Here is a 111,339-nt window from a genome sequence, read left to right on the forward strand (position 1 = left end):
GAAAGAAGGAAAACTGAAGATTACTTAAGGAAATTATGGGACATCATCAAAGGGACCAATATATGCATGATTGGTATTCCAGAAGGAGAAGAGAAAGACACAGAAAGCTTATTCAAATAAATAATGGCTGAAAACTTTGCAAAAGTTGGGAAAGAAAAATACATTCAGAGTCAGGAAGACTACCAATTTAGATGATTCAAAAAGACTCACATTGAGATATATTACAGTTAAATTGTTAAAAGTCAAAGACTGAGAATTTTAAAAGCAGTAATAGAAAGTATTAGTTCTTTCAACAGAAACCTTATAACCCAGAAAAGAATGGGATGATATATTCAAAGTGCTGAAGGAAAAGAAACTTCTAACCAAGAATCCTCCACTCAGCAAATTCTGAAGGCAGAATTCAAGGAAACAAAAAAAATTTCCCCCAGGTAAACAAAAATTGAAAGCATCAACCAACACTAAACAGGCCTTATAAAGAATGTTAAAAGGATTTCTTCAAGTTGAAATAAAATTATACTAATTAGTAATATGGAAACCTAAAACTATGAAACTCACAGGTAAAAGTAAATATAGAGTTAAACTCAGAATTTTTCTTTTAATTAATTTGTTTGTTTGTTTATACATGCACTGGGTAGTCAGAAGCGCGGGAGGGTGAGAGAATTCACCAGAGCCAGAGTGGGGAGCAGAACAGGCAGAAGGACCGAAGTACACTGCTGAGGGGAGCAGCGGGCGCCATGTGGGACCCTCCTCCGGTGGGCGGGGAGTAGCCGGGGATCGAACCGGCACCACAGAGGCCGCAGGGAGCTTCGCAACCCAGCGCTCAACTGCTGCGCCACCGGGGAGGCCCTAAACTCAGAATTTTAATATTGAACTAGAGAGTGTAAATCACTTCTTACTCTAGTATAAAAGTTAAAAGTATCAAAATTAATCACAGTTATAATAATTTGTTAAAAGATATACAATATGAAAAGATATAAATCAAAACATAAAATGGGGTAAGGAAAAAAATGTAGGATTTTTGAATGCATTTGAAATTCAATTATCAATTTAAAGTAGAGTTATATATGTAAGCTGTTTTATGTAAGCCTCATGGTAATAACAAATCAAAAACCTATATAGATAGGTAAAAGATACAGAGAAGGAGTAAAAGTATAACACTACATAAAATCATCAAATCACAATGGAGTAGCACAAGAGATGGAGAAAGAAGCTACAAAATAGCCAGAAGACAATTAACAATATGGCAACAGTATGTCCATCTCAATAAATAATTACCCACAGAAGTCTACCAATCCCTAGTGAAAGCAATAGATTCCAATGGCACTTTCCCCAGAAAATGTGACAATCCAAATTTTAAAAATTCTAATATTTGTGTAAAACCACAAAATATCCCAAATAGCTAAAGCAATTTTGAAAAAGAAGAGGAAAGCAGGATGCATCTGACTTCCTGATTTTGAACTATCAATGTATTACAACACAATAGTAATTTTTTTATAATAAATTTTATTTTTAAATTCCCCATACAATTGCAACCCCCCCATTCTGACCCCAATCCCTCCCCTCCCGCCCCCCACCCCCCTACAACACAATAGTAATTAAAATAATATGGCATTCACATAAAAACAGGCATATAGATCAATGGAACAGAATAGAAAGCCCAAAAATAATCCCACACATGTTGTGGTGAATTTGACACATGTTAGAAATACACACAAGGAAGGATAGCCTCTTTAATAAATAGTGTTGGGTAAACTGGTTACTCACATGCAACAACCCAAATACTCAAAAATAGATGACTGGATCAAGAAGATGTGGTACATATACACCATGTAATATTACTCAGAATTCAAAAAAGATAAACACATGCAATTTGCAGCAACATGAATGGAGCTGGAAGGGATCAGCGAAATAAGCCAGAAAGAAAAAGAAAAATACCGGATGGTCTCACTCATAGCAGGAATCTAGAAAACTTAAATAAGGGACCAGGAAAAAGAATAACTATAAGAAAGAAAATATCAAAATCAACAAACAACTATGAACCAGAGACACTCTATGGGGGGGTGGGAAAAGGAGGGATTGGGGTCAAAATAAGGAGGTTGTAATTGCATGGGGAATATAAAAATAAAATTTAAATTAAAAAATTGAATCATTAAAAAAAAAAGAATGAAATTCGACCCCATCTCACACCACACACAAAACCAGCTCAGAATTCTTTAAAGACTTGAACATAAGACCTGAGACCTCTCATGATAGATGATAAGTGCTTGAAATTGACCTCACGTGAGTGTATTTGACACTAAATTAAAAGAAAACAAATGCAAAATTAAACAAGTGAGACTACATCAAACTGAAAAGCTTCTGTATAGCAAAGAATATAATAAGTCAAATGTAAAGATAACATACCAAATGGGAGAAAATATTTGTAAGTCAAATATCCAATAAGGGATTAGTATCCAAAGTATGGATATTACACACAACTCAATAGTAAAAACAATAATAATGATCCAGTTAAAAATTGGGCAAAAGGCCTGAAGAGACACATTCCCAAAAAAATACAAATGGCCAATAGATACACAAAAAAGTATTTGGTATTATTTTTTTTAAGATTTATTTATTTATGCATATAAGAACTGGGGTGTAGCCAGAGGTGCGGGGGGGGGGGGGGTGAGAGGATTCACCAGAGAGAGTGGGGAGCAGAACAGGCAGATCTACTGAAATACACTGCTGAAGGGAAGCAGCGAGAGAGGCAGGAGAGGTCTGCTGTGCCATATGGGTTTCTCCTTGGCAGGCTGGGGATCAAACTTGTCCTGCAGTGGCTGGTGATAGCTTAACAGTGCTGTCTTTAACTCCTGTGCCACCAGGGGTTAAATTGTGGTTTTGATTTGCATTTCCCTGATGATTAGTATGCAAATAAAAAACACAATGAGATATCACTTCACAACTGTTTGGACATATATTGTCAAAAGACAATCACTAACAAAAATCTGTGAGGAGGTGGATAGAAGATGACAAAAATCTAGTGAGGAGGTGGATAGAAGAGGACCAATGCTCACTGTTGGAGGTAATAGTGTAATCAGATATAAACTGCTACAATCACTGTGAAAAACAGTTCCTCAGAATAATACCATATTTTCTAGCCATCCCACTTTGGGGTATATATCCAAAGGAAACAAAATCACTACCTTGAGAGATGTTCATTGTAGCATTATTGATGATGGTCAAGAAATGGAAACAATATGGTGGATGAAAGAATAAAGACATTGTGGTTTACAGATACCATAATGGAATATTATTCAGCTTTATAAAATAAAGAAATTCTGCCATTTGTGATAACATGAATGACCCTGTACATGGATGAACTTGGGGGCATTGTGCAACACAAAATAGGCCAGCTAGAGAAAGACAAATATTGCATGGTATGAAAACTGACATCAATGGAGCCATATTGAAATAGGGCTGGAGACAGTCACCACAGAAAAAGTTACTTTGTTGTCCTCTTTTATTTTTTTATAAATTTATTTATTTATTTATTTATTTTTTATAGAGGCATGCTTTATTTATTTGTTTGCTGGTTTGTTTGTTTGTTTTGTTTATACATGCACTGGGTACAGTCAGAAGCGCGGGAGGGTGAGAGAATTCACCAGAGTCAGAGCAGGGAGCAGAACAGGCAGAAGGACCGAAGTACACTGCTGAGGGGAGCAGCGGGCGGCAGGAGAGGTCTGCACGCCATGTGGGACCCTCCTCTGGTGGCCGGGGAGCAGCCGGGGATCGAACCGGCGCCGCAGAGGCTGCGCACAGTTTCGCAACCCAGCGCTCAACCGCTGCGCCACCGGGGAGGCCCTGTTGTCCTCTTTTAAACTGGATATGATCCTTGAACTGGGCCAAACTGACAACGTTCTAAGAAGCCAACAAAAAAAAGAATATCCTTTAAGTTATAAGGAACAAAAGTTCTGAGGATCTAATATATAGCAGGGTATCTACAACTGGAATTTGCTGGGAGAGTAGATCTAAAGCATTTGCACCCCTCCCCCAAATAGATAACTGTTTGAGGTAATGAATGTGCTTGTGGGAATCCTTTTGCAATGCACATGTGTATTAACTCATCATGCGTACGCTTTAAATATATTATAATTTGATTTGTCAATTTACATCAATAAAACTGGAGGGAGTTTTAAATAAAGTCAACAAAAACAGAAAATTATTTAGTACTCATAGAACTTGGATAATGCTATCTCCCTTTCAATTGTTCGTTAGGTTTTTTTTTTTTAAAGATTTATATATTTATACATACAAGCACTGGGGTGCAGGCCAGAGGTGTGGGGGGTTGAAAGGATTCACCAGAGTGGGGAGCAGAACAGGCAGATGTACTGAAATACACTGCTGAGGGGAGCAGCAGGCGAGTCAGGAGAGGTCTGCTGCACCAGGTGGGTAGCTCGCTGGCCAGCCAGGGATCTGTTCTTAAGCCCTTGCACCACCAGGGAGGCCCTGTTCTCTAGGTTTTGTTTGTTTTTTTTTCCTAAAGATTTACTTCTTCATGCATACAAGAACTGGGGTACAGGCTCCCCCCCAGAGGTGTGTGTGGGGGGGCATGAGAGGATTCACCAGAGACAGAGTGGGGAACAGAACAGGCAGATTGAAATACACTGCTGAGGGGAGGAGTGGGTGAACCAGGAGAGGTCTACCACGCCATGTGGGCAGCTCGCAGGCGGGGGATCGAACCCCCGCCTGCGAGCTTCATAGGTTGCATCTTAACCCCTTGCGCCACCAGGTAGACCCTTTTCTCTAGGTTTTGATTCAATATTTTCTTTAGAAAACTGAGGGCCAAGGATTTCCTGGTGGTTCTGCTTGAAAGGAGTCTAATGTCATCTTTTAAGATTTTCTAGAAAGAGGTAAAACAGAAATGCTCACTCTTTTTTAAAAAACATTTTCTTTATTTAGTATTAGTAAGTTAATTGAAGGGTAAATCCAATTCTCAAATCTATGATAATGCTAACCTTCCCACTGAATTTTGCTGATTTCTTTGTGCTTCAGATTGAAATTTAACAATCTTAGTGAAAATATAGCATCATTTTTCTTTTACTATCCTAAAAAGAAGGCTTTTTTTTTTTTTAGTGAAATACCTGGTGTGGTAATAAGACTGCTTTATATTATTTTTCACTTTGATTTCATTGAGTTATTTGTGGGTTAATCTTTTGGCTCTTACACAGAACTACTTTGAGTTCTGTGGGTGTTATGTGCCTGGAAGAACTTGAGAATCCAGTCATTGGTTTATTTCTCACTCACTCACTTGAAATGCCATTGCTTAGTTTCCAAAAGGTAGTTTCCCAGACTTCTATTCATTTGTATTCTCACCCTCTCTTTCTCTTTATGAATTTGGACATTCAGGACCCACCCCCTCTTTGGTTTCCAGAAGTTCTGGTCCTGGAAGCTTTGTAACTTAGCAACAGGAGTACCAGCTCTTCCTTCCAGGGCCATGCTGAACATTTGATCAAAACCACCACATTGATTCATCAAGTGACCATAGTTACAGTTTCCTGTGCTGGTTTACTGTATAATTTTGTCTGTTTTTAGACTGCAACAAGATAAAAAAAAAAGTCTGTTTTAAAATCAAACTTTTCTTATTAAAATTTATATTCCTGTTTGATTTGACTTTGAAACATCCCTTTTGCTTTAAAATAAGTATATCTTATTTAAATTGAAATAAGCTAAATTTAAAACAGAGAAAACAGATATGATTTGAAGCCTGATTATAAAAACGCCTCTAAAATGCCTTTTCTTACCAAAGCTTGCTTTATATAGATAACATTTGGTAAAAAAAGAATGTAGTAACAAAATAATCTTCATATCTTATTTCAAATTTAAATAGACAGCAGAAGCCAATTTATGCCTCAAAAAATGCGCCACTATGATATTTAGAGAAATCAGAAATTTTCAAAAACATCTGTAAGATATTCTGAAAGTTAGTTCTATTGAACCTGGGGACAAGTTAAGCAAAGATAATGTTTGATAGTTTATTGTTTAGTAATAAAAGACAGTGCAGATTCTTTACCTGCCAAACAATTTATCCTAAAACTCTCCAGTGCTAGGGAAAGAGATAAAAATGAATGTTGAAGCCAGTTGGGAAACAAAAAAAAAAACCCTGTTGATTATTTTAAAACTATAAAAAAAACCTCAAGCTTAAATTTTATCAGATTTTAAGAGTCTTGGGACTTCCCATGCTACCCAGGGTAGACTAGGCACATAATAGCCTATATTTTCCACTAACTATAACTAAAACTTCAGGGCAAAATTATATATCAACTCCCCTGAAACTCGGAAAAGTAAATGATGGCAAGCAAATTGATAAAGCCAAATCTGGAAGAAGCAACCTGTCCAGGAGAGAGTCTCCTAAGCTTTTGTTGTCTTAACTTTTCCAACTTTCAAAACCACCTTTTGAAACTCAGAAATGGCAATTCAAGTGAGTACTGAGAAGTACACGAATTACCTGATTCTCATTTTCTTCCATGCATATAATGCCACATAACCAAAAGTAGTTTTGGAAGTTTAAGAGTCAAAAGATTAACCCCCATGTATTTCTTCCTGCATTGACAGGAAATCAGCTCCATCACAAAATTCCCGAGTTGGGATCTGCAGTCAAAATCCATAGCACTGTCTTTATGGTTAAGAGACCAGGAAAAGGGATTTCTGTGAGCCAGAGAGATTGTCACTCTCTTTCTTCATAGAGCTGAAAGATATCAATGATGAAAAAGATATAGAAATAGATTATTTAAATAGGTAGAGATGACACTGATATAGATAGATATGGGTTATTTGGACGTAGATGATAGATATAGACAAATTATATAGAGATAGAGATAAAGGCAAATATAGATAATAGACATAGATAAGTGATATGGATATTGACTAGATAGATATAGATACAAATGCTAGAGAGAGACTGGATATGGAGCTAGCTAGCTAAATATGATATAGAAGCTAAAAAACAATAAATAAAATAAATAGATGCTAGAGGTGCCTCCCTGGTGGCGCAAGAGGTTAAGACGCAACTTATGAAGTTGTCCACAGCCACTGCAGCACAAGTTCAATCCCTAGCCAAGGAGCAGCCCACATGATTCAGTAGACCTCTCCTGACTCGCCCGCTGTTCCCCTCAGCAGTGTATTTCAGTACATCTGTCTGTTCACTCCCCGCTCTGTCTCTCGTGAATCCTCTCACCCCCTACATCTCTGGCCTGTACCCCAGTTCTTGTATGCATAAATAAATAAATCTTTCAAAAAAAAAAATAAAGTACTAACAGAAGGAACCATCAACCCAGAATTCTATATGCAAGGAAAAATACTCTTTAGAAAGTCAGTCAACAAATTCTCTGACAGTCCTTTGTTCAAAAATTAGAGCAGATCTTTTCTGCTCATCAGTGAGCCAGAATAAGCCACTCATTTCTAAAGACTATAGAATATGGCAGAAGTAACATTTCATCCTCTGAACTGTCAGGGACAGCAGTATGCTGACTGGGAGTCACTGCATAAAGTACAAACCTCCCCAAAACTGTGCTGCTAGCCCTCAGCCCACCAGCCAGTCACCTGGGATGACAAAAGGGACCGTGCTTGTTGGCAGCGATATCACTCTTGCGGTTGGCTGTGACTAATCCAACTAGTACTCTTCTAAGTTTATACTCAAAAGGCAAAACTTGTGGCTGTGTTGCCTCTTTGTCTCCAGTGAGAAACCCACATGAGAGTGTACAAAAATAGAAACAGCGGGAACTGGAAGCACTAGTCAAGACTCTTGATATGATTTTTACCAAAACTAAACACACTTTAATTCTCAGGGTCACCCATGTTTTCAATGACAGTATACAAAATAAACATGAATTTTATTATTTGCTTATTTCCTTACACATTTATAACTGACAGTATGGATTTTTATGTTTTGATGAAATTTTCTGAAAATCATCCTTTTTCCAATGACTAAGATGGCAGAGAACAGTTTCAGCATGAATAACCAATTTGATGGGTCTGTGTGTGCAAAGCAAGACTCTGTTTTATGTTAAGAGACTGTATGCTAAAATTCTAAAGAATTCCCTGGAGGCTGTCTATTTCCTGTTTAGCAGGCAATCAGCCCAGCTAGCCCCAGGCCACAAGTCCTGCTGGCTTGCTGTGGGTGATGGCTCCTGGTCTCCTCATTCCAAGATGCTGCTGGGTGGCCTTAGCCTAGACAGGGGTAAGGAGAGACAAATATAAATATAAATGATATAGCTATAGATGACAGATACAGAAGTAGGGTTAGTTGATGATATAGCTATAAATGGTTATATAGAGAAATATAGATGACATAGTCACAGATGCTATAGATAGTTAAAGAGATGATATAGATACAGATGATAGACACAGCTAGATTAATAGATGTAATGGGCTAGATATAGATTAGACAGGTATAGCTGTAGGCTGAGTGTAAGTATGCATCTGCTCTCACACAGAACTGGGGCACTCCTCCAAAACTTTAAAGACTGTCCATGCTGTTCACTGTTAGAACAACCTAATATCTTCCATGATCAGCCTGCAACAGTTCTGAGTCATTGACAAGTATGGAAAAATCCTTGCAATTCTTTACTTGTGTAATACAGATGTGATAAAATCAGACCAGATGCTTGAAAGGTTTGGTTAAGAATATTTCCCAGAGCACAGAGATACTGAGGAAAGTGATGACAACAAATGAGATTCAGAATAACATTTACACATGATTCCAAAGATTGTTTTGTAAAGTATAAAACCCATCCATTCCTTTACGGGAAGCCATGTGTACTATTTCATAGTTACTTTTTTTCAAGGGTCATATCTTGAGGTTATTAAAAACAGAATAAACTTATCTTAAATTCTTTGTAAAGAAAAGACTTTAAGTATGTCCTCTCTTTGCCTTCTGGCCTCCATGGTTTCTGGAGAGAAATTAACTGCTATTCTTATTGAGAATCCCTTGTACCTGCAGGGTATTTGTTCCTGATGTCTTATTTTAGTACTGACTCTGGTTTTTTAATCATGGTAATACTGGGTCATAAAATTAATTGAGAAGTGTTCTCTGCTCTAGAAAAGATTGTGTAAAATTGGTGTTAATTGTTTTTTAAATGTTTGGTAGACTTCTCAGGTTAAACATCCAGGTCTGAAGATCTCATGTTTCAAGACTTTTTCTTCTTTTATTAAATGCTTAGCCTAGAGATTATAATACATCTACCTAACTTTTAGTGACTACTTTAACAGTTTACAATTTGAATGTTTTTGGTAAGTCTTTCTTATTCAAGACTTTATTTCATTTCATTCATACCAAGAATGTAGTAAAAGTGTAACAGGGTGGTCCCCAGGAAAGGGGGGCTGCCCCTCTCCCTGTCCTATAACAAAAGGAGTCAGTTAAAATATTATCATCAGATTGCTGGAATGTGGAAGATTTTTTTTTAAAGATTTATTTATTTATTTATTTATTTATTTATTTATTTATTTATACAAGAACCGGAGTTCAGGCCAGATGCGTGGAAGGGTGAGAGAATTCACCAGAGCCAGAGCGGGGAACAGATCAGGCAGAGTGATGAAATACACTGCTGAAGGGAGCAGCGGGAGACTGGAGAGGTCTGCGCACCCTGTGGGACCCTAGACGGCGGCTGGGGATGGAAAGGGCGCTGCAGAGGCTGCCGGCATCTTCTCAGCCCAGCGCTCAACCACTGCGCCCCCGGGGAGGCCCGGAATGTGGAAGTTTTTAATGACAGAAGATGAAAATCTTTTTATCTGTCCAGAGTCCCAAAAGTGACTCCTTACAGCACCCAACACTTAATGGAGAAAATAACCATTGCCCATTCCTTTTTATTTTTAATTTCTTCAGAAAAGTGATGTCTGCAGGTACTGTAAAAAAGCAATGTTGTGAAAGATTTTAAGGGAAAATCTGAAAACAAACAAAAAACAAGGGTTCCTTGTCCCCACCACGGTCTCTTATCTCTTAGTCCCTTTCTACTGCCTCTTAACCTAAGAGCCCTCACTGTTTAATTAATATTCCATACCTTTTTATAAGTATTTTATGTTGTCCAGTAAGCTATTATGTAAGTGTCCAGGATTTGTTTTTATCTTGCTGACTTGCTTTACTACACACAATTGTCTCAAACTCCAATGAATGGCTCTACTTCATCTTTCCTTATGGCTGCATAGTATTCCAGAGTGTGACTATCCCACATCTTCTTGATCCAATCATATGAGCATGTAGGTATTGTGAAGAATGCTGATATGAATATGAATATACAGATGTCCCTTCAAGGCCCGACTTTCAATTATTTTGGGTGTATACCTAAGACCCAGGATTGGTGGTTTCTAACAATTATATTTTTAATTATTTTAGAAACTTCCAAACTACTTTACACAGCAGTTGCACCATTTTACATTTCTACTAGCAATGTACAAGGGTTCTAATGTCTCAACATCTACACTATCACTTCTTGTTTTCTGATTTTTTTTTTAATAGTAGCCAACCTATTGGGTGTCAGATGGTGTCTCATTATAGTAAGTTTTGAAATCAGGAAGTGAGTGTCTTCTAGTTTTGTTCTTTCATAAGATTGCCTTGGCCATTTGGGTATCTTGAGATGTCTTAATGAATTTTTCATAAGATGGGTTTTTCTATTGCTGCAAAAATTGCTGTTAGGGTTTTGATAGGGATTGCATTGTTCTATAGATGACTCTGGGTAATATAGACATTTTAGCAATATTAAGACTTCCAATCCACAAACACAGGATGTAATTCCTTTTATGTCTTCTTTAATTTGTTGTTTTCATTATATGTCTTTCACCTATTTGGTTGTATTATTAATTCCTGAGTATTTTTTTCTTTTTTACTGCTATTCTAAATGTGATTGGTTTTGCAATTTCCTTTTCAAATTGCTCATTATGTGTAAAAATGCAACTGTGTTGACTTAGTATTAGCTACTCCATTACGTTGATTTATTAGATCTATCAGATTTTTTGTGTTTTTTTTTTCAGTTGTAGGGTTTTCTACATATAAGATCAGCATATGGATAGTTTTAATTTTTACTTCCAATTTGGAAATCCTTTATATATTTTTCTTCTCTTTCTTTTCCTTTCTTTTTCCTATTGCTCTGACTAGAGCTTCCAGTTTTATGTTGAATACAAGTGGAAAGAAAGTGCATCCTAATCTTAGAGAAAATGCTTTCACTCTCACCATTAAGTAATTATGTTTGCTGTAAATTTTTCATATATGTCTTCTTATGTGGATATAGTCTCCTTTTCCTGTTTTGTTCAGTGTTTTTATCATGAAATGGTGTTAAATTTTGTCAGATGCTTTTTTTGAATCAACTGAGATAATCATGTGGTATTTCCCACATTTTGTTAAAGTGACAATATATTGATATATTTTTGTATGATGGACTATCCTTGTATTCCAAGAATAAATTCTGGCGCAGACCTCTCCTGTCTCACCTGCTGCTCCCCTCAGCAGTGTATTTCAGTCAGTCTGCCTGTTCTGTTTCCCACTCTGTCTCTGGTGAATCCTCTCACCCTCCCGCACATCTCGCCTATACCCCAGTTCTTGTATAAATAAATAAATCCTAAAAAAATAATTCCACCTGTTCATCATGTGTGATCTAATATGCTGTTGAATTCTGTTTGCTACTATTTTGTTGAGGATTTTATATCAATACTCATAAGGGCTACTGGTCAGTAGTTTTCTTGGAGTGTCTTTGGTACCAAGGTTATGCTGGCCTTTTTTTTTTTTTTTTAATAGAGGCATGTTTTATTTATTAATTTATTTGTTTGTTTGTTTTTGTTTATACATGCACTGGGTACAGTCAGAAGCGCGGGAGGGTGAGAGAATTCACCAGAGCCAGAGCAGGCAGCAGAGCAGGCAGAAGGACTGAAGTACACTGCTGAGGGGAGCAGCGGGCGGCAGGAGAGGGCTGCGCGCCATGTGGGACCCTCCTCTGGCGGCCGGGGAGCAGTCGGGGATCGAACCGGCGCCGCAGAGGCCGCGGGCAGCTTCGCAACCCAGCGCTCAACCACTGTGCCACCGGGGAGGCCCTATGCTGGCCTTTTTGATTGAATTGGGAAGTGTTCCCTCTCCTTCAACTTTCTTGAAAAGTTTCAGGAAGATCGATATTGAGATTTCCTGGTTTTTATAATGTCAGCATATATATAGCTATAAATTTCTTCCTTAACACTGCATCACATTAGTTTTGGTATATCTGTTTTTGTTTTCACTCAACTCTAAATATTTTCTAATTTCCTTTGTGATTTTTTCTTTGATCCACTGGGTGTTTAAGAGTATGTTGTTTAACTTCCATAATTTGTAAATTTTCTAGTTTTCCATATACTATTGATTTCTAATTTCATCCATTTGTGATCTGAGAAGACACTTTATATGATATCTTTTAAAATGTAATGAGACTTGTGGCCAAACTTATGGTCTATCCTGGAAAAATGTTCCATTTGCATTTGATAAAAAAAAAATGTGTACATTGTGTTGGGTGGAGTGTTCTGTATAGATATCTGTTAGATTTGTGTTTTTGTGTTGTGTAAGTCCTCTATTTCTTTCCTTTTCTGCCTGGTTGAAATTTTCAACTCTGTTTCCCTCATCAATTCTGTAAGTTTTGTTTCATATATTCTGATAGTCCACTAGGTGTTCAATCGCTTATAATTGTTACAGCTTCTTACTGTGGTAAACGTATATTAATATATAATGTTGTGTCTTGTCTTTTCTAAGTTTTTTAGGCTTTTGTCTGATGTTAATATAGCCATTCTTCTCCTTTGGTTACCATTCCACTGGAATATGTTTTCCATCCTTTCATTGTTTGCGGCTCTGGATCTCAAGTGAGTCTTTTGTGCACAGTATGTAACTGGATCATGTCCTTTTGTCCATTTTGCCAATTTCTATATCTTGGTTGGAGAGGTTAATCTCTTTAAAGTAATTACTGATAAAATGGGACTTCTGTAATTGTGGTATTTCTTTTCTATATGCCCTTTTTTTTTTAAAGATTTATTTTTTATTTTTATACAAGAGCTGGGGTACAGGCCAGACACGTGGGAGGGTGAGAGGATTCACCGGAGACAGAGTAGGGAACAGAACAGGCAGAGCTACTGAAATACACTGCTGAGGGGAGCAGTGGGCGAGACAGTAGAGGTCTGCTGCACTATGTGGGTATCTCCCTGGCCAGTTGGGAATCAAACCGGCACTGCAGAGGCTGCGGACAGCTTCACAGTGCTGCGCTCAACCTGCTGCGCCACCGGGGAGGCCCTCTCTCTTTTTTTTTAAAGATTTATTTATGCATACAAGATCGGGGGCACAGACCAGAGGTGCAGGGGGTGAGAGGATTCACCAGAGACAGAGTGAGGAATAGAACAGGCAGATTGACTGAAATACACGGCTAAGGGGAGCAGCAGGCGAGTCAGGAGAGGTCTGCTGCCCCATGTGGGTAGCTCTCTGGCCGGGGTTTGAACTCGTGCTGCAGTGGCTGCATATAGCTTCATAGGTTGCGTCTTAACCCCTTGCGCCACCAGGGAGGCCCTGTATACCATTTCTATATCTTTTTTGTCTCTCATTTTAAACATGTTGTCTTCTTTTGTGCTTGGTTGCTTTTTTGCGGTGACATGCTTAAATTTCTTCTTTGTTTCCTTTTGTGTATATTCTATATCTGTTTTCTTTGTGGTTGCCATGGGGGTTACAGTTAATACCCAGAAGTCATAACACTAATTTGCATGATAGCATCTTAATTTCAAAAACATACAAAACTCTCTTCCTTTATAGCTCCATCCCACTCCTTATAGTTGTTGATGTCACAATATTATATCTTTATACATTGTGTTCCCCAAAACATTAACAGGTTTTTTTTTAATGCATTATTTAGAAAATAAGCTGTGGCATTACAAACTAAGATTACAGTAATACTAGCTTTTACATTAATATTTGTTTTTTCTTTAACAATATTAAATTCTTAGATGACATAAAAAATAAAAAGGACAATTACAAATCATTATTACAATTATACTGGGCTTTTGAATTGCCCATGTATTTACCTTGACTGAAATCTCAATTTTCCATATGGCTTCAAGGTACTGACAAGTTTCCTTTCATGTCACCTGGTAGGACTCCCTGAAACATGTCTTGCAGAGCAGGTCACAAATTCTCTCAGGTTTTATTCATCTGGAACTGTCTTGATTTCTCCTTCACTTTTGAAGGACAATTTTGCCAGATATAGGATTTTTATTTCACAATTGTTTTAGCATTTTTAATGTATTGGCCCATTGTCTTCTTGTCTAAAAAATTTCTGATGAGAAATATTCATATGATTTTATTGAAGGTCCTTTGCATGTGATGACATTTCTTTCTTGCTGCTTTTAAGAGTCTCTCTTTGTCTTTGACTTTAAAAAGTTAGACTATATTGTGTCTCAATTGGGGCCTCTGAATTTATCTTAGTTGGAGTTTATTATACTTCGTGCTTTATTTTTTCAAATATCCTCCTTGTCTACCCCTTCCTGAACACCTTTGGGACTCCCACAATGGTATGTTGGTAAATTTTATGGAATTTCATAAAGTAAGTTCTGCTCACTTTTCTTCAATCTCTTTTCTTAGGTTCCTCAGCCTGGATAATTTCCATGATCCCATCTTCACATTTACTAATTCTTTCTTCCTCTTGCTCAAATCTGCCTTTGAATCCTCTAGTCAAGTTTCATTGCAGTTATTATACTTTTCAGTTCCTGAATTTCTTTTTGGTTTATTTTAGGTTTTACATCATTTTCTTGACTTTCTCTGCATCTTCTCTTAGTTCTTTGAGCACCTTAAGACAGTTGTTTTAAAGTCTTTGTCTGATATTTCTTCATTAAATCTGTTTCAGTGAGAGTCTAATGAATTCTATTTTTTCTTTTGAATGGGCCATGCTTTTCTATTTCTTTGTATGCCTTGCAATTTTTGTTGACTATGATAATGTGACAATTCTGGAAATCAGTCCCCCTCCCCCCCCGCCCCCCGCATGCTCTCCAAGGGTTTTTTTTTTTTTCTAATAGTTTTTGTTTATTATTTTTATTTAATAAATTATTGTAGACTTCCCCTGTACTAAGGATCAGTCTGTGGTATAAACTTAAGGTCTTCGCAGGTCTTTTCTGAAGTTTTTCTGGCCATTCATGGTCATTTCCTAATTTTCACCACATATACACAGTTGTTCTTGAATTCCCTAGTCTTAATGTCTGGCTCCCAAAAGGGGGAAAGAGGAATGATGTGGGTGGAGGAGAGCACTGGTCCTTAAAGTCCTCTGGAAGTCACTTCAGTAGTGGGGGGAGATGCAACAATGATAATGGCTGCCTCTCTTTCTGTACCTGTGTGAAGAGAAGCAGCAATTGGAGTACAGATCTCCAATATTTGGAGGGTTGTTTTTACTCACTCTGGCTCCCACAATCTGTGTGCAAGCTGCTCCAGGAATCTGTGCACAGCTGCCTGCCTGGGTGTGGGTGTCTGGAGGGCTGGGGGAGGGGTAGTTGCTGTTAAGCTAAGAGCTGAATTTCACTAAAATTTACTGTCCAAGTCTTCTTTTGGAAATTGTAGGCCTTCAACAAATTCCAGAATCACAAAATCAGAAAAAAAAAATTTTCCATATCAGACATGCTGCCATTCCAATTATTGTTCAGTAGGAGACATTCCAGTTGCTTTCTGTTCTGCAATCTCCCCAGAATCTTTAAGTGGAGTGAATTTTATCTCACTACTGAGGAAAGACCTTATATTCTAGGGAAGATTTTTGAATGATGTGATTTCCCATCTGTTGGGAACAGACATGACTTCTGGCCTTGTGTGAGCTTCATACACTATATCCAGTGGTTTTCCTCTGCCTTGGGTTGAATGCTCATTTACAAGCACTAATCATTACTGGACTGAAGATGGGGGGGAGGGACCTCTGAAGATCTCTGGAACCTGTCTCTTCAGTACTCTTCTCTGGGATTTCTAGTCCTTTGCCCCACCCAAATTCCCACCTCCTCAACTTGAGGGAATGCCAGGTTCTGTGTGTTTCCTTCTTCATATGACCTAAAAATTCCCCAGCAGGACTGCTCAAAGTAGGGCTTTCCCCTGTTTTCTAGTCCTTAAGGACCTCTGTCCTTTACTGAGTGATGTTCAATGTCTTATGAATCATTGTTTCATGTATTTTGCCTATTGTTATTTGAGGTAGGAGGATAATCAATACCCATTACCACATCTTGACTGAAATTGAAAGACTAATGCTCCAATTTAAAATTAATTTCTTCCTTATCCTGTCTTTTTGGATATATTCTTTGATCTCCCTATTGGAACTAATCAATATTTTTTTGGTAATATAAGCTATATATGCATATATTTTATCTTTTCTTACTAGGCAGGGAGCTTTTGAGAGTAAGATATAAATCTGAGCCATAGCATGCACTTCATAAATATGAGAAATACAAATGCATATTAAGCACCTACTTAATGAATTAAACTATTAACAATTAATCTTATTTGGCTTATAGGATTTCTAGACTTGCAGGTCATGGAAATGACATAGGATATGTTCATAGCTATAAGAAGTTCCATGGTGTTTCCTATGGGAGCCTTTGTGATAAAATGTAGACACTAGTTTTAGTATAGTTCAATGAATTGTGGTGAGTTAAATAAATGCAAAAAAAAAAGAAAAGACAACTGACCAAATTAAAACAGGACAGATCTTTAGACACATGGCTTAGCAGCAATTCAGTATATGAACAGTACATAAAGCTTCAGAAGGTGTAACTATACCTTTTAAGAACAGGGTTTAGGAAGGTTCTTATCACACATGTCATGAACATATATCTAAACTTTTCCCTTCCTAAAGGTATCAAGACATCTTTCTTAGAAATTGTGTTTGGTGAGGTGGTTAATCCAGGTACTTGCTTCCCATATTAAAACCAAAGGAGCCATGTCCTATTCACTGTCAAATTGGAAACATTTAAGTAAGTTTGGTTCATTCTATTTTTTTGTGTGTGTGTGGCTTTAAATCTTGAGCAAGTGACCCACAGGATAAGGAGTTCATTCATGCATCATCAGCACCCCAGTTGTGATTTTACATCCTGTACAGCCTGTCATTACTTGTGCCCAACCATTTCTAATTGTGGTTCCAACATCAAGATTGCCTGTACAGATATGGAGCCTGACATGGTCTTTCAGTTGACCTGGCTTTTTTGATTGACGACAAGTCTGAAAGCTGCTGATGAGGATGTTTGTTGTTGTGGTTAACACAGGCTTGGATTGACCACAGGCCCATGGGACCAGGAATTTGGTCTCAAAATGCACAGTGCTGCCCAGGCAGCACCTTATGATGTCTGGAGGAGCAAAGCACTCCTAATACAACTGACAGACTGGAGTGGCACCCAGAAGTGGGTATGCCAGGTGGTGAGAACTCTACAAACTAGAATAGAAATAACTTTGTCTGAAATTATGAAAATGTAGGCAAGTTATATTGCATAATTTATGAACAAAACTAAAAAATGTAGGAAAGTTGTATTATTTTATATTTTCTATGTTTCTACAAGTAGCTATCAGAGAGTGGAGAAATTTTTAAAGAAAATGCAATTTATAAACCACAAAGCACCACACAAATGTGATTAAATTGAGGTGTTACTAATTAATTCATTGAACTAATTACACTGCACAAAATCTAACATGGGGCTAGACTGATGCAATTGTTCAGTTATTGTTTAGGAATAAGATCTTTTGCTAGAGCAGCCACTAGCCACATGTGGCTATTTAAAATAATTAAAATTAAGTGAAATTAAACATTTAGTTCCTCAGTTGTACTAGTCACAAATCAAGTGCTTCGGGGCCACATGCAGCTCATGCTACCACAGGAGACATTTTCCTCATCATGGAAAATTCTACTGGACAATGCAATTCAACAGAAGTGAATGCTAGATGATTGAGTCTGTAATCTTTTCTTTTTTCAGTGACATGGACATTTTGATTTTTAAATATTATATATTGCTTCTTGGTTTAACAAAACTAGTGGTATCTCTTATAAGATGAATAGGAAATGTGCTGATATCCATACTCCTGATTGCACTGATTGCAAGCTCCCAGCTACAAGCCCTCCCAGGTCAGGGCCACCTGTGCCCAGCTGGGATCAGGGCAGGAGGAGAGGAGGCTGTGAGCTGGAGGAGGACTGTTGTGTAGCAAGCTCTTCCCAGGGCAAGGTTTCACAGCAGGCTGCTCCACCCTTCGGACATTTGCATTTAAGGGCTACTTATTTCCTTTCCCAGGAGGCAATGGCTCCTGTGGCTATACACACAACCCTAACTCTTCCTTCCACTGCAGAGTCTGTATGGGAAGCAGCAGACTTTTCCAGAGGGCTGTGAGCTCCCCACTCTCTGAAGTCCCAGGATCCCTTGCAGGAGTCTGATTCACATGTACCAAGCTGGTCACCCAGGTGCTTCTCATATTCTGGAGCAAAGAGAATTTTGGCTTCCAGGAACATTTTTGTGGTTTGCACAGATGTAACAGACCCTTTAATAATAACCTGTTTCTAAATGATTAAGTCTTAAAATGATTCTGTCCTTATGAAATGGAATTCCTGGTTTAAAATAATACATTTCTTGCTTGATTCATATCATATTTAAAGTAACATTTAGTTTACAAAAAAAAAAAAATTCTGAAGATTTCATCAAGCAATATTTAAGAGATGACTAAAAAGTTCTTCTATCCCAGTAAGAGAGAATATAGGTTCACCTGAATATAGTCTTCCAAAACACCTCCATGATGGTGTGTCTTTCCTCTGTAGCCCGACGTGGTAATGGTAGGAGTCCAGATAGTCTCTCTGGGTAGTAAGCCTGGATCTAGGAAGAGGTCTGGGATGCCAAGGAAGTGCTGGGAAGCCTTGCATGTCCATGTGGTGGAGAAGGATACTATCTCTGCAGACTTCTAAAAGAAGGGGCACCAAAGAGCCCCATCATTTGTAGACAGGGAGGCGAATTACAGGATCAAGGGCCAGTAATCAATAGATCATATAAAATGTCAGTCACACATTTGGGAATCCTTCAAGAATGCCAGAAAGAGGATTCATAAAAATTTGCTTATACTTTCCCACTGACTTACAATTTAAAGCTGTATGCCTATTTTAAAAATTATGACTGAAAGAGAAAATGAATTCATACCTGTAAAGAGAAGGGGACTTAATCTACATAGCTGCAGACAAATTCTAGAACAAAATGACAGTAAGATCCTCAGATGGCAGAGACAGGCATGAGCTCTTTTAGGGAATTTGCTGGGTAAATACCAGAGGTTTAAATCCCAAGCAGGATTAACTTGCTTTCTTTTAGGGTCAAGGCTTCCATGCTCACCCAGCCTGCTGGTCTTTGGACATGTGTAATGATCATGGGGCTTGAAGCTGGGTCTCTCTCACCTTACTTGAAACCCAAAAGACCTACATTTTATCCCTGTGGATGGAAACCCCATCTAAGTAGATTAATTAGAGCTTTTCTATTTTCATCTGCAAGGAATCATGTAAGATAGACAATATTTTCCTACTTTTGGCTGCAAATAAATTGATCAAAACTGGCTGAAATGTGAAAGAACTGAAAATAAGTTTTTCTGTCCTTGGTTTCCCACACTTTGGTAATTTTTGATCTCTGGTCTGGTACTCTATGTCTGTGAATCATTCCTTTTTCTCTGAGATTTTCTGGGTAATTTTTGTGAAGCATGAGGCCATGTCCTTTTTTTAGCAGTTTTGTTTATTTTTCCAATATTTTTCTTTCTCCTATGGCAATCTGTTAGTGAAATTAAAAAATTTCTTTTCTTTTCTTTTTTTTTAGATAATATTTTTTTAAAAGATTTATTTATTTATTTATACAAGCACTGGGTACAGTCAGAAGCGCAGGAGGGTGAGAGAATCCACCAGAGCCAGAGCAGAGAGCAGAGCAGTCAGACTGATGAAGCACACTGCTGAGGGGAGCAGCAGGCGGCAGGAGAGGTCTGTGCGCCATGTGGGATCCTCGCCTGGCAGCTGGGGATCAAACCCGCGCTGCAGAGGCTGCAGCAGCTTCGCAACCCAGTGCTCAACCACTGTCCCATCGGGGAGGCCCGAAATTAAAAAATTTCTTAAGCCTGAGTGAATTGTACAAGGACAAAGAAGTTGAAATGAAAGTCCACAACCATTTGTTATTCATAGATTGTCAAACCAACAAGATATTATGTTTTAATAAATTTTAAATACAGATGCTTACTTTTACCTCCCTCTATACTTGAAATTTGATTTCAACCAATCCCTGAATTTGAGCTGATGTGAATTATATTTATCAGACGTTAATAATGTTACTCAAAAAATAAATTAGGGACCTCCCTGATAGCGCAAGGGGTTAAGACGCAGTACTCTGAAGCTATCTGAAGCCTCTGCAGCCAGGGCAGCACCAGTTCAATCCCTGGCGTGGGAGCTGACCCACACAGTGCAGCAGACCTCTCCTGTCTCATTGGCTACTCCCCACAGCAGCGTATTTCAGTCAATCCACCTGTTCTGCTCCCCAGTCTGTCTCTGGTGAATCCTCTCACCCCCCCAGCACCTCTGGGTGTATACCCCAACTCCTGTATGCATAAATAAATGAATCTTTAAAAAAATAATTTTTAAAAAAAATAACAACCTGGGTCAAGTTTTAAAAGGTGAAGTAATACTCCCAGGGCACAGACTTAGGTGACGTTGGTGGTCTGCCTCTAGATTCTTAGTCTCCGCCTAATGTGAATGTAAATTTATTCCCATAACCCCAGATACAGGCACTAAAGCACTTAAAAAAACTAAAACCAAGTACATTGAAAAGAAATAAAAATAGGACACAGTGATGGCAAACATGCGGAAAGCAATGCTATACATTAAAATACAGTGAGTACTTGAAACTACCACTCTTAATCTTGTGAATTTCTAAATAACATGTAATCCTGGCCTCATCACTAACTTTTGTGCATGTAGATTTGTTTGCCACAGTCTATTTTTAGAAATTAAACATACTTATTTAAGATACCAAGAGCATTTTATATAGTTATCACACTGGCCTATATCTAAGATGAAGTTATAAGAAACTAAAAAGCTGAACTTTCCTTTTCAGGGAGAGTATGTGTATCCCCTCAACCCCACCCCTCCCTCTGGTCCTGCCCCCTCCACAGGCTTTTCCAGAAAGAGAGCACATGGAGGCTGGAGGTAAGTAAAACCACTTTTCAAGCTCTGAAGGGTTCTGAGTCTCTAAATGCTTCATTTTGCAAGATATTAATCTCTCTCTACAAAAAATTTTATTGCAGTACAATATACTTCCAGCATTAACCTAGTTTTAAAAGCAATTACCAGAGGTCCAGAACAGAAGGCATGACAGCTTCTTTGCTACCAGAGCAACAGGGATTAAAATTACTGTACTTGGGAGTGGCTGGTAGCAACTGGAAAGTAAGAGTTTAGGTCGGTGGTTTCATAGATAGAACCCAGGCGAAAGGAAGTCTTTCCCTGCTGTGAAGGACCTACCATTTTCCAGCTTCTTACACTGCCTATGTATTCTGCTGTGTTTGTGGTTGCAGTAATAGGCCACGGGCTCTGTCACCTGTCACCAGTGAAGCGCGGATAGAGGAAAGCCGCGGTCAGCAAGTCACTTGGAATGGGCTCCGAGGGTACTAAGGGGGCACCAGTGGGTGCAACATTCAGCGGCCCTCTTCTTCCCCGGGGAGTCTAGTGTCCACTGGACCCTTTGCCACCCTTTCAAACCTCGTCAGGCTTGAGCCCCTACTCGCTCGTGAACAACTCCAACCCGAGTCTGGGGGTTTATTTCGGAGAACCAGGAACACCATGATGATTAAGAGGGACCAGACAGTCACTTTCAAAACTCCGCACCCACCCATGGGGCGACGCGGTCACGACCGCCTACCAGCCTGCCTTTCCCGAGCCGGGGCTCCTGGGGTCCCCAGCGCCCCACCCCGGCCCTGGACGCGGCGGCCCTCGCGGGTCGGGGGTCCGGAGAGCCCGCGCGCTGCTCCCTCCCGGCCGGAAGCCGGGACCCCGAGGGGGAGCCGGGTCTCGGGGCCGGGTCCCGGCAGCTGGGCGCGCATCTCGGCATTTGGGTCCCGGTCTCAGGGTCCAGGTCTTGGGGTCTGGGTCTCGGAGTTCGGGGGTCTGGTGTCCCTCCGGGGCCTTGGGCCCGGGTCTGTGGTTGGAACGCTGAGGCTCCGGGCCGTGGGGCGGGGCTCTCGGGGTGCTCCCGGGCTCGTGTCTTCTCGGCTCGGACGGCCGCGTTCGGGCCTCCAGCCTCGGCGCCCGGCCCGCCCTCCCCGGCCTCCCCGGCTGCAGGGGCTCGAGGCGCGGGCCCGGGTCTCCGGGCCGCCCGCCGGCCGCGAGGCGCCGCCCCTTCCGCCGCGTGCGTCACCGCCCGGCCCCGCCGCCGCGCGGACGTCCCGCCATGGCCCGGGGAGGCGGCAGCACATGGCGGCCGCAGCGGCCGTGAGCGCGGCCCGGCCCGGCGCCCCCTGAGCCCGCGCCCCGGCCCGCGCCCGGCCCGCGCCCCCGGCCCGCCGCCATGGGCGTGCAGGGCTTCCAGGACTACATCGAGAAGCACTGCCCGAGCGCCGTGGTGCCGGTGGAGCTGCAGAAGCTGGCCCGGGGCAGCCTGGTGGGCGGCGGGCGGCAGCGGCCCCCGCACTCGCCGCTGCGCCTGCTGGTGGACGCGGACAACTGCCTGCACCGCCTCTATGGGGGCTTCTACACCGACTGGGTCAGCGGCGGCCAGTGGAACCACATGCTGGGCTACCTGGCGGCTCTGGCCAAGGCCTGCTTCGGCGGCAACATCGAGCTGTTCGTCTTCTTCAACGGCGCGCTGGAGAAGGCGCGGCTGCACGAGTGGGTCAAGCGCCAGGGCAATGAGCGCCAGACGGCTCAGCAGATCGTCAGCCACGTCCAGAACAAGGGCACGCCGCCGCCCAAGGTCTGGTTCCTGCCGCCAGTCTGCATGGCCCACTGCATCCGCCTGGCGCTCATCCGCTTCCACGTCAAGGTGCGGGGAGGGGGGCCGCGGGGAGGGGGCGGGGGGCGACCGCGGGACGGGGCGATGGGGGCCCCGGGCCGGCGAGGGTGGGCGGAGGCGTGGGGCGGGGGCGCGAGGAGGCGGGGTCGGGGGTCTGCCGGTCGGCGGGTGGGGAACGCGGTCTGCTGGGGCCGGGGTCGGTGTGGGCCGGGCCGGGTCGGGTCGGGCCGGGCCCGCATCAGCGCGGGCTGGGTTCTGGGACCCAGCGCGGTGGAGGGCCGGGGGTCGGGTTAGAGCCAGGGCGGGGCCTGGGGCCGGGTTCTGAGTGGGCCGGGGTCTGGAGCCAGAAGTTGAGGTTGGGTTGGGGGTCTGGGGAGCCAGATTCAGAGCAGGGATGGCCCGGGACCTGGATCCGGGGTCGCTGGAACTGGGGGTCCTGGGGACTAGGTTCAGAGTGGGCGTGGGCCGGGGTGGAGCTGGCTCGGGCCCTGGTCGCGAAGACTCCAGGTTTGGGCCCGGGGCCTCCACTCGCTCCTCTCCCAGTCGAGCCTAAGGTAGACGCACCTGGACTCCGGGGCAAGGGGCAGGCTCCCTCTGTTTGCAGGCCGGACACCCCTGGAAGGCCCAGGATGGCTGCAGACCAGGGCTTGGTGGGGGCTTGCAGAGGCCCCTCCCGGATATCCGGAGTACTTTCCCCACCTTTTGAGGCCAGCAGGTCACTAATCTGAACTTTTAGGAGATACTCTTTATGGAATTTTGTTCTTGAATAGCAACAGGTTTTTGTGTGGAGCAAGGGGCTGCATGGTGATGGGGGGGGGGTTCCCACCAGGGTGGGGGCTATGTCTCCCCATTCTCCCAGCTCTGGGCCCTGGCAGTGAACTGGTGGAGGCCTGAGGAATAGGCCTCCTGTGCAGTTCAGGGCTGGGTCCAGTTTCTTTATAGGAGAACAGTTTAGGGAAATTATCTGATTTTTGTGTGTGTGAGATTTCAGAGAATTGTAAAACTTGATGGAATGTTGTCAAGTTCTGTGGCTGAATCTGTGTGGAAGGCTTGGGTTTTGTGTCTGTAAGAGCAGAGTTGAGTCAAAGCCAGAGTGCAGCCTCCAGGGTCCCCTGGAGCAGGTGGGTTCTGGCCGCTCTGCCAGGCACCTGGGTAATCAAAGCCGCCCTTTCAGGTGCTCTGTTGTCCCTTTGGCACAGGGTTCCCTGAACCAGGGCCAAGGGAGCCTCAGGACCCAGCAGTGACACGAGAGAAGCATCCATGACCCCTGCCTTGAGTCTTGATTACTTCCTTTTCATCGTTTTTCTTTAAAGTCTTTGAGGGGTGGTGTGGTGTCCTGGCTTTGGCAGCTCTGCTTTCTAGCTTGTTTGTCATTTCTTTATTTATGCTTTAACTGTGCCTGAACTCAAAGTTTGTGAAACCCAAACTCCTGGTAGTGCGGCCTGCTGCCTTGCTGAGATGGTGGCTGCTCAGCCTAGAGTGCTGGCGGAAGTCCCACCCGCCCGCTGCCATTGGTGCGAGGGCTCCCTGTGCGGGGCGGCGCGGTGGGGCGGCCATTGGTCTGTGTACTTGGCACAGACAGGCGTCCCCCGAGAAGCTGGGGTGGCGCCAGGGTCTGCTGCTGGCATTTCTGCTCAGAGCCTGGCTCCCTGGGCTAAAAGGCAGAGCCTTTCCCAGGTGTGACTGTCTCCAGAAGATGCCATGAAGAGTTTAGGGGTGCATACACAGGGCGAGCTTTCTAGGCAAGACTTCCAAAGGAGCTCTCTAAATTCTCTCAATATTAAGGCTAGTGTCAGCGTGTACACAGTACTGTATCTTCAGTAAGAACTGCTGAATTCCTTTTTAGTTGTAAGGTTTATTTAAATTTTCCCCTCCCCCCACCCCCATGAATGTAATGTGTACCTACTACATGCTCAGAATTTTGACCTATGTGTGAATAGGATTAAAGTAGATTTAAGGTAATTTCTTCCATGAGATAATTTCTGGACATGAGATAATTTTGTCGGCACATACTTTGTTTTAGAGAAGTTAATTCCTGCTCAGTAACTACACAGATTAAGGTAGTGATGTGTCACTGACTTGGTGACCCCTTACTTTACTTGACTGTCATTCATCTTTTTAGAAAATGCCTAAGAAATTTAGCTATAGAAATTTATCATCCAAATGAGAGAGCAGGAGTTTTAAGTATAGTGACATCCTCCTCCCCTCAAAAAAAAAAGAAAGAAAAGCTTTCTCTTTCCTCATGGAAGAGGAACCATTACATTCTCTGCCTCATAGACTGCTCTCCTTTTTTTGATGTAATAATTCTCATAAACTTGCCTGTTTTTAAGCTCAGCTGGTGAATAGGGGCAGAGGAGCTTGGTCAGAGGAGACCAGTAATGGCAGAAGTGCCCTGGAATGGGGGAGACAACAAAAGTTAGAACCAACAGACAGAATTCTGGAGCTTTTAGGAAAAGGGAAACAGCTTTGTGGCTTCAGTATCCCTGAGGGGAGCACAGTGCATATTCTGCAGGGTGATTCTGAGTCAGAAAAAGTTCTCTTCACCATTCTCTGAGGGAGTGAAGCAGTGTGTACTCTTTTTAAAAGATGCCCATTAAAATGTTTAATTTACAACTATAATGACATATCACTGTATACCCGCTAGAATGGCTAAAATCAGCAATACTGACTGCAAGTGCTGGCAGTAACGTTGAGCAACTGGAATTGTCCACTGCTGATGGGCTCGTAGGAGGGCAGCCACCTGGAAATCAGCTCTTGGTTTCTTATAAATTGAACATACGTTTACTGTACAATCCAGCAATCCTTCTGCTGGGCATTTACCTAAGGAAGCTTGTTCCCAAGAACCCAACTTGACTGGTCACAGCAGTTTTATTCATAATAGCTATAAACTGGGAACGATCCACATATTCTCTAATAAGTGGGTAAACTGTGTTACCTCCACACCACACAGAACTTCTTAGCAGGAAGAGAGAAGGAACTGCTGATTATATGAAATCCTGGGTGAATCTTGAAGGATTTGTGTGAAAGAAGCCGATCTTGAACAGTATGATGCTGTTCATGTAACCACGGTGGGAAGGTAAAACTGCTGATGGGTGGTAGCCCCAGAGGAGGGGTAGGAGGCTAGCAGGAAGGGCCTCTGTGATTGGATGCTCTGTATCCTCATGGTGGTGGGATTTGTTTTAAAATCAGAACTGTGTCACAGGTGAATAAAAGTTAATTTGACAGTATAATTTGTATTTTTTAGAAGAGTAAATAAAAGAATTGGCATGAACATTTTTACTCTGTCCTGTCAGGTTTATGAGGTGTTTCTCTTATGAAAATTGACCATTTTATTGGCCTTTTTATGTTCTGTATCCTGACAGAAAGGCTTATTTCCTGTCATCCTTGTGCAGACAAGTCTTCTGACTCAGAAGAGTATGTCTTTGAGGCAAGGTAATTGGCAATTTTGTGCAGGAATACTTAAGTTTCTTGACCATTCGAGGTTGCCCCAGCATGGATAACCCGTGTTGGTCACTTTCCTGCTTCCACTGTGCTTGGATCCAGAGAGTTCAGGAATATTTCCTCTTGTGTGCCCTGAGTCATTGTAACCTTTGAAACTTCTCTGAGGGACTGGTGTTGATTTGAAAATGTTAGTGGCAGGAAAGCCTGAGTTCTCCTGAATGTTTCTGTGAGAGACCTGTGGTCTTTTGGTGTGCATCTTTTTGTCTTGCCTGAACCAGTGTCTGGTGGGTTGCATAGATCTCATAGAAGGCAGCACTCATGTTTTAAGTGAGTGGGAGAATATGTGATCCTTGTGTAACTTGGGATTTGGGCATGGTGATCTGTCTGTCTCCTTGTGTTCCTGGTAGGGTAGGGGTTGACTTAGAAGGTGCCAGGCTCTGGGCCACCCCGGTGGCGCAGCGGTTGAGTGCTGGGTTGCGAAGCTGCCCGCAGCTTTTGCAACGCTGGTTCGATCCCTGGCCACCGGGCGAGGGTCCCACAGGCGCGCAGACCTCTCCTGCTGCCCGCTGCTCCCCTCAGCAGTGTATTTCGTCAGTCTGCCTGTTCTGTTCCCCGCTCTGGCTCTGGTGAATCCTCTCACCCTCCCGTGCTTCTGACTGTACCCAGTGCTAGTATAAATAAAAAAATAAAAATTAAAAAAAAAAAAAAAGAAGGTGCCAGGCCCTGCTGGGTCTTGACACCCCATTCTGTGTGTGGAGGGAATGACCTGCTGAGTAAGTGACATCCGGGGACATGTAGCCAGTAACCTCTTCAGGAGGAAGTATCCTGCTAGCGTCAAAGTTCAGTTTCTTGTTGTGTAAGAACACTTGGGTGTGTGCCTACCTGCAGTTCACTCCCAGGTCAAATCTGATAGCAAAGCACCTCCACTATTTGTCCCAGTTAGCCTGTGGTAGTGAGGCTTCTGCATACAGTAAAAACTAGCAATGTATCATATTCTGAAAGACCTCAAAGTCACCAGGGAGTGACTGCTCTATTTTAGAACTAAAGCTGGTCATCCATTTAATATACTTATTTTAAAGTATTTATTTCCTTCTCTGTACTACCAGTTTTGTCATTTATTTTACCTGGCACAGTGCCCTCAAGTTTCATTCATGTGATATTGTGTCAGAATTCCATTCCTTTTTAAGGCTGAATAATATTCCATTGTGTGGATGGACCACATTTTGTTTACCCGTTCGTCTGCCTGGGTATACTTAGGTTATTTCTGCTCTTGGCTGTTGTGAATCATGAATCATGCTACTTTGGACATGGGTGTACCAAAACCTAATTTCAGTTCTTTTGGGTGTATAGCCAAGAGTGGAATTGCTGGATCTTTAGGTATCACCGTGCCATTTTCCACAGTGACTGCTTATATGCATTTTATATTATAAAAATGTTTTTTAATTTTTAACATTAACACAATCACACAATACAATATTCAGTAATTTGCATTTTATAAGTATGTAAATAATTTTCCTATGTCTGTACTTACAGTTCTGATTTTAATGCTTGCATAGTGTCACATAATTTATCCAACAACAACTCCTACAAAATAGTACCCACGAGGGCCTCCCTGGTGGCGCAGGCAGTTGAGCGCTGCACTGTGAAGCTGCCCGCAACCTCTGCAGCGCAGGTTTGATCCCGGCCAGCCGGTGAGAACCCCACATGGTATAGCAGACCTCTCCTGTCTCGCCGGCTGTTCCCCTCCGCAGTGTTTTTCATCAGTCTGCCTGTTCTGTTCCCTGCTCTGTCTCCAATGAATCCTCTCACCCTCCCCGCATCTAGCCTGTACCCCAGTTCTTGTATAAAAATAAATAAATCTTTAAAAAAAAAAAATAGTACACACGAACACATACTTGGTAGATCCAGTGTAGGGATGTTTTAAAAGCTATAGCGCCGATATTGTCAGACCTCCAGATTTTTGAGAAAGTCAGAAATTCAGATATTTTATTTGAAGTTACCCAGTTTAAAAAAATACTGTTTAAGCAAATAGACTCCAGGCTAACCTCACCTCTTGAGCCACACACTGATTGTGATTGCAACAACAGTCTTTGTCAACAATTATCATCCTTGTCCAAATCTTTGCCCTTTTTGCTTAAAGTTAGACATATCAGAGCCCATTCTTTTCTGTTCTCCTCCTTGAGCCTGTTACTTCATTCCTGGGGTCATTGAAATAGTACTTTCCGTAAATGCACCATTCTTGCCCTTCTCCCGTATGAACTCTTCCTTCTTAGACCCCAGTATTTCTTCTTTTGAGGTTAGTACCATCCACATTAAGTTTTCAACATCTGATGGTTTCAAGCACACATTTTGTCCTCAAAGACTTAAGCACCTGGTTTTCTGCACTTAGAGATGTTTCCTGCCACATCCCATTCAACACATATACGACAGTTCTCACCCTCCTTGTGGCCTCAGACCCCTTAATTCCAGCCAGGATGGGGTGTTTTCATGTTGACTGCTCTGGAGCTTGGGCCTGGTAATTGGTGAAAAAGGATGTCAGTTTAAGCCTCCAGCTGCACATCCCTCCCCAGCCTGCTGACCGACTCCTCTTTCTCTTTCACTTTCCTTTGCCTTCTTCTATCTTCTGCTGAACCTGCCAGCAATATGGACAAAATCCTCCTCCAAACTCCTTATTCAGATGCCCAGACCCTCCTGCAAGCTGAGCCTTCCAGCTGCCTCCACGTAGTGCGGTTCCCCTTTGGTTCTTTCCCGTACTCTCCACCAAGCTGTGGTGTCTCTCCAGATGTTTGCTCCCTGCTTTGTGGGTGTTGCTCCCTTGTCTGACTACCCACTTCTTGTCACTCATACTTCAGAGTTCTTGTCAAATGCAGGCTTCCTTGGATCTCCTCTGGTGTCCCCAGGAGGACTGGGCGTAGTGGCATCATCTGTGTCTCTGTACTTTCTTGCAGCTCCTTCCCCGAGCTGCCACTGTGCTCTGCCTAGCCAGACTGCTTGCTATGGAAGCCCAACGGCCAGGATTTACTTCCTGTCCTTTTTTTATGTTTAGGATCCGCACTCAGCTTTTTAATCAAGGTATTTGTTCTATTTATATAGCCTGATAAATTTAATCATTTTTTCAACATCTGGATCAGTGGCCATTATGTGAGCTTTTGTTGTTGTTGTTGTTTAGAGAAAGAAAAAGTTTTATTAAGGAGAAAGAGAAAGGAAATAAAGTGGGACTCCCAGGCCAGGGAGGAACAAGGAAGCCTATGTGAGCTTTTCCCCCTCACATTGAATGTCTTATATTCCCTTCCTGGCCAATTCTTCCTTTAGCAAATGTCTGTTTGAGTTACTGGCCAAGCCTGGAGGAGAGATTACAGGGAAGGATGGCCTTCACTAACTGACAGTTTGGGGGTCATTCTCCACTGTTAATGTTTGGAACTTGATTGGTGCTACATAACCATGTGTTTAGGTAGTAAAGATCATTGAATGTTTTTCAGTAGGGGTGGTTTGGGCCATGTCTAGAGACATTGTTGGTGGTCACAGCTAAGGGGCTGCTAACTGTGGGCAGCTGGTGGGCAGAGACTAGGGTGCTGGCCGGACGTTCTCTAATCATAGGATTGTCTCAGAGGTCAATAGTGCCCATGACAGGAAGTGTCTCTGTGAACAGTTCAAAAAAGTCTAAGCTTTGGGCCTTGGTAAAACCCTACAAATGTGGGAAATAGAGACTGCTGAGGACACCAAGAAGAGAAGTAATCAAAAATACAACTGCATTTTCTAGTGTAAAATACACTCATACACACTCTCTCTCAAGTGTTCTGGGCCCATATTGCTCTTCATTTTCTTTTATACAATGGAAATTTATAAAATGGTAAGAAACCAATGAATACATGTTACATGTTCCAGCCTTAATAAGCAACCAGCCATGGGAATAAATGTCAAATACCATGTAATATGAAGAGTAGATACTTATTAAAAACAATTTTATTCAGGTATCATTGACATATAAGGTTATATTTCAACATTAGGATTCAATATATGTATATCATGTGAAATGATCACCACAATAAGTCATACATATAGATACATATTTTTCTTGTAATGAGCACTTTTAAGATCTCTCTTAGCAACTTTCAAATACATGATACAGTAATGTTAACTAGAGCCACCATGGTGTACTTTACATCCCCGGCACTGACTGACTTTATAACTGGAGGTTTGTTCCTGGTGACAAACTTTCTTTTGTACACCTTTATCCTAGAACCTGAATAGGAGATGCTTTAGAACTTGAAAAATCAGACAATGAATTTGTAGGCAAAAAAAATTCAGAATAGAACAATTATACATAAATGAATCAGAGTTTAGGTAAAAACGTTTTAAAATCCTCCAAATGTCTCTAGATAACTGCATCATTTATTTTTATTTATGTTCATGTTTCCTCTGGAAAGTTGCCTGTGATGGCCTTGCCTTAAAGCTAGCTCTTATCAGCTGGCCTGTCATCAGTGTTCAGAACATATGTAGTAAGTGAACAGGTAAAATTAATACTCGTTAATTTCTTGGTCTGGTGTGCAGGGACATGGGAGGCAGAACTTTGCAGAAGTTTCAGTTTGTGTCCCCAGAGCTGACAGTCCCAAAACCCTGTTCTCCTACTACCCTTTGGCACGGAGGATTTAATCTGTGAAAGCCTCTTAAGTTTGGAGCTAGTTGAGGATATAAAAGTGTGACCACTTAGGGAAATTGGCTAGATTTAGCCATCTTTTCTCTGGTTATACCTGGTTCGGTCAGATATTGTTTCTGGGCATCTGAGGGCCATGGAGGGTTGAACTTGACACACTGCCTTATGTGGAAAGGAAAATGTGCAGTAGTTAGGAATAGTGACCTAGAAACATAACTTCTTTGTTTCCTAGACATTTGGCAATACTACTTGCCTCTGGAATAAATTAACTTCTGTGAAAAGTTTGAGCCTACCATGTTATTGGTGTTTATCATGCAGTGTAGGTGAATGTGCAGAGGAGTTGGCTTGTCGAGGTCTAAAGGATGTTGGATTTGCTAAAAGTGAGCAGAACTCGGGGGACTTCACTGGACTTTGGGGTGAGTACAGGCATCATGGTTCATCAGTCTCCTGTGCATCTGTGAGCCGAGAAATAAAGTTTGCAGGAGTCAACATCTTGAAATAAGTTGTATTAATCTTAGATTCTTCTTCCTAAATTCTGAAACCTAAATTTTTATTGTATTTTGGAATTAGATTTTTAGCATAAATGCTATTGCTGGGTCAGCTGAGTCATTAGGTTATAAATATAGTGGACTGAGTAAATATTGAGTACAGATAATGTCCTTTTTTTGTCATTAAGTTCATAAAGTTTACTTTGTATTTCTTTATGACATTTTCACTTACTTATCATTTTAGCAAAGGAAGAGAACAATTTTATCATCGATTAAATCTTGAACCATCCAGCCGTTGCTTCACAGATCATGCTAAAGAGATCACAAAGACAGAGAGAAACCTTACTCTCTGTAAGGTGGCAGATACCAGCCATTACATGTATGTAATTTTCATTATCCAGAGGGAAATGAAACTTTCATTTCTGACAAGTGGGAAGTTCCATCTTGGAGCCAAGTGCTCAGGTCCCTGGAGAACTGGGGAGGAGGGTGCTGCACCCTTCTTATATTACATTTTTTAAAAAGTGATAAACTATACATAACAAAAGTGTTACCATTTTAAGTGTACAGTTCAATGTTAGTAAATACATCCACATTGTTGTCTTGTCATCACCACCATTCATTTCTGGAACTCCTCATTTTACAAAATTAAAACTATGCCCCCAATATATAACCTTCTATTCTCTTTCTTCCTCCTCCTCCCGCCCTGGAGCCCACCGTTCTATTCTCAGTCTCTCTGAATCTGATGACTCTAGAATCCTCATAAGTGGAGTCATACGGTATTTGTCCTTTTGTGACTAGCGTGTTTTATTGAGCAAAATTCCTTCCTTCAAGGTTTATCCATGCTGTGACATGGTATCAGGGTTTCCTTCCTTTTCAAGGCTGAGTAATATTCCACGGTATGGATGGACCACATTTTATTTATCCATTCATTTGCTGATGGACATGGATTGTTTCCACCTTTTGGCTACTGTGAATAATGCTGTTAGGAGCATTGGTGTACAATTTCTGTCTGAGTTTGTGCTTTCAGTTCTTTTGGGTACATACCCAGGAGTGGAATAGCTGGATCATATAGTAATTTTATGTTTAATTGTTGGAGGAACCTCCATACTGTTTTCCATAGTGACTGCATCATTTTATATTCCCAGCAGCAGTGCACAAGGGTTCTTCTTCCCATCCTTGCAATGCTTGCTTATTTCTGTTTGTTTGTCTTGATAGTAAGCCATCTTAATTGGTGTGAAATAGTATCTCTTGTAATTTTGATTTACTTTCCCTAATGACGAGCGAAGTTGAGAATCTTTCATGTGCTGCTTCCTTATTTTAAAAGAAATTTTCCCTTGCTTTTAAGACCACTGCAATCATATCTTACAGAATTAACAGGAGATAAAAGATATGAAACTTCTTCAGATTTCCTGAAGGGAGAGGTTTCCTTTTAGGGATGTTGCTAATGTAGTCAGAACATTGAAATTGCCCTTATAAAGTAAACAACAACAATAAAAGTCTCTATCAATCTGGAGCTGGCGTCTATATTCACATTCTTCAGCTGAACTTAGCAGGAGTAAATGGCTTGAGTAAATTTTACTCACCTAATACCCAATGACTAGAATTCAGATGGGAAAGGTCAAAGCTTGTTTTTTGTTTTTAAACAAAAGAATTTAGGCCAACTTATATCCTCTTAAGTTGAGCTTGACTAAACATTTCTGAACTGATATAAAATTATTCTAAAGAAGTGCATATAGTACTTTTCCCTTAGTATCAGAAAAATCTATTTACGATACCCATAGTGTCTCAGGTTTTATATGAAAAGTTTGAAGAAGCAGGTCTTTTTACATGTAGGTCACTTTACAGTGAGGCATAGCTGCCATCTACCCAGCACTTATTCATGAGTGATTTTGAGCTGTTTACATGCATAACTCATTTTGTTCTCTTGCTGCCCCAGGTGGGGAGTCCCATTTCTGTAGATGAAAAAGTGGAAATACAGAGGGCGTTACAGTAGGCTATGGGATTTACGCTCCTGCTGCAGGGGCATGAACTCTAGCACATGGTGCTGTTTTACTGGAGAATGGGAATGAGTGACCAGAACACCTTTTAATTGGATTGCCCCATAGCTGCTTTTGTATCAGCAAGTAAATATGGGAATTTTTTAGTCATTATTCCATGTAAAAGTGGTGAGTTTTGATAAAACTGCCATTTCAATGATGAAACAAAACTATTGAGATAAAAAGATTTACCTAGGATTCTGTGAAAAATATATAGGAGCATAAAATTGCCCTCAGCCACAAGGGGTTAAGACGCAACCTATGAAGCTATCCACAGCCACTGCAGCATGAGTTTGATCCCTGGCCAGGGAGATACCCACATGGCGCAGCAGACCTCTCCTGACTCGCCCACTGCTCCCCTCAGCAGTGTATTTCAGTCAGTCTGCCTGTTCTGTTCCCCACTCTGTCTCTGGTGAATCCTCTCACCCACCCCACCCCCCATACCTCTGGCCTGTACCCCAGTTCTTGTATGCATACATAAATAACTCTTTAAAAAAAATTGCCCGCAGCAAAGTACAAAATACTGCATTGGGACTAAAAATGGGATATTTTGTCACTGTACTGACTGCATCTGCCACTTTCTTGGAGATGATGGGGAGGACAGTGAGTGGTTCTGAGGTTCCTGGACAGGTTGGCAATCTGGCAGCCTGTGGCAGGAGCCAGGGTGGGTGGTGATCTATGCTGTGCATGTAGGCTCTGAGGGTGGCAGCCTTGGAGCCGATCATTTTGATGTCGTGGAAGGTCAGCCACAGCAAGATCAGTGGAGGCCCAGCGCCTTTAAGGGGGTAGGTGGTCTCTGGGCAGTAGCTGGGGTTCCTGAATCAAGGCTACATGTAATTCCCAGTCATCTCTGTGGGTGGAAGCCATGTCCTCTCCTACCTACCACCTGTGGTAGTTCTTGGGGCTTAATATATTAATTCGCTTTATCCTCTTTCATACTCCACATTGAAATAATCTTTCCAAATGTTGTTTGTCTAAAATTAGAATTAAGAAGTAGACAGATTTCATTATGTTGTCCCCAATTTGAGCCCACAGCCAGGAGGCCAGGGAAGAGGAGAATCAGCACAGGTAAGCAGGCTGGTGACTTGAGAGAGCAGGTGTGAGAGGTGTTCAGACAGGAAATATAGGTCCCTCCTGCTAGGCCTTCACTACTGCTGATTAAATTTGTTTGTAACTAAACCATAGCCTCTTGAGTCCTATTTTGACACAACACAGGCCTTTTCCTGTTCCAGCTCTGCTGTGTCCAGCCTGTGCTCCAGACCCTCTGGCTACCAGTACCTTCAACTGTTTGACTTGGTTTGTTCATTCTGGGTTTATAGTTAACCCTGTCCCTTCCGCCAGTGGCCCGCCTGCTTCTCTCCATGGCCCGTCAGGGAGGTTGGTGTTTCCCATGTAATAGACTGCTCTTAGCCTGTTAGTACTTTGTTCACCCGATGAAGTGGTTGAAAGTCTTTCAAGCTGATTACAGACTAGTCTTTCTTTTTACAATAAACTTATTTTAGTATAATTTTAAATTTATAGAAAAGTTATAAAGACAGTACAGAGTTTGCGAGCATCCTTCACTCAGCTTCACTCAGGTAGCATCCTGCAGTAGCACAGGTGTTAGAGCTGAGAAGTCAGTAGAGGCAGCGTTGTTGATGCACCTGCTCTATGACATGAGGCTTGTGCCCTTTGCTGGTTTGTATCCTGATTTTTCTTTGGAAGCGATGATAGGTCCAGGTTTCATTCAGGATGGCAGAGGTTAAACTCCACCTGTTGGGGAGGGATTGTAATTACTGGCACTATCCCCTCTCCCCCCACCCCCCACCTCTTTTGCTTAAACCTAATCCTTTATTTATGTCAGTCTGTACTGGTGTAGTCATGTTGTACTTGGGTTATTGATTTATTGCACCAATTATTTGAGTTCTGGTCACTGGATGTCTTTCAGGTGGGCCCTGTCCCTATGACACCCTCTTTTGTTCCATGGGTACTTCCTCTCTGGCACTGTAGTATGTGCTCTGGGTTCATTGAACTAACTCCCCAGCCCAGCACCAGTCTCCTCTGAGGACCCTGGTCCCTTACAGTAGCTCGTAGCAGTTAGAGCCAGACCTGGGCCTAGGACTGTTGAGATGTATGTGAGTGCACTCCCGCAGGCTGTGTGTCTGTGATGGTCTGTCTTTGTCACCTGACACCCTGGGGCACCCCCTCTGTGCATGTCCTCCTTCCTCTGACATGTGAGATACCAGCCTTATATTGGCATAAGGCCCCTGTCACGGAGCCCCACCAGACATTTCCCAGGACTTCAGAGTCCTGGGCCTTCTGCCCTCAGCACTTGTAGCTCCAGCCAAACAGTTTCCTGCAGTTTTTTGTACAGCTCTCTCTTCATTGCTCATTTCACACATTTTATAACAGAGTTTGATGCATCTGTTAGGCCATACTCTGCTCTGTGCCCCAACATCATTTGTGCATTAAAACTCATTTCCTGGGATGTGTATGTTGGGCAGATGCATGGAGCCTTGTGTTTGCTTCTAGACCTTTGCTTGTAATGAGCTCATTCAAGGTTTCTCTGGTTTTCTCTTTTCCTAGTTGAGTGACCACTCCCTCTTTGCTGTTTGCTCGTTGGAAAGGAGTGTCCCTGTACCCTGGGGGTTTTGATGCCATGCAGCCCTCTTCAGATAAAGACATAATGGGTTTCAATGGCGGGGAAGAATACTAGATTCTGAGAAGTTGGAGGAAACATGAAGGTCGTTTGTTTTCCAGTCCTGGTTGGGCAGGCTGGGCCTGGGGCCATGCTGGTCCTGCAGTTTTAGGTTCTTTTCCCACGGTTGTGCTGGCACCTGAGATGGGTACAGAAGTCCCTACCTGGCACTAGACAGAAAGTCTGCTTGGGTGTGGTTCCTGTACTTTGTTTTTTAGGAGACTAATTCTAGCAGTCAACTGTTTGTTCCGTGTGTATGCGCTTTGGGAGAGCATTAGGTATTGTTAATCATTTGCAAATTAGCTTTGTAGTGAATTATTAATAGTTCATTCAAGCTGCTTTTTAATACCAATCTGTAGTCAGATGTTCTGAATGAACAAGGACTTGTGTTTGGGGCAGTAAAGGCAGTGACTCAGTCCACTCTGTCGCCAGGTGACCTGCTCTGTAAGAATCTACTGGATGGATTGCATCTTATTAATCTTTATAGACAGGTTAGGGAATCTTTGGGGACCCATGGTATGCGCCCCTCTCCGATGCTTTTTGTTCTTTCCTGCATACCAAGTGCCAGGCACCCAGTGAAACCTTGTTCCCTTAAAGGAGGGAGCTGTGTCCTGAGTGGGGTGGCATTGAGATGGCCATGGTGGGGGCTGCCAGCTTCCTATTACTTTTTTTTCTTTGAAAGATATACTTTTAAGCATGATTCTACCACCCTGACACAACTCTGTTGATTTGTGTTTTTTTTTCATAGATACAGGTCTACTTAGTTGTGTGTGTAGCGTATTGTATCTAAAATGTTTGGTTTGCTATTTTGTCACACGTTTCCCAAGTTTCCTGCAAAACGGTATAGTTGCTGAAATTTCTCCTCTCTTGGTGTTAACTTATTCCCCACAGAATCTGCCTGGCTCGTTTCATTCTGTCAACATCTATTATCAGGTGGGGTGTGGTGGCTTTCGGGCTGTTTCCTGGAATGGGGTTACCCAGTCAAAGGGCAGCACTTTTGTGGCCCTGGCAGTCGATTGCCTTCCCTTTTGCCAGCCAACAGCCTTCTTTGCATACTGGCCAGGTTAGACCTTCCCTACCACTGTCCTTTACCCAGCATGGGGTCAGACGTGGTGCTTCCCTGCCCATTATGTCTGCTCCTCCATCCCTCCTGCCTTCCTCCCACCTGACACTGCTCTCACCCTCCCAGGTGGTGGTCCCTTCTCTCGTCCCAGGTAGCAGGGTCATAAGCCAGGCTGGCGAGAGCACAAGGTTATCATGAGGTAGGCAGAGTAGGTTCTGAACTGCTCCTGCCCTTGGTTTCCTGGAAAATGGGTATGTAAACTCCCCCACAAAATATAAACACCAAGTCTTCAGTACTCAGCTCACACCTTTAGTCCCTCTCATCCCAACAGGATATGCCACTCAGGAGCTAGACACCTGCTGCTTTTTCTTGGCCTGGTGGAGGGGGAGTACTTGGTGGGTGTGGGACTCAGTCTCCCCTTCAGGCCTCTTGTAGACATATAGTCCAGCTGTTATAGACCCTGGGAACAGCCGGCCTCTGCTGATAAATCTGTAAAATAAAGTTCCATTTAATCATGATCGAGGTAGAGGACCCAGACTTCCAGGTTAGCTTTTCTAGAATGAGAAGGTGAAGCCTGCTAAATTTTATTACTTTTTAAAAACACAAACAAAAAATAATTTCCTACTTTAGTGACAGTACAGTGTTTTTTAGATTAGGGCTAAAACAGCATTCTCTGTTTTTTTTTTTTTTCTTATGAAGTAAAATAAAGTATGAAGAGACTGCAGGAAATTAATTTTCCTTTATGTCTGCATCTTTCAAAGGTTTACTTTGCTTCTGAGTGAGATTTTATTACACCTGACTTTTCAACAAAATTTGGCAACCACTTGTATGACTATTATGAAAGTCAGTGAGAAGTGAGAGTAACTTTACAGTGATGTCCAACAGGTGACCACTGGCATGTAATTAAATGTAATTTAACTTGGACAGTGTAGTTGTAGAGGTTTACATTTAAGGAGCACATAGTTTTCACCCTAAGGGGTCTTTGGAGAGTCAAATTTTCCACAGTTAACTGAATCACTTGAATTTATTTAAGATTCTATTCTGTGAAATACTTTGTCCATTATAGAAACAAGAAACCTGCCAGATTTTAGATGAATGGGTTTGGGAAACAGTGAAAGAGGATTTTATTGCTTTTGATTTTAGGAAAATGTTCAGTGCCTTTTGGTATGTTTTTAGGATTAGAAACTCTGGGGGCTTTCTGCTCCTGCTGGGCATGTCACTGACCCAAGGTAGATGGACGTGGCCTTGTATGAGGCAAGGCCAGCAGCAGCAAAGAGTTTTTGGTTTGTAGTTTTCATCTATAGAAAGGCAGCCAGTTTATACTAGTCTCACTGGTGGTCCTTACTGTGGAGCTGTGACTTCAGACCTGGTCCTTTGTACAAAGTAAGTATGACAGAGATGCTTGGTCAGTGTGGTCATCCTTATTTCGGTCCCTTGTACTGCATGCTGTAGTATGTGAAATACCTAGCAGATGGGTGATGAATAATACTTTTGTGTAAAAAACAAAATCCTTGTGATTATTTCATCTATTTGAGACTCACTTGATCTACTTTGAAGAAAGTGTTTTTGGTTTCACGAAGGTGGCTCTGTCTCCTTTATACTTCTTCATTTCCTCTTCTGTTTCTTTTTACCCCCCATCCTTTTTGAAATCTTTGAAATACCATCTCAGGGGGTTGCTGGCTTTGTGTGTTTTCCAGTATTGCAGTCTTTGAACTTGAGAAGTTGGAAATTAAAATGGGCTAAATGGGGTCATAAGTCATGTTCAGAGATGATTCCCCGCTGAAATTTCTTGTTGAGCACTGTACCACACACTTTATGATGACACACTGGGACATGGTAGGGAGGGACATTTTCCACATCTGGGATGTGCAGATTCTGCAGACTTAGCACATGCTGTGGCAGACAACTCTGATGAAGTGTGCTTCTCCCTTCGCAGGTCGCTCAGAGCATCGAGGACCATCATCAAGAAGTGATTGGTTTCTGCAGAGAAAATGGCTTCCACGGCTTGGTTGCATACGACTCTGACTACGCGCTGTGCAATATCCCCTACTACTTCAGTGCCCATGCCCTGAAACTGAGCCGCAATGGGAAGAGCCTAACCACCAGCCAGTATCTCATGCACGAGGTGGCCAAGCAGCTGGACCTGAACCCAAACCGCTTCCCCATCTTTGCTGCCCTGTTAGGTAGGTGGGGGTGTGCTGCTGCGTGTGGTGAAGAGTGCCAGACCCTGGGACATGCCGCACCTGGAACATAGTGACCTCTCACCATTTCAGTGCTGGAGTGTTCCTTAGTGCCTTCCTCACGGCTTATAGTTTTTAGTTTAGTGGTTGGAGTGCTGCTTTTAGTTTAGTGGTTGGAGTATTCATTTATGAATTCTGCCCAGGCTAAAAAACTAATTTTTTGAATGGACTCATTTAAACTTTGAAGAAAGTATCATTTAATAGTCATAAATGTTAACACAGTCTCACCATGAAAATTAGGTATTTAAATCTCGGGCATAAATTATGTTTACTAAAGGAGGAAACGTGCTGTGAAGAGAAAGCATACTACTTTAAACAATAGAAATAAAACCATCTTAACTTGTTTCCAACACCATTTTAAGTACATGTATGAATGTCTTACAAAATTCCCTTGACAGAATTCCTTACGATAAAATATCCAGAAAGGATGAAATCTTGTTTTACCTGAGGTTTAATTATTGATTTATTTCACTTAAAAATTAGTATCTAGTAGGTAATATATTCACCTGTACCATTTTTGACTGTGCTTCTAGTTACTTTTAGTTCTCTTTTCTTGTACTTGCAGTATGTATGTCTCAGCAACTTTAACATTCAGCTGTAATTCTCTGAGTTCATAAAAACTGTGTTCATAGAAGCAACATGTTCTGACAAGGCTTTTCTGTGATTAGTACCCATGATCTGAAGTGAGTGTAGGGGCTGACTGAGACTCTTTTGACACTTTGAGAAAGACTTGTGGCCTCCAGATAAAGTAGGATCTTACTATGTTTTCTCAATCTGTGTTCTTAGAGTTTAGCAGCCCAATCTGGTCATGTTTAAAGAGGAAGATTATGTTGTGGGTTATTTTTAGAAATTACTAATTATCAAAGTTTTAGAAATATTCCAAAAATGTTTTGTGAAATTAGAAATCAGATTGAGGGATCCACAGGTTTTCAGATTATTTGGTGATAGCATTTCAAATGGTATAATGACCAGTCAACATGTTACTGATTTTATAAATTGCCTTTATTTGGATTTAATATCCAATATGCATCTTTAACTTATTAGTTGTTTTCTGTCCATTTTCTTAGGAAACGCTTGTGACTTGGGATTTGGTGAATTGAAAATATTTTCTCAACGTACTTTCATATTTTCAAATAAATACGGAAGTGTAAAAGGATGTTTTCTCTGATGTTAGAAGTGACTATATGGAGGGACACACTATGAAAAGTCTCATTTTTACTTATATACTTGCTGGGCATATAATTGACTTTAAACTAATGTGAAAATCATATGCCTTTAGAATATGGACACCTTAGTTACCTGAGATGTGGATATTTGTTTATCTTATTTAAAAAGCACTGAGTATGTTTCTTTAGCTATAAGGCCACCTCATACTCACCTACCTAGATTATTTTGTGAAGTTTCAAAATACATGAAAAACAGCATTTTGAATAATTAGTAATTAATTGGAGGCTTGGAATTTCTTCAGAAAATTTAGGGGTGTTATAGGTAAACTCTTAATTGGGTGAGCATTTTAATTTAAATTTTGTGTACAAGTTTCCATGTTCTCAAGGGAGAAATTATTACTCGTTTCCTTTTTTAGCAGAAAATACAGTTATTTTGTTTTGGGAATGTTGGGTGGCATATTCATTAAGTATGTGGCTTGAATTTTAACACACTCTTAGTGATGTTGAAATTGGGTTTATAGTTACCCCTGAAAGGGACAGGTTTGTTAAGAGACACTTTCATAGTCACAGGCGGGCAGTCTTGGGAGGAGGAGCTGCCTCTGCTGCTTTGCAAAGGGAAAAGGTTGGTGAAAAGAAACACCTGCATAGTGAGAGGCGGGCAGGAGAGCTGTTGCCAAAAATCTCAGACTCTTGTTTCTTATCCCACAGTAAAGTTCTATGCATTCTATTAGCAGGGGAGAGGAATTACTGGAAGCCTGGATGTTAGGGCTCAACTATGTCTCCTGGACCTTGGTGGCTTCGTGTCTCTGTTTCCTGTGTTTGTGTGCTTAGAACAGAGCAACAGGTCCTTGAATAATGTCCTTTCATTATAACATGATGAGAAAAAAGCCGCCCTGGCCCATGTGGAATGATGTTATCTAGGACCTGGTTTTGTTCTGGGTCATTTTGTTTATAGTCAAGAACTTATGGACGGTGTTTTAAGTGAGGAATCAGTGTTGCTTATATCAATTATGAGGTAGCAGGATTGCAGGTGAGCTCATCTTATTTGCCCTAATTAATGAAGCGGCCACCTCATTGTGTAGGTGACTCAATCATAATGTAAAAATCACAGAATTACTTAAGAACATTGCTTTCAAATTTTACAGGGAGAAGTAAGATACCAAAGTCAGCATATCAGGTAGCTGAGTGCTGCAAGTGAAGAGTGTCCCTCAAGTGTCAGTTCTCACCCAAGTCTGGTTCTTTCTTATAGGCAACCTTGGTGATGGGTGCTGGGCTAAAGGCTCTCATTGCTATTGTTGTGCTTTCTCACATCTAGTTGTGGGCGTTGGTGGAAATCACAGGAGGGGTGTTGATTCCTGGCACGAGCAGCCATCTCTGTCACTTAACCTTACTTAAAGACAGTTTATACCTGCACAGATTCCAGCCTTGGCTGTGAACCAAATTCCCAGGACGCAGTGTGAACCACAGTTGTCTTGTGGACAATTGAAAACCTGAATCACTTGTATTTGGCATCCTGGCATTATCAGACTGATCTTATGCAAACTGGTGTTTATTTTAATAAATACAGCCTTGAGAAGTTTTATGCCGTTTGTTCTGTGTGAACATTTGTTGGCTCTGTACTGGAAATCTGTGTCAGACTTGGCAGCACCAAGAAGTTGCCTGTGTCCATTTATTTGCTTTAAGTTAAAAGATAGAGAACTGTTCTTAGTTTCTGCGTGGAAGTTTATGTGGTGTATGAATCGAAGTGGTCCTAGAAAAGTCACTGAAGAGTCTAAGATGAGTAGAGTCAGAATACAGACCATGGCCACAGTGTTAACTTTCTGTACCCACGAGGACCCTTGAGGACAACTCTCACCTCCTGTTTGTTTCCTAGGAAACCACATCCTGCCTGATGAAGACCTGGCCTCCTTCCACTGGAGTCTGCTTGGTCCAGAACATCCACTTGCCTCTCTGAAGGTACAGTTTCATTTAATTTCCAGCATTTGTAACCAACTATGGATTTTACCATTACTTGAATAATATATGTTTATTGTAGAAGGAAATTCCCAAGTTAGCAGTCTCATGCTCCCCCTAATTTCAGGGCCTGCACTGCCTTATAAGACACTCCACTGGATTATGGTACTCCCAACACCTGTATTTTAGGGAAATATATAAAAGCCTTTAGGATTTCCCTAGAGGAATTCTTCATGCCATTTACCTCGGTAGAAGGAAATCTGTAGCACAAGTTTTTAGATATTGATTTTCTTAGAAATATTAATTTTTTCAATGATCATATAGTTATCATTTTCTCAGATCAACATCTTAGAAGAGTTTGATGACGTTCATCATTTTCTAAAATTATAAAATAGTTTAAGACATTAATGCTCTTGAATGATAAAGACAAATTCATTAGAACAGTGGTTCTTTTGTACTGTTTCATAAACAGTAGATAAGTATTTATTTTCTTATCTTTCTTTTTCCTTCCTGTTTGTGAAAGTGCTGAACACTTAACTTTGATTTTCTAAAGGGGAAGGTTTACGATTTGATATGAGTATCCTAGTAACCAGTGGGTTGGAGTGAGCACTGCCCTTGTGAGCGGCTGCCTTCGGTTCCCTGCTCCATTTGCTGGCTCATTGACTCAGCAGTCTGCACTGTTAGGGTGACGGCACCGTGCCCCTTGTTAGTGGGGGCTGGGAAGTGGGTGGAGCTCTGGTCCTCACTGGCTAAGGGCCAACCCCCCTCAGACGGCCCTTAGGTGCAGTGGTGTCCTGAATCAGCTTTTGTCTGTAAAATTCTAGGTTTTGTCAAAACTACCCCCCTGCAAACAGTTGTAATTGTGGGTTGGTGTCAAATTGGAATTTTTATAGTACGACTTTCAGTGATCCTGAAAGTCCCCAGAGAATCCCTTCCTGCTTTTCTCACCTTGGTCCTGCTGTTTGGAATTGCTGTCTTTCCATCCATTCTTGATTTATCTGAACATTTTCCTTTTCATTCTAGCAGTTCTTAGCGTGGGGGTTTATGGCTTCTCCTCCTCTTGTTAGAAACTACTTGTTTGCTTTGCTTTTTGTCCCTGAAGGAGAAAAGCCTTCTGTTTGCTGTTGGCTACAGCTCTCTTGGCTTGAGCTTTCCTTCTTGCAGTGCTGTGCCCAGTAGTCTCCACTCCTGCAGCCTGCGCTATAGTATTGAGATGCAGGCTGAGGACAGGTGGTGGTCAGGTGGACTTCGCAGTGCTGTGCTCATCGGCTTATTGGCAGCATGTGTGGACACCCTGAGACAAGGTGAAGGCTGGGTTCTTAGGAAGCTTATGTAGTTTTAATAGCCGGGTGAGAGGCTCCCACATCTCCACTTCATGTTCACCACTGGGTTGAGCTGGCATGACTTCCTGGGTGTAATCAAGAACGATACTTGAAATTTACAAGCAGTGAAACACTAGAAATTGTAATAAGTGAGTGATTCTCTGGGCAGCTACCTTATTTTGTGCTTTTAGATGTGGAAGACATTTTTTGGTGGTTTTTTTTTGTTTTTGTTTTTGTTTTTGTTTTTGTTTTTTTTTTTGGTGGGACCCTCTCCGGCGACCTGGGAACGAACCGGCGCTGCAGAGCCTGAGGGCAGCCTCGCAGCCCAGCACTCAACCGCTGCGCCACCAGGGGAGGCCCTTGGTGTTATTTATTTATTTATTTATTTATTTATTTATTTATTTATTTATTTATACAAGAACCAAGATACAGGCCAGATGTGTGGGAGGGTGAGAGGATTCACCAGAGACAGAGCGGGAAGCAGAACAGGCAGACTGACGAAATACACTGCTGAGGGGAGCAGCAGGCGAGACAGGAGAGGTCCGCCCCGCCATGTGGGACCCTCGCCGGCTGGCTGGGATTGAACCGGTGCTGCAGAGGCTGCGAACAGCTTCATAGCACTGTGCTCAACCGCCTGCACTACCAGGGCATGCCCTGGTTTAGATATTTTTACTATGCAGTTGTTCTAACCCCCTGAATGCCTCACAAAATGATGAAATAATAAATAGATATCAGCCCTGAGATTCAGGACCACTTCTGACTAAATACATAGATACTGAGAATCATGTATAAGATGGCCATCGTGCTGGGTGAGGGTACCTTGCAGGGACCTTTAGGGACTTCATCCTGCTCCTGATTCATCACACCTCCCCTGGTCCCTCCTGATCCCTACATCTACTGGCTGGGTTCATGCATGGATGGTGTCTCCCATTTCTGGAGATGCTAGAGGCTCACAGCAGGGCACCCTGTCCTCCCTGGCATCCCTAGGGCCTTCCCATTCTGGCCCCTGGGAGGCTGCTGGCATAACCATTTAAGCAGGAAATAGCTTATTGGGGAAAATGATGCTGAAAGTGAAAGTCTCCCAGAAGAGGAAGAGGTGGTTATCATCAATTTCCATACAAACAGGATCTATTTATTATTTAATTATCCTGCTTGGAACAAAGAGGTTACACCATCTCTGGAGGCCAGCTCCAAATTTTTGTTTCCTTTCCTGCAAAGCAAGTAACTAACAATTACCCAGATTACTACGAAGTACCATAAGAAAGGCAGTTGATCATAGATATTTGCTTTTTAAATAAACAGAATTTACTTTATACCCTTGGACATAAAAAGTACATATGTTTCCAACTTTAATTTAGATAAGTTGCATTTTATTGACTTTTATAAGCTTCAAATGTTAAACTTTTAAGCTAAATTAAAAACAACTGCTCAAGGGCCTCCCCGGTGGCGCAGCGGTTGAGCGCTGGGTTGCGAAGCCTCTGCGGCCTCTGCGGCGCCGGTTCGATCCCCGGCTGCTCCCCAGCCACCGCAGGAGGGTCCCACATGGTGCGCAGACCTCTCCTGCCGCCCGCTGCTCCCCTCAGCAGTGTGTTTCGTCACTCTGCCTGTTCTGTTCCCAGCTCTGGCTCTGGTGAATTCTCTCACCCTCCCGCGCTTCTGACTGTACCCAGTGCATGTATAAACAAACAAACAAATAAATAAATAAATAAATTCATGCCTCTTTAAAAAAAAAAAAAAAAAAAAAACAACTGCTCAAAGGGAAAAAAGGGAGAAGAAATGGAACTTTTATTAAAATAGTTTGAGGCCTTTTCCTAAATAGTGAAGACTTCATTTATTTGATTTGAGTGTTTGGTTTTTACAAATAGATAGGGCAGATTGCTACAACTTTCCTGTGGGGTTTGTCATGGGGGGAGTGCCAGACACTGTTACAGAACATCTTTTGGGAGATTTAGGGACTAAGGTGATGGCTCGTTCTGTGAGTCTGCAGTCTTGGTGCACTTTTTCTCAGTTGAAATTTCTCAAACCTTCACATGCATGGTTTATGTCATGTACCTGTCATGTACATGTGTGTGTGATATGTATATTTATATTGTATAGCATGTACCTGTGTGCACATTTTAGAGTATTTAAGGTGGTTAGGAGTTTCAAGGATTTGTTTGCGCATTTAATGTTCTCTTCGTTCTCAGCCTTCTAGCCAGTAGGAATGCATGATTTTACTCAGACACACCACAACAAGGTTTCTAAAGAAAATATAAGTTAAATTTGTCAGGGATGCGGAAAGTATAACCAGCTGGATATTTATAAACACATCCATATCCAAATGCTCAGGATCTTGCCACTTAAGGAATTCTGTGCAATATGCTTTTGAAACTTGCACTGTGACTTGTTTTGTGTACAGCGAGGCCCTTCATCATGCCTGGTGGTGAGGAGTGGGCCAACGGGTTCTGGGGGACACCCAGGTTCTGCCCTAGGGCAGAGGGTGGATGTGGAGACTGGATTGGAAATGAAGGTGTGGGCAGTGGTGGATGTGAGGAAGGACTCAGGCCCCATGGCCTTAACCATCCACTCAGACGGTAAGGGACACTTTAGTTGTGGGATTTATCGGTGTTGTGGGTAGGGGATGGTGGCAGCTCATCCGCAGGGACGGTACGAACTCTCCTCACTGGGTTATGGGAATGCTTGCTGGTGTAGACCTCACACCACCTGCTCCCTGCTGTAAAATCACAGCACCTTGCAAGCGTGTGAGTGGTCCTGTACTGATCAGGTGGGGCTTGCCCTCATGAGTGCTAGTGAGCAGATGAAGGGAGAAGGATGCTTCCCCAGGACACAGGGGTGGCAGCAGACATGGGAACCCTGTGTTATAAAAAGGAAATTGAGTCTACTCTTATGCATCTGATAGTACCCTGAAAGTGTAAGTATATGTCTTTTCAGAGGTCATTTTTGTGCCATTTGCTTAGGTTGCTCCTCCCCTCCCTTCCCCTCCCCTTCCCCTCCCCTCCTCTTCCCTCCCCTCCCCTCCCTTCCCTCCCCTCCCCTCCCTTCCCTTCCCCTCCCTTCCCCTCCCCTCCCCTCCCCTCCTCTCCCCTCTCCTCTCCTCTCCTCTTTCTTTTTTTACCCCCTTTGGTCTCTTAAAACAGCAGTTTTATTATCTTTCAGTTCTAAGGTCACAAGTCCAAAATAGGTCTCTCTGAATGAACTAAAATCAAGGTGTGGACAGAGCCTCATTCTCCCTTGTGGAGGCCTCTTCCTCCATGGTCAAAGTCAGCACTGACCGAGAAGTCCACACCCCAATCACTGAAGGCTCTGCCCCTCTCCATGTCGAAGGAGCAATTTCTGCCCCTCAAAAGTCTAGGCTGTTAGGCTGGGCCTCAGGCAGCTGACAACCCTTTCTACCCTGCAGCGCCCAGTGGGCAGCCCTGGGGGCACAGAGCCCTGGGATATTTTTGCCCTCTTATCCCTATAACTAAATAGAACTAAAGATGTCTTTTCTTACCATCATTCAATTTTTTTTAATTGGTTGGGAACAAAGTACCTGATTCATCTGTTTCTAAGAACAAAGATGTGCTATAATTATAATTTATAACTGAAATCTTACTAAATGAAGATATCCTTTTCCATGTTTTTTAGTTTTCATGAAAAAGCTCAGCACAAACCTTTTTTTAAAAAAATAATGTTTACTTTCCCTGGTATCAGCTGTTCCATTATGATATACATTATTCCTGCCCTTTACTTGGTGTCTTTCCCTGAGCATGTTGGTTAGAGGCATCTCTTCCTCTTACTCAGTTGACCTTGGCCTTTCACTGCGCTGGGCCCTGGCAGGGTGGCCGCCTCCTGGCGGCACCTGATAGAAGGATGTGTGTGGGGCCCAGGCCTTCTCTCAGCTGTGCTTGCCATGGTGGGCGCAGGGCCTCCCTGTACTAACCACGAGTGGGTGCAGACCTCTCAAAAGTAGTGAAAGGCTGCCAGACGCTCTTTGGACTCCTTGAGGGAAACACTACTTGTATTTCTTCACCTGAAAGGGAGACCAGGGCCTCAGCACACAGCAGTGGGGCTTTGCTCTCCCAGCTGGGACGATTCTGCCCCAGAGCAGATTTCCCAGCGTTTCAGGCCATGATGGGAACTCACCTGCTGCTTCCTGTGCTTGTTTCTGCAGGTCCGCGCCCACCAGCTGGTCTTGCCTCCCTGCGATGTGGTGATCAAGGCCGTGGCTGACTATGTCCGCAACATTCAGGACACCTCTGACCTGGACGCCATTGCTAAAGATGTTTTCCAGCTTTCACAGGTGAAATGTGGCTGTGGGGCGGCCTCTGCACGGGGTGTGGATGGTGCCAGCATGACCAGGGGCCTCCAGTCTGGTTGGGAAAGTTGGCTCCTCTCCTAGCTGCTCCTGCCTTCCCTCTGGCCTGAATGCGGAGTTTTTAAGGTGGACTGATTGAGGCAAGGCCTCAACCCCTGCATTCCCAGTGTAGTGTGACAGGACTTTTAGAAGAGGCATCAGATTGTCGAGTGGGCCATGCATCTGGCTTTAGGTCCTTTCAGGAGATGGCAGGGATTTTCTTACTCCTTTTTTGGGTCAGGGTCGATAGAAGAGACTTTGTGTGGTCCCTGTGTATTCTCTGAGGAGTAAACTGCTGTCCACTTGCTGGATACAGAGAGCAAACCACTGCGGCCCAGCACAGTTTTGAAGCCTGCACCTTTAGACTCTGTTGCTCTGAGAGAATTGTTTGATTTGCTTTCTTCAATAATATGTTGATTTTCCTTGAAGATTTTAATGACATTCAAACTCTTATCTAGCTGCAAAGCTGCAGATCATTATATATATATATTGAATTTTAAGACTTTATTACTCCACACCACCGGTAGTATGCTAACTTACAAAGGTTTTCTTGTGTTGATTTCAGTCTAGAACAGATGACAAAGTGATTCGATTTAAGAGAGCGATCGGCTATTACTCAGCCTCTAGCAAGCCGATGGCGTTTCACCCACCTCCTTACTTAGGTAAGTGACAGGTCTCTGATTCTGTGTGTATCCAGGGACTGAATGTTCATTGGGTGCTCCTGTAGGTTTATTCTTTGAAATGGGATGTCTGTAGTTATGCAAGTAAGTGTTGCCGAGCTTCCTGAGATTCTCAGTAGGAATCCCTGAGTCTATCAAGGAGTAATAGAATACTTAGAGACTTAGGGTAGAGGGAAGCAGGGCTATGAAATCCTAAGGGATGGATACTCTTGCAGAAGCTCCCAGATGTGGAGGACCCTCTGTCTACAAATGCCTTAATAAATGGGGATTTGTGTATCCTCTCCTGTTGCTTTTTTAAACAGAAGACCAAATTAACGCAGATATTTGGAATTGGGAAATAAAAATTATTAGAAGCTGTTGACTTGAGCCTGCTTGATTTTCATGGGGCCATACCTATCCTCCTGAGTTGGATTTGCTTTCTTGGGGTTTTACAGAGTTGTAAACTGAAATCGTCCCTCCAGTTGTTTTTTTGTTTTTTGTTTTTAAGCTGTGTTACTTCATGTAATGAATGAAGCCTGTTCCCAAGATTGCAAAAGATCTGGCCTTTTTGTTGGTTCAGAAGATTAGTCCCTAAGTGGAATCATTTCCTCATACTGTCCTCAGATGGTAGCTAGGTGACAGCCTCAGTTGTGTGTTCAAGCCCAGCATTTCTGCTGCTGGTCATGACAGAGGTAGCAGAGGTGATGGACTTGGTGGGTGGGTGCGACAGGTGAGTGGCTGTTTTGACGGGCATGCTCAGAGATGGGGCATTTCCTCTGTGGGCCCAACTCCTTTGTGCTGGCATTGTCGCAGTGGCTCTGACAGACGCTCACGCTGCTACTGCTCATACTGTCCATTTTATTCCTATCTATCAGACGGGTTTAAAATGTCAGGTGACCCAGACACACCATCACACTTAACAAACTCCCTTGCCTACCCCTTCCAAACCCCCACCCCTATGACTGCTGCTCTCCAGGCCCTGCCTCTTGCTGGGATGTGCCTTGCTGCCCCTTCATGGGGCCTTTGCATTATCATGGGACTTGAAGCTTTCTCTTGATATCCTGTGCATGGGGTATTCCAGTTCCGAAAGCCAGGTATCTTGGTACCTCCTCTGAGGCTTTTCTGGACCAGCCAAACCCACTATTCAAGCTGTGGGGTAACTTGCTCCTTTCCTAATCAGCAGACACCTTTGAGGTCCTGTCACTGCATGTGGATTTGCTGTAGTATTTTTAAAGCTCTGCAGGATGGGTGCTTGCTTATCTGCTTAACCATCTCCTACTGTCATCATCTAGAATATATTCAATTTTCTTGCTGTTGGCGATAATCAATTTAAAAGTGTTTATTATCACCAGGTAATCAATATGATCTTGTACTATATAGTTCATTAAGTTTTTGACATTTTATGTACAGTCAATTTTATAGCTTTGCTTTACTAGATCCACATTTCCAAGGTTTTTACTTAAGTTTTTTTTTTTTTTAAAGTTGTGAAACTTAAAATGTAATCCAAACCTAAAGGACAGCATCATGCATAGCAGTGTACCCACTGAATGGGTTTCACAAATGACAGCTTTGCTTCACATCTTTCTCTTTTTAAAAGAAATAACATTATTAGACTTGTCTAACTCCTGTGGATCCTTTGAACAGGTATTTATATTTTCTCACCTCATACATGCAGAATAATAAGAACCTCATATATGATGTTCACTTCAATACTAAGATCATGTATGTTATTCTGTACTTGGTGCTTTTGAGCTATACCCAGATGGGGAAAAGGACAGTTTTCCTCTCCTGTCCTGGCCCATAAACTGGCAGACTTTAATCAGGTGTGCACAGAGGCCACACATAGAGTAATGGAGACTCTCTGCTGGTTATTCCGAGGAGTTTATATCATTTCTAGAAAGGAAGCAAGAAATTTCGGAAGGAAAGGTAGAACAAAGAATTTTGCGATTTAAAGAAAATGTAATTCTGTAGGGTTTATCCATGTATGCGTAGAAAGCAGACCACACAGGCCTAGTCTGTGGCGATAAGGTTGTAGGGCTAGCTTCCACCTCCCAGATCGCTACGGAGATTAATTTCCTGTTTTTAGAGCAGTAGTTATATGGGCAGAAAATAGTGTTCTTGGATTTTCTGGCTTTCTATTTCTGTCTTTAATTTTCTTTTAATTTCTTTGAATTCAGAGTATGAGGGCAGCCTGTCTTTAGTCCCTGTGGTCAGCATTCATAGCTTTCAGTCTGTACTTTTTACATTGAATTCACTGGTACTGGTATCCCTTCCCAGAGCCCTGCTGGGGTGGGTACCACCGAGAGCCATGGGGGTGCATGTGTCTGGGGCGTCCTTTTTACTCCCCAAATGAGCCATGGACTCTGTCTCTATCCCTGTGACCTTTCATTCACTTTTTAGTGAGTTTATTTTAGTTGATGTGGTATGATGTAGTTTAGGCTCACTGGGCTTTTAAAAGGTCATTTTTGTAAAAGTCTGAGAATTATCATTTAGGAAGAACTGAAAATACATCCTGCTTCATCTGCTGTCTGTTTTAAAGTTGGTAGACATACTGCTCAGGCTGGATCTCTGGGTGGCTTCTCCATGGTCAGTTCAGGGGGAGAAATGAGTGGTCAGTCTGTCAGAGACCTTGAAGGTGGTGGGCTTTCTTTTAGGATGGACATCTTTGCTATTTTTTAAAGATTTTTATTTATTTTTACGTAGAACTGGGGTGCAGGCCGAGGTGTGGGAGGTGAGAACATTCACCAGAGACAGAGTGGAGCACAGAACAGGCAGACTTACTGAAATACACTGCTGCTGCACCTCCCCCTGCAATGACCCTTAGGGCTAATGGTCCGGCACACTGCTGAGGGGAGCAGCGGGTGAGGCAGGAGAGGTCTGCTGTGCCCTGTGCATTAGCTCCCTCCCTGGGCACTGAACTCAGGCTGTGGAGGTGGGCTGTTGTGGTGATAGACTTAACTCCTAGGTCACCAGGGAGGCCTTTTGCTATTTCTAAAATCTGTGGCTGGACAAGCTATTTAATACCAGTGATTCAGACTCTGATTAAGTGAACCCAGGATTGAGTGGATTTGACCAAAATGTGTGATATACTCAGGCATCAAGTGAAGGGGAATGGTGCTGTACCTTTGTACCAGCATGTTCAGAGTTGGGACACATAAGTCAGTACTTATCTGCATAGGATTTTCCAAATGTCACTTTGTTTTGTCCAACGTCAAATCTTAGCAGTAGTGTGTGACTAGTAGGTGATTGTTTATTAGCTGGGGCCGAGGCCAGGCCAGGGCCAGGCTGGGGCTGACTGGTTCTCAGAAGAGCTTCTAAATCCACTTTATTTTAATGTGGAAGGGCTGTGCTCTCCATTTGGGACTGAAGTGATGGAGGAGAGGCTGAGTGGCATGTCTGGTCCCACGCAGCCAGCACAGCCCCTGGACTGCAGTGTGCTGCCTTCTCAGGTTTCCCAAAGAAGTCTTTTATATTAAAAAAAGTTTTAATTATGAGAATATTTTTCATATGGTTATTAAACACTATTCTCCTGCCTCTGTTTTGAGCCTGCGAACTTTTTAAACAAAAACTCAGCTCTTTGGGTGAGTGCCGTGAAAGGAAGAGTGAGGAGTTGGTGGTGTTTCTCCACTTTGTCCTGGTGCCACTTCTGAGGGAGGTCCTTGTCACCAGAAGTCAGACAATAGCCCTGCTTAGCTGCTCCAGGCTCTGAGAACAAGGACTGATTCACAAGAAGACATGCAGCACTCAGGCAGGCCCTGGCTGATGAGGCATTTTTGCAGCCTTCAGAGAAATGTAGACAAGTTAACTCATTTATTGGATCGAGTTCTGATAGAATAGTAACTAGCTTTGTGGATTCTCAGAGGTTTATTTGAGGTCAAGATTGCTGTATGATCTTAGAGAATATATTTCTTCCTTGGAAATCTTTGGTTTTAAGTAAGAATATAGCTTTCTTTGAATGGAAGTTTATGCTTTTCAGGAAGTTTGTGGATGTAATGCCAAATAGACTGCAACAAAATTGCTCATCTTCACTTGAAACTACTGCTGCATGAGCGGGGAAACCTGTCTCGACCTTGTGGACTTACCACCTGGTCAGGGATGTCTCCTGTGTGTGAGTGCACATGTGCTCGTGAGGTGGGTGCACATATCTCCCTGTGATTGCCTGTACATGTATGTATGTGTATACTGCTGGAAGTTTGTACACATGCCATCTGGCAGAGGGTGGAAGCTGACTCCGTCTGTGTTTGAGCCTGTATCAGACCTGAGCATTTCTGAACTTGACCACTTAGAGGCAGGGGCAGCAGTGGCATTGTGGCTGCTGAGTTCGAGATTCCTCGAAGGGCCAGGAGGAGGGGAGCAATGGCCAAGGACTGTGACCATCCAGCTCCACAGGACTGGATTCAACTTAGGGGCCCTGTTGTGAGGTGTCAAGAGAATTTTCTTTCAGAGATGAGAGGAAAGGTTTGCAGTGCTGTGTTTTTTATTTATTTTTAATTAAATGTGTTTCTTTTTGTTGTTGTGTCAATGCGAGAGAAACAGCGTTGGTGGGTGTGTGTTTCTCACTGGCGTGGCTCAGACTTACAGGTGGGGAACCTTCCTGTACAGGACATTGGCACCCAGGATTCCTGGTTGGTTTTGTTCTGCTTTTCAGAGAAGCCTAAGGAAGAGATCGTGTGACTGTGAGGGCTCCTGTGGGTCTGTTGTGTATTCTTGCACTGTGTACTCTGTGTCTCCCGAGATCTGCTGCAGCCACTCTGGGGTCTCGTGTGAGCCCCCTCCTCGTGGCCTGTCCTCATGATCCGACCCTGAGGACCTTCGGGCCTGATGGTTCAGTGAGTGAACAAGCTCTGAGGAGTCTCCTTGTTTTTATCACACTAATAGATAATAGGCGCTATTTTGAAGCATTTTTTACATCAGGCTCATACCCATCCTCTTCGCTGGGTGTCTGGGGCCTGCTCACCTGTTGGCTCTATGTGGCTGGCTGCGTAAAGCCCCGGCCTCTCAGGTCTATCTGGTGACCAAGCATCATGGTTGGAGTTTCCGGGGCCTACGACTGAGTTGACAGCTGCGTCAAATTAAAGGATGTGTTTGAGCTTTTCTCCTGTGACTTCATTCTCATTCGCTGTTCCCAGTTAGCATGAGGATGTGAAGTGCAAATCACACCATTTTTTATGTTTTAAGAGCCAGAGTCCAAATGACTCGTACTTAATGCATGTTAAAATGTATAAACTGATAATGGTTTACTTAACAAAAAACATGCAATAGTCTAGGCTGCACTGCCACACCTTACTTTCTATCTTCAGCAGCGTGCTAGGACCCGATTTGTCAAGCGTTTTAACTCCCATTGATTCAAAAATGGAAGGTGGGAGGTGTTTAGACCCTGTTTTCTTCTTTGGTCTGACAGTGTTACCACTGCAACCGAGTAGTCAGCACGCCTGTTAAGGTAAAGAGTGGAACAGTTTAGGCCTTTGAGGAAATTAATGAAAACAGTACAGAGAAGTTAGTCAAACTTTTTTTGAAAATGAGTATTGTAAGAAAGTATTTGAAAGAAAGTATTCTAGCCCCAGTATATAAAATAGACCATCAGAAAATTAGGTACTTTAATTCATCTGTTTACGTGTATTGTTAAGCAAGACTTCCTAAGGTTTTCTGAGATGTGGGACTAGCAGATGGCCCCAAGGAGGAATGAGGTATAAGACAGAGAGGTCAGAAACCCAGCTACCACCCTGTCCCACTAACACTTATTTTATTATTTTCTTTCCATGTTGGTGAAACAGCCAGACCAAATCCATTCGGAATGCCTGGGATAGTGCCACCATATGTCCCCCCTCAGATGCTCAACATTCCACAGACCTCTCTGCAAGCAAAACCCATGGTAAGACCTTGCTCCTTCCCAGAACAGTGGGGGCAGCTGGCTGGATGCCTGTGTTAACCTTTAACCTATGCTAAATAATCTAAACTCTTGAGTCGATAAGTAAAATGGCTGCCCATGGTTTTTGAAAGACAAGTGAGCTGGGTCCTATAGGCAGCATGTGCGTGCTCCTGACTGCTGCCCTCTGCCACAGGCCCCCCAGGTTCCTGGCCCAGGGGCTCCGGGTCAGGGTCCACTCCCGTACAACCTCACCGAGCCAGCTCTCACCTTGGAGACAAGTGGAAAGAATCAGACTGAGCAGAACAACTACAGCAACATTCCTCAGGAAGGAAAGCACACCCCGCTGTATGAACGGTCGTCCCCAATCAACCCTGCTCCCAGTGGCAGCCCCAACCACGTGGACTCGGCCTACTTTCCAGGCTCTTCCACTTCATCCTCTTCTGACAACGACGATGGCAGTGGAGCTGCAAAGTGAGTGTGTGGGTGGTGGCCGTGCTGGGCTTGTGTGGTCATTTCCCCAGGGAAGCTGCCTCTGGCTGGCCGCCTGTGGCTCTGAGCTCAAAGGTGTGTCTGCTGCAGGTAGGTGACAGTCACCTGTGCTGGGACCAGGGCTTCTTGAATGTGAGGGAGAGAAGAGGTAAAGACACTTCCTTCGGACTGCTTGGGTTGAACGTCTGCTTGCTACCAGCCCGTGGTCTTGGACTGCCCTGCGAGGCAGGAGTTTTGGGTATTTTTTTGACCTCTCAAAGTGGTGAGTATAGGTACTGGCTGTTGACTGTACCCCGGAAAGCATTTCAAGTTAGAGCCCTGGCTACTGGGTCGAGGAGAACTCTGAATTTTCTCTCCTACCACCTCAACAGCTTGAATCCTAACTCAGCTGCTCATAGGACTCTTGAAATAACACTGTTCACCCAACCAAAGCCCTAGGAAGCTTCCAGACCGGACCGGACTAGAACTCTCCTGTACAGGGATATTTCAGAATAAATGAAAACAATATAAATGTAGCCCTCCTCTCTCCTTAAATACCTTTTGTTTCTAAGAAACCTGATTTTAAAAAAAGGGAAGAGTTTGTGTTTGTATCTTCTCTTCCTTGGTTTGAATTTTGGTTCATGGGCACATGCCCAGAGGTCTGTCCACTGCAAATGCTGTGAGTTTTCTTCCAAATGTGGGCTAATGTCAGCAAGACTAGAGTATCTGTGTGATTCGGTTCATCTTATTAAAAATGTTCCTCCTGGACTGAAACATAGTAGAAGTAAGACATAAAGCCAGACAGTAGTCCCAGAATACTCGACAATAAGATATTGTGAGAGAGAGGCCGGGGTGGAGGTGAGGGAGGGAAGGAGACTATAGTCATGTAACTTATTATAGTACATTGCTAGGCTTTTCAGTTTAATATTAGTTATTGTTGCTAATCTCTTACCGTGCCTTATTTGTAATTAATTATCATAGGTATGTATGCATAGGAAAAAATATATGGGGTTTCTGACATCCACTGGGTGTCTTGAAATGTATCATGTGGCTTATTGGGTGCTGGTGGTGTGTGTGAAGCTAGGAGGAGGCTTGTTTAGGAGGCTTAGCCTCATCTTCCCTCAGTGGGGTTGCAGGAGTGTTTAGTTGCCCCCCATGAATTGGCAACTGTGTGTCAGGTATGAAGGGACCTGGGTGAGTGGGACCCCTTGAGAGTACATCTTGTATGTGTCACCTCTTCCATGCGGTTCTGGCTGTGTGACCGTATTGGAGCCCCCCGTGTTTCCCCCCACCTCTGGGCTCTGGCATCCCTTTGTACCCCACCTGGCCCGAGGAACCTGGAAGCTGCCATCTGCATGCAGGGACAATGGTGAAGGAGGCAGGATGTGTGCCCGGCTGGAATCCAGGTTCTGTGATGAGCTTTGTGCTTCAACTTGTCTTACATTCCCAGAATCTGCTCCCTTTTGTCAGAACAAGAAGAGGCAAGTATTAGAGCTGAGGGAGGAAGAGAAGAGAGTGGATGGACCCCATGTTTGGAGGATTTGGGTCAAGAATCAGCAGAACAGGGGCAGACCTGGTTCTGGGTGTCCTTTTGCTGTGAGGGGCTCTGTACCACGGGATGTGTGGGCACAGCAGGAGCCAGGAGTCTGTGATTGGATGAGTTTGCCTGGCCTGAGGCCACATGTGGACTGGAGAGTTGCTCTTTTATTTAAAATCTCTGTGGTTTGGACTTGCATTGGATTCCTGACTCTACCCTGTGCTCTGAGACCAGCTTTGAGGAACAGGAGTCATCCATTCATTCAGCTAGGCTATTCTTGAGCACTTATAATTCACCATTGAGTGTGTTGGTGGGCACATAGATGGCATGGGGTAGGGGGTCAGACTCTAAAGGAAACACCAGGCTGAAAAGGCCTGGGATCTCGAGGTCTGAGCTGAGACAGAATAGGGACAGCTGACTGTGCATGTGAAGAGGCCAGGCAGACTTATCACATGAGGTTGCGTTGCATTGCATTGTAAGGGGTCCCACTTACCCAGGTCCCTTCACCCAAGTTGCATTGCCCAGACTCAGGTCTGTTCTGAGTGCCCCGTGAAGCTTCCTGCATTTGCTCTCATCAGCCCTTGACTAGAGGAATCCCAGCATTGCTTGATCTTGGTGCTGCTTGCCCTGGGGAGAAGCAGGTATCTGGAGTCCAGATCTTTAGCCAGGGGAGGTTTTGGACAGTCCAACTTTGGGGCTTCTAGTCCTCATAGCTGACCATAGGAATGTGTGTAGTGCTGGACCCTAAGACATGAATACAAGTGGAGGAGCCTGCTGGGGCCCCTGGTTAGGTGTACCTTCCCCTCAGGCACACCTACAGTATTTGTGCACACTTGCTCTCCCTGTGGGCATGCCTGTACCTCTGGTGCTTCCCATGGCTCAGAGTAAGTGACATCAGAGTGGGAGAGTCCACTCAGAAAACCAGTGGCTTTTATTGCAAAGGGTGATGGCTGGTGGGTCATGTGGTCAATGTTAGAACAAGAGTTACCCTCCCCCACAGACAAAACTTCCCTCAAACTAAAACAGGTCAGAGTTTTAAATGGCAGAGAATCTAAAAACATGCAGCTCATAGAGTAGAGAGATGGTCCATAGACGTTAACCCTCACTAAACAAATCAAAGGAATGCAACTAAAGACACACCAAGGAATCTTTTTGTAATGTACAAAGTGGAGAAACGTTTGTTTTTAGAAGATGAAGTTCAGTGGGGGAGATAGACTGTGGGGCATGTGGATTTTGGCTCTTTAGGGTACCCTTGCAGGAGTTGTGTGCCTATGTGTGAGGTGAGGTGAGTGTGGATGCTGTTGACCCCGAGGGTGAGAGCCAAAGGGTATGCCCCAGATACCATCAGTGGGAGCCTGCCTTCCTGGGAACACATGGAGCACTGTGTCATCTATCTATCTAGATGCCTACAGATGACACACGGGTGACAGCAGATGGGCCAGGGCTCCAGGCTGATGAGCTGTGACCCCTTCCTTCTGTGTGCACATGTATATGTATCTGCATGAATGTACATGCTTATATGTGTAGGCGTGTTTATATGCATGTGCATAGGCAGCTGTTCTTGGCCACACACCTACACATACATGGTGTGTGACATGGGTGTCTGTATGCATGTATGTGTGCATGTGTCTAGATACGCATGTATATGCATGCAAATATTTGTGTGTATACATGCTAGGTAGGCCCTGCCCACCCCCACCTCCTTTTACCAGGCCTTTCAGCTGCCATAGCTGTAGAAGTTGTCCCCATGTTCCACTAACCCCACACTGCTGGAATGGAGTCCTGGGTGTCGCTCTCTTGAGGTTGACATACATCCCTGTCTTGGGCAGCAAGAACCCTGCAAACCCTGCAAAGAACCCTGTGAGCGCTTGTCTCCAGATTTGCTGTTGTGCTGTCCTTCATCTCCTCGAGGCTCCTCTCCTTCACTTCTGCTCTCACGGTGTCCTTCTGTCAGGGACAACCCCTGAACCTGGAACCCTGGCTGCTACTCGTCAGTCAGTAATATCCATGCCAGTTATTTCAAAGTAATATGAGAAAGAAATGTGCTGCTTTCTTGCTCAATAATGCTTTTTCTTTCCCTGTTCTTGGAACTTCATCAGCATAACTTGCTTTAGTCTTGGTTAAAATTTTAAAAATTGTCATTTTTCTTCTCTTCCTGGTCTTTGTCGCATCTGTATACTCCCTTTTTGGTTGAATTAAAAATTACAACGGAGGTATTATTGTCATAGGTTCATCACCCTTGAGAATATGAATTTAATCTGAGGTTGCTAATTTGAAATTTTAATTTTTTTTATATATTTTTTTCTAATTATCACTTCAGTGTAAAGTTACAGAATTCAAACATTAGAAAATACAAGACAGGAAATTTCCTGTGATACTCTCTCTAGAGATGCAACTATTTTCAAGAGACTGGTGAATATTTAAATGTCTGATTTTCTTCTGCATATACTAACATGGTCTTTAGAAGAATGGGATCTTACCTTAGGGGCAGCCTCTGCCTTTTTAAAGCATGTATTCTTGTTTGTGCCTGTTAATGTAGACATGTGAACTCTGACATTTGTCAAGGGATATTTGAAAGTCTTAGCAGGAGAGGAGACTTAAGAGTTCACCACTTTTGTGACTCATGGAGATTTGTCCATTTTTTCATACATTTGTATTTGACTTCAAGGTGTGGTGTCTGTTGAATAAGCTTTGTAGGCCCTGTGTGACTGTGGACAGAGCTGGCTCTGATAGATGGACCCAGAAGGGCGGCTACTCGCTGTCGGGTCTGAGGGGCTGCTGGCCAGTGCAAAGGCGGGTGCCTCTGGAGCCTGTGCTCATGGCCTGTTCTCTGTGGTCCTGGGTGCGGCTCCTCAGGCATCCCAGACCCAGTTCCTCCCTAGTGCGGAAGGGGTCCCTGAGTTGTTTGTGAATTAAATACCTGGTGGGTAACCACAAGAAATGATAGATGGCACTATTGTTTTAAAAATAACTATTGGTGCAATTAAAAAAAACACCCAGAACATTGATTTCTTTTTCAGTGTAAAACACCTACAGAATTTTTTTCCACACCCTCCCTCTGGAGTCCCCAAAAATGTGCTTCCAGTGCATATTCTTTTTTCCTTTAAGTAGTTTTGGTGTTTTTCTTCTGTTTTGAATCCTCTTGGGCTCTATTTCCACAGAAATGGTGTGGCTCAAGAGGAGACTGATGTTTCACCCACCCCAGTGCCTGTCCCACAACCTTCAGTATGGCCGGGGGCCTTCCTTCTGGAATGCTGGTCTGTTGTGCCAAATAGTTGCTTTATGTTGGGCTTTTTAGCAGAAGGTGGCATTTCTAAAACCTTCTCATAAACTGATTCTGAGTCACTTTCTTGAGTTGGCAAAATCAGCAGTCACCTGTGCCGGATGAGGTTCTGTGTGTCCTGCTAGTTCCAACCCACAGGAGTGTTTGTCCTTCTTGTCTGACCCACTGTGGTGTCAGGACAGCAGGCAGTCCTGTGAGCACGGGACAGACATGGAGCATGAGCTTGGCCACTGATGTGCAAGCCAGCATTCGGGAGCACACTCTCTCCGCTCCCTACTTCCTGTGGAGAGTGGACTGTGACGTTGACCTGATGGGGCACAAGGAGCCTGTACCAGCTGGGTGTGTGACTCCTGTAGTTGCAGACAGGGTGCTCTCCTCCTCACACTCCAGTCTGGCAGCATGGGGCCGAGGGTGGGTTGTTGCACAGGGAGCAGCATGGTTGGGGGCTCTTGTCCTTTGGCCCTGACTCAGGACCTGAGGTGAGAGGGAGACAGAAAGGAACAAGTAGGTGCACGTCTTTGACAGTCACAATCTGTGTCCGTGACCTCAATGCCAGAGACTGCTGCTAGGGATTCAATCTTGTTTTTTAAGTTTTATTAATTTATGCATGCAAGAACTGGGGTGTAGGCCAGAGGTGTGGGGGGGTGAGAGGATTCACCAGAGACAGAGTAGGGAACAGAACAGGCAGATCTACTGAAATCCGCTGCTGAGGGGAGCGGCGGGGGAGACAGGAGAGGTCTGCTCTCCATGTGGGTCACCTCCCTGGCTGGGGATCGAACTCGTGCTGCAGTGGCTGGCTTTAGCTTAATAGTGCTGAGTCTTTAACCCCTGCACCACCAGGGAGACCCTGGGGATTCAGTCTTTGGCTTTCCTTTCGTGTTTAGTTCTTCCTGTTGAGTTTCATTTGACTTTGCTTTTTCTTCCTGTTGACAAGCAAGTTGCCTTGAAGTTCACAGTGTCTTTTCTGCTCTGGGAAAGAGGGTTTTCTGCTCTGCTGTGGTAGATGGCCACATGGCATTTACTGTGATGAAATGGGTAGTGATGTGCTCTCTGTGTGACACTGGCATCCCTGACCTGCTGGCTAGAGAAAGCAGGAGAGTCCTGTGGCTACAGTATTCTGTCTTTGGGGTAAGGACCGGCAGTGCCCCAATCATGTGGTGTGCTCTGGCTATGCCACTATTCCTGGCGTGAGGCCAGGGCCTTTCTGGTGGTTGCCATCTGTGTCCCCAGCTGTATCTGTGAACCCCTTTGGGTTGGCTTTGTGTGGTGCTGTCCTGAATGTTAGATCTAGGTTTGAATCAGTGTTGTGAGGGGACCCTGCTCTGAGCCTGTGCCACCCACGGAGACTTTAGGGAGACGGCATACAGACCTCCTGCCTGGGCCACCTACTCCCTGTGGCCTGTGGTCTCTGCAGGCCTCCCAGTTCTTGGGAGGGAATCTGTGTCTGTGTGAGCTATCCTGGGTGGCTGAGTGTGAACAGTCGTGGAGACTGGAGCCTGATGGTAATTGAATGCTCTGAACTCTCTTGCCCATCTTCTCCAAGGCACGGTATTTGTCCCATTCAAATACTCCATGTTCTTGGTAGTTGTAATGGAGTTGTCCCATTGAAATTGTGTGGACTTTTTAATTTTAATTTTTATTTATTTTTTAAGATTTATTTTATTTATACAAGAACCGGGGTACAGGCCAGATGTGCAAGAGGGTGAGAGGATTCACCAGAGACAGAGTGGGGAACAGAACAGGCAGACAGACCAAAAACACTGCTGAGGGGAGCAGCAGGTGAGATGGAGAGGTCTGCTGTGCCATGTGGGTTACTCCGAGGTTGGTGGGGATCGAATCGGCACTGCAGAGGCTGCAGACAGCTTCACAGCTGTGCTTAACCACCTGTGCCACCAGGGAGGCCTCTGTGTGGACTTTTTTAAAAAGGAAATTGTCAAGGTACTTTTGGGCTGAATTTTAGATTTTATTAAAATGTCATATAAGCATCTAGATATATTTTATTTTTAGTTTGATAACCTATATAGAACAAAACCAAGATTCAGATTCCAGGTCTGTGTGGTCTTTGGAGGGACAGTCTTTCCCTTTATTAGCTAGGTGCAGGTTCCTATGCCGTCCTGTGTCACGGCTGTGGCAGGTGCATGTGGGGCTGTGCATTCAGCTTGTGTTCTGGGGAAGTCTCCACATCACAACAGGGCCTCAGTTGTGGTTATGTCACACAAAGATAAGTGGCTTTGTACCTCTTTGCCCACATATCCTTTAGACTGCAATTATGTGATGTGTTTGTTCAACATTTGAGTGTCCACTTGATGGTGGGGTAGCTGTGTCATGCTCTGTCTTCACAGGGTTGACAGTCGAGTGAGGAACTGGACAGTGATTACAGGTAGTGATGAGTCCAGTGCGTGCCTGCAGGAGACACAGTGGTGGGAGGAGTAGGCGTGGAGTCGGGGAAGGCTGCACAGAGGTGTCCAGTCAAGCGGGACCTGTGGGGTGGGGTATTGCATAAAACTTCTTGCACCATGGCTGGGGCAGTCCAGCAGAGGGCCAAGACTGTCATCCATATACTTGACCAAGAACTTGTGTCCATATTGTCTAGTGACTGCTTTAATTTTAGGGAGAAGAAGCCACACATTTTTTACAGTCAAGTGGAAAATGCGAGACTATTTCAAGAGGACACCTGGGGAAAGGCCCTCATCCCATAATTATTGGCAGGTGTGAGTTGGGACTGTGTGGGGACTGCTGCACTCCCCCCAGAAAGACTAAGGAGATAGAAAGTGCTGAGTGGGTGCAGAGTGTGCAGAGAGAGCACGAGCTGATGTTGAGCCAGAGCCTCTGCAACAGCCCCAAGCCTGATGCTCAGGGGCATAGGACAGCAAGATGAGCTTCTCATTAGGGGCCTTGTAGCCCTTCTCCACAGGGAGGGAGACTTGCTGTGTCCCAGCTGCAGAGATCCATGAAGCCCTTTGCTTGTAACTGGTGTAGTTTTTTTGTGGGTAGGTTATTCTCAGATGTTTCAAATTGTATGTGATGGATATTATATTGTTTCATAAAACTTTCAAGTCTCCATCTAATTTATTGTAAAATTTCACTGAGTAAATGTCCCTGGCCTTTTAGTGAGAAGCACGAGAGCAGTCCCCTCTGTACACGCCTGGTATCATGGCAGGGCTGGTGTGGCTCGGGTATTCACTTGGAACTTGTGTGATTAGCCATCTGCCTACTGCTTCCCTCTTTGACATGTCATGCCACAGCCGTCCAATGGCAGTGTGCTGGATTGTGTCCTGGTGGAACTCATTCACTGAGACTTGTCTGGAAGCTTCCCCAGCCTCCCACCTACTTTGCCATGTGGCACTTTCTCTGACTGGAAGCAGGGTGTATCTGCGTGCTCCCGCAACACTGCAGGTGCCTTCTCATCACTAGGGCTTGTAAGCATGGCACACTGCAGGCATGGACAGAGCAGTGGCTTCTCCAGTCTGTACAGAACCTGTCCGCGTGGGGCATCTCAGGTCTCACCCTGTGACTTTGTGGAGGCCTGGGACAGAGTGCTGAGATTGCTGTGTGGGACATGGTTCTCGATTTAAGATGGATGACTTGTCCTCTCTCCTCTGCTTTTTGCACTTTTGTTTCTGTGTTTTTGTGACAGAAGTAAAGTTGACAGAAAGAGAGGAGAGTCAGTGGGTCAATGAGAAAGGCAAGCCCAGAAGCTCCTCATAAGCACCCTGTGGCCAGCGCTGGTCTTGGCAGCTAGTTAGGATGCAGAGCCTGTGGGGGCGGTGGGGTGTGTGGAGGTGGATATGAACTGACAGCCATTCCCACAGCAGTACCTGTGACCCTTCTGAGGGGTCTGCCAGTTGGGGGTGGGCCATATGCTTTTCAAATGAGGCATTTTACAGTTTGCTGGGGAACCTCAGGAGACATCTTCTGTGCTATGGCCCATAATGTACAATGAACATGTGAAATGATCAGCCCTTCAGACCATTTTCACACATTCTGGTCTATGTTTTTCAGTTTATAAAAGATGCTAGTTCAGTTCACTAAATTGTTTTCCTAGGCTGCTGATGGGTCACAGCCTGTGGTTTTTAAAAATCCTGATGGAAATACCTCATTCTGGCTTGTGAGATGCTCAGTAATCTTCTCCAGCTTCTTTTCCCACCCTGTTTCTTTACCACTTTGCCAAATAAAACCGTTCCCCAGATAAGACATGTTAGCTCTCTGTTCTCTGAGCTCCCATTCACTCACCGCCCTGTGCCTGGAAGGCACATCCCACCGGCTTCTCCTGTGGGTCTTGTGGCATGAGTGGGCAGAACCACCTGTTTATTGTTAATTGGCCAGTCAAACCTCACATTCATTTATAAATTAAGTGAATATCTGATCCAGATGACTTTGAATCTACGATCTGATAATTGTCAATGAAATGTGATTTTTTGGTCTTGTTTCTCTAAGACAATGGAGAACTTCTTAAAGGCAGGGTTTCGTTTTTTTCCTCTGCCCTTGTGGCTGAGCCTGTTGTTGGTCTCTGAGCTGCTGGTGAGGCATAGGTTCGGTTCTGGATGTTTCTCCCTCAATGAGGGCGTAGCACCTCTGACCGAGTGGGGTGGGGAGTCTCTGGGGACATTGCTGGGGAGGTGAGCTCAGTTAAGCAGGGTGTGTCCTTGGTCCACAGGCTAAAGCATGGGGGGGGGGGTGTCGGCACTAATGGTCACGTTGTTCTTTTGTGTGCAGCCATATCAGTGGGAACAAAATTGGCTGGGAGAAGACGGGAAGCCACTCAGAGCCTCAAGCACGGGGAGACCCCGGAGACCAAACAAAGGTAGTTGGCTGCACTTTTCTTTCACACTGACTCTTAGCATGTGGCCTTAGGGCAGATTTGAAGTATAGTGTTGTTGTTTTTTCCTAATCTTTTTTTTTTTTTTAATATTTATTTATTTATACAAGCACTGGGGTACAGGCCAGAGGTGTGGGAGGGTGAGAGAATTCACCAGAGACAGAGAGGGGAGCAGAACAGGCAGAAGGACTGAAGTACACTGCTGAGGGGAGCTGTGGGCGGCAGGAGAGGTCTGCGCGCCATGTGGGAATCTCTCTGGCTGGCTGGGAATTGAACCTGCGCTGCAGAGGCTGCGGACAGCTTCACAGTGCTGCGCTCAACCCACTGCGCCACTGGGGAGGCCCTGAGATAAACAGTGTTGTTTTTCACAGCATGTTATTGAGAAATGCAGGTATTTGCAGGGGGAGAGGGAGGGGAGTTATAGACATTCATAGGAGTAAGAGGAGAGGGGAAGGGAATCACAGATATTTGCAGGGTAACTATTGGAGGCCCCTCCTTGGGTTGGTGCCTTCTCATCACTGCATCACCTGCTTGATACTAGATCTTTTCAGAGTCTTCCTCGTAGGGTTTTGTTGTGATAAATGAGAAGCATATCTTTAATATGAGCATTAAAGATGAAAATGATATCCAGGTCTCCTTTTTTTCTGTTTATGCCAATTGATAGTGATCTCTAGAAATACCCTTTGAACTTAAAAACCACATCATCCCTACATTTGATCCTCATGGTGAGCCACATCTGCCTGGAAGAGGACTTGTTCACACACAGGTTCAGCAGAATGCCTGAAATCCATCTAAAATGCTCGTATTGTCTCACTGTTGTGAGTATCCTGCGGCAGAAACACTTTGTGAGCTCCTATTGTTTATAAAGAACCTTCAAAGCATTTTCAGTTCTGTCTACATTTTGAGGAGCTGGAGAGCCTGGAAAAAGACTTTTGAATTATCCATGTTCTGCTTAAGACTAATTTTGGTGCTTTGTGTTTTAAGGATAAAATTAAGCACTTAATTACATACCATTATAGGCAATACATTTTGTTTCAAAACAGAAAAATGTATGTCTTCAGGGTGGCACAAAATCAAGCAATGAGCAATTATTTCCAACACTTATTCTGAGAAAGGAAAATAGCTATGTATTGTGCAAATAATAATTGCTCTTAGTAAACAATTCAGACTATACTAAAGTTTATAGAGCGAAGTCTTAGTGTCCCTTTTGCTCCCCTCCCCTCAGCCACAGCCTTGCACAACCTGTCACTAGGTGATTGTTTGGGATCCAAGCTTTTCTTTGCCTTCATACATCCCTAATTTGGCAGTTGGTTGCCACAGAACTGGTATTTTTTTACCTGATAATAGATTGTGTACATATTTCTATGTCAGTGTATGTAGATCTGACTCATCATTTTAAATGGGATTGGCTTGTTTTTGTCCCTTCAACTTTTGGTAAACAGTTCCCTGCATATAATTAATTTGGGACTTTATACTAGCCAAGGAGAATACTTGAGTTTTTTCACTGTTAACTATGGTGGTGAAGAGAGCACCTGAATTGGCCTGGACAAGAACCCCAATTCTGGAGTTTCTGGTCATATAACCATTGACAGACATTCCTATGAAGAGAATGATCTTAATTGGGGTCAGGCAGGGTTCCCAAGCAATGAAGAAAAATAGGAATTGACCACACAGGAGGCAGGTGGGACAGGGAAGGCTGCCTGGGGTCACAACCTCAGAAGCCACTTTCACCCCCCGGGGCCCTAGAAAAGGGTCCAGCAGAGAGAGGCTCCCACCCCTAGTGCAGACCCCTGCGGGCTCAGGGTCAGTACACCTGCTATTCCTGTGGCCAAGGGGTATCTACTTACTACTCACTCCTTTTATCCATGGAGGATTGGGGGAAATCTGTTATGCCTCTCATATCTCTAGGTGGGGTTGTGCCTCACTGGTGGACAGACCCACATGAGTCATGTAATGTGGCCTAACTGTTTCCCCCTCTCTTCTGTTGCTTCATAGGTGGAAGGTTCATCTTCTGCCTCTTCGGGCAGCCAGCTCGTGGAAGGGAAGGGGAGCCAGATTGGCACTGTGCAGCCAATTCCGTGCCTCTTGTCCATGCCCACCAGGAACCACATGGACATCACCACCCCACCCCTGCCCCCTGTGGCACCAGAGGTGCTGAGAGTAGCCGAGCACCGGCACAAGAAGGGGCTGATGTACCCCTACATCTTCCACGTACTGACCAAGGTATGCGGGTGGGTGTACATGGCGCTCACTCAGGTTGTCTGGTGCCTGATGGAAATGTTTTTTTCTCTCTTACAAACTGCTTGTAACCAAGTTCATTTTCCCCTTTCTAAACTTTAAGAAAAAATATGAAAATTTACGATTTTCAATTTACAATTGAAAAAGACCTTGTGAAAAGTCTTTTTCCCCTTCGATAGTATATTTCATTGAAACTTCTAATTAGCATCATATTATTTTCTGACTTGTCGTTTTATTCTCTTTATTTCTAATTTCAAGATTTTCTGCACCATGTTTGTGGCATAGTGTTAGGCTTAATTCCAGTATCTCACATAATACTGCATTTCTTTATTATTTGCCCTACAAATTCCCCCTTCTTGGTAGCTAATAGTGTATCATGTACTTCGACTTTTTCCTCTACCTCACCTAGTGCAATTTTTATATCATGTACAGCAAAAGGCTTACAGGATTTTGAAACGTGAATAGTCAAAAATGCAATTATGGTTTTGCACAGTGTCTTACTTTCACTGTGTAAGTGTCCTCCTAAGTGTATGCTTAGACATATAGCATGGCATTAATTGTTTTTGAATCTTGGTGTCTCAAATGGTGCTGTGTGTGTTTCTTTATGTTGGCATATATAATCGTAGGCCCACAGTTGAGTAAGTTACCTTGTGACCAGATTTCTTATGCAGAATTGGTTTGTTACTATCATGCGTTTTTAATATTTTTTCATCGATGTCTGTATCACCACAGATAATCAGACTTTTCTCTTTGTACTTCCTGCATCCATCTAAGGTTTGTAAAATGTAGTCAAATGCAAACATCTCTTCTGTCCCATCACTTCTGAGCTAGACTCAAGCTTAATTGACTAATGTGAACTGTACTTACTTTTATAAACTAAAGACACAAAGATGATTGATTGTTGCTACTTACTCAACTCCTTTAATATAATTTTAAAGTGTAATTACTTCCAAATTATGTGATATGGGCACGCATGTATAATATCACTTTTCATATTATGGTTTAAGGTAAACGTTTTATTTTTCAGGTTCAACATAAATTAGAAGGGTAAGTGAAAAGTTACAGTTGTGGAAAAAAGGATTTTGCTAAGTAAGGGACCACGGTTTTGGGAGGCGTGCACCCTTTCCCATCAGGTTGTTGGGGTGTCAGGCCCCTGGACCTCCCACTGAGTCAGCAAGTGTCCTGCACGCTTATTCTTTGGGTCTAAGGGGCAGTGGTCGGATGGGTCTGAGTGACGCAAACTGCCTATCTTCTTTTCCAGTTTCCCCGTCTTCAAGGGCAAATATTGACAAAATGACTGTGGTTGAGAAACATAAACTTGACTGTCATTTCATTTTCAAATGCACCTAAACTTCTCAATATGTTAGAAAAAAGTTAGGCTCTACGGCAATGTTCCCTGTGAGCTGATCACTCTGGTAGACTGACCCCCCTCAGTGAGGGCATGCCTCTTAGTGATGTGGAGAATTGTCTGAGCATTGTCAGATAAGAGAGCACATTCTCCAGAGTGTTGACCACATGTAGCTACTGAGTTGCGGGTACTGAGGAGATAGGAAGGGCCCAATTTAAATTAAATTTATGTGTATAAAACTGCAAATGCTATGAAATTATTTTTAAAAGTATATGTTAATACATTTAATAGACATTGAAGATCGTGAATAGATTTCTATGTTACAGATGTATTCTTTGCGAAGTAAATTTCCTTGCACGAGCTCTTGAGATATAATATGCCTTGGTATCTGGGACGGGAGCACAGGGTTTCTGTACATGGCCACAGCCTTCCCTGTCTCCTGGTGGTGTGGTCATGGCTGCACAGTGTGCGCAGAGCAGAGCCCTCCTCTGCCCAGAGTCACATCCTGACATTTGGGAGGCCCATTCATCATGACCTGCTCACTTGGTGGGGCCTAACTCAGGCCAAAAACATTAATACTTAGAGAGTTCTGTTGGGTAAGGGTTCTTCTGTAGAAGAGCTTGGTTAAGAAAACTTGACCATTTCATTTTCAGGATGCTCATTTCTTGGATTTCATGTAGGTCATTGAAAATGATGAAATTTGTTACATATGACCATCCTGACTCATAAATGAAAATTGCAAGTTCTCAGAGAATTTTCTGTTCTGTTTGTTGTCTCATGTTATCTGTCTAGATTGTTTCAAAGACTCTGGGATCATCTAAGTTGTTTTCTTTTGTTCTTGATTCCAGATTAAAGATAAAATACTATAGATTTTTGACTTTGAGCATATGTTTTGACTACAACCTGCTAAATGAACTCTCCCTAAACATCTCCGTGTAGGCAAGCTGTAAAGCAATTGATTTGGAATGGAATTGCAATGTCATTAACTGGAGATAATATAGTATATTTCTGTGAGTTTATTGTAAATTCAACATGAAAAATGTGCAATATTATTCTGCTTTCTTCCATGCAAAGGGTGAAATCAAAATTGCTGTTTCTATTGAAGATGAAGCCAGCAAAGACCTGCCTCCCGCCGCCCTGCTCTATAGGCCAGTTCGCCAGTATGTTTACGGAGTCCTGTTTAGCTTGGCAGAAAGCAGAAAGAAAACTGAGAGACTTGCTTTTAGAAAGAACAGACTTCCACCAGAATGTATGTACTGTAACATCCATTGTTTGTTTTCCTCAGTACCTCGTAACCTCTTGTGCATTTTCTAAAGCTTAGAAGATCATGACTGAGCTAGCCCTGAATGCTCCCCAGAAAAGAGGGACTTCCCAAGGGCTTAGAGGAAGGAGGAGAGGCCGCAGGCTTTTCCCTCAGTAACATTCCAGTAATGGTGTTATTGGTAAAATGACAAAACAGTAGGTTTTCACTTTAACTTGATGTTGGTGGGAATGGGCTTGATACCATCACCTGGCTGTGCCAGCACCTTTGCGTAGGGAACAGCACTAGCTGTATTGGTGCCCAGACGCAGTCCACGCCCCTGAAGTCCAGTGTTACTAAGGCGCCCCCTCCCCTAAAATCCCTGGCTGTCTTGGGGCATGTGGGACCTTCTCTTTCAGAAACTTCCAATTCATCTGCTCCAGGGAAAGGGGCAGTGGAAAGACCCAGAAGTGTTTGAATTGTTAGCAAAAGTCAAGGTCAAAGGCATTGTCCACCTTCCCTTGGGAAGACAGTGCCTTCTGTTCTAGGGAACAGAACATTGCTAATGCAGGGAATGTAAAGTTACTGTGTACTTAGTAGGCAATATGGAAACATTTCCCCAAATACATAGTCTAAGAAATGAAATCACCAACTCTGAAAGTTGTGGATTGCTGTCCCCTGCTGTGTGTGGTGGGGGTCAACACAGCTGGTGGGTGCTGAGCAGCACACAGCATGGGGGAGGGTCTTGTTGGAATACTAAGTAGAGAGAGCCTGGCAAATCTGAAAACAGTTCTGAGGCTTCCTGAGTTTTCTGTTTCTGATTACTAGTCAGAATTGTGATTCCATAGCCTTTAAAAAAGAACTGCTTCACCTCCATTGGAGACAGCAGCACTACCAGCATCTGTGTTGGAATGAGGTGCAGCCAGCTCCACAGGGCCCCCCTGCCTCTGTGGTCAGGCTGAAGACATCACTGTGGCCCGAGGGTGGCTAACAGACTCTTTCCAGAGAACAGCGCACTCCCGATGCACATATTCACTCTGTTCTCACGCTGTGTGACTCAGACAGGCAGGCTCTTTTTCACCTGACTCCAGCTGGCCCCTGTGACCCTGCAGCTATGACCCCCATCTCTTAGTTCTCCATAGCCCCTGACCAGCCCTAAGTGGCGGAGGGAGTCTGTTGTCCCCTTGGTGTCTCTGCTGCTTGGCACTCTGTGCTGTGGGTCCTGTCCACTTGCTCCTGCTGTGTGCTGAGCCCTAGCATCGTTCTAGCTTTCATGATGAAAGGTTGTTTACTTATGCATCCCAGAATCGTAGTTCTCTCTATGCAGCAAATTTCACAAGGGATTTCCAGTGAATAACTTTGGGCCTCCCTGCAGAGTTCATGGCCCCAAAGTGGGCAGCATGACCCTCAGTGTCTGCCCCTCCACCCCCCACCCCGCCACTCCCCAAGTGAAGGCATTTGGTGTCACAGACAAGCTGCTGGGTGCAAGAAAGTAGTGTGCTCTTTGGCCCTGCCGTGGGCCTGTGGTTTCACCCTGTTGTGGCTGCACAAGGCACGGCCATTCCCTCCTTTGTTATCTTGTCCCTGTGTGGTGCAGTGTCCTTTGTGCAGACAGGAGAGCAGCCCAAGCCAGAAGGGTGCTCAACTAGATGTGCCTGCCTCCTCTGAGCATGAGCCAGAGGGAGTGTGTTGTGGTGGGCCAGCACCCATGGAGGGTGGCAGAGGTGGGAGGGGTGAGGTGCCTGGAGCATGGGGAAGAGGTGGCGGGAAGAAAAGAGATGCGTGCTCTCCAGGATGACTTGGCTCCATGAGGCTTTGGTGGAGACACCTTGACTTTGGTTGTGGGGGGCACAGACATAGAAAGGGAAGGAGGAGTGTCCTTCAGAGGAAATTGATTGGCATCTTATTCTGTCCCGTCCCCCTATATCATCCCCCGCCTCCCCCCCCCCCCCCCCCCCGTCCTTCATGCTTCACCTTCCCTTTAAGGATGGAGACCGTGTGTGTGATTATCCTTACTTTGGCTGTGGAAATACATTGTGAGAGAGAGAGAGAGGGTGGATTTATCAGAGGACAAGGAAACCCAGCAGCGGTGTGGCCCTGAGTAGGACTAGAAGGGGTGGGAGGGAGGATTGTCCTCAGGGTACCTTTCTGGGTGAAGGCAAGGACTCGAGTGAGGAGACCCTGGGTTTGGAAAAGGAGCTTTGTACTTGAGGAAATGGGGGCCCTAGCGGAGCCCACAGGTGATGTTGGAGCAGAAACTTGCTCATTGCACTTTAACATTTAATGCTTCCTGAATGGGCAAGGACCCGTGTCTGTCACAACTGGTGTCCCTGTGTCTAGAGGGCAGCAAAAATGTGGGTAGTTGGTTGCGTTCTCAGCTTGTTGGGGTGGAGACCAGTGTCACGGTGACCGCTGAGGCTCCATGAGCAAGTCCCAGCCTCCCTGCTCACCTGTTTTATTATGAGGTTGGGTTTTGACTTTCCTGAAGACTGGGTGAGTGCTGCTTCTGTCCAGAAATAGGGCGTCGCAGGGACACATGGGTGAGCTGAGGCAGAGATGGAGCCATGAAGTGGAAAGGGGTGACACTGCCCAGACAAGGCTGGCTTAAGCCCCTGTATTTAAGTGTTTGGCTAGAGAAATGTACAGTATAGTGCTGTCACGAGTCAGGTTTACCTCTGAGCAGAAAGAGGTGTACGTTTGGGTCTTGCATGTAGAAGTCCAGTGACCTTAGCAAACTATGATTTCAGCCAGTGAGACTTTTGTAAGTGACTTTAAAATCCTGGCCTCATAAGGCTTTGTGGGAGTTGATAAAATGGATCATTTTGCATAAATAGTTGCACCTGTAAGGGAAAATGGACTGTAGAAAGGTTTCCATGTCGGTGACCTGCCGTGTGTTGTGACCGGAGCCTGCGTGCCAGCCACCGGCTCAGACCTGTCCTTGAGTATGAAATCAGTCCCTGCTGTGCCACTGCAAGCCTTTCCCACCAGTGCACACATCCTGCCACTCCCTCAGGATGTGTTCATGGGTGCCAGCTGACAATGCCACCAACTTGGTTTTGATGCCTGAAGTATCTCGTAGGTAACTGTTGTGCGGAGACACTGCAGCCTCTGACATCTGGAAGAGTCGGAAATGATGGCTTCTGGCCACACTGAGATGAGGTAGACTGGCTGGGGTCCAGGGGGAGTGTGGTTCCCAGGTGTTCTTGGTTGATACAGTGTGAGAGAGGCGCCTATTTCAGTCTCGTTAATGTTTGCTGTCCAAGGAACCGCTTGCCAGTCTGCGGTCACTTTAGACCACATGTAGTTGAAACAAATTCAGTGGCACTTTGCAGGGAAATTTGTAAACGCTGTGAAAGCATGAGGCCTGTCCGCTGGCATGGCCGTGTAGTCACCAAAGCCATCCTGTATCTGGGGTGAACCCTCCCATTCAGGAATGCAGGTGCAGCCCTTTCTGGATGTGAGGATTTTGATTGACACGGTTTCAGTATTGTGTGGACAGATGTGTGTTCTGGGTGTGGTCTCTGTCAATCATGTGAGTTTCCCAGGACGGTTTTGTTATATTCAAAGGACATATTCAAATCTAAAGATTATTCAAAATTATTTAACTCTCACTAGATTTAAGATATGAATTTGGAAATCTGTCTCTTAAGGCATATGATAATTATGTGCATAACATTGATAATTATTGTAGTGTCATAATTCATTATTAATTTTCATGACTTGCTCAACTTTTATTTTTTAAAGTGGTTGTATGGTTAAAATAGGATATCTATAATCAGATCCTTAAAAATCCTAGCCTTTGAAAGTCCTATTGAATTATCTGTTAGCAGTTTGATTTCTGTTCTCCTCTGTCTATTGCTGACCTGTAATTTTGCTTTTAAGGAGCTGTGGGAATTTTTGCTTATCATGTATTGTGTCTAAAGTCACTGTCATGACACTCTCATTCCATGAGTGGAACAAGCAGAAGAGAATGTTGACCTGGAACACACAGGCGCACAGATGTGCTAGATGAAACAGTGGCAGTTACTTTGGGAGAGGCAGACCTGGTAGTGGTCTGTGTCACTGCAGGGTACAGGCAGGGCCTGGGCTTATCCTGTGGAATCGGCAGCTGTCGAGACTCCTCAGGTGCACCTGCAGTGGGGTGACTATAGCCTCTGTTGCAATGAGGGGCAACCAGCCAGGCACTGGGTTCCCTCAGGTGCTCCAGGGTGTGAGCACAGTTCTGAAAAGATTGCAGGGTTACAAGTTACCTCATTTGTGATTGAAGATCCAGGAAGTAAAGCCCAGTTATTTGTACATTTAAAAATTGCCACTCTATGTAATAAAATAGCCTTCTGCTCTAGTACCCCAGAATTGAATGGACCAGAGAAGCAGGCTTATAAAAGGTAGATGGACATAAATTACAGATATATGAGACAGATTTATGGGAATAGGAACAAACTTATATACTTATATACTTTTTATTCATCAAGAAAAGCCAAAAGGAACATTGGACTTTTCTGATCCAATTTGATTTAGAAATTTTGTGTGTGCCAAATAATTGGAACTGCTGTTTAAACAAACTAGATTTGTTCATTATAGATTATACTGTAAAACAAGACTTCTAAATGGCCAATATAAGTGTGCTGTTTTAATATGTGTGAATATTGATTATGATAAACATTTCTTCCATGAATTTTTTGAAGCCTATTTATACATTAATCTGATTTCTTTATTCAATGAGGTTTCCAGGAGTAGTATCAGAAACTCCATTCCTCACAGACCTGTAAGCAGACAGCACAGAGGGCTCGCTCGGGTTGTTGTTTGTCATAGGCCCTTGAACTCCTGCGCTTCTGTTTACTAGGAATGACAAAATGGGGAAATGAGGACTAGGGATGACCTGTGGCTGTGAGCCTGGGGCACCATGTCCTGAGATTCTGTGGTCTACCCGCCTGTGTGTTTGTGGAAAGCAGGCCACCCCAGCCTCACAGAGATTTAAGAAGACAGTTCGCAGCCTTTTACCTTGAAGGTCATGGAGGGTTGCCGACGTGTCCACGTGAAGAAAGGAGAGCCAACTGGACTCTCCTGTTCTATCATGGGCAATCCCTGTATATCCAGGGGTTTTTGCAAAACCCTGCGCTCAGTGCTGCATTGGCATTTCCCTGTTAAAGGAAAGAACAGTGGTCATTGCATCCACTTTACTTTGTCCTGACACAAATGGTGGGGTTAATTTTGGCTTTATTTGTGTTTTTTTCCCTTCACCCCTAGGGAAGCTTAGCAAGTAAAACAATAGTATCCCAGTTATACCCATTTGCACTTACATAGGTGTAAACAGGCACACACAATACATGAGTGCATATGTGTGTGCCATATATGTGCACACATACCTGCATATGCACAAACCATACAAGCCACATGTGTGCTCACACATGTGTACACACATCAAATGCAGAAGATCTAAGGTCCATTGGCCACCACCTTGGAGGTCACTTGCCTATCTTCCTCAACTATGTCCCCTGCTGCCCTGCTCTCAGCAGCCTCTGCTAGTTGCTCACAGTGCCCAGGTCTGAGGTTAAGAACATGCTTCATCACATGGTTTGACAGGCAGCCGAGACCAGCAGAATTAGCATACAGAATCAATCATGTTTATTATTGCTGGTCTTGGATGAATCCCAAAGTCAGCCCTATAACAGATGTCCAAGATAACTGGTTTTCATGTTTAAATATGATACTATATGATTCTCATCTGATGGAAAATACTGGGTTTTCACTGACAGCTGAAGTATAAGTGTTTTGCCCCCCAATTGTATTTTGGGGAATAATCTAGAGAATGTACATTATAAATTTAGCCTTCAGTAACCTAGAACACTGAAGCCCTGGCGTTGTTTTGCCAGTGTAAAAATTTGTGAAGTGTAAGGTAAGGAAGATAATTGAATATTCAGTGTTTGTACGGTAGTCTACTTCTTGAAGTTGTGAGATTTCCTATTAGTAGGAAAGATGAGATATTTGTTGGCAATGACACAATTTGTTCATGGTAGCAGTTGGCCTGGCTGACCCCAGGTTCTCTTATGCTCCATTTAAAAAAGATAGCCTGGACACATTCTTTGAAGAGCTTCTGACCCAGGACTGGCTTTATATCCAGGGCTGCTAGTGTACTAAGCCCATCTCCTGCTCCATCCTGGGTAATCCCTGTATAACTAGGGGGTTTTGCAAAAATTAGAAAAGCCCAGATTATTTCTGCTAACTGGCTCCTTTGCATCTCTTGTTTCCTGTGAACTGAATCCTCAGAAGCAGCTGCAGCCAGAGAGAGGAGCGCCCATGACCGCCACCCCTCCTGGGTCACCAGCTTGCACTGCATAAGCTGTTGCTTGTCAGCCTGAAATGGGTTGTCCCTTAGAATTTGTTAAGTCATGAAATACTGATCTTTAATTAATTGATTTCCTGAACCTGTAAAGCATTAGTTTATCTCACAACTGGAGCCATGTTAGGGGTGTGGGTACCTGTTTTACCCTCAGCGCCATGATGCTAAATCAGTCCCCTTTCTGAGTGGTTGGTGCCAGGCCAGCTGTGTGAGATGCTGCCTGCCAGGCCTCAGCGCCTCAGGACCCTTGCTCTTACGCAAGTGTCTTGCCTACCTTGCCCCGGCTGGCCCTGGCTAGTACATAGTAGGTGCTCACTAAGTTTCTGTTAGTGGTAGCTAAAGCGTCCACAGCTATTACATTGTAATATCCACAAAGATCTCCAGCTGTTCAGTTGCTTCAAAACAGATGAACATATGTTAAAAATAAAGCAAGCCAGGAGCAACTTTGCTTCTGGAACAATGCCTCTGTGTTGCTGATATTTATTTCTTCTGATAAGACATGTATTTCCTAAACTAGATTTCAGCCATTCATGTCATGAATATTGCTGATAGGCAACAGAAGTACATAGAAGCTGTGCTTCCTTCATAGTTGCAGCCTCCCTTGTTCCTTCCTGTGGGCCTGGCCCCAGCCCCTGTAGCATTGGGGTGGTCCATTCTCCAGGATGCAGAGCTCTCAGGCATCAGGTGTGGCTGGGTCTCTGTAGGGTCTGAACACATGGCATCATTCCAGGTCTGTGCGGGCTACTAGTGCACATCACCATGCTGGGTCTTTCCAGTCCCAGGGGCCCTCAGCCTGATAGTGTGGGTGCTGTCCAGGGCAGCTTCAGAGAGTGAGTCCTCAATGGAACAGACACTGGGCAGGCTGCACTGACTACACCCTCTGGTGTAGGACCTTGCACACCGCGTGTACAGAGGTCTGAGCATTCTGAATTTGAGAACAGAAATCCTTCACCAAAAATGTATTTCCAGAATGGAAACAAAACATGATGAAATAAATGACTGCTAAAAACTATTACAGAGAGACAAGAACAGTACTGATGAAAGGAAAAGAAATAAATGAGAGATGAAGCAGAGTTAATGAGTGTAACTCCCAAGGAAATTAGAGGGAGATTCCTGACTCTTGAATCTGAGCTTCCTAAGAAGCAATAAACTCAAGCTCTGTGTGCTTACTTGTGCACAGGTCTGTGTGTGCCTGCATCTATGTACATGTGTACGTTGTGTGTACAGGTGTGTAGTGGTGCCTGCGGGAGTGATGTATTGTATGTGCATGTTTTCGTGTGTTTTGTATGTGTGTACAAACGTGGCTGCCCCTGTGTGCAGGTAGGTCGTACATCACATGTATGTTGTATTGTGCTCATGTCTGTGTGTGTATTTGTGCGCGCACATGTGCGCATTGGATGGCACCGGCATGCACATGAACGTTGCGTGGTGTACCTTGTATGATGTGTATGCACATGTGTGTGTTGTGTGTACATGTGTGTTGGGAAGAAAGCTAAGGAGACTAACTAGCCCAACAACCAGAGATAGAATCTAAATCTAGGGGCCTCCCCGGTGGCGCAGCGGTTGAGCGCTGGGTTGCGAAGCTGCCCGCGGCCTCTACTGCGCCGGTTCGATCCCCGGCTGCTCCCCGGCCACCGGAGGAGGATCCCACATGGTGCGCAGACCTCTCCTGCCACCCGCTGCTCCCCTCAGCAGTATACTTCAGTCCTTCTGCCTGCTCTGCTCCCCACTCTGGCTCTGGTGAATTCTCTCACCCTCCCGCGCTTCTGACTGTACCCAGTGCATGTATAAACAAAACAAACAAACAAATATAATAAATAAATAAATAAACATGCCTCTAAAAAAAAAAGTTATAAAAAAAAATAAATCTAATCAGTCCCTTTAAATAAATCTTTGTCATCAAAATGAAGATGTTACATAGAAAAAAATAGATTTATGCAGTTTTATCTCTTTGGGCATGAATATTAATTTTATGGAGTAATCTGATAGAAGTGTAGCACGCCAGCTAGTGACTTGTCTGGTGACCCCACTTCCTTGTCCTGGGGCTCACAGCTTGCCAGCTTCTGGGACTGTGGTGGGAGGTCAGAGGATGACCTGTGGGACGACGGGCTGGTAGGTTGGGCATGTGAGTGTGCCCTGAGCTTTGTATACTGGACCTCGCGAGAACAGGGCCTAGATTGTGAGTCCAAGGACAGGTTTGCTGGGTTTGTCTGGCACCGCTAAATACTGAAAATTATAAAGAAACATGTATTTAAGTATACATGTCTGCATTTTTACTAATGGACTTTAAGCACTTTAGTGTTTCAAAAACTATGGTATCTAAACGTAAATGAGAAGCCTTTTGACAAAAACAGCAAGGTTTTGTAAGAGACAGTTGGTCAGGTTCCCGAGGCTGGAACTTTTCCTGCTGCTGACAGACTGCCTAAGCAGCTTTCTTCATGACATCGAAGAGATGACTGGATTCTCGGCAGCTGGCCGGCAGTTACCTGCCTTGTGAGGGCTTGGTTCATCACCGTTTCTCAGCACCTTAGGACTCATCATGGGGAAAAGAGCAGGTGTTTCCTGTGATTAGGGATCACACTGGAATTATAGTGTGTGGCCTGCAGGGTCTTGTTAGCGGCTCCGGGCAGGGCCTTGCAGATTCCTGCCTTAATTCCGATGTCTATTGACCAAAGCAAGATGTTTGTGACTTCTGAAACGCACATCTGGGTTTCCCGCGGGTTCTTCACTCAGTGTGGATGAGAATTCCTCACTATGCAGAGTGCATAGCTTTCCATCTGTGCCCTCTCCTAGTGTTTTCCTAAATGTGTTGGAAATTTTTTGGGAAAATCTGTGTATGTGTGTTTGCAAGAATTAACTGACTTTAAAAGCAGTATAACAACTGAGGGTAAAGGTTGTTGCTTTGTATTTTATCAACATAAAGCTTCTTACCTTTTTTGAGGTGAAAAGGGGGAATTTATACTTTTGTCCTCAGTTTTGCTGAGTAAAATTACTGGAATTTGAAAGCACATAATATAGCTTCTGCTTCCCTTGTCTCTGGGTTGTTGGGGGTCTTACTGCTTGGTAGTTTTCTTGGTAATCTTAAAATAGAATTTAAATTGGTGAAAGTTGGAGGTCCACAGGTGAAGTGACTGCCAAATGCACATTTTTTTTCTTGAATCTAATTACAAGTGTTTCTACTATGTAGAAAAGAATTAGCTATTTAAATTGGATTTTTCATGATAATCACATACTTTTGTGAATTATACCGGTTATTGCTAAAATTATAATGGACTTAAAATATGAAGATAAAGTTTTATCTGACATCCTTGATTTATAGAAGCATTAGGTCCTTGAATAACGCCCTTCTACTCAGTTTTGTTTTGTTATAACATTGATGAGAAAAAACATTTGTTGTCCATGCTGAATGAAATGATGTTACTCTAGGACCTAGTATTGTTGTGTGTCATTTTGCTCAGTGTCCCAGTTTCCAGTAACCTCTTGGCAACTTTAAGTGAAAATTTACCATGTTAGTTACATGAGGAAATCAAGTCATGACTTGATTGAGAAGAAACTTACTGGTGGTCTAACTGAAATCTGAATGAGTCACCAAATTGCGTAGACAGTCAGACAGAACAAGAGGCCTCCATGCCGGTGGCTTGCTAGGAGAGAGGTGGCATCGTCAGACTATACTCACCAAGCAGTTTGTCTTGCTGGTCTGGAGTCCTGGGATGGGGATAACCCTCTCTCCTCTGATCTCCCTGCAGTTTCTCCAGTGATGATTAAAGAGTGGGCAGCTTACAAAGGGAAGTCTCCGCAGACCCCGGAGCTAGTAGAAGCACTTGCCTTCAGGGAGTGGACCTGCCCCAACCTGAAGAGGCTGTGGCTGGGGAAAGCGGTGGAGGACAAGAACCGCAGGATGCGGGCCTTCCTGGCCTGTATGCGCTCGGACACGCCAGCCATGCTCAACCCAGCCAGTGTTCCCACTCACCTCACCGTGCTGTGCTGCGTCCTGCGGTAGGTTCTCCCCAAACCTGACATTACATACACAAATGGAGGCTCTGAAAGTGCTGGATGGTCTTGAATCAATACTGTCTGTATGTGGTTGTCCCCCGTGGCTTCAATGACCTGTGGTCAAGTGCAGTCCCCAAATACTACAGACAGGATATTTTGAGAGAGAAAAAGACCACATTCACATAACTTTTAGTATAGTATGTTTTTATAATGGTTCTGTTTATTATTGGTTATTATTGTTAATCTTTTACTGTGTTTAATCTGGTCATTAAACCTTGTCATAGGTATGTGTGTCCAGGGAAAACGTCAGCTATAATGGGCTTGGTGCTATCTGTGGTTTCCCAGATATCCACTGAAGGTCTTGGAATGGAATGTATCCCTGCAGATGGGGCCTGGGAAGGTCCTGTGGTCTTTTAGAGAATAGGTGTATTTGGTGAACATGTATATTATATAAATATCTTAATGATTTTAAACGTAGTTCATCTTATAAAATGTGAAGATTTTAAAGGCTATCATGGGGTCATATTGTATACTGTTTGAAATTGTTCTCTGGGGAAAACATCTCTCTTCTTCCTTCCTCATTTATTTATTTGTACAGAGGCCATTGTGGGTTTGGGTTACTTGTTTTATTCTTAGGGCTGTAGTCCCATCGTTCCTTGCTTATTGGGTGGTTCACCTTGTCCCTACTTGGGCCTTGGGAGCTGGTCAGTGAGCCTGTGTCCTCTGCCCCCAGCATGTCTTTCTCCCTGACACAGGAGATGTTCAGGCTCCTCCTACTAATCCTCCTCACCGCCCCACTCTGATCATCAGGGATGGAAACCCAGGCCTCCCTAACTGGAGACACTGCTGGCCTTTTGAAGTGAACTTGGGTTGCGTACCTGAATATTCATTAGTTTTTTTAACCAGTTTCTAACTTAGAGGAAAGTGCAAATGCAATACAAATGACTTTTTGTTTAACCCAAATAATTTGACATGACTTTCTAACAAACCAAGGACACTTTTCCTTACATAATGACAATATGCCATCAAGATCGATGAATGTGGATACTTTGTTTTTAACTCCACAACTTTCACACACACCCCCTTTGCCTTCTCCAATGGAGGACATGTCCGCCCTGTTGTCTCTGTGGACACATCCAGGCCGCATGTCTCCACCCTGATCCCTTGGTTAAGTGACAGTAAGTTTGCTCTGTCCCTTTTGTAACCCAGTGTGCTTTGTGGGGAGGCACTGTGAGACTATGTAAGCACTTCATTCCTCCTCAGACCTTCAGTGTGTTCAGTGGACTTGTGGCTTATCCGCCACTTCCAGTGTCTAACTTGGTGCTACCCTTGTCTCTGGTTGTACTGGGGAACCAGTCTGACTGTTTCCTCACACTGGCACATCTGCACTTCTCCACATAGACATTCTTATCTCATGCTGGGCCCTGGTTCCTAGGTGAGGACAGTTTTGAGACATCAGCCTCTTCACAACAGCCTGACAGCTTCTGATTGAAGCAGTGCACCCACATACCTACACCCACCTTTTCTAGCTGTTGGGTAGGGGAGTGCAAGTGGAGGAACTCTGACCTTGACCCCGACAGTGCACTGGGGAACACTGCCCTGCACCCTCACCGGCTTTGTGCCCAGGCTGGCTGATCCTGTGGGCCCGACCACTCGCTGGGTCTCACCAGCCTGACAGAGGACAGGGAACAGAGCTTAAGTGGTGTGCTTATTTCCTGAAGTTCTTAAAGACTTTAAGGCCAGTAGTATATTCAGAAGCCTTTCCTAATTAATTCAGGTTGACTAACTAGAGCAAGTGTGCCAGTTTCTTGTCTTTATCTCACTGAGGATTAGCTAATTGGAAAATTGTAGGGCTTTGTTTTGATGGAAAAATTTCTTTTTATGGACCAGTTTTTGACCAACCATTTTTGACCAGATGGCATTTGTCTTCCCAGGTTTCAGAGTTGGTACTGGCCCATTGTTAGGAGGATCTTTGCTGTTGACTTTTTGTTGCTTGTTAAAAACATGCTTACTTTAGAACTGGAAAAGATTAGTGAGTGTACCTGGTAAAGTCAGTGCTGGGAGGACTCGGGTCAGGGCAAGCTTTCCCCATGCTCTTCTCCACGAATCATGATCCTCGGCAGTTGCAGTGCAGCCCTGGTTAACCACATGGAAGCAGTGACATCCTTGGTGGTGAGGATATTCCAGTGCTGGGTGGGGGCATGGGGCCAGGGAGCATCCTGTTAGGAAAGTCTTGCACAGTTTTAGGTCCTGAGAAGGGGGAACTTGTGGAGAGCGAGGAGCTGGGAATCTGAGGGATCACAGCTTTCAGTACAACCCAGATGGTTTGGGGCCAGGACACCAGCAACAGGTGGTCTGCTTTCACCGACAAAGGCACTTTTTACCTTTGGCCATGTGGACAAACAGGTGAAGGCATGTCATGGGAGTGGACCTCGAGTATGCAGAGGGCATGGAGGAGACTGTGTGGGACGAGCAAGAGATGGATGTGTGCCTGGGGGGTGGGGTGCGGAGGACTTGCTGAGGGTAAAGGCAGTTGGCAACGATGGGATTCTCTGGAGAAACCGCTGCCGTGGCACAGGAGAATATGTCACCTGTGCTGTGGTCAGGGGGAGGTACAGGGCGGAGATGAGTCCTAGGATGAGATGGGGAGACTCTGTGGAGGCAGGCCCTAGATTGGGAGGTGCTGATGGAGGCCAGGATGGGGGCAGGCTGTGATGGAGGCTGTAGATTGGAAGGTGTTCTCCCACAGAGCCCCTGACACCCTTAGAAGGGCTTAGGCATGGGAGGTTAAACTCTCCCCAAGTCTCTGTAGCCCACCAGCACCTCAGAGAGCATTTTTTGTATGCTACTTGATTTTGTAGAAAAGAAAACCACTATAAGAGGGTCTTGAGCATGTTGATGTGCAGGTGGGAACCTCACAGAGAGAAGTGATGGCATGGGTTGGCGCACCTACCTTTCCTCCACCTGTGACACTCGGGCGTGTCTTTCCTGCGGTGCTTTAGCTGTTATTTATATTCATGCAAAGCTGTGTATGTACTTCATCTGCATCCAGAAAGCGTCTGAGGATTGGCAGTGAGAAAGAGGTTAGTCAAGACTTGATGTAAATAGAAAGCCAGATGGAGGGGCTTATCGATACTCTAACCAAAAACACTGTTGTTGCAGTGGAACCAAGTTCTAAGAGTCTTTACTGCCAGAAGACTCAGAAAGATCTTGAGAAAAACAACTTGCCCCATGACAGTCTTTTTCTGGTTCATAATTTTTAAAGGAATATCTAGCCAGGGCCTGGTGGGGAAGCGGGGGAGGGTGTCAGTGTTTATGGGATTGCATGATGAAAGAGCTATGGGGATGGGAGTGATGAAACCGCCAACCTGAATGTGCTGTGTGTCCTGTGAACATGGTGCAAATGGTACATTTGTGCTACGTGTTTAACCACAATTTAAAAGGTAAGGAATAAGTAAAAGGAGCATATAACCAGGTACTTAGGGAAAGACCACTGCATATTGAGCATGGTCTTTTCCATAATTTTTTTCAGTCAAAAGTGGGGGGACCGTCTTTATATTTGTTGTTTCTTGCATCAAGCCCTGAGGAAAATTCAGTGAGACCATGTATTTAAGGTGCGGCACTGAAGCACTTACAAGGATGTAATTTTTGTCATCACAGATACTGACGGTTAAATGAAATAAACTCTTCAATATATTTCACCAAATCTAAATACCACATTTGAGATCTGTAATTGCATTTCCTTTGTGCCCCTGCGATATGGTTTAGCTCTGATATATCTGTAAGCTTTCTGCCTCCATCTCCCTGTCCCTGAAGTGGGACTTTGATTGTTCCTTGGTGATGAGGCCATGGCAGTCTCAGACCCAGGCCTGTCACCTTGTGAGTGCTTAGTGTTTTTATTGGGATTTTTATTAAAAATCTTCTCAATCAGCTGGATGGAACCTTCTCTGTTGTCCATCAGTTGTGTTGCAGTGATAACATTAATTGTTACAAAGTACACAGGGCACCCCACCAACTGGCCAGGTTCCAGACTTGGCTGACACATGGGTCTGGGACAGCTTTATGGCTGTACCACATGCTTTTGCCAGAGATGGCGTAGGATCTGCCATAAGTTATTTTTAGTAATTGGCTGGCAGCGAGATTAGGTCATCCTTCTAATCTGTTGAATACAGAGAACTGGGAGCTGCTGGGCCTGCACCAAGGCTTCTGAGGAAGTTCTCGGTGGGCCTTCCTTTGCTCTCACACCCAGACACCATTTGGGATTCCAATTTTATTTGGTGCCTGGAGGGTGTCACGGGGGATGTGCATATGGCAAATGAGGGAGGGTGAGGGGCATATGGAGAGTGGCTCTCAAATAGACTGGACAAGTGGAAGTTGAAGCTTTTAGAAATGGATGTCCCTGGTAAATCTGTGTGTCCTCAGGGATTGTGAGTTTTGTCTCTGGGGTCCCTTCTTGCTCTGTCCCTGGCATTTACCTGCCTTTCAGGTATACTTCCACTCTGGTGGGTCATACCAGGCTTGCTATCATCATGGGATGCATTTTCCTAGTTGGACCTAGAGTGGTGTCCAGTAATTTTGAATAAAATGGGTTAATCATATAAATTTGTGCTTATATGTCTTCAGGGTTTTTTTTTTTTTTTAAAGATTTATTTATACAAGAACTGGGGTACAGGCCAGAGGTGTGGGGGGGTGAGAAGATTCACCAGAGACAGAGTGGGGAACACAACAGGTGGATTGACTGAAATACATTGCTGAGAGGAGCAGTGGGTGAGTCAGGAGAGGTCTGCTGCGCTATGTGGGTATCTCCCTGGCTGGGGATCGAACTCGTGCTACAGTGGCTGTGGATAGCTCCATAGGTTGCATCTTAACCCCTTGCGCCACCAGGGAGGCCCTGTCTTCAGGTTTTATTTATTTATTTTTTAAATTTATTTTATTTATTTATTTTGATTGATTGATTGATTTATACATACATGCATACAAGCACTGGGTACAGTCAGAAGCGCGGCAGGGTGAGAGAATTCACCAGAGCCAGAGCGGGGAGCAGAACAGGCAGAAGGACCGAAGTACACTGCTGAGGGGAGCAGCAGGCTGCAGGAGAGGTCTGCGCGCCATGTGGGACCCTCCTCTGGTGGCCGGGGAGCAGCCGGGGATCGAACCGGCACTGCAGAGGCTGCGGGCAGCTTCGCAACCCAGCGCTCAACTGCTGCACCACCGGGGAGGCCCTGTCTTCAGGTTTTAAACACATCACATGAGTGAAATTATTTTACAAAAACCACCGACCAGCTGGTTTGCAGTATGCTCAAATTCAGTATGCTATTTTGAACTTGTCTGAAATCAAACATTCTGATCAGCCCAGGTGATGGATGATTAGGGTTTTATTTATAATTGGTATCATCCCATGAAAATGGAAAGGCTGGGTGAGGAGTCAGCACAGGCCTTCTGAGCCGTGTGCTCCCAAAGTCTCCTTCGACCCTGAATGCCAGGCTGTGCCACTTTGTCCTGACTCCAGACACTCTCTGTACACCTGTAGGTATATGGTACAATGGCCCGGAGTGCGGATCCTGCGTCGCCAGGAGCTGGATGCCTTCCTGGCCCAGGCGTTGTCCCCCAAACTCTATGAGCCCGACCAGCTGCAGGAGCTAAAGGTAACCCACAGCCTGGTGGCCTTTTGGGGGAGGGGGTGTGTGGGTGGGGTCTTGTTTTGGAGTTCTTTGTCACTGCTAACCCTCAGCACACAGTTGCTTAGCTGAACTAGAACAGTAATGAACTTGAGAAGCCTTAAGGGCCAAGGGATGTCCTCCCAGTATGGAAACGGCCACACTCCTACTTTTGCCCCATGTTTGCCTGTGGGTGTCTTGTTGTCCACGTCGGGAAGTAAACATACTTTTTATTTCAGGTGGGGATCCCAAACCCTGGGAGGGCTTGGTCTTAAGAATTTCCTAGCATCTGACAAGGATTCTTTTTCTTATTTCCTTCTGTTGTTCCTAATTACATTCATTTTCTCTAAAAATGTCTTTGCCCTCCTGGTATTGGAAAGCCCCTTTAGAACACCACTTGAAGAAACTGCTACACCATCTTCCCTGAGCCCGGTAGTCAGCCTTGAACATCGTGTTCCTTTTAATTTTCCCTTCTCCTCATTCCTTTTGTTCTTTCATCGTTTTGACAATATTGATTTTCGTGTGCTTATCTTTTCAGTGCACTTTATATAGTTCAGTCGCTGTGTTCACACGGCTGTCCTTGTGCTAATTTCTACACTAAAATTTAGAAAGTCCAACACTTTTCAGAGTTAGCTAAATCAGTGGCTCTGCCTTTTCTTTTTAATGTGCAGGGTTTTGGTTTTTTCTTTGCCATTGGTTTTTTATTTGTTTGTTTGTTTATTTTTACAAAATTTGATTTGTATTCAAGTATTCTCTTTTGACAAAATTGCCTTCACTTTTAGATCTTTTGCCATTCTTTCCCTGCAGAGACATTTAGGATCACTTTATAGATTTACAGGATTCTACAGCTGGGACTCAGTAAATTTCTGGTTTCCCCTAAATTATTGTGGTAAATGTAGTAATCTGTGTTGAGTGACCCTTGATGGTCACTTTTGGGCACCTCAGGCTCCAATAACTTTGAAACGAGCTCAATAAAGCAACAAATCTCAGGAGAATCACCTAAATTGTACTCTTTACTCTAGCTCAAGCTTTTCTGTTTGTTAGACAGAAATGATTATTTTCAATGTTTTTGAATTTAAGTTTTTGTTCTAGACTATTTGGCCGGGGTCCCCGAGAGGCTGGCCCTGAGCGTGGGCCAGCCGCCTTCCTACCAGCCTGTGTCAGGGTGTTGTAAACACTTGCTAGACTGTGGTGCCGCCCTCGACTCTGCTTCCTGTTTCTCTTATTTAGATTATTACATCAGTACTGACATCCCAGTTCTGAAAATCAGACCGCCAGGTATCAGGTATGCCCACAGCCTTATTCACCATCAAGTCGCTTTACTCCAAGTCCATCTTCTCCCCCATCCCTTTTCATTTTTGGATCAACACCTAGAATATAGTGTTGGAAAGATGGTCACCCTCTGAGCTTCCATTTTGGTTCTTTTGAGGTCTTAGTGCTCTCATGGTTTTCTCCTGATTCTTCATCAAAAGCCAGGTGCTTGTGCAGCTGTGTTTAGAAAGACCCATGTTGTGTGCAGTTGCTTCAGGCCCCACTGGCCTTGGCTCTTGCTGGTCTGGAGGTCTGTGGCCTTCAGCAGGGACCCCGCACGCCAAATGCTTCATTCAAATGATATAGGAGCATAAATCACGAAAGAGCTAGCAGGAAATAGCAGCATTTGCTGGGGGAAAGGTAGTTGGTTTCTTTTAAGATTGAAGATTCTCTCAGCTATGAGATTGAGAACTGAATAGAAATAATTGTTATTTAAATGCTACAAAAAAATTCCTATGCAGAGCTGAGGGTCCCAGAATTCACCGATGGAAAAGTGAATTTTAAAATTGCTTTTTCATTTAATCATTAAAGTTTTTTTTATATATCAAGAGCAATGATAATGCTTTTCTGTAATATGCCATTTCACTGTTTCTGATATAGTCAACTCTTGATTTTTGTTGTGGTTTTTAAGGCCATTCTCCCGTTTGTGGATTCCCCAGACCATGTTTGTCTTCTCCTGTTTATTGTCCATTATGTGCTTTGAGAATAAAGGGGAGAAGAGAAAGGAAAGACCCAATTCTGACAGTTTGGCCTCTTGTTGGCTTTTTTGATGGGAGAGTAGGCAGGCAAAGATGTTGAAACTATGAGTTAAAATGACTCTGTGTTTCTGCCTTACCCTACTCTGTCCTCGGCCCTGGCCACGAGTGATGGGTGTGCTGCCTGCCCCTGAGGCTGTGGCAGCACAGACAGCCTTCACTTTCCCATTGTATTTTTTTAGGTCACCAGCAGGAATGTAATTACTAAGGAAAAAGCAATACTGCCTTCGGAGGGGCCAGTGAAGGATGGGAAGTAGCTCTGGCCAGTGTTTCCTCCATATTCTTAACATTGCTATAATTGCCTTAAATTCTTTTAACAGTTTCATGTGCCCAATGCAGGCTCTAAAAGGTGGAACATGAGGAATATTAAGAGACACTGTTAGACACTGTCACAGACACAACCTGTCTGTGATACCCCTAAGAATGATTTTGCACGTAGGTGGACATGACAGGTGAGAGTAAGAGTCTGCTGCCCAGGATTACAGGTTAGACGAAATCACCTCCTTGGAGTTCTTGAGCTCATTGAACATAGATTAAATTCCACATTTCTGTTTCCTATGAGGTCTGAACATTCTGTGATTATTTTTCTAGTTGAGGAACTCTGGATAATGTTGAATGTCTTGGATTGGTGTGAGAGCATGAGGTTATAGTGTAACTGGAGCAGCTATTTCTGTGATCATAGGTTCAGAATCTGGTTCTACCAGGTGCTGGTTTTAGACTCTGTGACTCACTTTCCCCATCTGTAAAGTGGAGGGCGGAAAGTACTGCAGTGTACGATTGTTGAGCTGTAATGAATACTTAAGAGTGGCGCCTATGCATGTTCAGGTTTCCCATAGAAATTAGATGGTATTATTTGTGTAATTAGCTTTTAGAGAAAGAAATATAAAACACTATGAAATGTAATTAAAATAAATTTTTAACTGAGGCAAAATCCACACAGCAGTTTTTAATTAACATAATTTAGCTTTTATTTTAAGAATTTTTCTCTGTTAAATTAATGATAGTTGTCATCACTAAAAGTAATTTCTTGAAATAAGTTCTTGAAAATGATTTCATAAATCCTTAACAGTGTAGTTCCTCAACTCATGATGAGACTATTTAAAATAAATATGTGTGAGGGGGGATAATGAAGATGTCTCCATCCTCCTCAGTTCACCAGGAGGTCACAGGTTCTAACTGGATATTGCTGTGTCCCATGCTTCAGCTGTGGTTTCTCATACTCAAGTCGGGCAGTGTGGTTTTTAGCTATATAGATCAAGGAAGGGTTTGAACCTGGTGACAACCAGCCCCACCAAGTGACGTGCCTCCCCATCAGGACCTTGCTGGTATCTTGCTGCAACATTTGAGTAGCAAAGCAGACATCTTCAGAGCAGCACCCTCACTGTCAGAACCTCTCCCCATTCTAGATCAGTCCCTGCTTTCCAGCCCTTGGAAGCTGTGGGCTGGCCTCGAAAGGTTGCATGGAGACATAGTCTTCACTGTCCAAAGAGGGGCCAGAATGGCACCAGGACAGGCCGACCTAAGCCGCTGCACCAGAATCTCCACTCTCAGGGAGTAGTAAGAAGCCTCCTCTTCCGCTACAAGATGTCAGAGGAGAGGTGGGCCTGGTGTGTGTTGAGGGGTGGGGTGTCTCAGTGAGTCAGGTGCAGTTTTGTTTCAGTTTGACCCTCTCTTCATCCACTTTCTGCTCATAAATATAAAAATGCATATTTAATTCAACACCACTCCACTGACCTGTCCTCAAGTGATCACATTTAGTTTCCTCCCAAGGCGACCTGGGAGGAGCAGAAGCCCAAAGGCAGGACTGTGAGCTATGGACAGATTTCTTAGCTGTAGAGACTTAAAAAAAAAAAAAAAAAAAACAGGCTGGAAACACAGTGTTAGAGTGTTAGCTGATAAAGGGGAATATTGAACAGACAACACAAAACAGCAGATGGTCATGAATTCATCAGTTATTTGGCACTGATGTGACTTGTGCTCTCTTTATGAAAAGCCAGTTCACCTGCCACCATTGACAGTTGCCCAGGGTATCACCCCTTAAAAACCAGATTCCTGAGGCCATCTCCTCAGAAACTACTTGGTGGGGAGATAGCCAGACCTCAGACCCAGATAATCCACAAACAAGGGCCTCACAGACAGATAATCAAGAGTTGACTGTACTTGTCAGTGTTTCTCATCCTGCTCATCACACGCTGGGAGGGAGGGCTGTGTGCTTGGGAAGCTCCTGGCAAGGCGGGGCGAGGAGGGGCTGGAGAGAGGTCACTAGGTTCCTAGGCTGTATGATTTAGTGCTTTTGTTGTTGTGTTCTTTCATTAATAAGCTATCCATTTCTCCTAAAACATTTTGACAGTCTCATTACTAAGTTGCTATCTAAAACATTAACATTTAAAATAATGTAGACAAAATACAAGTTGTAGAATGAAATTATACCAGGTAATTTTTTAATACTATAACTACTTAAAAAATGTAGAAACTTAATAGAATGTTTCTTTTTATATCCTTTCTATTAATATATTACCAGCCTATAAAATAGGAAGTATAAATTTTTTTTAATAAACGAGTCCTGTGCTTCCTCACTGCTAAGGAGATTATTAATCATTCGTTCCATTTGTGTCAGCCTTAAATACAGTATTACTTTACACTCTTATAACACTTCCAAATTGAAATGTTTTAGTGTGTTTGTAAAACACTGTCTTCAGTTTACCTCGTTAATGACATGAGGTATCTTTCTGCTCCGATGGTCAGCGCCAGGTCCTGTGGGGGTGGGGTGGTTTATGAGTGTGTTGAGGGTGTCCCAGTAACCATGGAGAGCTGTAGTCAGACATGGTGATGAGTAGACTGAGTACTTGTACGCCATAGAAATCATTCTTTTCCATTTAAAGATTGAGAACCTGGACCCCCGTGGCATTCAGCTGTCAGCACTCTTCATGAGCGGGGTGGACATGGCACTGTTTGCAAACGATGCTTGCGGCCAGCCTGTGCCCTGGGAGCACTGCTGTCCCTGGATGTACTTTGATGGGAAGCTCTTCCAGTCCAAACTCCTCAAAGCAAGCCGGGAGAAGACCCCGCTCATCGACCTCTGTGATGGTCAGGTGAGTTTTGGGTGAGGGAGCCAGGAGGCACTTGCCACCATGATGAAGCACCCTCCAGGCAGCTCTGTCATCCTCAGCACCGGAATTGCGATGACCCCTGCAACAGGCGTCTCATGCAGATTATATATCCTAGCGTGTAACTAAATTTGGTTCAGCACCTGTGGGAGCTGAGCCCCGGTACACGCTGGATTCTTGGTTCTCATTATTCACAGTAATTATGTAATACTCTGTACATTCTACAAAACCTGGATGAGCAAATGCTGAACCTCTGCTCCTGGGGAAATGTAGGTTAGGTTCCTCTAAGCCTCTGGTCGCCGAACCTTGCTTATGTGTGTTTCTGATTAAAGACATCTCATTCAATTGATGTTGCCGGTTCATTCAAATTGAACACGCGGCTCTACCTGAACGAAGCTCATCCAGCACAGTGGGCTTGGCCTGAGAACAGTGGACAGATGGGCAGCCTTGGGGGTGGGCAGCCTCAGGGGTGGCGAGCAGCCTCAGGGATGGGCAAGGCAGGTGGGCTGCTCTCCCATCGGCCTTGTCAGGAAACGTCCACCTCACTTCCCTTTATAGGATGCAGTCAGCATCTGACCTGAGAACCACACTGACTGGAAAGTAAACTTTTGAAACTTGAGGGAGATGTCTCTGTGAGTTGCCAAGTGGACGTGGAGGCTGCAAGTTGGTCTGTCTGGACTCAGCCATTGATGTTTGAGAACTAAATCCACAGCTTCAGTTAATAACTTCTAAAGTAAATGATCCTCACCTAAAGATCAGCTGAGCATAGGGCTTGAAGTACTATTGCATAGGAAATGAAGATTATGAGATTGAGCGGTGCCTGGATTTTGCATGTTGTGTGTGTAATGAATAACATTACTGAGCTTAAAGGCCATGCTAGGGGTGCTGCGTTAGGTGTGTCACAGCGGTCCTTGTCTCATTTCTTTGTGTTCACCCCAATTCCATGAAGACCCGTGACTGTGTCCGCCGGTGCTTCACTTGCAGGCGGAGCAGGCGGCCAAGGTGGAGAAGATGCGGCAGAGCATCCTGGAGGGGCTGAACTTCTCCCGGCAGAGCCACCCACTGCCCTTCCCGCCACCTGCGCCGATGTCCTTCTACTCCACCGCGGTGTACCCACGCCACTTCGGGCCTGTGCCCCCTGCCCAGAGCCGAGGGCGGGGCTTCACCGGTGAGCTTACCCTCAGCCTCAGGGTGCCCTGTGGTCAGCTGGGGTGTGAAGTTTGCAGCAATAGCCTTCACATCAGAAAGAAATGGACTTGACTCTGGCATAGATAGGGGGTGAGGGCGGGGGCGACAATTCTGTTGCAGAGATAAGAGTTCAAAATCCATATAGCTGAAAACTCTGTTCATGTTCTGACTTAAGAGACTCAAGGTGTAAGGGAGAGAGCCCTGCCCACTGAAGCCACCTGTGAGCCAGTGGCCCAGCTGCCAGGGCCCCCCCGTCCCCCAAGTCCTGCTGCAGAAGCCCCTCCAGGGATGTATGGGCTGACATTGTAGTGTTACTCAGGGCAGTTGAGATGCAGCTGGAGGGGCCAAGACCCCTTAGACCCCCAGGGTATAAGAACAGCAACTGAAGAGCCTGGTCACTACTGAGGTTCCTGGTTTCTCCCGAATCCCAGCTCCTCACAGCTTCTGGTCTCTCTCTCCCTTTACCCCATGGATCCCCTAGGAGTCTGTGGCTTTGGAGGCCCCTATGGGGAAACTGTAGCGACAGGCGCTTATCGTGCCTTCCGCGTGTCAACGGCGGGACACTGTGGAGCCTTCTCAGGCGGGGACAGCAGCAGGACTAGCAAGTCGCAGACCGGTAATTATGCCAAGCCTCCTGGAACTTTGCTCCCACTTCCTGCCCCACCCTCTTCTCTCTGCTGCCCCATACTCTGCCAGCCCCGATGCCCTACCCCACTCCTAGCCTGCTGCCCTCCAGTCTCTGTAGCAGCTTTTCTGGACTCTTCTCTGCCTTCCAGCATGAACCACTGCATCCACACACCTCTGACCATCTAATGGGCCACCGCCCCATGACACCCAGTGGCCTGTCTTCCTATCCTGTTCCTTAATAGCACCTTTTGGTCAAAATTATGCCTTATAAAAAAGATTCTTAGACTGCAGAATTCTTAGCATTAAAAGAAAGATCTCCTGTTAGATACATTTTAAATTCCCACTGCTTGTCTTTTCATTTGTATTAGGCTTGCAAGGGAGGAAAACATTGAGTTCAAAAACTTTGAGTTTTGAAATATTGTTGGATGATCTTGCTGTAATTTGAAGTCTGTGAGTTGTGGATTTGTCATAAATTCTGCATTTTGGGGGGACTGCAAATCTAAACCTGGCCACATCTATACTATATTATTGAATACACTTGTGGGTAATTTTCAGATTAGGCCAGCTATTCTGACCAGGAAGGTTTTTCCATCTCCATTACTAGAGGTCTATGGGGAGGCTCGCGACAGTCATCGTGGTGGGGAGAAACTCCTGTAGAGCACAGCCTTTCTATCACTCTAGGGGCTGCCTTTCCCCTCCTGCTGGAAGTGCATGCACCGCCTACCCCCTGGCTCTCTGGTGGCTACTGGTCCTTCCTGTCCCTGCCTGCTGCGACCTGTGCCTCTCTGCTTGGCAGCTGCGTCACCTCACAGCACCTGTCTGGAAAATCCCTCTGGGTTAAAAGCTTGGGAGTGTGACTGGACAGAATGGGGTCTGGGACTGACATGCTTTGCAGCTGCCCAGAATTGGATCTGGAACTCAGATCTGGGCTGTTTGGCACACTGACTGCTGCCCCACGCGACTCACTGTGCTCTGTGACTTGTCTAGACTGACTTGTGTCTTAAAAATGGAGCATGGATAAAAGAATGCAAGGTGTCTCATTCATATTTTTATGTTGGTTACATGTTCCAGTAACATTTGATTGGATATATTGTGTTAAATAAGCTATATATTAAGTGACCTGTGGAAAATGCAGGCTTGTGTTAGGCTTTTCTGGACAGTGCTGCCTGGCAATCCATAGACTAATGCCCAGATGATGGGGAGCTACTCATTTCTATCCATCTGCCAGAAAATGAGATGCCTGAGGATCTGTTCCATTTTTTTTTTGTCAAAAGTTTTGTTTTCAGTTAGTTACTTGACAATTTTCGTAGCGTTTTCAGACTTACATAGGTTAGTGAATACACGGAATATTGGGAGCCTGATTTAACAACGCAGTTAGAAATACCAGCCCACAATGTTTGGTTAAGGCAGTAAACATTGTGAATTTGCAGACTTCCATCACACAACATAGGTGCCATACCCGGAGACAATGCTCAGCTGAGTCTGTTTCTCCCCAGAAACACATTTCTTGGTGGTTATCTGTTTCAGTTGTCATGGATAAGTGAGCACAGCTGTCTTACTTTCAGGTGTATTTTTAACAACAGTCAAAACCACTTAAAATCATACCATGTGCACACAGACATCCACATAAGAAAAGTCTTCATAAAACCAGAGTAGGGGCCTTCCTGGTAAACATAAACTAATATGGAAAAGAAGTTACATGCTTTCTCTTCTTCCTCTGTGTGATTGTAAAGATCTTTCTCATCTTTTTGTTTGTTTAGGAATCCAACCTATACCTTCTCAGGGAGGGAAGCTAGAAATAGCAGGCACCGTGGTTGGCCACTGGGCTGGGAGCAGGCGGGGCCGAGGGGGCCGGGGGCCCTTCCCCCTCCAGGTCGTGTCTGTTGGAGGGCCCACCAGAGGGTAAGTTCCGAACAGTGAAAGTGTGCTTGTAGAAACAAAAATAGCCTCCCGCTTGCTTTTTTTTCAATTAAGAGTTTACTAAGACCTTTTTCAGATCATTAAATATATATTATTTAAAAAACAGCATTTTTTTGAAGTGTGTTATGTTTTAAATTGAAGGCACTAGATATGAACCCACAAAATGAGATTCTTTGAAGTAAATTTATGGCACGACCACTATTTAATAAACCCAGTGCTCATCATGACATGAGATTTGACACCTTTAAATCCCTCTGATCTTATTTTAAACATTTAACTGTTGTCTGCTTTCGTTCTCTCTTGTTGGCTTAGGCGTCCTCGAGGAGTGATCTCCACCCCGGTGATCAGGACCTTTGGAAGAGGGGGAAGGTACTATGGCAGAGGCTATAAAAACCAGGGCGTGATTCAGGTACTAACCAGACAGAGTGTGCGTGCTGCTACCCCGGGGTCTAGTAATCTGTGCCCACACAAAGTGGGGGTGTTCCTATACCACTGTGCATCCCAAGCTGCTCCTCACATGTACACTCCCTCCAAGCCGCCATTTCACACACTGCTTTTAAGGGTGTGTATATTATAAAGCATTGCTTAGGTAAATAGTATTTAGGATTTAAAAAGAAAGTTGTAACTTTAAACCCTGGGGCAGTACATCTTTACTGTGTGTCATCTTCACTAGCTCTCCCCTGAAGGATTAGCCGTGGGGAACTGAAGTCACAAATGTTCCTGTCTTCATGGAAAAGCTGGAGTTTCTTCTGCTCTGAATGTGCTCTTTCGGGACCTGGATCCTGATGAATCCCCCATGAAAATAGTCTTTTAAAACCAATAGACAGCTCTAATACTGTAGTATGTGTCTCTCTTCTTGAATTAAGATATTTGATCTAAGTGTGTGTATTTTTTTCCATGCTACACATGGAAATACTGAGTGGAATATATTTTTTAATACTCCTATTTTAACAACATATATTGGGAAACGTACTGGCAAAGAGAAAATGTAATTTTTGCCTTTAGCAGGTGATCATAGTATCTGGGGGACTTGTATTTTGATGAAATTGTCAAGTGGCAAGTGCAGAGGCAGGTCCTCTTCTGGGGCCTCTCTGCAGCACATGTCTTCAGGGAGCAGGCATTGGGCACAGCTGGCGCCTCCAGCCCCACCCTGGTCTCTTTCCACTAGCATAGAGACACCCTTTTCAACTAAAGGCTCTCAGCCTCACAACAGGTTCATAAGAGGGGAGAACACCCAGTTGGCCGGCCCCCCATCCCAGGGTCTGCCTACTGAAGATGCTTTCCTTTTACACTATCATCCTTAGGTGATACAGGACCTTTCCTGAGTTTCCCATAGGCAATGTGTCTCCACATGGTTTAAATTTTTTTATTTTCATTATACTATAAAACAGAGATACCAAGAGCCACAAAACAAAGGCCTAGGTGGCCATTACTCATGTGATGAACAGCGATCTCCCGGTATATCCAGGGGCCCACTTGTCTATGCCTCTATAGCCCTCGTCCTCCCTTTTCCCAAATAACCAGGACCCTGGAATTTGCACTCATCTCCCTGCCACTCTTCCTCATCTTTGTGGTTTTACCACACACTTGTGGTCTCCTGGACACTGTGATTGAGCTTTGTTCATTTCTCTATAGTTTGTTGTGGCCTCTAAGATTCTGATGTGTAGGTCTTTGTTCTTCATGCCATATATTGAGGAACCACTTGGACTCGTCTGCTCACAGGGTTGCTGGATTCTGCTGAGTGTACATGTGGCTCTGTCCTTGTGTTTACAGACTAGTGGCTGACTCCAGTGCTATGCTAGATTCATGTTATGTCTCCATGCAAGATGAGTGGAGCCACATGCTACTCAGGGTGCCTAGTGCCCGCTGCTTGTTCTGTGTTAAGGCCTGTCATTCACTGGGTGTTGCAAAGTACAAGAGTCCTTATAGGAATGGCTGGGTACATGTGTGTCCTCACCCACCTGTCCTGGGCCTTGAGCCTTTGCTCTGGCCTCTGGTGGCTCCCTTCTGGTGTGTTGCCTGGACCAGCAGACTTAGGACAGTCATTTCTTTTAACTTCTTGGCTCCTTTACTGGGAAACAGCATTTTAAGACCAGAATCTGGGCACCAGTGGATCTGACTTTTTGGAGTAGCCACTGTTCCTGGTGTTCTGTATATATAAATTCACCTCTTCTCTGTCACATCTGTGTTTCCTTCCCTTTCATGTAGAATCACTGTTTATGGGCTTTTCCTGTGAACGGAGAGAGAAGGGAAGGGTGTATAGGCTCACACACATAGCCACTGTGTGCTGCTCCTTTTAAAATGTTTTCCGATGAAATACCTCAAGAGTTTGTATTGACTTCCAATTTAAATTTAGGACTCCAGGAATTCAACTTTATTCTGTTTATGTCTATATATTCTCTAAATCCTGAGAACCCAGGTGGCTACATTAGAACACCCGTAACTGTCACTCATTTCACACGTTGGCTCAGAACAGCTGCTAATACTGCATCACTAGCACCGCCCTAACAACAGCCAAAAGGAAACGTTGGCAGGCGCTCTTCCTGTTTCCCCTGTCTTCTTGCGTTTTAAAACCCTCTGTATTGCTCCCTTAAGCTGGGCCGAGCCTCATGCTACCTTATGTTCACTGTCAGCTTAGTGGTGACTGCATCCAGGGTCTGCTGCCCTGGGTCTTCACGTCACTGTCTTTGAGGCTCCTCCCATGCTACATCATTTTCTTCTGTTGTCAAGCTTTGCTGACAGGCTGAGAATAATCTAATTGTCTTTCATAGGAAATAATTGGCTGTTGTGGCTTAAATGCTCAAGCTGTGTTATGTTTCCATCAGTTTAGTGACTTGGCTACCCTGCCTGCTAAGTGCTTAACATGACTGCTCTCTTTATATGCAGCTTCAGATATTTTATGTCAGAAAGTGTTCTTGAATCGTTTCTGTTGGTTTTTGGGGTTTTTTTTTTGGTGGGGGGGGGGCTCTGTAGTCATCTTCTAGTCTCCTGTTATATCTGCCTTCAGTGTTTGGCACATTTTTAATTCTTTTTTATCTCTTCCTGTTTTTGAGATAGAATTCACACACTGTATATATAAACTGTGCAGTTCAGTCTCTTCTCACGGTCCTGCAGTGGCCATCACTTATTCAGAACATTTGCTCTCCAAAAAAGAAACCCCTTCCTCCTTAGCAATCCCGTCCCCAACAACCCTGAATCTGCCTCTAGCTCGGGATGCTGCCTGCACATTTCATGTAAATGCATGGGCTGTAGTGGTCACTTAGGCCTCATTCCTGTCTGTTGGCGAGGGATGCTCTGATGGGGGCACCATATCTGTTCCCCATTCATCAGTTGGTGGACATTTAGGATGTTCCCCCTGTTTGGGTTATTAGGACTAACACTGCTCAAATCATACATGTACAAGTTTGTTTTATTTCCTCAGTTTCATTGAGATATAATTGACATTAATTTTCAGGATTTTAGGTGTACCGCATAATGATTAGATGTTTGCATACACTGAGAAATGATCACCACAATAAATCCAGTTACCATTCATCCTCAGGCAATTACAAATTTTTTCTTACGATGAGAACTTTTAAGTTTAAGGACTTCTAACCACTCTTTTAGCAGCTGTCAAATATGCAGCCCAGTTCTATTAGGGATAGTCAGGATATACATGTTTTTGTGTGGATATGCTTTCAGTTTCTTTGGGTTTACACATAGGTGTGAGCTGTTGGGTCCTATGGTGACTCTACATTCAAATATTTTAGGAACCACCATACGCTGTCATGTTTAGCACAGTGGCCACACCCATTTCCATTCCTCCAGCAACGTGTAGAAGGTTCTGGTTTTCCACATGCCCACCAGCACGAATTGGAGGTTCTTTTTCATTTAGCCATCCTGATGGGTGTGAAGGGACATCTCGCTGTGGATTTGGTTTGCATTTCCCTATCTTGATTTCTTTCTGACTTTGAAATTTTCTTCTTTTCACCTTCGTAAGTGTCACGTTTATTTGGTGTTCTTAGTTTAGTCTGCATTTCATTTTCTTAGTTTAGTCTTCATTTCTAGGACGATTTTTCCCTTTCATTTTGAAGTCTTCCCTAAATTTCCGCTTTACTCCCTAGCTGTTTTTGGGGTGCTCTGCATTCCCCCATGTCCTGCTCTGTTGTCTCTAGGTGAAATTAGTGTCCCTGCACTTGGGCAAGGAAGATGATTAGGCATGCTTGCTTCCTGTTCCACCTGGGGGGCCAGTTCTAAGAGGGTGTCAGTGTGCAATGCTGCCCGTGCTTGGGCATATTTTGGAGGGCAGGGCTCCACAGGCCAAGACATACAGAGAGTTGGTTGTGGGGAGAGAGATGATATTTCCAAATAAGTACAAGTTGACATTCCTTCCAGTCTTGAATCTCTGTGGGGTAACTATGGGTAGCTCCCTAGTAAACAGGCCACGGCTCCTGCTACAGTCAGTCAAGGGCCACTTTTCATATGGCTGTGTCTCTGCAGGGCTGGCTCAGTCCCAGGTGGACATTTCCCTAAGAGAGTGAGAGCACAGAAATTGTTGGGTCTGAATGGGTGAACTTGACATCTTCAGTATTTTTCTTCCCCACTGGCCCTCCTATATTTTTATATTAATTATTTTTCTCAAGATTCCAAGAAAAAGTGACAGTAAAAAGTGACTGTTCGCTTCTGGACCATGTACATTAGTGTTTCTGAACTCAAGGATGGAAAACGAAAATCAAAGATGCTATGGAGAATTGAGCCCAGGGGGACCTGTTATCCTCTATAGTGAGGTCCAGGTACCCAGCTCCTTCTAGGCTAGGTGATGACCTTTTTTTGGTGTAGGATAACAGAAGGTGCTATCTTATTCTGGAAGGTGAGGGATGGGGAGCTGCCAGGTTTGTAAGTAGCCTGTTCCTTCTGGACCTCAGTTTTCTCATGAAAAATGACAGTTAAAAGCCTGATGGGGACTATCAGGCTTTCTTCAGCAAGAGTCAGTCAGTAACAGTGACTCTCAGCCTTGGAGATTCTGTGCCTAAGGCCGTTGGCATTGTTTGGAGAGACATGCTAGTTGGGTGTCAACATGGGGTGCAGGTGCCAGAGTTCCACTGGGCAGGGGCCTGAATGTAGTTGAATCTCATAGTGCACTGATGGCCCCACAACAGAATTACATGTGTCCATATGTCATAGTGCAAGCTGAGAAACTCCTGGCCCAAGATAGGAGCCACTGAAACACTCAGACTAAATTCATGGCTCTTCAGAGAGGTCTGGTTTTCTAAGAAGTGTGCTGAATCCATCTCAAAGTTCATTTCTTCCAGAGATTTATAAATCTCAAGAGGAGTAGGGCAACCAACTCAGAGGAGTTAAGTCACAAACACAAGTGGTGATTATCAGCGCAGACTTGTTTCTTGTTGGGGTTGCCCAGAGAGGACTTTGTTTGGCCTTCAATTTCCATTTCCCAGTTGAAAAGGTGAATGTGTAAGTTGGTGTTCATGAAGGCAGCAGTGGAGATCTAAAATTCCAGAGATGACTAACTGAGGAGTGTTTGTTACTGTAAATGATGTGGTCATACAAAGGGATTAGGTAGCGGGATCTCCTCACTGTTGGGATTTTACTACAGAAAAGCTGAGCCAGCTCAGACAGGAGACACCTCTGCTAGCCGACGTGAAGCAAAGACAGTGTACAGTAGTGTGTAGAGTGCACAGACTACACAGAGTATACCAAAGATGTGCGCGGTGGGCAGTATATATTATTATGGGAGTACGGACTATGGAGACTGTAGGGTGTATGGAGGGTAGGGCATTACAGAGTATGTAACAAAATATAAATCATAGAGAGGCTGTCTAGACAGCAGTGTTGATGAGATATAGGGTATATGGTATGTGTACTGAATAGGGTATTAAGTATATACTAGAAAGGATCACATAAACAGAGTGTAAATGTATATAGAGAAGTTGATAGAAGGTATACAGCCTGGGACAGATGGAGTGTACAGGGTATGCAGACCACAGGGCGTGTATACTAGAATGTGTACTGTCAATATGCACAGAGTATTGCAGAGCACAGCTCCCAAGGAGCCAGCCACGCACTGTTTTCTGTCCTTGGCCCTACAGCAGGTGTCATTGGGCCAGGGTTGTGGCTACTCACCAGAGCTGCCTTACCATTTGCTGTCCTTCAATTTAAACAGGGCAAACCTCCTTATGCTGCTTCCGCAGAAGAAGTGGCCAAAGAGCTGAAGTCGAGATCCGGGGAATCCAAATCCTCAGCTGTGTCTTCAGACGGGTCCCTGGCTGAAAATGGAGCGGTGGCTGAGGAGAAGCCGGCTCCCCAGATGAACGGGAGCGCAGGCGACGCCAGGGCCCCCAGCCACTCGGAAAGTGCCTTGAACAATGACTCTAAGACGTGCAATACAAATCCTCACTTACATGCACTAAGTTCAGACGGCGCTTGCCGTAGAGCTGACGCTCTGCAGGCTGCTGTCTTAAAGAAAGAAGAGTAAACTTATTTTTTATAGAGGGTGAAGGATGCTGGAAGGGTAAGGATTTAGGAATATCTGGAGAGAAAGAGAGCCTACAGTTATGTACATTTTTTCCTTTCCGTAAGAGAAAAATGAGGACTTTGGAAATTCGGATCCCTCTTTGATATCAGAGATTTAAACAACACATTTTCAGTTTTAACCAGTTGTAGTCAAAATGCTACAATAAAACAAAAAGAGAGAAAGAAAATGAAGAGCATTTGACTCCCACACTTAAAATGAAGTACACACAAAGTTTAAACTGGTTATGACAAAAGCCTATACTTGTGTTTCTTGAACTATAAAGAAAACAAATTTTGGCATTCTTTAAGTATATATAGCTTAAAATATCATTTTTAGCATTTGGCACCATATGTATGCCATTATATTTGATTTTGCATTACTGTTTCACAAGAAAGCTTTGTTCAAGGCTTTGATTTTATGATTATGAAAGAAATAAGGCACAACCACAGTTTTCTTTCTTACTTAAATTTCATCACTGTTGATGTGGTTCTTTTGTGTTTAAAAAAAAGTGCAACTATCAAAACTAAAAAATTATAGAGTAATATTGCCGTTCTGCTGATTTTAAATACACAGTACATCATACATACTTTACAAGCAAGTTACATGGAGACAAAGTTGAAATCATAGAAGATGCAAATGACCTCTCAAAATCAACAATGTGTTCTGAAACTTCGTGACCTAATACCATGCCTCTGTGATCAATGAACTATGTGGTTTTGAATCGGATGTAGACCATTAGTGCTACTACTTGAGCTAAACTTCTGCATGGTTCATAATTTTAAAAGTGTGTAGTTAATATTATGCATGTTATCGTCCTTTCTTCCATTCTTACCAGTATGTGCCCATTTGCAAAACAAAAATGCTAATAATCAGTAATAGTCCTATAAAAAATGTTAACTCTGTTTAGTCATTGACTGATCTTGCTCTAACCTTAAAATTTTGTGATTATTGACCTCTGTTGCATTTATTCTAAAACCCCCCCAAAATTATCTAGCCGTTTCGAATATCAACATTACCCTGGTGTACTCACCGCTGTATGCATTATTGTTCTTTGTTGCTGTTTTATGCCTTCATATTAGCAAAATATGAAATTCTGTGAAAAACAAAAAAATCCCTTTGATCTTTTAAAAAAAAAACACAAAAAAAACACCCCCCCTTTGTAGCAGGAAAACAAATTGCTTGTTCTTGAGAACTTTCCCATCAAGAATTTAGTAGAAGCAGGTATACTTATATCATTTTGATGTTTTTGTTAATGTTTCCAAACAATGTACTTTGAAATCAGAATCACTTCTTATTCGTTTTCATATAATTCTCCTGATGCTCTTCATCACACATTAGTGATCAGAAATGAGATGTAATTCCCCAATCCCTGCCCGCAAGACCTGAGTAGGATCTTACTGTAAGTTGAAGGGAGTTTTGCCCTAACTCATGGATTGTGCAAGAATGAACTGCTGTTGGGTTTGACTGATTGTAGATGGGTTGTGGTGTGGTGTATCTGAAGGCTATTGAATGCAACTTACAATGCTTAATAAAAATCTCTATTCTTTTAGTATAAAGTATGTTGTGGCTTCAAAATTCCTTATAAAAACATACATTCGACTGAGGTTTGATTAAAATTGAAAGTTACTAAAGAGTTACTTGGTTGAATAACAAAAATTTACAAACACTGCCCTTTGATTTCAGGATTCTAGCTGTAAAGGAACATATACCCATGGTTCACCGAAAATTACATGCTGATATTTAGGTCTGAATTTCATAGATTCAAAACAGACATTCTGATGATGCAGGCTTAGAAATCGGATTTCGATTTTGAAGCAAGTCCAAGAAGAGAACTAATGCCTGCTGTAATGGGTATTGCAGATGTAGCTGTGTCCACCACATTGCCTTCCTTGCAGCCCCTCAGTGGTGGTGGGTGTGGGAGATGGAGCAGACAGGGCTGAAGAAAGGGGGTGGGCCACCCTAAGAAAAGTCAGAGGGTGCTTATCACCTACTTGCTGTCCATCTGGGGGTTGGGGAGGGGCTCTGGAAGGCGGAAGGTCCCTAGGGACGGGGAAGGGAGGCTGGAAGAAAGGAGCCATCCTAGGGTGAGGGTGTGGGACTAGAAGCCTCGGGAGATCCTGGGGGTGGGGGTAAGGAAGGGCTCGGTGCAGGCTTGTGCTGGACCGGGCCGAGAAAGTCCTGCGGGACTGGAAGGACCCGGAGGCCACCCTCGCAGGCTCAGCCCAACTTCGGAGGCAGAAGGCGCGGGCTGGGCGCCTGCGGCACACTTCCTGACTGTACGCTGGGCGGAAGTGGGCCGTGCTCAGGGCGTGATTCGGCCTGTGCGTGAGGCGGAAGCGGCCCGGCGTTAGGTGGGGGAAGGGTGGGGCGGTACCTTGCGTGGGGAGGGGCGAGGCGGGGCCTTGCGTAGAGAGGAGGGGTAGGGTGGAGTCCTTGAGGCGATGGGGCGGGGTCCTGCGGGTGGGAGAGGCCGCGCAAGCGCAGAAGGTCTAGGCGCCCCCGCCCCGCCCCGCGCCGAATCTGCGCGCGCGCCGCTGTCTGTCGCTCGGGTCTGGCGTGTGTTTGCTGTCCAGGCCTTAGGCGGGATCTGCACCGCTGATGGCGAACGAGACCAGGTTCTCAGAGTTCCTAGTTTCTGGAACCCATCCCAGAAGACCTCGCCACACCCGCACCTCGCTTCCTGTGGCCGGCACCTGACCGCAGGGTCCCTAGAAGACGGCGCGCTTGGTGCGCGGAGCGACCACTTCTCCGATCCCGGCAGTGACCATGTCTCTTGGTGCCCGGAATCCAGCATGGCTAACCACGGCCCTGCGAGTGTCCGGGGCTGACCACGGGCCCCCTACTGCCCTGGATGCCCAGGACTCAGCAGGTCCTCACTGTTCCTTGGGGATGTGGGTTCGAGCCCTGCATTCGCATCCTATTTGGTCACAGAGTCGGGGCTAACTAACAGGGCCCGGCCGTCCTGCTTTTTGCAGATGATAGGGAGCAGGAGTGGGTCTGCCTCCTACAGAACCTGGTCCCAGGGAGGACCCGATGGACCGCTCACCCTAAATGGAACAAGTGTGACTCGTGTCCATCACACGCGCTCATCCTATAACATGATTCCGCAGACTCAGTCTTTTCCCGGAGGGTTGTGTTCAGCAGGCTCTACCCCAGATACCAGTGGTGCATGACCACAGCAGAGATCCCTCAAGTTGGGAAAGGGCAGAGGGATATAGGCGCAGTCCTGAGCAGTAGAAAAAGGCAAGGACACAGCACACTTTGCTGGACACGCTGCTGTCTGCTGCTGTCGCCCCCATGTCTCCAGGTGTGGGGGCTCAAGTGACACTGGTGACCCAGAGGCCTTGTGTAGATCAGCTGGGGTGGATTCCAACACCAGCTTTGCCCCTGGACCCCATGCTGCCAGAGCAAACCACGCTCTCCCAACTCATTGCTTTTTTTTTTCCTTTTCAAAAAGCAGTTTTTGGCGCGTGGACCTCTCCTGTTGCCCGCTGCTCCCCTCAGCAGTGTACTTCAGTCCTTCTGCCTGCTCTGCTCCCCGCTCTGGCTCTGGTGAATTCTCTCACCCTCCCGTGCTTCTGACTATACCCAGTGCATGTATAAATAAAACAAACAAACAAATAAATAAACATGCCTCTATTAAAAAAAAAATCATTTCAAAAAAAAAGCAGTTTTATTATTTTTCTTGTTTCCAAAGTAATATGTTTACTTGTCACTTTATAAAAACAGGCAAAGAAAAAGAAAAAGTACTGTGATTTCTCCATCCTGAGATACCTGCTGTTAATATTTGGTCATTCTGTTGGGGGAGATATATCTATATCTATATCTCCATATATATCTATATATAGTTGGTTATTGTCTCTCCTTTTTATAAGTAGTATATCAGATGTTTCATTTACAGAAAATAACCAAGCCATATTTGTTACATGTTTCCCCACTTAGTATAATCTGATGTCTGTCTTTCCCTGCTAGTCCTGATTCTGCCATGGCTCCACAACTCTGAGGGTGGCTGCACCACGGTGTTTGGACTATTCTTGGATATGGTTTCCTCATGTCCACAGTGTATTGCAGAGTGTCTGTCTCAGACACAGCCTGGGACCCTCCGAGGCTCAGGGTGTCAAAGCCTGCTTTCCTTTTCCATGGAAGGGACGGGTGTGGGTGCATATGTTCAGACAAGAACATTTCTAATAAAATGGGGTGATGTGAACAGCAGGGAGGTCTCTGGGATTAATGGAGAGAAGGAAGGGGGCAGTCAAGGAGGGGCAGAGGATGGAGAGTGAGGGGAGAAGTCTTGGTGATTCAAATTCACCAGCAGGGGGACAAGGAAGGGGGACAGGAAGGGGGACAAGGATGCCTGGGCCAGGGTCTTGACCTATAGGGGACTCCGGATAGATTGCGAAAACGGGCTTCTAGTTCCCATTTGCGTTGGTTCTGCTAATGAAGGGGCCATTTCCCTTCTGAGGGTTCCTGCACTGACAGGCCAGCTAAACATCCAGACTCTAATGCTGAAAACCAGAGAAAATTCACTGTAGGTACATTCCTCTATGTCCTGACCTGCAAGGCCCAAGGAACTTCAGATGCCCTGCTGGCTCTCAAAGCCTCCATCACATGTAGGGTCAGACTGGAGACATCATACCAAATCCTTCCTAACTGCAGTTCCCTCGAAACAAGTCTTACACTCGTTTAGTTCTCCTGAGAATACCTAATTTATTGCACCTTCCACCATATTTTGGGGAAAAAGTTCTTTGCTCCTAGCTCTCTGTTCACTAGAGTGAACTTGGGATCCTGGCTGACAGATGCTCCAGCTCCAGCTCTCACTCTAGCACAGCTGGGGCCACAGGTGAACTGAGAATGAGAGATGGGCTGAAGCAGGCTCTGCACAGGCCTCACTATGTGTGGTGGGCTGGATGGTGTCCTCCACAATTCATATGTTGGTGTCTTAACCCCCAGGCCTTCAGAATGAGGCATTTGGAGACAGGGACAGGGCAGATGTAATTTGGTTAAGATGAGGTCATGCTGGGGGAAGATGGGCCCCAAGCAACAGGACCATATCCCTGTATGAAGAGGACATTTGAACAGAGGCAGATTTGCACAAAGGAGCAGAATGGCATGTGAAGACTGGCACAGCCAAGGATCCCCTGAAACTAGAGATGGGCCTAGGACAGAGCCTTCCTGAACCTTTGAGGGAGTGGAGCCCTGATCTTGGACTTGTGGCCTCCAGAACCCTGAGATGACATGTTTCTATGGTCCTGACACTCCAGCCCGTGGTAACTGGTGGCAGCAGCCCCAGCAGGCTGATATAATCTGTATGCCACTTCCAGGCCTTGGCTGGGTATGACTTAGCACTGGCTTGTTTCTTAACACCCAAAGCAGTGACCTGCGGGCAGAGACCAGGTTTCAGCTTGAGGGGCTCTTCCTCACCAGCTACTACAGACCCTCCACAAGCATTCCCAAGCCCATGCAGTGGGAGAGACCCTGGCCTTCCTGCAGAGAGAGAGTGCTGGATGTCCACCTGTTCCTTGTCCACCTGTGTCACTCCATGGAGGGCCCACTGTGACAGGTGCTGTACCAAACTGCTGTGGAGACAGCCCTGAGTGGAGTAGAGACCTGCACCTGCTGCTATGGCCCCTCACTAGAAGGGAAGAGGACATCGCAGGAAAAAGGACATGAGAAAAATAGATCCATGTGAAAATGCAGTGGCAGGGGCCTTCGTGGTGGCACAGGGGTTAAAGTCTCAGTGCTATCAAGCTATCGCCAGCCACTGCTACATGAGTTCAATCCCTGGCCCCGGAGCTAACCCATATACACAGACCTCTCCTGTCTAGCCTGCTGCTCCCTTCAGCAGTGCATTTCAGTAGATCTGCCTGTTCCGCTCCTCACTCTGGTGAATCCTCTCACCCCTGTACCTCTGGTACCCCTGTACCTCTACACCCCAGTTCTTGTATGCATAAATAAATAAAATAAATCTTTTAAAAAAAAAGAAAGAAAAAGAAAATGCAGTGGCAAAGGCAACACATTGTACAAAGGAAAACTCAGAGGGGAAGGGTGGCAGACCCACTCTGACCACCTTAGAAGGCCCACTCCCAGCATTATGCATGTCCAACTCATAGACCTGACTGAACATGTGGGCTAAAGGGAGAATACCTGCTTCCCTCTGCCCGTATTGTGGTGCTATATTAACATTGCCCTTTTGGGTAGTAAATTACATGCTCATCAGCCACTGTTCACCTAGCAGCAAAACCTGGATGGCCTCCAAGTCCTCACGAGCAATGTTCATTTCAGTAGGTTCCAGAAGATCCATTTGGTCTAGGACACCTGGAAGGGCCACTCTTGGGACTCTGCACAAACAGAAAGAATCTATCTGTTACAAAAGGACACATCCATCCTGGAGCTGGCATCTCCTTTCTGCCCTCTCCCCCTCAAGACCCCACCACCCAGAGGCCCACACCACCAGCATCCACATAACCCAGCCAGCCAGCACCACAATCCATCTCCCACTCTGCCGTCTATGCTCTGTCTCCCACTCTGCCATCTATGCTCTGGGGTGCAGGAATGTTGACCTAGTTCACAGCTATAGCCCCCCTGCTAAGCACTAACAAACTTGATCACCCAGGTGAGATGGACGAGTTCCTAGAAACACAACCCCCAACACTGAATCATGAAGAAACAGAATCTCAACAGGCCTATAACCAGCTAGGAGACTGACTCAATCATCAAGAATCTTCCAATACAGAAAAGCCCAGGCTTTACTGGTGAAGTCCTTCAACATTTAAAGAAAAAAGAACAGCAAACCTTCTCAAATTCTTTCCAAAAACTGGAAAGGAGGGAACACTTCCTAACTCCTTCTATGAAGCCAACATTACCCTGAAGCCAAACCCAGACAAAACCCAAGAAATCAAAAGTATTGATGAGAATATGGAGCAATCAGAAACCCATGCACTGCCAATGGGTACAGCTCTGTGCACAAGTGCGGGACTTTTTCAAAAGCTTAAAAATAGAACCATCAAATGATCCAGCAATTCCACTTCTGGGTCTTCACACAGAAGTGAAAGCAGAAATTTGAATGGATATCTGCACACCCATGTTCATAGCAGAATAATTCATGATAGCCCAATGGGAAATGACCTAAGTGTCCATCAACAAGGAATGGATAAACCAAATGCGGCATATATACACAGTGGAACATTATCCAGCATTAAAAAGGAAAAAATATGACGATTCCACTTACGTGAGGTGCCTAGAATAGTCCAACTCAGAGCCAGAATGTGGAATGGTGTGTGTGCGGGGTCTGGGGGAGTTAGTGTTTCTTGGTGTCAGAGTTTCAGTTTGGGAAGATGATACAGCTGTGGAGATGGACTGTGGTGCTGGCTGGCTGGGTTATGTGGATGCTGGTGGTGTGGGCCTCTGAGTGATGGGGTCTTGGTGCCTGCACAGAGCCCAGGAATGGGCATCTTGGCTGGTAGGTGTGAGGCAAAAGGTAGACCAGAGGGCTGTCAACCACTGGGTGGCCGGGTGCCAGGTACAAATGTGGTTGGAGAGGATGCCTTAACGCCCCCCCCCAAGATCAAACCCCTCCTTTTGGGTCCTTCTGAGTGAATTCCCTGTGCTCCCCTTCCACTCCCTTCTAGGGTCCTGGTCCAGGGTCCAGGCCTCTGCTCTGGGTCACCTCCAGGGCTCTCTGCTTTCGCTGCCTACCACCTGTTTCCCCAGGGCACTAAGACCACCAGCAGTTGTGCCACTATCTCCTTTACAGCAACTCGAGTTCCACAGACTTGGGACTGCCTACCACACTGCCGGGCACATGGCTGGTGCTCAGAAAATGTTTAAGTAAATGAATGGAGGGGGGTAGTGGACAGAGATGATAGGGCTGTCACAGGGAGGAGCCAAAAAGAAGAGCTTGGATTATAGTGGACAGGCAACCGTGGGAGATGATAGTGACAGGAAAGACTGCATCAGACACTCCAGGCATGGTGGAAATGGCTGCAGACTGGAGAGGCTAGAGGGCAGGAAATGGACACAGGTGGGGGCAGGGTGACCAGGGGCATCCCAGTGGTGAGCAGTTAAGAGGTATAGGGTGGAGGACTGGCTCCCAGGTGCACTGCGTTGCCAGGGTGCTTTGGCAGGTGGCTGAGGGGCAGCAGTACAGGCTTGCTCCCCACTCAGTGGCCAGCTGGCTCTGCCAGGCATGTCACTGCCCCATGCCTCAGTTTTCTCTTCTGGAAAATGGCACTGACATTAGTTAAACCACCTTCCTCTCTACCAGTCTCTGATCTGGCGGCAACAACACCTCAGATGTCAGTGTGTTGCTGAGTATGTACCGAACCACCTATTACCCCATGCTTTCTGAGGGTGGGGCAGCGCAGGCCCATGGCCATGAAGGACTAGGCAGAGTATGGAGGCGCTGGTTCATGCTGGGTAACCAGCATCAGTTTGTAAACATGGAAACTGAGGTTGGAGAGGAGGCTGCCCACGGACAGGGTGGGTTCCCCGTATCACAAGGGCCTCCCAATGTTTCTGGGAGATGGCTGATAATGAGGATGTGGATGGTGCTGGTCTGAGTGAGTCCATATTGATGTAGGCCTTGACTCAGGCCTTGCAGACGGACTTGCAGGAGAGCATTGTTTATCTGTGCCAATACTCACCCTGGTGTTAATGGTGGACAGTGCTATAGGAGTTACTTCTTTCCCAGGGTGCCAGGAGGAAGAACATGGGGTGAGACAGGTGGAATTCAGACAGGAAGGCTCAGAGGTGTGAGGGATGAGGGATTATATCCTTCTCCCATTCCCTACACTCCAGCTTCCTTATCCTTCTCTCACTTTCAGCTGTAGGTCCCTTGGTGAAGGCCCTGTCCAGTCTGAGCTGAGCAGCCACCTGTTGAGCCACCAGATTCTGCCTCAACTGAGCAGCCTACAAGTGGGGCAAGTGGCCTCTGACACCCAGTGCTAAAGGCTGCTGCAGGGCAGAGGGCTGGACTTCTGTGCTTATGTTGCTGAAACCTCCAGCACCACGTAGACTTTGCTGAGGGAGGATAGGGTGGACAGTGCAGGTGCATGCAGGCCCTTACTCTCATTAGGAGCCCACTCTGCTCAGTATCCTCAAAAGCAAAAAAAAAGTCTAGAGGGTACAACCATTGGGTTGGGGTTGGGAGGGAGTCTGCCATAGAATTCCCAGAGAAATGATCCCTTAGAGCTTCCTGTCCTCCAGAGACCCTGACCACTCAGGTGAGGTGGGGGCAAAGGTTGCAGGGCCTATGTAGCACTGCAGCACTTCTGCCCACCCATCCCTCCAACCACCACTGAGAACACAATGCAAGGCTTAGGCTAACTGTCCACCCTCCCCAGAGGTCATGGAGGCCTGGGGGCTCTGATCAGGCTTCCTGAATGGCTCAAATTCCAAGTGATGGCTCTTTACAGAGCTAACCAGTGCCAGAGGGCTCTTGGGCTCCCCTTATTCTGTCCTCCAGAGGGGTCTAAACATCAGAGTTCTCAGGTTAAAATTGAGGGAAAAGGGAAGTTGTGTTCAGGCCAGAAACTGTCAGGGAGGGCAGGAGGAGGGGTGTGGGTGGGCGGGGAAGACCAGGAGGAACCTCTGGCAGCCCCCAATCTGGCAGCTGGGCCAGAAAAAAGTTGGGGCCAAGTACTTGATTTTAGGCCTTCTGAACAAGAAAGGGCAGCCTAGGGGGTCTCCCGGGTCCGCCTTTGCCCTGTACCCTCAGCCCACTTCTCCGAATAACCCCCTGACCACTTTTCCCTGGTAGGATCTCCAAGTAACCTCCTCTCCCAATGGGGCCTCCCGACCCACCTTCCCCCCCAGGGGTCCCCCGACGCACCTTCCCTCCAGCAGTTCCCCTCGACCCCCCTCCCCACCTTTCTCCTGGCCCGGGCCCCCTCGACCCACCTTCTCCTGGCGGGGTACCCGGGCCATCTCCCCGGGCGGGCTCGCCCGGCCCAACTTCTCCTCGCCGGGGTGCCCTGACCCATCCTCTCCGCGCCGGGCCACCCTGACCCACCTTCTCCCCGCCGGCTCCGGCCCGCCTTCCCCGCGGTCCCGGCCCGCCTTCCGCGGCGGGAGCGGCGGCTCTGGCCGGCGGGCGGAGGCGGCGCCACCCGGGGC

General features: G+C 44.7%; 1 protein-coding gene across 1 annotated transcript; it reads left to right on the forward strand.

The window, feature by feature from the left end:
- Positions 1-22,447: 22,447 nt before the first annotated feature.
- Positions 22,448-101,187, forward strand: FAM120A (family with sequence similarity 120 member A; the record flags this gene model as incomplete). The annotated part of the gene is made up of 18 exons (XM_084236668.1): positions 22,448-23,010; positions 39,276-39,522; positions 42,619-42,701; positions 48,174-48,302; positions 48,922-49,018; positions 54,790-54,887; positions 55,078-55,355; positions 64,889-64,976; positions 66,987-67,214; positions 69,652-69,826; positions 79,904-80,153; positions 85,681-85,795; positions 90,756-90,965; positions 91,965-92,148; positions 92,650-92,784; positions 94,556-94,697; positions 95,028-95,124; positions 100,876-101,187. The coding sequence occupies exons 1-18, from the start codon at positions 22,537-22,539 to the stop codon at positions 101,185-101,187; spliced, it is 3,342 nt and encodes a 1,113-aa protein (XP_084092794.1). The 5' UTR covers positions 22,448-22,536.
- Positions 101,188-111,339: the final 10,152 nt, after the last annotated feature.

Source organism: Talpa europaea (assembly GCF_964194135.1).
Source record: "Talpa europaea genome assembly, chromosome: 7".
NCBI classification, from domain to species: domain Eukaryota; kingdom Metazoa; phylum Chordata; class Mammalia; order Eulipotyphla; family Talpidae; genus Talpa; species Talpa europaea.